General features: G+C 43.2%; 5 protein-coding genes and 3 long non-coding RNA genes across 9 annotated transcripts; all 8 read right to left on the reverse strand.

The window, feature by feature from the left end:
- Window positions 1-3,259: 3,259 nt before the first annotated feature.
- On the reverse strand, window positions 3,260-7,820 carry LOC124193742. The gene has a single exon (XM_046587708.1). It carries the CDS (start codon window positions 7,818-7,820, stop codon window positions 6,027-6,029), a length of 1,794 nt encoding a protein of 597 aa, XP_046443664.1. The 3' UTR covers window positions 3,260-6,026.
- Window positions 7,821-10,364: 2,544 nt separating this feature from the next.
- Window positions 10,365-11,452, reverse strand: LOC124193342. The gene is made up of 2 exons (XR_006874187.1): window positions 10,592-11,452; window positions 10,365-10,521 (listed from the first exon to the last, which is right to left on the reverse strand). It is a non-coding gene; the product is annotated as an uncharacterized LOC124193342 (long non-coding RNA).
- A 741-nt stretch (window positions 11,453-12,193) lies between these two features.
- Window positions 12,194-13,157, reverse strand: LOC124193924 (cuticle collagen bli-1-like). Its single transcript, XM_046587902.1, has 6 exons — window positions 13,097-13,157; window positions 12,940-13,023; window positions 12,791-12,871; window positions 12,636-12,725; window positions 12,411-12,559; window positions 12,194-12,325 (listed from the first exon to the last, which is right to left on the reverse strand). The coding sequence occupies exons 1-6, from the start codon at window positions 13,155-13,157 to the stop codon at window positions 12,194-12,196; spliced, it is 597 nt and encodes a 198-aa protein (XP_046443858.1).
- Window positions 13,158-17,721: 4,564 nt separating this feature from the next.
- LOC124193343 lies at window positions 17,722-18,260 on the reverse strand. The gene is made up of 3 exons (XR_006874188.1): window positions 18,072-18,260; window positions 17,869-17,997; window positions 17,722-17,787 (listed from the first exon to the last, which is right to left on the reverse strand). It is a non-coding gene; the product is annotated as an uncharacterized LOC124193343 (long non-coding RNA).
- A 10,576-nt stretch (window positions 18,261-28,836) lies between these two features.
- On the reverse strand, window positions 28,837-29,597 carry LOC124193925 (collagen alpha chain-like). The gene is made up of 6 exons (XM_046587903.1): window positions 29,536-29,597; window positions 29,345-29,461; window positions 29,199-29,282; window positions 29,050-29,130; window positions 28,891-28,984; window positions 28,837-28,858 (listed from the first exon to the last, which is right to left on the reverse strand). Exons 1-6 carry the CDS (start codon window positions 29,594-29,596, stop codon window positions 28,837-28,839), a joined length of 459 nt encoding a protein of 152 aa, XP_046443859.1. The 5' UTR covers window position 29,597.
- A 4,044-nt stretch (window positions 29,598-33,641) lies between these two features.
- Window positions 33,642-34,633, reverse strand: LOC124193926 (NADH dehydrogenase [ubiquinone] iron-sulfur protein 2, mitochondrial-like). Its single transcript, XM_046587904.1, has 5 exons — window positions 34,595-34,633; window positions 34,243-34,529; window positions 34,009-34,184; window positions 33,751-33,891; window positions 33,642-33,679 (listed from the first exon to the last, which is right to left on the reverse strand). Exons 1-5 carry the CDS (start codon window positions 34,631-34,633, stop codon window positions 33,642-33,644), a joined length of 681 nt encoding a protein of 226 aa, XP_046443860.1.
- Window positions 34,389-77,538, reverse strand: LOC124193340 (protein sax-3-like). Of its 2 annotated transcripts, XM_046587107.1 has the most exons (12): window positions 77,326-77,538; window positions 77,044-77,142; window positions 76,698-76,921; window positions 50,775-51,119; window positions 40,896-41,073; window positions 39,424-39,554; window positions 38,443-38,729; window positions 36,810-38,292; window positions 36,619-36,734; window positions 35,390-36,553; window positions 34,595-35,315; window positions 34,389-34,529 (listed from the first exon to the last, which is right to left on the reverse strand). In XM_046587107.1, the coding sequence occupies exons 3-11, from the start codon at window positions 76,747-76,749 to the stop codon at window positions 34,899-34,901; spliced, it is 4,173 nt and encodes a 1,390-aa protein (XP_046443063.1). In that variant the 5' UTR covers window positions 76,750-76,921; window positions 77,044-77,142; window positions 77,326-77,538; the 3' UTR covers window positions 34,389-34,529; window positions 34,595-34,898. The 2 variants fall into 2 exon arrangements, with proteins under 2 accessions (XP_046443063.1, XP_046443062.1); XM_046587106.1 differs by lacking the exons at window positions 76,698-76,921; window positions 77,044-77,142; window positions 77,326-77,538 and adding an exon at window positions 57,252-58,148.
- On the reverse strand, window positions 65,906-67,544 carry LOC124193344. The gene is made up of 2 exons (XR_006874189.1): window positions 66,799-67,544; window positions 65,906-66,698 (listed from the first exon to the last, which is right to left on the reverse strand). It is a non-coding gene; the product is annotated as an uncharacterized LOC124193344 (long non-coding RNA).
- Window positions 77,539-108,868: the final 31,330 nt, after the last annotated feature.

Raw genomic sequence — 108,868 nt, forward strand, 5'->3', positions numbered from 1 at the left:
GTATTATTTTCCGTCCAGCAATCATTTTATTTCGGGCTGCTGGATTTGAAATCGGTTATTTTTTAACTATGGATTCTGTGGCTTTCACACCTCAACAAATAAAATTTTTCGAATGAGATGTATAATCAAGATCTTGATCCTTCTGCTATTTAAAGTAAAATCCCAGCAGACGGCATGTCGCGGTCTTTTACATCTTCCCGCGCACTAGAATAGCGATGCGGCGAATGCAATGAAATCAATAACAAATAACCCAATTTACGACCCGGTGGATTTTACTTCTGCCATTAATCTTACACGAATAAACCTCTATGGAAACATTTAAACTGTTTCACATCCAAAGGGAAAATGTTTAGGCGTAAAAGCGTTGGAATTATAAACGTACACAAGTGTAACTAACAGAACGCTCGGTCGACTCCCGTTTTTCTGTTACTTTCCCTTTCTACAAGACAATCTCTAACGTCGACTACTAGATCTCGCTTCCGCTATACTCCATCTCATACCAGAGGAGGCTGCTATTTGAATCTGCCGCCAACTCGCCCCATCTCTGCCGCCAACTCGCCCCACCCCTTTCCCCCTTTTACTATCCCCTTTCCCTTTTCGCTATATTAACTTTAGGCGTACTTTTATCTTTTATGACACTATATAAATATTTTTTCCTTTTTCCTTCAACACTTTTCAATAACAAACTCCCTTTTCGTTCGTCGCCGCTCTGGCCATGTCTTAACGTGTCTGCTCACGTTTCTCTATAGGGGAGAGTGGGGCGACTGGCTCAATTTTTTTTTTCTCTTAGCTCCCATTCCCTTATTTTCCAACGTATTTAGATCCACCAAATCTTAAAAGATAGAGAATTCTTCCTGCTTTAAATGGTGATTTTTTCAATCCGATCTAAATAAATTAAGACTAGGTTATTGCCGATTAAAAAAAAAAAAAAAAAGCAAACCCGCCCCAGATACGGGGTAACTTGCTCACACCGCCAGGGTGTCTCGGCCCCTATATTACTTACGGAAAAACCGTTGACTGACAGTAGAAACTTAAAATTAAAAAAATAAACCAATAATGCAACCCACCAACGCAATATCAATGAAAAAGCTTAAATAAGTATGGTAGTTGACTAAAAACACGAAAAAAGACGAACACAAATAATTTTACTGCTTTCATATGCAATTTTATGTAAGCCAAAAAGCCCCGACGCTGTGTGGCCGATGCGCCCCCAACAAAGGGGTCTTAGTATATTATTGAATATCTCTTATTTAAACTATTGTAAATATAAAACAAACTAAACAGGCTTAAAGAGGAGATAATGTAGAGTATTTTCCATATCTTTTTATAATTTTAAAGTAATCGGGAAAGCCGATACTTGATTCGAAAGTCAAAGTAGGACGACCCAATTTTAAGACGAAAAATTTATTTTACCTTTCATTCCTCAACCGTTCGTCGTACTACCATGAAATTTTGTTTTAAGATGCGCATTAGTAACATCTACATCTCCTGATTTTTTGAATATTTTATTGCAAATCTAACATATCAAGAAATCAATTGAGCCTACCGACCCGAACGCCTGATCGCCCCACTCTCCCCTACTATCCTCTCTAGGCCTAAACATGTCTGCTCCCTATACTTCCTCTCTAGGCCTATGCTAACCGTGCAGCCAGATTTAGTATAAAAACTGTATGTAAATGTTATTCTGGACTGCATTCTCCTACGGCATTCACACTACCATTGTGTTCCAGTCGCACTCTCCTTTTTGGTATTGTATTAGTTATATTTTCCCTTGTGCTCAGTGCCTGTTATTTAAGATAATAAGTGCCATTTCCAACTGTACCTCGAAACTTGCCGTTTCTCGACAAGCCTAACCGCTCAGCCCGCTACCACATTTTATCCATACAAGTAGTATTGTCTCACTTATTTATCGTCCCACTATTTAATATTATTAGTTCACCTTATTGTATGATCTGTCCGTTATCAATACATTGTTTAGCCTTAATTATTCCCGTTGGTCTTAGACACTTCACTTTGACATTGTGAGTAAAGTCGCCTCATAGTATTTAAGTTCTTTGTATCGGTGACACAGTGATTCCGTTGTGTCGACCTTTACACAAGTGTTCAACACATCGCGTTCAACAAATGTGATCATTTGCATCAACTCAGGGGGAAAATATTTGGCAAGGTGGAAGGATGGGGCGTGGACGTTCTATGTAAGTAAACACATCACTGGCTTTCTTAATAGAATGAAATGTTTCCTATTCATTTTGCGGTTAATCCGTTCGTCGAAATTTCTATTACCACCCAATAGCCCGTGTCCAGCAATATAGCGTCCGCCATGCAACAAAAGAGAAGCTGCATGCGATAGAGGAAAACAAACTCAGCAGGGTATTACTCACACACATAAGATAGAAAAGCAAGCTTATCAGCTCGCCGCGAAGGGATAGTCGTAAGCCAGTTGAAAACTGTCTTAAATGACAAATTCAGGGCCTATTGTTAAGTCGGACTTATTCACAATTCAAACTTTTCTTCAGAATTTTTTGTTTTAAAACGGGATTTTTCCGTCACAGTTAATATCCTTGCAAGTTATTTACGTTTAGTTTGCTCAACTCATATTTTCCAATTTTTACAAATAAAGTTCAATAATTGAATTTAAAAATACCCATCTTTTAGTCAAATAACTGTAAAACATAAATGCAAATCTGGTTGTTGCGTCATGGTTGGGACATCAAAGATTGCGTCATCACGACGATGCTATGGACATCTGGTGGTGAGTTATTTTGACCTGCAACCGCCAGATGTCACTAGTCGTTAATCAGTTATTTTAACAGTTTTTCATTAATTACGGGGGAACTAATTAAGTAAATGGAATTATTTTTGTTCTGTCGCACCGCAGATTTTTTGTGTAATTTTTAAGACCAAAAAGTCCGAAATCTGTCGTAAAACGCCCGAGCTATGGAGCGGGACATACATACATACAAAGTGACATGGCTTTTTTTTTCTGCGTATGCGGTTATTAGCTTCGCCCTTCGGGCTCGCAATAATAGGTTTTCTTAATGGATGTAACGTTTCACACGACTGGTTTTTCGTCTATTCAGTCCTTATTTCGCTTTTTATATTATTGCATCGTCGTACCCAAGCAACCCATCCGATGTCGTAAAATTCCAGTAATGTCTGGTATATAGTACACGTAACAGACTATTTTTAGGCGCATCTTAAGTAACAAAATGCACAGTGTTGTAATCTACTCGAATAAGGAAACACGCGACACACAAAATAGGGGTGCTTACACGAGTATATTCTACTTACACGAAACACGATACCGCGAGTGAGCCAGGTGTTTAAGCCAAAGCTCTCTCTCAACTTGCTTACGACAGTAAGTCTTACAGAGACGCACTCGTCTCAACTACTACACTAGATCTTCTGACTGCCCTTTCGTGTGCCGGCCGTCACATGACAGTCGCGCCCACTGGCGGTCACAATTACAAGGGCCCTCAGGGCACCCATACAATACAGAAAGGGGCTCATAGGTGGAGTAAGGAGACGGACTGGGCCGTCTGCAACATTCGGCCCTTCCTGACTCGATTTGACTATATACAAGGGAAACAAACAACATCAACAAAACAATAAAACTTAGCATGACGAGCGCAAACTTTGCAACTTGTCAAATCGAAACTACACTTGAGACAAAAAAACAAAAATAAATAAATAAGAGGGGACTTAAACTAATCCTTTCCTTTCCCTGATTCTATCCAACCCAAAAAAAAACTTAAGATGGGAAGGGATAAAAGATAAAGAAAGTAAACTGGACAAAACGTACTCAAAACAAACTAGCGAAAAATAGTCGTTGACAAGGGGAGGAGGGAGATATACACAAATCATACAACGAAATTCTTCATCCAGCCCGGACGAACTACTTTTCTTCCGGCTCTCGTTGTCGTTGGAGGAGGTGGCGCCACGACTTCATTCGGCGGATCGATTGTTGAACTAGCGGGTTGAATAGATTCTTGGGATGTAACTGACGCTTCTTTTTCAGCTGCTTGCTGGACAAAGCTGTCATCTTGCTCGTCCGGCATCCGATCATCCGGTTCGTCTGGCCAATCGTCCCATTCAGGATCTTCTCTCGGGTGGAATTTACGTATTTGGACGACATGCGCGTTGAAACGACGTAACTTCTTCTTTTTTCGCCGGGCCGGCAGGTCTTCAACCAAATATGTAGTCGGGCACACCTTTTTAACGACTTGATAAGGACCAACGTACTTTGGTAATAACTTCTTAGTTTTGCCTTTCTTCTTCAACTTCCTACGAACGAGCACCAACTCTCCAGGGCAGAGATCTTTCACTACTCTGCGTCGAAGATCCACCAGGCGCTTCACTTTCTCTTGTTTTTTCACTATCTTCAATCGGGCCGCCTCTCTCAGCTCCTTGACTCGAGACAGAAAGACGTCGAATGATTCTGGTCGTTCTTCTGGCCACGGAAACTCGTTCTCTAGGGCAGTGAAGGGCAAGCGGCCATACACCAACTGGAACGGCGATATCTCGGTTGTACTTTGCCTTGCCGTGTTGATGGCGAAGATTGCTGCTGGCAAATGGCGATCCCAGTCATCATGGTCAGTATTGACATAGGCAGCTAGCGCAAGGGTCATCGTCCGGTTGACTCGCTCAACGAGTCCAGATGTTTGCGGATGCTCTGCGGTTGCAAAAACGTGCTGGGTCTTCCACTCGTTCACTTTCTCTTCCATCAGGTGGGAGGAAAAGGCAGTTCCTTGATCACTGATCATTCGCGTTGTTCCACCATGGCGAAAGTTGATTTGGTCTCTCACAAAGTCCACAACCAATGCTGTTGACGTGTCGGCCACTGCGGCTGCTTCGACATACTTCGTTAGGTAGTCGATAGCCATAATAATGTGTTTCTTGCCTTCCGACGTTGCCTTAAATGGCCCGAGATGATCCATGCCGACGGTGTGAAATGGTCGATCTGGCGGTGGTATGGGCTGGAGTTGACCAGCGGGTAATCCGGGGATACATTTATGAAATTGGCAATAATTACAAGACATAACATATTTACGGACACTTGACCGAAACTTCGGCCACCAATAACGTTCCGACACTCTTGCAATTGTTTTGTCTATTCCCATATGGCTAGAGGAGGGGTCATCATGAGAAAACTCTATTATCTTTCTCCTTAAAATTGACGGGACACAAAGCAAAAATTTACGCCCTTGGGTGGGATTTTTCCTATACAAAATTTTCCCGTGAATTTTAAACTGTTCTGCAATTTTACCCGGTACTTTTGAATTAAGACAGGTGATAATGGGACGCAATTGGCTATCCAGCTGCTGTTGGAATGCCAATTCTGTATTATTCATGCCCACAGGCCATCTACTGTCAAGTACACAAACTACATGTCCGATCGCGGAGCCACTGGTTCCAATACAGGATTCATCAGGGTTTCGCGATAGGGCATCAGCCACCAAATTATTAACTCCTTTTATGTGGCGAATTTCAAAATCGTACTCTTGCAAAGCCAAAATCCATCTGGCGAACTTGCCAGTAACCTCTTTTTTAGACCATAGCCATCGAACTGCTGAGCTATCTGTACAGACAGAAAATCGTCTACCATACACATACGAACGTAGTTTTTTAATGCCCATACAATTGCCAAACACTCTAGTTCATTAGCATGATACTTGCTTTCCGCGTCTGTAAGTTTTCGGCTGATGAACGCGACTGGACGTGGTCCATCACCGGCATCTTGCATTAAAACGGCCCCAAGGCCTACCAGGCTGGCGTCTGTTTGTACAACTACATCGATGTTTTGGTCAAAGTGCGCCAGCACAGGGGAAGACACCAAGCGGTTAGTCAACGCAGCTTTTGCCGATTCTTGGGCTTCCGTCCAGCTCCATACGGAATTCTTTTTCAGGAGCTTGTGCAGCGGATGTGCTATTGTAGCGAAATCTGGAACGAAACGACGATAAAAAGATGCGAGGCCTAAAAAGGCTCTCAACGTTTTAACGTTATTAATTTTAAAATTAACAAGAGCACTAATTTTTTTCAGAGTCTGGCCGGATTCCGTACTCATCGATGGTGTGACCTAAATGAAAAATTCTGTTTGTCGCAAAAATACATTTAGACACGTTTAAAGTTAATCCGGCTTCCACCAAAGCCATTAGCACACACTCAAGTCTTTTCTGATGTTCGTCGAACGTTCTCCCAAAAATTAACACATCGTCTAAATAAACAAGACACATTTGCCATTTCAGGCGAGCTAACACTCGATCCATCAACCGTTGAAAAGTGGACGGTGCATTATTCAGTCCAAACGGCAAACGAACAAACTCATACAATCCATCTGGAGTGACAAACGCTGTTTTACACGTATCAGCGGAGGCAACGGGCACCTGCCAATAGCCACTCATTAAGTCTAAACTCGAAAAATATTTCGCACCAGCAAGACGATCAAAAACGTCATCCAATCGGGGTAAAGGGTAAACGTCTCTTTTTGTCACTGCGTTTAAACGTCTAAAGTCGATGCAGAACCTAAAGTCACCCGATTTCTTTTTAACCAACACTACCGGTGCTGCCCACGGACTAAATGACGGACGAATGATACCTTGTTTCAGCATATCGGCGACTTTTTCGATTATGATCCTTCGTTCCATAGCTGACACGCGATACGGGACGCAGCTGATTGGTTGAGCGTCGCTAGTGTCGATGAAATGCTCCGCCATGTTTGTAAATCCAAGTTCGCCATCTGATGAGGGGAAACATCGAAGATATTTGCTCAAGAGCTCGAAAACGGCACTCCTCTCTTCTTCCGACAAATTTTTGCCTACGCGGGCGTCCATCAGGGTCTTCAGCTTCTCATCGGATTCACCAGCATTTTCGACCAAAGAGCAGACGGGATTTTCTGGCTGCTTTTCTTGTCCGACGACGACCATGTTGCTGTCGAAATCTGTATCTACATACGCTATAAAATCTTTACGACGTAACACAAGAGATGACATTTTCATATTTAATACGGGGATTTTAAGTTTTCCCGCTGACACTTTTAATACACAGGATGGAATAATCCATTCCATTCCAGGATGAGCACACATATTTGGTCTGACGATAACATTACCCGTGAACTTCTTAGAAATTTTAGCTTTTACAAAACAAAGAGACTCTGCTGGTATAACAGCTGATTCCACAACTTTTACTTCTGTGCCTATCACACGAGGGCACCTCTTTGTTTTATTTTCTGCCTCTAAAGAATCAATCAGCTCGTCAGACACAAAAAAATCGTTCTCATCATCCTCTTCACTACAAATATTTTGCTCTTCGATTCCAGCAAAACGAACTTTCTTAACTTTTGGTTGGTTTGAATCCTGAGATTTTAACACAATTTTACCATCTTCTACAATCAAATTCAATTTACTTTTCACAATCCAATCTACACCAAGAATCAATGCAAATGGACAATTTTTAACTACGGCTACTTCATTTAACTCAACCACTTTATTTTCCCATTTTACTTTTAAAGAACAAAAAGAATCGACCATAACTTTTTTATCATCCACCCCAGTTAGATTCAAAAAAGATTTTTCACGCTTAGGATCCAAAACATTATTTACTACACTAAGTCTTATAGCAGACATACTAGCGCCTGTATCTACCAGGCCAGTTACTTCACCAATACTTTCTATGAATACCTTAACCAGTGGAAGCTGGGGACGACAAGGAAGGTGTGCATAACCGGTGAGCATAGGCCTTGCTCCTAACTTCCGGTTGGTCCTTTTCCCGACTTTGTTGGGCAGTGACGGGCCATGTGTCCAATCGCGTCGCAGCTGTAACATTTCCGCTTACTTGGGTCAATCCATCCTCCTCCTCCGCGATCACCTCCGCTTCTTCCACCACGATCACCTCCGCCTCCTCCGCCACCGGTGCCACGACTCCCAATCGTCATCTTGTTGAGCTGTGCAGTCAGTTGGTTAACCAGCTGATTGCCAAATATTGCTAGAGTGGCGTTCAAATCAGGAGCGCTAGGTGGCGCCACTGGTGGGGTTGTTGTCGGAGCTGCTGGTGGAGCTACTGGTGGCGCTACTGGTGGGGGGAAGACACGTGATGCTACACCAAGGGTCTCCAAAGCACGAATCCGCTGGATAAATTCCGCGACGTTGGCTGGACGGTTCGCTGTCATGGCGGCCACATGTTGCCAACTTGCCAGGCCATCTATAAGAAAAGCTACCATCTTTTCATCGTTAAGGGGGATAGGGGCAACACGTAACAATTTATGCTTATCTAAAGCGTACTCAATACCTGATTCATCGATTTTCTGTCGTCTTTCTTCTACCAACCTGAGCCATTCACCTACGTGTAAACGTGGTGAAAAATTCGTGATGAACGCTCCAGACCAGGCAGCCCAGGTTGCATGCGTATGGCCGATGTGAATATGCCAATCCAATGCTGTCTTCAACAGTCGCCTTGATGCTACCTGGATACGCTGTGCGTCTGTCCAATCTTCGGCCACGGCAACTCTGTCTACAAAATCTACAAAATCTTGCGGGAAATCCCTTAATTTACCTTCAAAACACGGGATAGATTCGACGGCTGCAGCTGCTACACGAGGTGTTGCTGCTGCTGGGGCAGCCGCGGCGTTGTCTGCGAGTTGTTGTACCAAATCAACCGATTGAAGACGCTGCTGGTCTAGCGCATTCAAAAGCGCCGTTGATTGATTTTGGGCAGCCGTTCGATCTGCGGCCATTGCTGTCGCAAGATTCGTCAACGCATCTATTAGATTTTGTGGTACCGCCATGTCTGCTACCCTTGCAACTGCAGTTGCCGGAACTGGTAAATTAAATGTTAGCCTACTTGAGCCACCACGCACGGATGGTGACGGTACGAGTGTGGTTGGCGTTACTACCCTTGCACGTGTCACCGGTGTGACGGCGGTTTGGGTGTTTGAACGCGTCCTAATCTGAAATGGCACTGTAGATTCCCCACGTTTAGGCGGCATATAATTCACACAACACAAAAAAAAAAACTATCAATATGCCCAACCAGATTTACGGAACACAAAAAAAAAATATTAATAAACAAACTTCAATCAAATTTAGGTGATATCAACGACACACAACGACGTGGTCGAACACACGAGGAAAAAAATAAAATAAAGTAATACTAATTATCTACTACCATGAGACAAAGACCATTCACACGAAGTAAAAAAAAAGGAAAATGGCGACTATCACGCAGATTTAATACGCCTCACTGAAAGAAAAGAAAAAAAAAAGACTTTCGTCTAGCCACGAGGTTTTACGCGCGAAAAAGAAGAGGGGGGTGGGAGGGTGGCGCGAATTTTCTCAACAAAAAAAAAGGGTAAGGGAGTGATGGCGTGACGAGAAAAAAAACTGATTCAACTAATAATCGATTACTAAAAAAAAAATTCTCGTGTGTCATACACAAGACACAAAAACCATGAACTAAATCAATGAAAGAGACGAGGGGCGTTACCAAAAAAAAAAAAAGAAAATGACTTGGATATTGCACGGGCAGTTCTCAAAAAAAAGAAAAGCAACAAAATTTTACCAACAAAAAAAAGAGAACTGTTCGATGGCCCGTGCCCGACTTCTGACACCAAATGTTGTAATCTACTCGAATAAGGAAACACGCGACACACAAAATAGGGGTGCTTACACGAGTATATTCTACTTACACGAAACACGATACCGCGAGTGAGCCAGGTGTTTAAGCCAAAGCTCTCTCTCAACTTGCTTACGACAGTAAGTCTTACAGAGACGCACTCGTCTCAACTACTACACTAGATCTTCTGACTGCCCTTTCGTGTGCCGGCCGTCACATGACAGTCGCGCCCACTGGCGGTCACAATTACAAGGGCCCTCAGGGCACCCATACAATACAGAAAGGGGCTCATAGGTGGAGTAAGGAGACGGACTGGGCCGTCTGCAACAACAGCAACCGATACATGCAACCAAGTAACGGAGCTCAAATGCACATGACTCTCGCGTGTACGAAAAAGCTAAAAGGCACCATTACCGAGATTTCGCGACGACCCTCTTAAAGAAAGCGCCCAAAGGAGGAAAACCCAAAGATTTCGTGAATAAGAAAAATAATTAAAAGAAAACAGAAAATCTTCTTTTATTTCATAAGAAGAAATAAAAAGGATGAATATACCTATCCGCCCATGAATTACTTTGACTCGTGTTCTCTAATATTCAATGATCGTGTTTCTTAAGTCATCACAACACGAAACCAGGAGAAAAAAGGAATACATTTTTGAACTATTTCTGCTTAAACATGAATATTTAGCATTTTACGCCAACAAAAGTCAAGAGTTTCATGGTAGAGGTTGAATCAAATTTTCCATACACATTTCAACGCATTTCAACCACTGTATGTGTATTATATAATCACCTAATTCAACTCGGCTTTACATATACAACTCCATTTCCAGTTTTTCAAGTCACCGGTGTGGAGATCAAGAGGGCGTGGAACACATTCAGCGATCAATTTCTCCAAAAACCACATCCAGTGTACCTGCGAAATTGAATGAAATTAGACGGTCATATATATTTCAGGACGACATCTGCATATAATTAAATCGAACCAATGACGGCAACAATATCGGCGAGCATGGTTGCGGCCGACTTTCTCCAACGCAGCCAGATGGGCGAAACCTGGCGCCTTGATTTTGAAGCGATATGGGCGTGAAGAACCGTCAGAAACGATATACACGCCATATTCACCTTGAAATCAACAACAAATTAGCCGCTAATTCTCAAATTCTCGACGCGTTGACCACTCGGTCATCTACGTCCACTAAAGTCTAATTTTCAATAGGATGCATGCTTCAGTGCAAAAGTCATGTCATTTGTGAGCCCCTCAAACTCCCCCCCTCAAACATCCTTGTCGTCAGGGTGTTCAACTAAATTTTAAAGGGATTTGTGAACATTAGTGGTACATTTTAATTACAGTTATCTATCTTTCCTGTTTTCTCATACTACAGCACACAACAAAAAGGATTGCTCAAACTCGGGCCACACGATAAGAACCGTGAACATGGACAAAGAGCTAAGACTTTGCACAGCCTTTCTTAAGTCATTTTATGAATCAATTCTGTACCAAGAGAAGAAAATGAATGGCTTCAAAGCGTATTTACTTGTAGGCCAATTCCTCTTCATTCCAACTCTTGCTGCTAATCACATGTTGCACTTGACGCTTTTCTAGGCCTTGTAACTGAAAGACTGGAGAAAATAACACCTTTGGAGTTGTTCGGTGCTAGGATAATAAGTCACAACTCACAAGTGAGTCTGGTAGCACGACAAATCTCAAGAATCCCGCAGACACTTCACACCTCGCCGCCATGTTAGTGTTTACTTGTTGTTCGTTTGTTTTTCCGTCACTTCCGTGTAAGTCTTTTCTTTGTCTGGTCTTGTTTTTTCTATTTATTGCTAGGTGGCAGCATTTCGTATTTGTTTCCTTCTTCGCTAGATGGTGTTTAATGTAAAACCCTAGGGATGGATTGGGATGGTGCTAATGCCCTGTAATTTGAAAATTGTAATTGAAAGACAGTTGAACAAATTAAAAGACAGTTGAACAATAGGGAAATAATACGGCGTGGCGTAAGCATGGTGGGTGTTAACTGTTACTAGGGCAGAGATTTTTGTTTTCGTGCGCTTCACATCAAAAGTATCATAAGGAACTCAATCTTGATCTCGGTTCACTTTTTATATTTGCAATATCGTTATACTTTATTTTCAAACGGTCGTGCCCTACTTCATGTGAGGCTAAATAGGGAAGATGATGGACTTTGTCAAGCTCTTGCTAATTAGTAATAACCTGTTGGAATAAAAAAATATGGAAAACAAAGGATTAGACGACGTTGAAACAAGACAAATCATTTTGAACCATCACGATCATATGTGAATCTTAGGTTGAAAAAGCCGATAAAAAGAAAATAATATTTCAAAAATGATTAGAACAACATCTTATTTCACATCACTTTTAATCCTAGGAGGAGGGATGATTAACTGGGAGGCTTCTAAAATCAAATTTAGCCTCCGTGTGCACCTTGGGCTCCGTCTGATCCCAGAGATCGCTCAGTCGCTGCAGTACCTGTGAGTCAATTGAAGATTTGAATACTTTATTTCATTCAATAAGAATTCTAAGATCAATTCAATTGATTTTTTACCTGCTGTTCCAGCGGCCACTACCGCACCGGCTGCGCCCACCACACCAGCCACAGGGCCTGGTTCACCCTACTCTCCTGTGATTCCGGGCGCTCCTGCTGTGCCATGAACACCTGCAATTCCAACCAGTCCAGGAATGCCAGAAGGACCTCCTATAATAAGCCAATCAAAATTATTTTTAGAAATTAGAATTTTTCACATGTTTGAAAATTGACCAATGAACAAATTCAATTGTACCTGTTCCTGCTTGACCCCCAGTGCCGTCACTTCCGGGCGTTCCTGCAGGAGCAACCGAGCCAGGAGTACCACTTTGCCCATCTTTGCCATCTGTTCCGTATGGCCAGGCTGCCCATATTGTTCGGAAGCCCCATCTTTTTCGTTTTGCCCTGGAGTGCATGTGATAATTAAAAACGTAGAATGTTCCATCTAATGAAATCAAAGGAAAGAATTTTAATGGCTTACCTCGGGGACCAACCAATCCTTGCTGCCCATCGCTTTCATCTTTGTCATCGACGCCATCTGTTCCGTCCTTTCCGTCAACACTAATTAGACCTTTGATTTGAACAATAACGGGAATCGATAGAGTTTCTTAGAAAAATTTAAAAAAGGTTAGCAACCTGGAGGGCTTCGGCCTCCTTTGCCCGCTTGGCCGTTTTTACCGTCCTTGGCATCTTTCCCGCTAGATCCAATTTTAGGTCCTTAAAACATAAAAGAAAAATGAATTAAATAATTAACCAAAGATATAAGGAAAGAAAAGGATTCTAACCTGCAGGACCAAGTACTGTCCCATCTTTGCCGTTGATTCCGTCTGATCCATCTCGTCCGTCTTTGCCCGCTTCCCCCTCTTCTCCTGAAATACATTTTTTTTCTGAATTTATTTCCAATTGATTATTCGAATTAATTTGTGCAAACCGGGCACTCGCGTGCAGCTCCTAGCGGCCCAGTTAATCCTTGAATGCCTCGCAAACCCGGTGGTCCGACCATTCCAGGTGGCCCGGGAAGTCCATCGCGGCAATCTTTTCCAGGCGAACCTTCCAACACAAAAAATTACGATCCTTATCCACCCCATCAACTTACTAATTATTCTGAATTCAATTAAATTTACCCGCTTCTATTCTATTCTATTCTATTCTATACATTTTTATAGCGCATTTTCCATAGTGAAAGATCAAATGTCGCTCTTCCGAAACCACACAGTTGGACATGAAATAATCAGAGATAAGCAATGGCATACAAGTGGGTCTTCAGTAGACTCTTAAACACGGAAAAGTAAGGGGCAAGACGAATCGATGCAGGAAGATCATTCCACAGTCGAGGTGCAGTCTGAGGAAAAGCTCTCTGACCATAGTTGACAAGTTTAGGTTTGGGTGGGACACTAATGCGACCAAGGTTATCAGACCGCAAAGAACGACCAGGTACATACGGAACAATGTGACGAGACAAGTATGGGGTGGCTTGACCATGAAGACAACGATACGTGAGTACAATTAATTTATAATCAATTTGGGAGTCGTGGGAGAATCAATCAACGTTGAGAGATGGGGAGCCAATGCAGCTTCTTCAAAATAACCGTCGCATCATCAGATGGCTTCTTGCGAAATATGAGACGAGCGGCGGCGTTTTGAATTACTTGAAGGCGATGGATGTCTTTTTTGAGAAGGCCAACAAAAAGTGAGTTGCAATAGTCAAGTCTCGACAGAACCAGGGCATGAACAAGGATCTTGGCAGAATCATCAGTAAGATGACGTCTAATGTGGCCGATGCGGTGTAGTTGGAAAAAACACTGTCTTCGAAGAGAAGAGATGTGCTGGGAGAGACGAAGATGACGGTCGATGATGACACCCAAGTGAAGGATGGTGTCAGATGGTTGAATCAGGACGTCGCCAACCAGAAGTGGCTCACACTCGACCAGATCCCAGCGCTGAGGAGAAGAGGTGTAGAGAAGGCCGGTTTTACCAGCGTTCGCAATCACCCTGTTGCTCGTGAACCAGTCGTCAGCAATCTGGAAAGATCGCGAAAGTTTGTGACGGGCGGACTCCTGCTCAGCTGTACCAAGGAGAAGGCGGAGGGTGATGTGGCATCGAGTGTCATCAGAAAATTGACCGACATTAATGTCTCTACAAAGCTTCTCCTTTTGTTCCTGGCGGTTCTCCTTTGCGGTCCAACAGGTCCGGCTGCACCATCATTGCCACCTTTTCCGTTTTTCCCATAAACTCCATTCACCCCATCAGTACCTGATATTTTTAAAAAAATGTCTGCAATTGACCATTTTTCCAGCTAATTATTATTTTAAAAGAAATAATTAATTATACCTGGTATTCCCGGAGTTCCAGCTACATTCAACCAAGGGAAGGAGCCATGTTTCTTTTTATTGTTGAATTCGCCCATATTAATCCCGACTTGCAGATTTCTAAGTTCAGCAATCACACCTGCACAGTTAGTGTAAACATTTATCATCATTCTGGGGAAAATTAAATCATTTGTCAAATTTGAGAAATACCTGTTGAGATTAACTGGCTGTTGGTTTCGAGACTGCTGGCGGATTTCTTTGGCAGGTAAACGGCCCCGGTTTCCATAATCGAATCGATTATTCGAGAAAGTTGGCTGTCGTTAGAGTCCGGCAAATGATTTCTTTCTGGGTGGGCATGCCACGGATTGGCATTCCCCCAATTGAAAGGAATTCCATAACTAGGTACCCTTGGCAGAAAGAAACATGAAAAGGTGCGTCGTGCAAAAGTGGGCGGAGCAAAAACCAACAGTCAGGGCATTTGAATCGTTTTTCCTCCAAAGAGTTTAGAATAGAGTTAGCATTAGCAAGTAGCCTAAAACCTGTGTAAAGCGACAATTTTTGGGGGGTTTTCTTTGGCTACTACATCAGACGATTAGCTATCAGGTTTGCTATTCTTGATTCAGAAAGAAAAATTCCCAACTGCAGGGTCACAACCAGTTCTTACGCATCTCCTCCAAATCTATTAAGGGTTGACTTTAGCCACACAGCATTCTAACACAAATCCGACAAATATCTCATGTCTTTATCTTCATTAACCTTTAAGTCTGTAGCAGACATTGCTTTCTCAAAAAGCACATTGCGAGCAAGTGTGAGTGGACAAGAAAGATTTAAATGGACAGTCAAGTATCCATCACAATTGTTCATTGATGTGACTGTTCATTTCTTGATCAATTCTTCAATTCTTGATCAACTCCGATTCAAATCTTGACAAAAAAGAATCTATTTTAAGAATAGAATAATTATTAATAGAAAAGAAAACTCCAGCTTCCTCTAAAAACAAATTTGCCTGTAAGACATTCTGAGAGCCTTTATGCTTTATAAATAGTCTTTCAAAATTATAAACAATTCCAAGAGTTTCGGAAACAATTCGAGTTTCATATTTCTCGACTTCGCTGAACCAAACGGGAGATAAACTGGAGCATTTCTTTCTTTCTTTCGAACACTTTTCTGAAAAAACGAAGCCATTTCCACTCAATCATGAAATTGTCGTCTGATGGTCGCTACGCGGCGCTGTGATCCACTGTTGACTTTTAAATAGCTCTAAAGGCAATCGGATGAAGCAATGATCGTAACTATGGTTACACTCAGCTCTCGACGAATAAATTCTGAAAGTTGAAGCGGTCGAGGTTTTTGAAAGATCATTTTGACACACGTTTAAATCTGAATCTAGTGGAGTCTTCACGCGCCAGTTTTCAAAATGCCGTGTTCGAGTGTAAAAAGTTTGTTTGAAATATGTTTAGAATACGTAAAAAGCCACATTAGAGAAATAAGCAGGGTTTATCAAAGGCCATCGATAGCCAATTCTGTTAGTGAGCTAGGCGACAGTGAAAGCCCATTTCATTTTCTTGGTATGTAATAATATCCTATTAAGGGTGACAAAGAATCTTATTCTTAACCAAATATGTTGTTTTTTAATAGCCCCTGTAGTATTGGAAGAAATTTGCAAAGATCTAGCAGGGAAGAACGAACTGAAGGGAAAAACTTTGGAGTTGCTCATCACGCCTAGTCTTCATTCTTTGGACTTATCCAACAGCATTCTTGGCAGTCATTCGATCCCTTATTTTCTGAGTCTTACTCTTAAGAAGTGCCCGGTAATTAATATTTGAACTTTTTACAGCAACACTCTGCATTACAATTTGTATTCATTTTTTTCCACTACAGCATCTCAAATGTTTACGACTTGGAGGATTTGCATATTTTGTTAACAACCATTACCATCTTCTAAAGCTAACACACTTGAAAGTTTTGGACATTGGCGGTTTTCGAACATCCCATGGACTTTTGCCTCTCATTGCAAAATACTGCCAAGACCTCAGGTAGCACAACATACTTTATTCTCTCTTTGATGTAAAATTCTAATTTAAGTGTTTGATAAATTTACAGGGTGTTACACATCAATGACAGTGCGGTATCAGACACAGATATCCAATGTTTAGTTGAAGAATGCAAGGCTCTCAGGATGTTGAATGTATTAAAAACGAAGGTAACTCGTATTGGGGTTCTCGATGCCCTTAATAATCTGCCAGCGTTGAAGGAACTACGTCACGAAGACATTGTTGACGCCTTGTACCATTCCGAGAGAAATTCGTTAGACGTTCCCATCATCGAGTATTCGTTATCTACCATCACTATCCTGTACGATTCATCGATTGACAAGGGAAGCCTGTCTAAAGCAGTGGCCTTGTGTCCATCGCTAACACAAGTGGAGATTAAGGCGCCAGAATCCTTCAAAGACGACTACCTTCTAGAGCTGTTGGAACTTAAACATCTCCGCCGCCTTCAAATCTCTGCAACTATAACGAACAACCTTTCATTCAACGAAGGTGTGGCTTCTCTTTTTCGGCATACTTTGATTGGAAATTCGCTCGAGGAAATTGTTCTGTCCCATTTTCGTGAGGTCCAAATAGGTATAATCACGGAATGTTGCCCGAATCTTCGTTGTCTCGATCTCCATAGAAATGTACTCATCTGTTTTAAGAATCCGTTAAACGAGGAAAATCTTCCAGAAGTCGATAGGTCCATGAAAACCCCCAAACCCCCAATTAAGCTTGAAATTTTGAACTTGAATTCTTGTGATTGTTGTGATAACCTGGTTTTTCTCTTATCATCCCCTGCTTTGATGTACATAACCCTCAGCAATTGTATTGGCTTAACCGACCATATTTTTCAGAAGATAGCAGAAGTCAATGTTTTCGACATCTTAGGTATTTGGAAATAAATTCGAATTCCAGGCTAACGAAAGTAGGGATCGATACACTCATGAAAAAAGCAACCCTCTGAAAGCGATAAAGCTGAGAGGCTGCACCAAAGTGACGGAAAATGACTTGGAAGACTGGCGGAAACTTATTCGCAAAGAAAATTGGAATCTGTCAATAACCAAAGAAGTAGCTTGAATGGATTTTTTTTTTGTTCTCTCTATCTGTGTTCTGCTTGGTTCTGCTTCAACAATTGATTTATTAAAGTAGGGCCTAAACTAGTTCTTAAAGCACATTGCGAGCAAATGTGAGTGGACAAGAAGGATTTAAATGGACACAGACAGTCAAGTATCCATTGCAATTTTTATTTCATTTGACTGTAGTCGATGCATTCATCAAATCTTGATTACTAAGAAAAAGAATATATTTTAAGAATAACATGATCAGTATTAGTAAACAAAACTCCAGCTTCTTCTAAAGACAAATTTACCTTGACCTTCAGAAAGCCTTTAAAGCCCTTCCGTATTTCTTGACTTCACAGAACCAAACGGGAAATAAATTGGAGCATTTCTCTCAAACATCTTCTGGAATGTGAGGTAAACGTAGCCAACACCACTCTCTATTTATCAAATCGTGAAATTCATTAATGCTGGTTATAATTATGTAAGATTCACAAAATAATTTCAATAATACTTTCACCAAATTTTGTATACGTGTACGTGTTGGCCCTGCCTGTTTTACGGCTGCATTCAATTTTAATTCCAAATGAAAAAAAAACCTGCTCAGATAGACCACTTCTTGACTTCAAAATAAAAGATAATAGATGGAGCAGACATAGCTCAGCACTAGTTGCAAAGTAAAGTGAGCACACAACCAAACATATTTTAGATTTTGGGGAAGGGAGACGCCAGACGGAGACCAAAGTTGACACATCGAGAACATAGTTCAAATATTTGCTGCTATAGGGCAGTTTTTTCCCCACGTCAGAATGAATTAAAAAAACTTGAACTTTTTTTACTGTTACCATTATCTTTGTGACTGTAGGAATAATAGGTACAGGGGATATTTTGCAAGTGTCTCACAGAAAGATTTAATGACACAAGCGATAGGCTGCAAAGTGCAAAAATGTAAATAATTAACTTCAATCTTACTATTACCTTAACCAGCAGCAACAATATGTGCTAAATATTGTTCATATTTTAATCAGTTTACTTCTGCTTCCCTTCCTATGTTGATCGTAATAACTAACAGTTTTTCATTTAGTCATTTCTACGAACGTCTGCTTGGTTCAACATGTTACCATAAGAAACGATAATGGCACCAAAACGTCCAATCGATAGTTTGCTCCAATCGATTGATACTTGCATTTATGTAGGCAAGACCAAGAGTGCCCAAGAGTGCCACTTTTTGAGTACCGGTTTGCGAGAGATATAGACAACGAACGGTAAAGCCCCTGATTGGCATTAAAGCGTTTTCTGTCAAATTTCTTAAGATGCGACATTCTAAACGTTAACGAGTGATGTTAAACATTAAAAACAAAGAATTTTTCAAAACAATCCTTCCTTCCACTTCCCAAACACATTTTTATAAAATATTTAAAAATATTACATTTACAATCAAACTTCAACCGAAGTACCTGATGTCCTAACGATTAAACCGTCGATGAGGCCCTTCGGACACTGTACTAAGAATTCCTAGAGAGTTATCCAAAGATCGACCCAAGTGAGCTTGCTGGTCAACCTACTAATTTTTAGCATATTTCTTGTATATTATATTAAGTAATATGCTTCAACCATGATACGAAACTATCTCTGTAAGCACTAATCCCATACCATGATCACACCGTTAGACATGCCCTCCATTGAGCCCAACAATGGAGTCATCATTTGTGCCACCGCTAGCGGGCGCTTCTAATCATTTTTACGACGCACGGATTTAAACCCAGTGCCTAATTGCTTCCTGGTTGCAACTATGACGCTCGGGACCACTCACCCCCACGTCCCCATTAATATTTATAATTAGTTAAGGTGGCATTTTACACCAATGAGTTCCGCATAACCAACATCGATGGTGTTTTAGGGAATCTTCAATCGGGTCTAATAATATTGTAATATTTAAATATACAGTTGCCTATTAATATAAAGTTATATGCAATTTGCCTAGGTTTTTATTCTTAAAACATATTTTAATCGACTTAAAGCTCATTTAACCGAATTTATATTTGCTGATTCTTTAATTGCAAAACCTTTAATTATTTGAATTATCAATAATTTTTTTTTTCTATTTTCTCAGAGTGAACGACGGATCAACGGCAGAGTTTTATAGCGGCTCCGTTTAACTTCTCCCCCTCCTTCCCCTAGTTTTTTCCGTGAAAATGTTTCTATTGGGATTAATGTGGGCCATATCATCGCTGCATATTTACAAGTACTAGTTTAAAGCCTTTTTACGGCCAAGGAAGCAGGCGCAACTAGCCAAAAGCGTATCAAGAAAATAAGAAAAATCAATAATTCTTACTTGTTTCTTGTGCTGACGTTCTTAGTCTGACAATGGCGCGATCGACCGTCCGTCCAGCGTCCATCCGCATTGGAAATTTCGGAAAAGGAGGAAGTGTTCCTCAGAAGCCAACAAAATAGAACCGTGTTACTTGATGTAGTCGTCTTAGTTCGCCTATAAATAAAAAATAAAAAAGGCAAGATTGTTTCTATTAGAAGACTGAACTGATTTATGATAGGCTATGGCTAAGTGTGATCAACAAAGCTGGAAGATAACAAGGAACTGGAGAATAATAGTCGAACTTTCTGTAATTTATTGTATTGTTGCACAGCAGGGATATAACGTCAGTCAATCAGGGGAGTCCCTTCTTGCCTAACTATCCCAGAGCAACCAGATGTAAAGGAAAACGAAAAGGAAAGGAGCGAAATTGGCAATCGGCCGAAAGGCCTTACATATTTATTATTTAAGCAATATATGCATATCAATCTTGAATTAGTTACTAAACAAAAGCCTTATTAAATATCGTCCGCCATTTCCCGATGTCTGAATTTATATAAAATTACCAAGCCATGTTGAATCTCTATTTTTCTGTTTATGCACAAATATTTCTCTAGTCCCGCCCTTATTACTTTGGTAAAAATGAATGGAATGAATGCGAATAACCCGGAAATATCTAAATGTTGCCACATGATTGGCGGTAAAACGATGATGATGAGCATTAAAATAATCCAGATCTATCAGGACCACATCAGTCATTTATGGTAATGAAGCAGCAGCAGCGCATTGTGTTTAAGATACCTCCAAACAGAATGGCTTTGTGGAGGCGAGCAAGCGGTTCTCTTCCGCCGGCGGAGGAATCAAAATATCGGAGGCATCCTCGTAAAATACCACCGAAAAGTCGATTTCGCCCGTGAATGTGAAATAGAAAACGGACCGAAACCGATCTCCACTCTCTTGCAAAAATATCCAAACGATTACGTAATGGTCCGTCCCATGTGCTACATTCAAATTTTGGGGGTCAGAATCACCTGATTAACGATCAATCCGATCATTCCATCCCAGGTACCGTTCCGTGTCTCTTGGCCGTAAGCGTCACTTCGTACCTGGATGAATAGATATCGCCTGATTATTTGGTGGAAAAAAAATCGACGATTGTGGTAAACGTACCTGAACGACTGTTGAAGAGCGTGAATAATTTCGGAGATGAATCCCTGGTAGCTGACGATCGTTCCGTTCGAATCACGTTCCAAAATCACAAACGGTAGGTCCTTTGATTAAAGGTTAGTATAATAGTATATTTTTATATTGGCTATGATGGCGTAAAAGTGATGTTACCTCGTATGACGTCAATCGTATGCGTTTCCCGTTGAGTTGTCGATACCAGTCGACATTTTGGGAAGATTCAGTGGCCCTTTGGTTCGATTGACTCCATTGAAGATCGCCCAATGAATTTTGAGGATACAAAGGCCTAATTTTCGATTTCAAATCAATTTAAAGAGGGATTTTTTTGGAATCGAAAAAAGTTTTTAAGTCAGCTAGTATTTGGACCCATCATCACAGATAAGGGACTATTCGGGACAATCTATAAATGCATTTCACATTCAATATTTAGACAAAAAGAAAGTTTAATGAAAAAATATTTAGACAAAGTAAGGCAGAAATTTGTTTTCTTTTTCACTTACTAATGAAACAAAATCTGAAAATCGAGGCATGGATTCGCCCGAGTGACACAATTTGTCCTCGTTGTGGTCTCCTCCGGAGTCCGGAGCCGCTAATTCTCAAATTCTCGACGCGTTGACCACTCGGTCAGCTACGTCCACTAAAGTCTAATTTTCAATAGAATGCATGCTTCAGTCCAAAAGTCATGTCATTTGTGAGCCTCGTTTAAAGGAACACAAAATAATATATTTGACAAACTTACCATTGAAGACTGATGTATCGAGTTATTTAAATTCTGAGATAGAAATCAACAGCAACCCCTTCCATCCTCAAACATCCTTGTCGTAAGGGTTGTTCAACTAAATTTTAAAGGGATTTGTGAACATTAGTGGTACATTTTAATTACAGTTATCTATCTTTCCTGTTTTCTCATACTACAGCACACAACAAAAAGGATTGCTCAAACTCGGACCACACGATAAGAACCGTGAACAAGGACAAAGAGCTAAGACTTTGCACAGCCTTTCTTAAGTCATTTTATGAATCAATTCTGTACCAAGAGAAGAAAATGAATGGCTTCAAAGCGTATTTACTTGTAGGCCAATTCCTCTTCATTCCAACTCTTGCTGCTAATCACATGTTGCACTTGACGCTTTTCTAGGCCTTGTAACTGAAAGACTGGAGAAAATAACACCTTTGGAGTTGTTCGGTGCTAGGATAATAAGTCACAACTCACAAGTGAGTCTGGTAGCACGACAAATCTCAAGAATCCCGCAGACACTTCACACCTCGCCGCCATTTACTTGTATGATATGATATGATACGGTAGGTGCTACTGACCATGGCTGGTTGCCACTGGTGACAGTTTACGGGTCTCCATGGCGTCCCTTACACACCTTCGCTTCGGTTTATTGGATTTGTGTTGTAGTAACATAGCACGAAGGCAAAAAAGAGACACGAGAAAGGGGAGGGGGGAATAACACAGAATTTGGACGGTTAAATTAAATTCTTTCAATAAGATGTGATTCGAGAAGGAAGGTTATGAGGGAAACCACTATTTTCATTTGCGTGTGTTTAGGGATGGAGCCATTCAGTCCTAGTAGAGTTGGTACGTCGAACGGGATGTTGAGGGGAATGAGTTTCCTTTCGAGTTTGTCCCTCGCTTCATAATATTCTTGGCAGTAGAGGAGTATATGTGTCGCGTCTTCTTGTTCCGGGCACCCATGAGGACATTCATCTGGTATTTCGGGGTCCAATCTGCTCATGGAGTGGTTTAGTTTATTGTTCCCGCTGCGTAACCGAAGCATTGCTGTTTGGATATTTCGTTTCTTGTTAATGTGCCAAGGTAAGACTCCAGTCTCGTTTCTCTGCGTCACCGCCATGTTGTTTGTTTGTGTTTTCAGTTTCTTGAAGGTGATGTTGTTGTATTTAGATTTGTCATTGTTGATGGTTTGGTTAATGTCAATTTTGTTTTGGATTGTATTTTCCCAGGTCCGTTTTTTTCGGATTTCGGTGGCCAGTTGGTCAGCAATTTCGTTTCCTGGTATCCCAGCATATGAAGGTATCCACATTAAAGTGGCTTGTGTCCCCGATGAATTAAGATTTCTAATTTGATTGATTATTTCAGGTACAGCTGAACTTGCTTCCCATTTGAAATTTGAAATTGCTTGAACAGCTGATTTGGAATCAGAGTAGATGGTGACTGAGGGAATTTCATGCTCGTTCAGGTAGTAGAGGGCTTGCCTAATGCCATATAGTTCTGCGACAAAGCTGTTGGTGGGTTTTTGAAGGAACCAGGCCTTTTTTTCTCCATGTAGGGGAACGTAGAATGCACATGTGGATGTTTTGGAAGACTCGCACACTGATCCATCAGTGTAGATTGCTAGGTGGTTGGGGTCTTGTAATGAAGAAAGGGACAGGAAGATTTGGGCTGTTCGAGTTGAGTTGAGTGCTTCTTTTTTCTTAAGAGGGAAGTATTTGGTGGGAATGTGAAAGTGTTTCCATGGCGGGAGAGGTTCAACTTCCGGAGTATGCGAGACGGGGGATTTTAAGAGGGTTTTAGTTGTCTGGTCTAGTTTCCTCAGATGGATAATGGCTGCTGGGGTGCTGTTGGGTTTCCATTTCGCCGTTGCTTTGATTAGTTGTTGGACTGTGTCATACGCTAGGTTTCATGGTTTTTCGTTAAGTCTGATGAGGTATCTGTAGGCTAGTTGTTCCCATCTACTTTCAACTGGGTGGATGCCGGTTTCAGTAGTAAGTGTCGGTATGTTTAGTAAAGCTCTTGGGGTAGATTTAAAGCAGCCTAGTATGATGCGGAGAATTTGATTTTGGGCTTGATTAAGCTTGTTTATTCTTGTTTTAGGCATGGATCCAAGGACGAACGAACCGTAGTCTTAGGCACTCCGAATCATGGCTTTGAAGATGCGGATAAGGAGTGGCAGTTTCAAGGTATTCTTTCCGTATGTCAACGTACGGATTAAGTTAGCTCTCTTCTGTATCTTGTTGATGATTGTCTTCGTGTGGGGTTCCCATGAGGATCCAATGTGATTCCTAGGAATTTGTATTGGAGCACTTCACTTATGTCGGCTCCACTGAGTTTAAATCGGTGTCCTGGTTCCTTTGTCCTTTTCTTTGTGAATGTTAGCGATGCACATTTATCCACGGAGAAGTGGAAGTTCCAACTGATGGCCCATTCTTCTATCTTATCTAGTAGGTCTTGGAGCGGTCCCTCTGCCTCTTTCTTCGTTTTAGCGGTGTAGTAGATCGCGATGCCATCGGCGAAAAGGGATGTTTCGCATCCGTTGTACGCATTGGAAGGTCCGCGAGCATGATGTTGAAAAGTAGGGGGCTGAGGACATTTCCTTGTGGTACTCCTTTGAATATCTATCTTTCATCAGAGAGGTTGTCATCTACCCGGGTTCTGATGCTTCCGCCAGTAAGGAAGTTCTTAAGCCATAACAGTGTGTGTCCTTTAACTTTTGCTTTTGTTAATTTAAACAGGAGTCCAGTTATCCAGACATTGTCATACGCTTTGGATATGTCTAGGAAGATTGCTGTGGTGGAGTGGCTGTTGTTGAAGCCTCTTTTGATTGCTGACTCTATCCGGAACAGGTTGTCTGTGGTGGTGCATCCTCTTCGGAACCCGGTTTGGACCTCGGGGAGTAAGTTTAGATGATCTAGATGCCACTTCAGTCTGTTGTTAATCATTTTCTCCATAGCTTTACAGAGACATGAAGTGAGGGAAATTGGTCTGTATGAGTCGGCGCTTCCTGCTGGTTTGTTTGGCTTTAGAGCGGGTGTCACAATTGCGTATTTCCACTCCTTCGGTACGTATCCTTTTCTGAACATTAGGTTGAGCAACTGTAGGAGAGTCTTGCGGTTTTCTGCATTCAGGTTCTTCAACATCTTGTTATGTATTCTGTCGATGTCCTTAGCTTTGTCGGGGAGGTGGGAGAAGCTCCTGGTTAGTTCTTGTAGACTGAAATCCGAGTTGATGGGATCTAGGTTGGTTCCGGAGAGATTCTTGTTTATTTCTTCCTCGTAATCAGGGTTTGAGGGCATCCTGGACTGGTCACTATCATACGGTGGGGAGAAATGGTCAAGATAGATTTGAGCTTTCTCTAGGGGGTCAGCAGTCAGGTCACCGTTGGCTTTCTTGAAGGGGGCGCTGGTGTAGTCTTTCCTTCCGTTCATCATGGCCTTGGAGAATTTCCAGAATTTTCATGAGTTCCCGGCGTCCATCGTATCTAAGTGTTTCTCCCATGCATTGTTCTTGGCTGTCAATATTGTCCTTTTCTTGATTGCTACCATTTTGTTCAGGTTTGACTTGTCTTCTTGCAGTAGTAGAGCGCCAGGTTTTGAATGCTTTTTTTGCATTCTTTGCTGCAGCTCTGCACTCCGACGTCCACCAGGGTTTCTTCGACTCACGGGGGGAATCACTATTTTTTGGGGCGAAGTGTTTGTTACTAGAGATCATGAGGGATGAGTAGAAGGTGTTGTATGCTGCTTCGGGGTCCCTGGTTGATGGGTTGTTATTCTTTAACTGGGTCGTGATGTCATCATTCCAGTTCTGCCATTTAGATTCTTCGAATTTCCATTTTGACTTTGGTGGTGCTTGGGGGGTCAAGTTTAGTTTAAATTCCATGAAGACGGTCAGGTGGTCGCTTCCCCAGTACGGACCAGTCACTATTGTTGTTAGGTCGGCTATGTCAGGTGTGCACAGTGTTAGGTCGATTGTGGCGTTACGGTTGTCGGATAAACTTGGCCTCGTTCCGAGGTTCTTTGGTGTCGCCAGGATGAATTTACTTTCGTTGTGTAGATAATTTTTTATATTTCTGCCGCAGGTGTTGGTTGGGTATCCGTCTTCCCATAGCTCGGAATGAGCGTTTAGGTCGCCACCGGCAATAACACTATTTCCGGTGTTGGTGAGTATGTTTTCAATTTCTTCATAGTTGCACCGGTTTCCATTTGGGCTGTATAAGGATAGCACTTCTAATTCTTCTTTGTTTTTCAGTTTGATGGTGACTCCAATCGCTTCAAATTCTCGTTGGGTTCGACGACGAGTGTGGTAGCTTGCATATTCTTCTTGGTCAGGATCGCTACACCTCCTCCTTGACCGACACGATTGAGAACAAAAGAGTTGTATGATGAGAATTTCACTTTGTATTCGTTTTTCCAATGGGTTTCACTTAGTAAAACAATGTGAGGGTTGTGGAATCGTAAATTGTTTTTGAATTCTTCCAATCTAGATTATAGAGTCCTCTAGCGTTCCATTGTAGTATCTTGAGTGGAGGGGTCATGACTTCCTAAGTTTTCCGGGTCTGTTCATTTGGTCTTTTTCTTTCCATCGGGCAGATCGGTCATTTAGGTCCTTCATCAGCATGTCTTGGAGAATGGTCATACGGCTGTCGAGGCTGGTGAATCCGGTTGACATCTGCGTTTCTAGTTTGAGTAGTGGTGCAATTTGGGTTTTCATTGATGAGATTTCTTTCTCAACATTCTGTAGTCTCGTCTCTGTTTCGGGTGGAGTAGGTGGTTTCTGGGCAGTTCTCTGCATTTCTTCGATTTTCTTTTTGAGGCTGTCGATTTCCTGTCGGATTGACGCGTCTTCTGTGGTGTGTTGGTAGGTCGGTGGCCGTCTGCTTGACACGGTCGTGGGACCGGAGTGGAGTCTGCCGGCTTCCGTAACTGACATGTTGTTTTCATACGCGAACTTGATGATTTTTTGTTTGTTTGCGCAGATGGGGCAGGCTGCTGTTCCAGCTGCGTGGTCACTTTTTGAGCATGTTGGACATTTTTTAGGGGATTTGCACTGGGCGTCTTCTTCATGTGTGCTGGCGCAGTTTCTGCATACTGGTGGTACTGAACATACTTCTTCTGAGTGGCCAAACGTCCAGCACTTCCGGCAGAGCGATAAGATATTCGTGGCGTCGTTCGGACCGAGATTTGAGAATCTCTTTACTTTGAAGACACCTTGGCTGGACAGAAGGTCTAGTAGTTCTTCCTCCGTGTTGTTCGGCGGCACATTGTACATGACACCTTTAACTTCTTGCTCCGATTTGCATAGTGAGCAGGATATTACATGTTCATTGACTTGTGTTTGCTGGAGTAGAAGGGTTTTTGGTTTGTTTGAAGTAGGGTAGATGTAGAGTTCCCCACGCTGCGTCCACGTTGTCCATGGTCTCACTTGGCCGATTAGTGTGATAAGTCCGGCGATGAAATTTTTCTTGACTGTGAAGTTCCAAGGGCGGAACGAGCATGGTTCGCTGATTAATTGGATGATGATTGGGGCACCGCTGGCTGGGCTGTTGAAAAGGTCTGAGAATCTCGGATTCGGTCGAACGTCGTGGGCGATGTCTCCTTTCCTTTTTAGTGGGGCCGTTGGTGATTCAGGGTCGTCGATGTTCTCAGATTCAAGAGAGAAGTTCCCAGAATCTACGTAGTCCTCGTTGACGTCCATGCTTGCCATGGGGCATGTGGGGGGTACGCCCCCTTTTTTTACTTGTGCACTAATGGAGAGCGGTTAGTTGGTGACTGTACTGTTCCAGGTCTCAAACGCAACTTCCTAGTGTTTACTTGTTGTTCGTTTGTTTTTCCGTCACTTCCGTGTAAGTCTTTTCTTTGTCTGGTCTTGTTTTTTCTATTTATTGCTAGGTGGCAGCATTTCGTATTTGTTTCCTTCTTCGCTAGATGGTGTTTAATGTAAAACCCTAGGGATGGATTGGGATGGCGCTAATGCCCTGTAATTTGAAAATTGTAATTGAAAGACAGTGGAACAAATTAAAAGACAGTTGAACAATAGGGAAATAATACGGCGTGGCGTAAGCATGGTGGGTGTTAACTGTTACTAGGGCAGAGATTTTTGTTTTCGTGCGCTTCACATCAAAAGTATCATAAGGAACTCAATCTTGATCTCGGTTCACTTTTTATATTTGCAATCTCGTTATACTTTATTTTCAAACGGTCGTGCCCTACTTCATGTGAGGCTAAATAGGGAAGATGATGGACTTTGTCAAGCTCTTGCTAATTAGTAATAACCTGTTGGAATAAAAAAATATGGAAAACAAAGGATTAGACGACGTTGAAACAAGACAAATCATTTTGAACCATCACGATCATATCATATGTGAATCTTAGGTTGAAAAAGCCGATTAAAAGCAAATAATATTTCAAAAATGATTAGAACAACATCTTATTTCACATCACTTTTAATCCTAGGAGGAGGGATGATTAACTGGGAGGCTTCTAAAATCAAATTTAGCCTCCGTGTGCACCTTGGGCTCCGTCTGATCCCAGAGATCGCTCAGTCGCTGCAGTACCTGTGAGTCAATTGAAGATTTGAATACTTTATTTCATTCAATAAGAATTCTAAAATCAATTCAATTGATTTTTTACCTGCTGTTCCAGCGGCCACTACCGCACCAGCTGCGCCCACCACACCAGCCACACCAGCCACAGGGCCTGGTTCACCCTACTCTCCTGTGATTCCGGGCGCTCCTGCTGTGCCATGAACACCTGCAATTCCAACCAGTCCAGGAATGCCAGGAGGACCTCCTATAATAAGCCAATCAAAATTATTTTTAGAAATTAGAATTTTTCACATGTTTGAAAATTGACCAATGAACAAATTCAATTGTACCTGTTCCTGCTTGACCCCCAGTGCCGTCACTTCCGGGCGTTCCTGCAGGAGCAACCGAGCCAGGAGTACCACTTTGCCCATCTTTGCCATCTGTTCCGTATTGGCCAGGCTGCCCATATTGTCCGGAAGCACCATCTTTTTCGTTTTGCCCTGGAGTGCATGTGATAATTAAAAACGTAGAATGTTCCATCTAATGAAATCAAAGGAAAGAATTTTAATGGCTTACCTCGGGGACCAACCAATCCTTGCTGCCCATCGCTTTCATCTTTGTCATCGACGCCATCTGTTCCGTCCTTTCCGTCAACACTAATTAGACCTTTGATTTGAACAATAACGGGAATCGATAGAGTTTCTTAGAAAAATTTAAAAAAGGTTAACAACCTGGAGGGCTTCGGCCTCCTTTGCCCGCTTGGCCGTTTTTACCGTCCTTGGCATCTTTCCCGCTAGATCCAATTTTAGGTCCTCAAAACATAAAAGAAAAATGATTTAAATAATTAACCAAAGATATAAGGAAAGAAAAGGATTCCTACCTGCAGGACCAAGTACTGTCCCATCTTTGCCGTTGATTCCGTCTGATCCATCTCGTCCGTCTTTGCCCGCTTCCCCCTCTTCTCCTGAAATACATTTTTTTTATGAATTAATTTCCAATTGATTATTCGAATTAATTTGTGCAAACCGGGCACTCGTGCAGCTCCTAGCGGCCCAGTTAATCCTTGAATGCCTCGCAAACCCGGTGGTCCGACCATTCCAGGTGGCCCGGGAAGTCCATCGCGGCCATCTTTTCCAGGCAAACCTTCCAACACAAAAAATTACGATCCTTATCCACCCCATCAACTTACTAATTATTCTGAATTCAATTAAATTTACCCGCTTCTCCTTTTGTTCCTGGCGGTTCTCCTTTGCGGTCCAACAGGTCCGGCTGCACCATCCTGCCATTCACCCCATCAGTACGTGATATTTAAAAAAAAAAGTCTGCAATTGCCATTTTTCCAGCTAATTATTATTTTAAAAGAAATAATTAATTATACCTGGTATTCCCGGAGTTCCAGCTACATTCAACCAAGGGAAGGCGTTGTTTTTTTTTATTGTTGAATTCGCCCATGTTAATCCCGACTTGCAGATTTCTAAGTTCAGCAATCACACGAAACCTACACAATCACCTAATGATGATTTAGTTTGGTTAGACCATTCCAGGTGATCGGCGACACAATTGCTAAGCTTAGGTCGGCTTAGGTTGTACAAGGTAATCGAAATGAGTCCTTCAGTTGTTATTTTAAAAAAAGGACATTAGGCTATAGAGACGTTGGACGAGTAGTTTCGGTGGTTATTGAGCTTCCGTGTGTTGACAGGCGACATGCAGGATAGGATCGCGCGGATGTAGAATAGGGCGGATGAATCTTTAGCGGTCAAGGTCAAAATGTCAGGATTCATTAAGAATTTTCTATTCCGTCCACATCACAGCTGGATTTGATTCGACAATATTTACCGAGAAATTGAACCGAAGAATATGCATTCGTTTTAATTTTTGTAAAACAATTCGTAAAATAGATAAAAGATTTGGTACTTTTGAAAAATAGCTATTTCCCGAAAATGTTTTGGACAGTAATTTTCCTCATTAATATGAACACAGTTCACGTTAAACATCATTGCTTCGCCCAATTAGATTTAAGTTGACTTAGCTACTAACCCCATTGTTTTCTTTTTTACAACTAGTCAATGCTATTTTTGATGTCTTATCTTCCTACGCCATGTAGCGATAGCCTTACAAAGCCTTTAACTAAAAATACGTAAACAAGGGGAAAACGGTGAAGTGAGTCACGCGTCTAATAAAATAACTGACTACTAATAGTCAGCTGGTCTGGCTGTATGTACCATTTTATATAATATCTACATGACGACAAGGATTGAAAGTAAAACGGAAAATCCGATCCAGCCATTCAATGGCATCAACTGCTGTTGCTGGCTTTCAACGGGAAAACAATTGACGACCAAACAACCATCAGATGGATGAAAACGGAGCACGCTTCCGCAATAAACGCAACGCTTCGTTTGATACAATCGGGGCGATAAACAATTACAGGAACGTCCGTGTCGCTGTCCTTTTATTATTATTTAGAAACGGGAATACAAGAGACAAGACGGAGAGATGGCAGGGCAATCGAATTAACTCGGCGCAAGATGGGAGAGAGAGAGAGCATAGACGTGTACACGTCTACAGCGGGATAGAATATAGAGTTATATATCTAATATTATTGGATATGCTCCCCTTCTTCTTTATTTGTTTCGCCGAAGAAGAAGAAGAGGAGCACAGACGGAAGATATGGTGGCTGTTGAGAGACCAGACCCTATAGTTATACTATTTTACCTTGAGCACAATTCCATCGTCAACCCTCGACAGTTTTATTCGATCCGCAGAGCAGAGACACCACATTATTACAACAGACAATCTTTTCTCTCGTAAGCACCGCAAAATTTATTGTATGAAGGTGTTGGATGTTTCTCCTCTCTATGTGTCTGAGGTACATAAATCGAGCAAAGAGTTGGATGTAATCAAAACAGGTGTTTTAAATATTACGATTTTGGCGCTCTGGGCGTCAAGTTGGCAAACCCTTGTTGGCATGACGTGAAATATTTTTAAAAACATTTGTGGAACCAGCACCTTAAAAGGAAATGCGACTGGCCAAATTTGTATCAGAACCATCTCAGGACAATGTCTACTTTTTTATTGTTTCTGTCCGCTGGCTTATTGTACGTACATTCGGGAATTTTTCATGAAAAATCACCAGGCAAACGTTCCCAGTTTTTTCTTTTGTTGTACAAAAAAGAAAAACGACCAACACACCATAGACGTGGCGGATAGATTGTCTATAGAACGTGGTGCAGCAGACGTTCAAGTGCGTGTACGATAACAACAACAACAACAACCACCACCCAAAAGAAAAAGTGATGAAAAGAAGAAGAAAGGGAAAATTTCATGCTTGGCAGACTATATGGTCGTTGCATAAATTGGTGTTGCGGGTACTATTAGATGCCGTGCACAAAAGCAAGCGGCCCCATATCGTTAAATCACGACGCAGAAGCGGCGGCCAGGCCGTCTTCTCCTCGCGATAACTGGGCCCAGAAATGAAACAACCCTCCGCCACCGCCGCCCGACCGACCCATCAAACGTCCAACCGCTTACACGTCTCAGAAGAAACGATAATGAAAAGAGTCACCACAATTTACAAGCTCACAGGAGGGGCTTGCTGGTATTATATCTTGCGTGTGTGCGCCACAACAAAAGAAAAAGTAGAAGAAGAAAGAAAGAAGGACGATATGCTTTAACCATCTTTCTTGTGTGCGCGGTGATATCGGGTCTGACGTGTCCCCCCTCCCTACCGGCCGTCTCTTCTACATATGCCCGGTAATAGTCATTACAGTTACTCTGGCCCACCCCCCCGCCATAAGGTCCCCCCGCGTCTATTCGGCTGCTGTCTATGGGCATGCATGGGTTACATGCGATATATCTCATCAAAGATGGTGGCGCAGCTTCACGTCCGAAAACTTCCCACCTATACACCACGTACAGTGTTGTCCGCCCCCTTCATTGCAGCCGAAAAATCGATACTCTACCACCAGGTCCTTTTCAAGGCAAACCAACTGAATAATAGAACAACACCGACGTACGGCAAGGGCGGGCAACGGTCGACATATATTACTCGACTGCCAGCAATTTTATAGATATACAAACCCAAAAGCCAAAAGCCAAAATCCCAATTGCTTTCCTATACCTTCTGCATTATAATAGATGCTGTAATTATTATACATGTCAAAAACAAATTCTTAAAAAAAAATTTTATTTCTTGGGCTGTTCCATTTGTTGATTCGAGTCAAAAGAAATGAATGATATTGCATTAGATTAGGCCAAATTCCATGCGATTCGATGCATTTAAATCAAAAGACGGTGGGTAGAATTATTAGGAGGAGGAGAGAGAGTGCCGGGCGTGGGTTGGCGGCGGCGGCGGCCGTCGAGTATCGATCTCGTGAACATGAGTGCGTTCCCTCGGGCACTGACGCTCGTCTTTCCCCCCTACGGATAGATCACAGGATCCTCCTTGCTGATACTCCTAGTCTCCTACTGCCTAAACTGGTGATCCCAGCACTTTTTTTTCCCGAGTCCACCGAGCCACGCCATCGAGTCTACTACACCAGCAGCGATCCAAACATTGTGAATCGATTCCTGAATGCTAGTTGAACAGTGCCGAGCTAAATAAGAACCGGCAGCCCACCCTTTTCCTCCTCCTCCGGTTCAGATAAAAGGAAGGAGAAAAAATATATATCTAAGACGAACTAAGAGCTTACACCTCAATGTCAAGATTACATTCGATCCAGTGACAGCGTCGTCGTCGTCGTCGTTGCAATGGAATAAGCAGTAGCCAACTGCATTAATGGTGTCATGCAACCAAGTAATGAAGCTCAAATACACATGACTCTCGCGTGCACGAAAAAGCTAAAAGGCACCATTACCGAGATTACGCGTCGACCCTCTTAAAGAAAGCGCCCAAAAAGGAGGAAAACCCAAAGATTTTGTGAATAAGAAAAATAATTTTAAAAGAAAACAGAAAATCTACTTTTATTTCCTTGAAGAAATAAAAAACAGGCTGAATATACCTATCCGCCCACGAATTAGGAATTACTTTGACTCGGGTTCTCTAATATCCAATGATCGTGTTTCTAAGTCATAACAACACGAAACCAGGAGGAAAATGAATACATTTTCGAACCATTTCTGCTTTAAACTTGAACATGAATAGCATTTTACGTCAACAAAAGTCAAGAGTTTAATGGTAGAGGTTGAATGAAATTTTCCATACAAATTTCATCCACTGTATGTGTATTATATAATCACCTAATTCAACTCGGCTTTACATATACAACTCCATTTCCAGTTTTTCAAGTCACCGGTGTGGAGATAAAGAGGGCGTGGAACGCATTCAGCGATCAATTTCTCCAAAAACCACATCCAGTGTACCTGCGAAATTGAATGAAATTAGACGGTCATATATATTTCAGGACGACATCTGCATATAATTAAAAATGAACCAATGACGGCAACAATATCGGCGAGCATGTGGTTGCGGCCGACTTTCTCCAACGCGGCCAGATGGGCGAAACCTGGCGCCTTGATTTTGCAGCGATATGGGCGTGAAGAACCGTCAGAAACGAGATACACACCAAATTCACCTGGAAATCAACAACAAATGAGATTGAAATTTGGTTTAAGCCCATAGACCACTATTGTCTTAATAAGAAGATACCTTTGGGATTCTCTACAGCCGTGTAAGTGGCTCCTGGCGGAACGTTGTAGCCCTGTGTGAACAACTTGAATGAGAGCTTCCATCGACGTCTTCATTTCGGATCGCTTGGGCGCCATGATCTTGGCATCGTCCACACGGACCTCACCCGCCAGCATTTTATTCAGGCATTGATCGATGATGCGGAGAGATTCCCGCATCTCTTTAACACGACACAGGTATCTAAGAAAATAATGAAACTATTGTCTTGTGCTGCGACGACGAGGTGATGTGACTTTACCTATCACAGCAGTCGCCTTTTAGTCCCACGGAAACGTCAAATTCAACCAAATCATAGGCGTCGTAAGGTTGAGTTTTCCTCAGGTCCCACTTGATTCCAGATCCGCGCAACATGACACCACTGAAACCGTAATGAAATGCGTCTTCGGCGGGAACGATACCAATATCGACGGTTCGCTGTTTCCAAATGCGGTTGGCAGTCAAAACGTCTTCCATTTCATCGATACGCTCTCCAAATTTGCTGCAAAACTCGTAGATGTCATTTTCCATGAGGCCCAATGGGAGGTCCTGTCAAGATCAAAACGTTGGCGATAAGAGAAATGTTTTCAGTGGACATTTTTAAGAGATTCTACCAGAGCCACTCCTCCTGGGCGAACATAGGCAGCGTGCATGCGAGCGCTCCTGATACACGTTCGTAGAATTCCATGATCTTCTCACGCTCTTCGAACAGCCAAAAGAAGGGCGTCAAAGCAACGATATCCAAGGCGTGAGTACCGATTTGCATCAAGTGATTTAGAATGTTCGTAAGTTCGGCAAAGAGCACAAAATAATTGAGAAATATTTTTGGGAGGAGGCAAATTCGTCGTCGTCTGAATGGCTGTCGTCGCCGCCGCCATGGCTGTAATCGACTCCGTGGCCGCCGCTGATGCTGCGGCTTTAGTCGTCGACGTCGTCGTCCCAGTGGGTTGTGATGTTGTCCAGGGGATTCAATTGGTAATTCATGGGCGACGTCGTGTAGCAGCTGCCCGGCGGGAAACTTCGCTCTGATCCCGAATCCGAATACCCCTTGAGAGCGGGTTGATCGAGTTCCGTGTGCGATCCGGAGGTGCCGGATCTCTGGGACCGTATCGATCTCATGGCTTTCGTCCGCCCAGTTCGGATTGCATTCCGGTAGACGTTCGGCGCCATCTCTTCTCCTGCGAGACTGGCATTGTACCGAGGCGATGGAGGTTTGAACGTGCTGGAAATTCCAGTCGATCCTGCAGGAGCACTACGCTTCGACAAGGCCGGACTGGGATTGGCCGAACTGAATTTCAGCGACGGTTTGACGGAATTTGGCAGCGGAAGCGATCCCTAAAAATATCGTTCAGATTTAAAAATTTAAAATTCGCGCGCTAATAGATGATTATTTTAAAAAATGTCATTACGTCTTTGGAAGCGGAAGTGGATCGATCGCAATTAGGTGCTGGACTAGGTGGCGGCGGATGTCTCGGTGGCGGAGGCAAAAGTTCGGTCCAGTTGGGGATTCTCTGCTGCTGTTGCTGATGGCCGTTGCCATTGCCATTAGACAAGAATCCGCTGCTGTTCTTCCGACTGTGGTGACTGTTGTTGTTGCTGTTGCGGCTGTTGCTCCCGCAGCCCATTCGATCATGGTGCTCGACCACGTAGCTGCCGCTGCTCGAGTCGCCCGACGACTTGCTGGAATAAGGGCCGTGGATCTGCTGCTGCCCTCGCATCGACGGATTGACCAAAGTTGTGGTGGCGTAGGCGGACGGAGGCGCCTGCATCTGGGCCTGCATCAGCATCATGTTGTTGGTGTTGTTGCGACGCGGCAGGAACGAGCTGAGACTCAGTTGGCTCTGATCCGACTGGCTGTGCTGCTGCTGGGAGCCGTGCTGGTTGAGCAGCTCGGCGTATTCCGGCGGAGCGATTCCGCTGCTGCCGTACTGCTGCGGCTGTTGGGGTAGCAGCGAGGCCTGGGCTTCCAGTTCCGCCTCTTTCTGTGAAGCCGAAACCGTGCCCGTTCGCGACGGATGCTGGTGGTGGTTGCCAGTGCTGCCGGAATGCCATCCGCGTGACCAGAGCAAATCTCTGGCGCCGCCGCTGCCACTGCAGACGCTGTGGAGTAAATTGCCGTCCGTTCCGCTGCCCAGCTCTACTTTCTGCACAGAGGACATGGCCTTGTTGCGGACCCATCGGCGGCGGACGATCATGGCGGCCACCAGAAGACACAGCGTGGCCAAAAGAACTCCGCCGATGGCAAGAATGAACCACGTCTCCTTGACCATCTGCGTGGTCACTTCGCCGCTGGGCGGACGATTTCCGCTGTCGAAACGAGTGAACGGATCGTCCAGGTCGGAGTCCAAATCGTCGTGAAGGGCCGGAACCTGCGGATTCTGCTGGAAGCTCAACACCTCCATGATGAATGAGGCGGGCTCAGAAGCCGGGCCAACTCCCGCCAGAGTCCACGCTGCTGCCCGGATGGAGTAGGACGATCCGGCCACGAGATTTCCGATAATGACCGAAGTCGGAGTCGGCGGCAACGTCATGTTGGCCAATAATGTTTCCGAATCGTCCATAAACACGTAAATCTAACATAAAAATGAATTAATTATTAATGGCAAAGGACAAAAAGGATTTGATTGATTTGATTTACTTGATATCCGGTGATGATTCCGTTGCGTTGGTTATGCGACGGCTCGCTCCATTTCACCAAACAGCTGCTCGAATTTAATTGGCGCACAATCAGATCCCTCGGAGGTCCTTCAGGAGCTGCACAAAATCAAACAAGAAATTGAAAATGAAATCAAGTCAATTTAAATTGCTGGAAGGAATGCCGGAACTTACCGGCTTCCAAGGTCGTCAGCGTTTGACTGTTGGACGGCCGGCCGTCGATATTCCGGTAGAACGGGACCAAGAAGAAAAGATAGCGCGTCGAGGGCAGCAAATTGGCCAGCGTGTAAGTCGAGCTGGACACGGCCGGCTGGGACACTGTGACCACCCGGAAGGAAGCCAACGTCGAGGCTGAGGATCTTTCTTGATGGATTTGATCCTCCTCTGAGCCGGAGCGGGAGCTGCGGATGGGCCGGTACCAAATGTGAAGTCCCTCGAAGGCCGACTCGGTGGGTTCGCTGCCATCAGCGCCATCTAACCAGCGCCAACTCAACCGGACGGTTGTGGCATTGAGCGGGCGGACGGGCTCCAGCCGGAGCCACGCCAGAGAAGAAGAGAGCCGCTGTCGGCCTTCCTCCAATTCCTGGATGCCGCCGCCGCTGCCGACGGATCCACCCGACGGCAGAGTCGTGAACCAAGGAGATACCGGACTGGGCAGGGACAGGCCGTGCGAGTTCTCGGCTCTGACGAGCACCGCGTAGGACGTGGTGGGTTGCAAGTCGGTCAAGACCAGCTGATCCGCTTTGAGACGATGGGTGATGATCCGCCAGCTCCGTTGGTTCGGTATCGTCGGTCCAGCCCACGTCCAGCTGTTTTCTTGATTCGAATCGGGGTCACCGCTGCTGAAGATTTCGACCGTGTAGCCCAGCAGAGGCGAGGCACCCATTCTCAATCCGCTCTGCCAGCCGACGGTTAAAGAGTTGGCCGTCTTGTGGAGGAGCCGTGGCTGGGACGGAGAGCCGGGCAGAGCCATTGGATCGCTGGGGCTGCGCGAGAAGGCGACGTTCGAGTTGCTCTGGCTGGCCACAGTCAGGGAGGCCGTCCAAGCCGCCGACTGATCTCCGGATCCGATCCAGCAGGTGTAAATTCCGGCGTCTGAAGGCTGTAAATCTTCGATGCGCAGCATGCCCGTCTCGCCGGATTGGGTCATGCGGACGGACAGGGCCAGCGGGGCGCCGTCCTTCCACCACCGCAGCGGCAGATTTTGGCTGCTGGGCTCAGTGGTGCTGCAGGCCAGCGAGGCAGGTGAGCCCAGCGGTAGGGTCTTATTGGCTGGGCCGACTTCGATGACGGGCGGTGGCGGAGCCGAGATGGTGACAATCTCCAGCCGAGTGCGGGCCACCAGGCCGCCGGCCTCGCTGACGGCTCCGCACCACAGGCCGCCGGCATCCTCTCGCCGGAGTCGATTGATGACCAGCGTTCCGTTGCGGAACACGTTCCACCTGGCGCTGGGGCCGGAAGAGTCGGATGTCAGGAGCTCCACGTTCGAGCCAGTGCCGTCGCGGCCTTGTCCTTCCCGCTGCCAAAAGACCAGCGGGGCCGGCGACCCGTGAACTGGGCAATCTAAAAAGACGCTCTGCTCCAGGAATCCGCGCACCTCCCGCGGCAAAAAGGCCTGCCCGCCGCTGCTGATTCCGGCGCTGCTGTTCCACGTGGGCTTTAAATTATATAAAGAAAAATCATTTTAAAACATTTGAATGATTTAAAAACATAAAACCAAATGCATAATTTTTTGTTTTAATAAAAATTAAGCGGGCGAAACATTCATGAATTCCGCCGGTGGAATGAAATATTCATGTGTACATACTGGGATTAAGATGGCCAGCTGGGCCGAGGCCGAGCTGGAGCCGACCGAATTCTCGACCTCGCAAACGTAGCGGCCGGCGTCGGAGGCCACCAGTCGCTCCAGCCTCAAACTGGTTCGCGTTTGATCGTTGGAGGCCGGCCGGATCCGGTTAATTGGAATTTTGGCGCCGTCCTGTCGACGCCACTCGACGTGCGGCGGCGGATCGCCCGTGACGCCGCACTCGAGGCTCACTTCACCGCCCAGCAGGGCCGTCGTATCTTGAGGCGGGCGAACTATGACAGGCCGAACTGTAAAATTGGGTTTCAGAAAAATAATTTGATAACATGACGCAACTGTTGAATGACGGACTGATTTAACATCTAACAAAAGGAAGACTTGGCAATATTCCAAGTCCAATTTGGATGAGACGGCCAGACATTTTTCTATTGGGGGGTAGGGGTACAGGGGCCTAGATTCAATATCATTCCATTGCGCCTGGATGGCGCAATGGATTTTGAACTAGAGAGAGAGTGGTTCAAAAGATATGAATTGGTGTGGACTCTTGTGCTGGATGCATATGAATGCATATGAATCCGCTCGGATGCATTAGTCGCCAGTATATACATCCCCCTCCCGCCATCAAAGTATGTACACACAAAGAGAGAGAGAGCTGCTATTATTATTGAAATATGAGAAATCCAATTTGACTCATCTCACATCATTCAATATTTTTCTACATCTTTTTTTCTCCACTATAGGGCCGTCCCCCCTGGAACGCTGAAAGTCATCCACCCCACCCTCCTTTTATTCCCCTTGATCCGCAGTGGGTGGCAGACATGTAGGAGACACAAGAGTTGCTGGGTTCTTCTACGTATGTGGATAGATAGAAGATCAATAGAGGAATTGATAGAATATTGGGATGAATCATATCAAAACGCTGGTGTGTGTCATCCCTGGTGGTGGTGGCAGTAGAACAAAAGCAAAGTCTCAGCTTAAACCTACCGTGAACCGATAGGAGAACGGCGGCCGTTTCTCTGGTGGCCACGACGTTCTGAGCCGAGCACTGGTAACGGCCCTCGTCCGACGACATGAGTTTGGCAAAGATCAGGTTTCCATTTTCGTCCATCCGGATTCTAAGATAGAGCAGAGACAACAACAATAACCAAACAGTTAAAACAAGTTAAAACACATCTATAGGTAACAAAGTCACAAACAACAAACAAACACGAAATAAATATCATCTAGTCCCATCGTAGAGAGATTCAACACGCTGGCCTGCGTTCTATTTGTTTATCTAGCCAGATGTGTGTGTGTTGTTCAAGCCGGAATGAGAAACTGGAAGCTCGATATGTCGTTTTATTTTTCTAGACCTGTGCTACTACACACAGTCGACGCCTAACAGCTAGTCGTTGGGCCTTCTTCTATAAATAAAGAATTTGGGGGCCCGTTTCTCTCCCGTTTGAAATAGAAATTCCGGTCGGTCGCTTTTGATCGCCAGGTCATTTCGATGTGCTGTACTCTATATACTACTAAAGGGATGGGGGGGGGGGGGGAATCGCTGGGCCGTACACACACACACTAAAATAGAACAGGCATTGAGATCTGGGTTTTTCTTTCCTGTTTGGACAAACAAAACAAAAATAACAGGCGAACGAATTGATGTTGTCAAAAAGGTGCCGACGCTCGCCAGTTTTCTGAACGACTTGTCTAAGCTGGGTTAATTGAAAAAACTTCATTTTTTCTATTGCTTTCCGACTCGATTTCACGCTCGGACATGGCCAGCGCAAACGATGGGATTCACTCTATTCTTAAAAGTCTCGTGTCGGTTGCAACGCATGAAATAAGAAATCGTACGACAGTTTGCGGATGACCGCATATCAATTTCTTCTGAGAAAAAAGAATAAAATGAGGAAACTTGGCTGGTTAAGACTGCAACTGTCGGCGTGTATAGGTGCAACACTATAGAGAGAGAGAAGAGAATTTCCTATTCTTTTTTCTGAATACGGTGGGAAACTGGGAACCTTTTTTATTTTATTTTACTATTTTTTAAAACATGCGAGAAAGGCTCAGCCGGCCCGTTTCTGATCCAACATATATAAAGAGAAGAGAAAAAAGAAAATGAATAACCAAACGCGGACCACATCCGGTGCAGCAAAGCTATGCGGATCAAAACTTCGAGCCAAACCCAGCACGGCGCACGGTGTTCAGTTACTAGACGGGCTAAACCATAACAACAACATTTTTCCTTCATCTTTTTTTATAAAAAAAAGAAAAAGATAAAACACTTGAAAGATATCGAGGTAATAATAACCAAGGTATATCGAAAGAAAGAAATATTAATGGAAGCAGTTTGGTGCCCATCAGACTGGGGAAAAAGAAAAATCCTTTTGGCCAGTCATATAGACTTTTAAAAGTTATATGTAAAGTAGTTTAAGAAGCTGGCCGTCTATAACACTGAAAAATAAATGAAGTACCTGGAAGAATGATCGCGCTGAGGTAGTCCAACTGTGAGGTTGTCCAGCGGCTGGCCGTTCTTTTTCCAGCGCACCTGCGGCTCGGGATGTCCGCGAGGCGGCTCGCACTCCAACGTCGTCGGCTCGCCAAGAATCCCGCGTGTCGCCAAAGGAACCGTTCGGAATTCCGGATGCAAATCTAATTATCAAGAAAAAAATAAAATAAAATGGGCGCGGTTAATTTATTGTTTCAAACTAAAATAAAAAAAGGTCAAATAAATTCGGCTAACTAAAGCCAAAGAAAACAGATGAAACCAACATGCCAATAAGAGTCTCATTAAAAGATACGGAAGAGTAGCGCCGTCAATCCGGAAGTAGAGAGAGAGCAGCCAGTGGGGGGTAAATAGGCCGGGAGCGATGGAAGCAAAAGAGAAAGACGCAAAATTGAGTGAGTAGGATCTCTGATGTTGTGCACTCAGGAAAAAGATGTCCCCAACGGAGGTTCTGTTGCCGAAGAAAAGTGACTTAACGATCCTCTTTTGTTTGTTCTGTTTGTCTTGTGTGTGTGTGTTCTTTGATCCTGTGCAGCGATACACACACACAGCTGAAGGCATCGTGTACTAAGCTAAGCCAGCCAGCAGCCCCTGATGGTCGTCATCATCATCAGCAGCCGTCACATATATATACGTATACAAGCATTTGATATGTAGACGGGCACACACACTCACGGGGGGACGACACTCGCCATGCTGCCCGTCTGCTCCGGCGATCCATTAAAATAAAGGCAGAGCAATAAAGAAGAGAAGAGAGAGAGAAAAAGGGATTGAGAGATGGGCCAGCACAGCATAGCACAGCACAGCCAGTTGGCTGCTGGGGGGAAGGATATTTACGACGACGTCCGGATCCTCTGCTGCTAGGCTGCTGGCTGGCTGCTGTGGGGTCCGTCTCATATTTATCGAAACATGGCAGCTGTTTCGACAGCGTCGAGTGCTATGTGTGTGTGTGTGTGTGTGTGCGCGATATATCTCCGTATATAGTCTATACGTGGGATGTGACTGTGTACTTGATCCCCACATCAGTAATGGGTCGCGCCCGGTTGTTTTCTCTTCTCTTGGCGGGGAGAAGAGTCAAGTTCAGCCATCCGGGGAGCACAGCAGCCCGGCACGGCACGGCCAACCCGTTCGCGGTTCGCTGCATTAGCCATCCGATGAACCGTTTTGTCCTTCCCCCATCGACTGGCGAAACTCTACACTGTGGCGTTGCTCGGCTCCCGCTCCATGCTGCACTTATTGTCAACGGTAACGACTCTGCGGCGATGACTGCCGATCGTAAAGAAAGAAGAAAAAGAAGGAAAACGGCCGTAGAGAAAATGCGACAAGAGTCGAGCGCCAGTCAAATTTGTCAATTGGCTATTATCGAGGCAACAACCTTTTCTCTTCTTCTTGTGCTGTGTGGGGGCCCTTGCCGCTGCTCATTATTATATATGACAGTTGCAGCTGCAACCCAAACTTTTGCTGGCACTGCCTTCGTTCTAAAAACGGACGGGCTCACCAAAAAAAGAAAGAAAAAGGATTGAAATAAACCAAAAATGAAACATGGGTTAGTTAGTTGCCATGTTGAGCCAACATCTCACAGCCTCTTGTCACACAACAGCTCTGCTCTGCTTTCTTCCTCAAGTCGAAAATTCAATGAAGGTGGACGGATGCTAATCTCTAAGCCCAGGTTTTTTTTTCCTATTCCCATCACTCCCAAATGAGGTGGTAATAAATCATGGCCCATCTTATCGAATCTTCATACCTGCAGCAACAACCCAAAGGGACGAGGAAGAAGAAGAAGAAGCCCAAAATAGGAAGAATGATAACAGCCAACAGAGCAGAGGAATGAAAAGATAAAACCCCGAAAAGACTCGGTGTGTCTCTTCAATGGCCAACCAGGAGAGATAGCGACCAACAAAAAGTGACAAAACATTCGACAGCTCACACAACCAACCCAAAAAGAAAAAGGATAAAAGGAATTTGACAAAAATTCAACTCTAAAATAAATCAAGAAAATGTCGTTGACGGAAAGGTTTGTCACCAGCCATTGCCGCCTCATCCCATCAATGCGCTTCTGTTCATTAGAGTCTGACCGGTAAAAGATAAGATATGGAAACTGCGAAAAAAGACAACGTGCCGATCTCCAGCTGCACTGGTCCAACCCGGCCAGCTGGACGTCAGAGATTTAGGGGTGGGGGAAAAAATGGAAATTGCAAAATTTGAAATCAAATATCCCCAGCTGGCTGTATCTAAAATGTACACGGCCAACAAATCTATTAAAAATGGGACGCGCTTATTGCGCACAAAATAGAAATTCAAAAGAAAATAGGAATTTCCTGTGACAATTCTAAACGACGCAGCATCTTGTCGCTCTCATTTCGTCTGCTGGCGGATCATCCCGACAGACACACCCACGTTTCATGACTCTAAACATGTAGGCACCTTGAGATTATTATTCATGAGGATTTGTCGACTAATAATCGTCATCCACGGCACGTGGGGGGGATGAGCGCAATTCTCCTGGCGTCGCTTGAGCGCCAGACGACGAGGCCATCAACAGTTGCAAGGGAATTGAACGGTGTGATGGTCGGTGTGACGAGATAAATACCTGACACGCTTCTCCAATGAGCGATATGCCAGAGCGCGTTATTTTGGCAAAGAACAAGGTTTCACAATCAACGCGGGAATAAATGAAGAGCTCAGCAGCGACGACCCATCCATCACACAGCAGTTGCCCGTTTAATCCAATTAGCTCATTTTCTTCTTCTCTTCTTCTTTCCGTCTCGGGAGATTGAGTCGCCCAAGTTGGGAGAAACGGCGCCGTGCCGGTAGATTTGGGTGGGGGCGACGCTGGGCGACGTCGTCGTCGTCGTCGCGCGTCTGGCTCACATCCAGACAATGACAAATGAGGTTGTCCATATTATAAGATGTATAGACATTTAGACACACACACACACATATTCCGGCGGCTTATACATGTGAGCAGCAGCAGCGTCATCCATCGTTTCAAGGTTCTCTCTCTCTCTCTCGGCCAGCGCCATCCATCGCATCCGCCGGCGCTTCGACTGACGCCGCCGCCGCCGCTCGTCACAACTGGCCGCCGCCGCCGGACGACCAGACTTGGAACGACATCAAAGCGCGTTTTCATTTTCATTTTCATTTTATTTTTAAAAAAAGAAAGAAAAGAAAGAAATTACACACATCCATCGTGCGCGCTCTTTTTTACCTGGCGCCCCAGCAGTCATCTAAATCCGTCGAATTTCACATCCATTACGCAATAGTCGTCGTGAAATGAAATGAAAAAACGAAACAGCAAAGCGAGAAGAGAGAAGGACTGCCGGACAGCATGAAAGTATATCGATCCGTCTGCTATTCATAACTCGAGTGCCATTGTGTGTCGGTCGTGACATCGTGTGCCTGGCAACTTTGGCTTTATAGTCGAGACGGGCGGACGGACGGGCGAAACAAAGAAAAGAAAATAAATTTATAGGGTGGACTAGAGGGATGATTACCTTCATTATCTGGGCCCCCATTCCAGCACTAGCTCTGTGTGTGTGTGTGTGTGTGTGCGTGTGTGTACATACTTGTGTCGTCCCTACTCTCTCGACGTCTATTTGTATATCTACGTATAGTATTTATGTTTATGTGTGTACGTGCGGAGATGGGCCGGCGAGAGCTTTTCATTCCGACGCCCGACACACACGAAATATCTAAGAAGGAGGGAATGACTTTTAAATAAAACCCAAATAGACCTTAAACATCTTTCCTATTATTGGGTTTTGCGGCTGGGCCGAGAAACTGGACGTGAGAGAATCGGAGATTTCCTGAAACACACACGACTGGCAATTAACAAGAGAGCGCGAAAAAGATAAACATAATAAACAAATAAAACGACAACAACATTTTCGGTTCAAGATCTTGGGCCTTTGATCGTCAAACGTCCGCTAACGACGACGACGAAGCTCTAAGTCTCTCTAATCCATTTTTGAAGAAAAAAGGGCTATAGACGGAAATAGGAGCGGCTGATGAGTTGACGTAGAGGACCATTAGTGCCAACGTCATATAATTTAGTAGAGCAGCCAAAGTCCCGCCGTGATGGGCGCACGCGCATTGCTGGACTATAATAATACACACGGATATAATTTAAAAAGAAATGGGGAACTGGTGATCGTTTGGCATGGGCTCGCGATCGGTCGATGGGTTCCACAGTTTTCCCCTAGCCAAGATGTTTCTGGCCGTCATTTTCGCTCGTTTTCTCCCGACAAATGACGGGTGTTAATGGGCCGAGTCCGTTGGTTGGGGGATAAATAGACGAGGGGGTCTTTTTTTCGAAGAAGAAGAAGAAAAAAGTTGTGATGATATTCCAAGAAGAAAATGGGGCCTCCTCTCTTTCTCTCTGGCTAGTAGACAATTAACAGCCGTTATATTGACTTGTACTCTGGGGTGTCTCTCCAATCTTCTTCTTCTCAACTTGGCTGCTACTTTTTTCTTCTTCTTTATCTTTTCGACTAATTTTTCTTTTCTTATTGCCTCTTTCTCTCCTTCCTTCCTTCCTCTGTCTCTGTAGGAGGTAAGAGTTAATAGGCCATCGCCAGCTTGGTTATTTTCTCCGCTGGAACAATATCGCCGACTGGGCTATTCCCTTTTCCCTTTGCGCACAGTTTAACAAACAGGGTCGAAAAAATAAAACTGGCGACTTATTTTTAAAAGTCTGACTCTATTTACTCTTTTTACCGCTGACGGACATGCACCTGTCTATTTAGGCGTACAGCTGTTTTTGTTTTATTTCCCCCCTTCATTTGGGAAAAGAAAAGAAAATCGACAAACGGCCGGAAAAAAGTTTCTCTAGTCTCTACGGGCGGATACCAAAGTCGTTTAGAAAAAGGCAAAACCGAGCCAATAAATCTTGAGCGATTCCGATCACCCCGAGTCGATCGGCATCTTGTCGTTTCTTTCCCATCTGCAAAACGGGTCTATTTTTTGTCTTGACTGGACAGCACAGCCGGCCCTTTAAAAGTCATTCGTTCCCAGCAGAAAAAAAGTAAAAAAGGCCCATTCGATGTGAGGGCCATTAAAAACCCAAAACGAAATAAATCGTGGGGGGAAGAAAGAAATAAATGTACACTATATTACACACACACAGCACGCCGGATAGAGGATAAGAGGAGGAGGACAAAGCGGCCTATAGCCCAGCATTTATATATCGGGGAAATGTGATTCGGGATACATGTCCTTAAGCGTCTGGCGGCAATGAAACACAACCGAGGATGAAAGATTAGAAAGAATATAGAGGAGAACGATAAAATAAAAGAAAAAAGAAATCCCCCCACCATAAGATACATTACAGCTTTATATGTTATACGGCCCATCCACAAGTTATACTATTTGGTTGTTTTTTTTTGTATAGAAGAGAGCCGGCACACGTTGAAATATGTAGCCGCCACGCCATGCCACATGAAAGTCCGTGATAAAATTAGTGGGAGGATTTGCGTCCGCGTGTAGTAGATGCGTCTGGGCGCTGTGATCTGATAGCTATTTCGGCTGGCTATTTGACTACATGCAACCGCAAACGCGTTGCTGATGAGGGGAGGGAGGGAATTCAATTATACTTGCTGCTTGGCGCTATTTATGTTTTGAATTGTTTACACACAGGATTTACGATTGCGCCATTTCAAATGGATTTTACGACCCGGCGTCACTTGGCGCCAGAACTTTCTATTCTCTTCCTCTTTCAAGCGTATAAGAGAATAGCAGAAGAAGTAGGAAACAAATTCAATCAATAAAATGGCAAGTTGGTTAAATTACATTAAATGATAATAGATATAAAGGGGGGCCTTAATATTTATTATTGTCATTCATTGTGTCCGAGATTGTGTCGAACTGTGCGGAATCGATTCGTCGTGGACAGTTGTCCAAATCGATGGACCCCCGATAACATCAGAAACGAGAGACCATCTGAACCAATACGACAACCTTATTTCTATTATAATACCATGGATTATATGTACACATATCATCTTGATCGTCATCATCGAGCTGCTCCCCTTATATCATCCACAGAGAGTACATAAGAGGAGAAAGCGGCTTTTGTGTGTGCTGCTGTCCATGTCTATTAGTTGCATTCAGAAAATATAGACTTGTGTGTGTACACACAGAGAGCGAGTGTCATTGCAATCTGCAAACCCCAAACAATCACAGCAGCAGCGCCAGCTTGGTCATATCAATTATTCATCTGGGTGAGGGGGGGGGGACACCCACAAGGGGGGTAAAAGTCGAGAGAGGGACGCCCAGTGACACAACTTGGCTGGACTTGGAGGAGCCCCACACACCAAATAATTCTCTCTGTCTGTCTGTGTTTCCCTATATTTTTCTTTCAAATGAAAATCCCGGCTGGTCATGTTGCTGGACTGCCGCTGTGCATGCACGGGTGCAACCAAACAACAGCAGCAGCAGCGGCGGCCAGCTGTTTTGTTTGGCATGCGCGTGTCACATGTACACATTCTGGTGCCCAGGCGATCATAAATTGCCAGCAGGAAATACATACACACACACCTCTGACATTGGCCAAACTTTTGAGATGATTGCGCATCCAAACTTGTTGATAATAATCGATTGACGGTATAAATAATGACACAGGGCGCACTTTGACAGTGACGTAATATCAAAGAGAGGCCCGCCATGTAATTTGAAACGTTTGAAAGTTGGCGGCGGGGAAGCAAACTTTAGCTGTTCCGTCAATCCCGAAACTTTCGTGATTGACAACCCGACACCGTCGTCTTTTCAAAGTGTAAATTTGTTCGAGTCGAGAGAAGAACCTGTAAAACCTTTGATCTCGACCGAGGAAGGCGCTGCTGGGTGGGCGGGAATAAGAGATGGGCGGGCAATTAGGGCGGACGAAATAAAACTCTCAGGTGTACATACGTACATATCGTGTGCGCCCATCAGCGACATACACTTGCCCAGGTGTATTCACCTTGTATAGTAAGAGACGGGAGCGGCAAAATAAAAGAAGAAAACAAGCGCACGCGCGGGATAGAAAAATAATAAAAATAAAAGGAAAAGGAGGGCGGTCGTGTCACAAGCGGCTGACAGCCCCCCGTTCGCTCCGTTCGCTTCCCTTTCTTTCTTTCTTGTGTTTGGGGCTGATCACGTTTCGGCAGACACCTCGTCTTCCTTCTTTCTTGCCCTTGACGAGATGATTGCTGTTTGGCTTGGAATAGGGGCAGTGCTGCACGACAAGCCCAATCCCTCCGGCGCATCAAACTACATCACAGTCCCGTCTAACTGCTGCCCAAAAGGATCTTTCATATTTAAACGGCCAGGAAAAAACTTTTTTCGATTGAGTTTGGCTTCAGCGGAAAATACAAAAAGTTTGTATTTTATTTTGGACGCCATCGGCACACGCACAAGTTGAGGGTAAATAAAAGAGTCGAGAGTTGCGCGCACTGCAATTGCCGAATCTCTCATAAAAGTTGGTACCGATCTAATCGCATTATCTTTAGACTAACGAAATGCCTTTCAACCTTTTCGGTTGTTTTATCGGTAAATGGGAAAGTTGCAAAGAGAAGAGTAATCAGAGGGTCGGACAGGTCGGTAGTTTGATGAATGTCGGCACAGCAAACGCGCGCGGTCAATATATTCTCTAATAATAGATGACGCGACGGGGAAAAACGGGCGATGATAGAGACGAGAGATTGTGCGGGGCCGTTAGTTTCATTTTTTGGCGAGGGCCCTGGCTGGCGGTTCAGCCGTTCCAATCATTCCCGACCCCTCACATATTTTCCTTCTTCATTCCTCTGGGCCAAATGATGAATGTCTTGTCTGTTAACCGCGTCGCCACGTCTATTCCCCCTTATTTTATTTTGGCCGTGATCGGTCGTGATCAAAAGGCGAGATGAGGTCACGAATCCAATGAAGAAAAAGGGGGAAAGAATAGACGCGCGCGCGCCCAGTTATCGAAACGATAGGCCGGCCCTTGCATAACTCTCTCATTCAAATTAGACGCGGACACGGCACAATATACAAGGGCGGCCAGGGGGCGCTGACATCACAAAAGAGAGAAAAAGAGAGATAGGAAATAACAACTTATCTCTCTACCGATTGCTGCCCCTTTCGTGAAGGGGGAAAAGAAAAGATCCCGATGATTTGCAACCGAAACGGGCACCGGGGTCATCATCAACAGCCGAGCCTTATACACATTTCTCTCTATACCCTCCGCCTATTATTTAGACCCATAGTTTCTCTTCAAGACTATTTTTTCTCTTTTTTCTCTTTGAGTTTACCGTTTAGGGGGCCGATAACGATCGTTACATGTCCTCCTTTTTGATTGTCTACTTCTTTTTTAAATAAAAATGAAATGGGACAGGGAAATGAGAAGAGAGAGAGAAAAACACGCCGGAGACGATAGTGTTGATTTTATTAAAAGATTTTTTGTTTCCCTGTTTAACTGCTCAAGTCAAGGAAAGCCAACCGAGTTCTTTTTTCCCACAGAGCCCACACGTCCATGTGTCTGAATGGAGTGGCCGAAAAATGTGAGTCTATCCCCCCCCCCCCTTCTTTGAAATGAAATGCTGGTGGTGGTGGAGGGGGGATGTGGGCGGCGTGTGTACAAGAAGAAGATTTAAGAGGCGTGACGACCGAGTCCGCGTAGTGGAACCGATCCCGAAAATTCTCTCTCCTGGACCCGGCCGAGCGCATCTCTTTTTCCCTCTCACTTCTTATCTTCTTTAACGGATGACTATTTCATTTAATTTTATTTATTTTTCCTTTTCAGATGTTACGTGGAAATCTAATTGCCGGCCGGGATGATCAAGAACTCTCATTGCTAACCGACTGGCCACTGCTAGAGCTGGGCTCATAAATCGCTCGGCAATTTCACACGTTGCACACGCGCACCTGTCCCCTGCGGTCACTGATCTTAATGGGCCGTCGACTCTCCTTCTCTCTCTCTCCTTACGGACGAAATCAAGCGGCAACCCTGGGCGCGTGCAAAAAAATAAATATAAATAAAGAACACCGGACTGGACTTTCTCCTATATAACGAAATTTGACTGCTAGCGTTGCCTATACGGTTGAGATGCCAGCAATGAAATATAGGCTATGGCCACCGACTCGAACGTGAACAATACCGGCACTTTTCTCGCCAGGCCATCCGCAACACAAACCAACGTCAGACGAACAAACAAGATGGAAAATCTCTTGATCGGCGGCGGTTCTTTTACGTTCGAAAAATGGTTGAGGGGAGGTGATGGGTCTAAAAGTTGATTGTTATCGCGTCTCATTAAAGTTGGTTATTCGTCGCTGCCCAGGGATTCCCTTCTTCATGCCGGACAGCCGCCGGATGGCGTCAACGTCCTTAAATTCCTCCAGTTGGAAGAAGAAGAAGCGACTACGCAACATGCAGCAGCACAGAAGCGTTTTTTTGATTTCCCCCCATCGACATTCTTTTGTCTTCCATCTTGTCTCTCAAAACACATTTATTTATTCATTCAAATTTCACATCAGGCTCCCGGATCTTTTCTCTTCATCTCTACTCACGCAAACGTTTCTCTTCTTCCTCATTTTGGCCAGCCATTAAATGACGTCCCACTCTCCACTCGTGCTCAACAATTGACCACCAGAGTTCACCCAACTGGTCAGCAGCCCGTTGCGTTTGATTCGGGAGCCGAAAAAATAAAAATTTTATCTAACGAATCCCGACGTCCCCCCCAAATGTAACTGCTATTCACAATGAAAAGCTTGTCCAGCAGCAGATGGGCAATCGCCCATTTCTCACGATCATAGCACACGGGAATAAAGTCAAGAAAGAAGGAGGGGAAAAACCAACAAAGGATAAATTGAAAATGAGATTCGACACTGCACTTACATGCAACGGTGAGAGTGGCGTTGCGTGATCGGGACGAGCCTTGCGGGTTGCGAGCCAAACACCAGTAGAGGCCGGCGTCGCTTTCCTTGCGTCCGTGGACGACACGGAAGAAAAAGAGATCGCCGCCCGGCAGCATCACCCGGTGGCTATTGCCTCCACCTCCGCCTCCTCCGCTCTTGCTGTGCTGCTGCTGCCCGTTGGAGCTGATGATGAGCTCGCCGTCGCGGTACCATTCGATGGTCGGGGACGGACTGCCGTCGGCCGAGCACTTGAGCGTCACGGGATCGTTGCGCGCCACCGTCATGTCCGTCGGGTGTTCGGTGATGCGCGGTGATCGCATCACGCCTACATGCCATAGAATATAGAAAATACACACAAAAAAGATGATTAGATATTTATCCGTTATGCCACTATTGAATCGTTCACGAAACCCCCAAGAAAAAATAAAAATTCAAACACGAACGCGCTGGCCCATGAAACGGTCAAATGGAGATGGATTGCCGCCATCTTCAAATGACAAAAAACTCCTTTTTCATCCATCCATCAAAATGATCAAGTTGGTCATTTTCCCCCTTTTTATTTGGACCAACAGCCCGGAATCAACTTGATTGAAAAAAGAAAAAAAATACGACGACGACGATGGATTGGATGTGTACTTCTCTTTCTAGTATACTCTGCACTTTTCATTAGTCGGCATTCAATCAATAATCGAATTGAATGAAAGCTACAAGTTACTACATGTACGAGTTCTTTTTTTTATTTTGTTCCGTATAGATTCGGACAAAAGAGAGTCGGGAATATCCAGCGACTCAATACTCAATAGTCGAAACATGTTTGGAACTATAAGGGGGGCCTCTGTCGAGTGTAGTTGTACAGATATATATTACCAAGTTGAAAACATCTGCTGTGCCCCACTCTATACACTCGGATGATGAACCCCTCCTCGTCGTCGTCGACTCCACCCCAAACACACAAGAGAGATCGCCCAGTTCTCTTCTCTCAAACAGTCCCAACTGACTTCATTCATCACGATGACAGGGGGGGGGGGACCCAGCCAAGGCTATACACGATGATGTTGCGTGTGTGTCCGTGTGTATAAATATACACCGGCGCCTATTTCTTCTTGTTGTGCTGCCTCCTCCTCCCTTGTCGTCATCGATTTCACGAGACCCTCCACCCCTGCACCTCTCAGCTGTAAAAATGCACGACGACGACGGTTTTTCTCTCTTCTTCTCCGACCAACCGATTCATCCCCAGTTCGTTCCACCCCACACACTTTCTCCCCCCCACTTCAACTTGTCTCCCAATAGAAGAAGAAAAATCGTAATAATAACAATGCTTAGTAATAACAGTTCGATATAGAGTGTGTGGGTTATTCCTTCCAGGTGAGGTACTCGACAAGAGGTAAAATATATCAAGAGGGGGGATCCTAGGGAGAGAATAGAAGAAAAAAGTAGTTTGAGGGCCGTCACCTCAGACAACTGGGAGATATGCGTGTGTGTATTATTCGGCCAGCGGGAGAGTCGCGACTCTCTCTTGTATTATCTTCTTTTATGTCTATGTGTGCGTGTCCGATATGTTCCAGGGAAAAGAAAAACTCCTGGACGAGAAATAGGAGAATGAATGAGCTGCTGCTGCTGGCCCCTTTATACCTGAAGTGAACAACTTGCGCATTTTCGAACCTTTTTCTTTTACTTTTGTCCGCGCCCGATTCTTGTTCAACATGAGGAAAGATCAAAAAAGAAAGAAAGAAAAACTCTCAAGATTTTTTCCTTTTTTCCTAGGCACTGGAGAATGGCATTCCATTGAAAGGGTCCTGGCTGGCTGGATTGTCAGTTGCCATCGTCATTTGCTCTTCTAGTCTATACCGACCGCTATATGGCTTCCACCACGTTATATAACTCGTCTCTTTTTCTTTCCGTCGTGTGGTTGTTCTCTCCCTCGTTTAGTTTTTCGCCCCCCGCCTCTTTCCGACCTGAAAATGGTCCGCATTCACTTCCAGACACCTTTTTTTTCTCTAAAAAGGTGGTTGTGCGCTCGCTAACAATAAAATAAGTATACCAGTTCTCCAGTTTTTAATGAAGCAATTCATTGGTGTATATAGCACCAGGTATAATCCAAACACACACACACCGAAATGTGTGTAACGCATTGAACCGTTAACAAGGGTGTTAAACGATCACGGCCACCTGCGCAATAATAATAGAAAGAGAGTAGCCTCTATCTTTCGACGTGTCACATGCAGAGCTCCTCCGGCAGAGACATGTACAGTGTTGTGGACGGTATCGTGAGAGTCTTGGGTGGGCTCCTATATAAGAAATGCGCACTGTATACTGTACCAGCAGTCGCTCTACTGTGTATCGATCTGATCCGAAACATTTACAAGACGACGGCCATGATCTCTCGCACCATCGCCCCTCCCGACAGCTGCATTTACGTGTCAAAATATAAAAAATTCCAAAAGTAGAAGGAGAGCTGGTCGGCGAGAGAGGCGGACGACATACAAGTACCAGTACCCCCTACCCGCTGTGTACAGTATCTTAATATTATCTGCATCGATTTTTGCACTTTCTTCGGAGTGGGGGAGAGAGCGAGTAGTAGGAGCAGATTGATAATATCGAGTGACGATGCCAACACGCTCCAGTAGCTCCTATACACGTAAATGAATCGATGAACAGAGACATGAGGGACTAGACACAGACAACACAGACGATGACAGCGCAATTAGACGCTCCGTTTCTCTCTCGTCTCGTCTCTCCCATTCGACTTTTGGCACTTTTGTCTTTGTGTCACTGTCCCCACCCACATCCACCCACTGATGCAATCGATTTCCTTCGACTCACTTACGCACAACACCCACCCACCCATCTAGTCGGTTTCAACAATCAAATATTTATATCAATAGGCAGGGAGAGATATCTTTTTTGACTTTTGGCGGAAAAGAATGTTACAGGGGGTCTACGACGACACCGGAAGATGTACCGAAGAAATCGTCGAGCTGAGAATGGAATCAATTCAATTCACGTCGTGTTAGTCACAGTCGACAGTTGATCGGTGCATGTACACATTTCCAGTAATGCACTTTGAATGTGTAGTAGACGGATGAATGCGACCAATGCGCATGTCGTGCTTTATAGCCGAATTTTCCCTCGAGAGAAAGAATCCGGGACGACAAAAATCGGTATACGGTACATTAGACCAAGTGCGACCCAATGGCCTCACTCTCCTCGATATCGCCCAGATAAATAAAAAATAATAAATAAATAAAAAAACAAAAAATTAGACGACAATTTGATGGCGTCATAACAATTGGAGAAATGAGCCACTGCCATTTATATTAGCCAATTTTCGTTTTTTTTTTCTAAATGAAACAATTTAACAATCGGTGGTCTATTGTTCGGGCGATGTAACGACAACAGGAAGACAAATTATACGACCCATGTTTCTTTTTATTTTTAAATATCATTTTATTGAGACGAGGGGACCAAGTCGTGAGCTCATATAAAATATCCCAACCCCACCCACTACCCCATTTTTTGTACGTGTGAGACAGAAAGTCAACGCCACCGGTCACCATCGCGACGACGGAGCTATTGATATTCCAAGGCAACCAACAAGCACACACAGCACACACGCCCCTTGTGTTGTAGCACAGCACGGCAATTATTGCGTGCCACACAAGCACGTCGTTCGATGTACATATACATTCTCAAAAAGCTATACGGCAATCAGAGTCTAACCTTTGACACGACCACACAAAAGAGAGAAAGAAAGAGAAAAACGCAGCTCGTCGTTCCAACACCAAAATGCATTTTTTTGTTGCCATTAGACACGCGCCCATGTCGATGTGTGTGTGTGTGTGCCTTTGATTAGCTATGCCTCCGTAACCAACAGCTGGCTGCTTTTTTACAGCAGACGACCGCTGTCGCTCACATTTATTCAACTAGAGTTATTTATGGATGTATCGACTAGACATGTAGATTCTCTCTTTCCCTCCCTCTCTCACACATACTCTCACTCTGGTGTGTGTGTGTGATCCGTATGCAGATGAATTATTCAGTTGCGTTCAACTCACGCCGGGCTGCTGCTGCTGCCCATCCGGTCGGCACATTATTCATACATCTACAATAGACGTTGGCCCAGCGCAACCTTCCAACAAAATTCGTCCAGCCCAACAAAACACTTGACAATTTCGTATAGGAAAATTGCAGAAAAACAAAAAGAGACTCGGCCATATAGATGAGGTTGGAGTGAGTGTCGAATATTTGCATTTGAAATGAAACGACTGTAGAGAGCCTTGTGTATCTATAGGGGGGATAGTATGGATAGATAGAGACCCGCCCATTTCCTTCACGCCAAGGCACCCCCCACCCATTCTCAATTGCAATAAATCAGGAGCAGCAACAGCAACAGAAGAGGAGGTTCGTGGAATCTCGGCTCGTTCCCAATCAGACGGGGGCAGACAGCTCACGAAGAAAGATATATCCAAGAGTGAGGTACGAGCCAGAGTCAAACGTCTTGATTTGGGCCTATAGAGAAGAAGTAGACAGAAGGCATATCCGCGTGCCAATTGTTTTGGTAGTTTATCGGTGAAGCCAAATCGAGTCGAGTTCTGCTGTTGCTATAGTCCCATGCCAAAAAAGAAAGAAAAAGAGTTGGAAGAAGAAGAAGAAGGGGACCCGTCGCAGTTGGTTTGACGGAGTGATGACCGTTTCTCTGCGCTTGTCACCTCGAGTCTCCGTCAGAGCGTCACGACACATTTCCAGGGTGGCAGGAGCAGAGAAGGGGCTGGGCACGGCTCCACCACCGCCGATATATATACATCAATAGCACAAGAGTTATATCACTGCTGCTGGGCATATTTATATTCCCAACTCGCTTAGCAGCTCACGGCCAGCGTAGACCTTCTCCCCTACTATCGTGCAAACGGACGACCGACTAATATACGAAGTGTGGAAATGAGGAAAGATGGAGAGGGGAGACTAGACAAAGAGCGAAAGAACGTCAAAGAGACAAGGGAAAATAAAACAAACAGGAAAAATTGGAAAAAAAAGGAATTTTTTGTGAGCTGAGCTGGCGGCCTCCTGTACGTTCACTTGGGCTGTTGACATTCCAAACGCAGTCCCGAGCTCCTGGTCCGTTCACGTTTTCCTTTTGGTCCCGCCACCGTTCTTTCGAGGTTGTTTGGTTCTTAATGACTTCTTCACTTTGGCTCGGATGCAGAAGAGCATGTCGCGTGTCAGCTAACGACTTGCGTTGGGCAGAGCGACTCTCTGCTGGCGCACAAGAGGCTCAACACACAAAAGTGGCTAAAGTAGAAGAAGAGGGAAGAGAGAAGAAACGGACTGATTTGTTGGTTGCTTCTCTCATCTGATCCCTGAAACCCAGTCCCCGACCCAGTCCCGAAAAAAGAAAAAGACGTGACCGGAAACGTTCCTTCACGAAGAAAAAGAAAAATCCCTCGGAGCACAAAACATGCGGATGGCTTTTGTTTTGATTTTTGATTTTTTTCTTTTTCTTTCCTTTCTGGTTGGTGGAGGGAAAGAATCACGTGAATGCAGACGAGACATCGTGATGAGGCATTTAAGAGGAGACGGGGCTTTAAGTCTCTACACGGCGGCAGAGTTAGTGGGGGAGGAGGAAAACAATCGAGGCGATTGAACGGGAAAAACAAAAAATGAGTTAACAATTTTTCACGATACCACGTGAAAGAAACTGCTCGTGAAAAAACGTGGGCGATCGCCCAAAGCGGAAAAAAACAAACAAACTCCAAAACTGATCAGCCAAAATTAACTGTTAATGAAGAGCATGAGGTACATACAAGAGCCGTCGCTTTAAAAAATAAAGAGACGCTCTTATCTATACGACGTCGAGCTGGAAAATGAAATTGGATTTTCTTAGATAGGTTCCATCAGAATCTCATCTCTGTGTGACTGGCTAACGTCTCTCACGGAATCTAAAAAAGAAAACTACCTGCGCCTGTGTGTAATTACCTATTGATTATGCAACCATCTGAACGAGCCGTGTTGAGGAAACGTTGAAATTACCAACAACCCTGAAAGAAGATGAACTTCAAAAACTTCCAAGGGACCGAGAAGCAGACCTGGGTGGTGGTGGTGAGGTAAGAAAAGAAAAAGATGGCCACAACAACAACAACAACAACAACAACAGACTAGCGGCCATCGATCCATCATTATTGTGAACATGTGTCTCGCGTCAGATTGGAGGACTGGCCCATCACCACCACCACATCAGATGCCCATCATTGGAGCGGCCTAATTTCTGAATCTTTTCTTCATTTTTTGATTCGAAATTTCTTTTTCATTTCTGTTTTTCATTAACTGAAATTGGATAAAAGGGAGGGAGAGCATCTGCTTTGGACATGTCGGGACAGATCGAAAATATTCTTTTGCCCGAACGCGCCCAGACAAATGAAAAAGAAGAAATAAGACAAGACGAGACGAGACGTGACCTTACCGTTGGCGACAGATGACGGGATTTGATGGAGGAGGAGGAGCAAGACGACAAGACGGTTAAATAATCCGGCGGGCGTGAGTCGGCAGGATGATGATGGTGCATGCGACATTCTCGACGTATCGGTTGTTGAACGATTGTTGCCAGCAAAAACGTCAGTCCAATGCATATAATCTGCTCAAGTCTAGTGCCAAATCCTCCGTTCCGTCATGTAATAACGAGAGCCCAGGTGAACGCCGATTCCAATCTCCAGTTCAAAGTTACAATCACAAGTGGTGAAAATGGCCAACTAGTTGGTAAACTACACTCACACACTACCTGTTTCACTCGGCACAGGTCTCAACCAACAACCGGCACACGCAACACAGACACACACGACAGACACACACAAGTGACAAGTTGTTGTTGTTGTTTCACAATCGACAACACTGCTGATGAGCCGCTCAAACAAAACGGCTCAACGACTAAAAGAGACACAGCCCAAAATAATGGGAAAAATGGAAGAAACCCCCGCGTGTGTGGACAAACAGAGAAAAACAAATCCGTGTCCAAACTGAAACTATTACACTCAGGTAGCCATACTTTCGACTCGTTCACTCACGCAACACTTTTTTGGCAAATCCCCTGGCACAATCAAACGATAATGTTTTTTCTCTCTTCCAATTCGTCCAGCAGATTAGAATAAGAAGAATTGTTGTTATGTCCCTGGTTGCCTTTTTCTTTCTACTGCTTCTTCTTCTTCTTCTTCTTAGTTGATTGGATTAAACTCGACACACGACGTATGTCCTTGGCTGGGGCTGACGACCGACTGAAAGGTCCGAGACCGAGAGTTCTTCTTCTTCTTCTCCCCCTCAAAACCACAGGCTCCTCCCACTCAAGACGCTAGCGCCACTCTACCGGTGGTGGTAAGAATGAGCAACTTCTCTCCGGCCAGAGCCTATACAACACACAAGGTTATGATCTAATCAATAAGTCAATCACTATTGATCTTTTAAAAATAAGAAAAAAAGAGAAATAAATTTTCGCAGGAAATGAAGACGACACTGATGTAATTGAATCGAACAACTCTTTCTCGCTCGGATTAAATTACTAAATAGTCTTTGATTTAGATTCATCACTACTATACATGTCCAAGACAAAAGGCACCGAAAACTCTACACTGCTGGCTGGCCCCGTGGGCGTAATACGCGCCGATGAGTAATGAAGTTATATATTGCATTCGACCTACTCTATAGAAATCTTTTCGGTGCTATTTATTTTTATTTTAAAGCCGCCGCTGAAAAGACTGACTGTGTTTGTGCACACCACAAGACGAAACATCCTGGGAATAAATTTATCGACTCCTTTTTTTATTATTTTTCTTTTTAGTGGGTGGGTCTTATCGATTCGTCGTCTTTTGGCGACTCTTTCTCACATCCAATTTCCCCTCCACTTGTGTATTTTTCTTTTTCCTTTTCTCCAACATGTGAGCCTTTTGGTTTGATTTCATATATCCCCCCGCCCGTCCGACTGCGCCTGGTATATATTGTGGGGCTAGACACACACGTTCGTATTGGGTCAAGCTCTCCCTCTCTCCCTCCGCATTCTCTGCCGTACACACAGAGACGTGAAGCAATATGTGAGGATTGATGTCCGCTGGAATCTCAATGCAATCAGCTGGCCCCTTTTTCTTGTACACCGGGACTCATGGCCGGCTGGCTGGCCATAGAGATGCCACAGTGGAACGATACAATACGGCGGCAGCAACCCACTATACGTAATGGGTCTCAAACTCTCTATACAGCAGCGGCGTATGTATAAATATCTACTAGCCCCTCTGTACTATATAAGTCTTATATGGCGCATTAAGGCCTAGTATTCGACGAATCCAAATAATGGAGTACTATACACAGCATAGCGGCGAATATATCTAGAACTGTGAAGCTGAGCCGGCTCGTTACCTTAATAACAACAATCTTTGCCTTGCAGCATCTCTACACACCGGAACTGCTCCTCTGGCCTATCCTACAAGAGAGACCCGTCCAGGGGAAAAGGATATAAAAGAAAGAAAGAAGAAAAGCTTTATTCTTGGCTTTATTATATGAACCATCTCGGATTCCCGTGTGCCAGCAGACCGCGCACTCTACTGTCTGAGTGTACAGTAAACACAGATCATTATCTACGGCTTTTATATCTGTACATATCACAAGGAGAAGGAGAAGAAGACCCTGTGCGTATATAGTAGAGGGAAAGCCGATTGCATTAACAACTGCGAAACTCTACGACTGCACACAGCGAATCGAAACTAATAGTCCACTATTTTCTATAGGTGCGCTGCTCTTAATGGGGCCTCCTCCTATTGGCACACTAGCACACTTATAATATAAAAGGCGGATATGGATGATAATAGCCGCTAAAGGTTAGATTGTTGTCAGTGTCTTAAACTTTTTCCAAAAGATTTTCTTTTTTATTTGCCCCCTCTACATAATAATAGACCAAACTGCACACACATAGTGTACCAGGTGTAACATTGTGCTCCCATCTAACAAGTCATTTACCCAACAACTTTTGTGAGTCTCCCCACCAAACTCAACTGGAAAAAAAGGAGAGATGAAAAGGACAGAGTGGGAGGTGGAATAGAGAGGGGGGGGGCGAAGATTGTAATCGGAGAGAGCTACTATATAGTAAATACACTGGATATATATAGAGGATAGAGAGACCATTAGCAAGTAAAGAAAAGTAACAGACTGACGGGGTTATACACAACATGCAGCAGCAATATAAAAGATTCCTGACTGACAGTTTTTTCTCCCTCGCTTCTTTTATTTTTTCGCTTGTGCTGCTGCCGACCCCATCCATCCACGGATAATAATAATAAAAAAATTAAGTTTCCGTATAATAACTGGGGGGTTAGTAGTACGGTACAGGGAACCTTCTTTTTTTACTGGGAGCCTGGAATATAACCCCCCTCGCCGTTTTAAAGAGCTCTAGACTGGATGGAGAGGTACGAGCAAGAGCCGATCGGAAAAAAAGCATCTCAATTCGACCTGTGATGTTTTGTGGGTCGAGCGCGGTGGTACGTAAACTGACTCGCTCATTTCGGCTCCTGGCTGCTCTTCCCTCTCTTCTGACTCTCGCATATGGCCCTTTTATACTCTCTCTACCAGTGTGCACGTCTAGAGCTCGCATCGTAAAAAAGAAAAGAAAAAAAGGGTAAAAGGAAAGAGTTAGAGAAAACCATAAGGTCCATGAATAATAATCGCCGCTCGGTTTGTGTGTTGCTAGAACGTAGTCATAGGACGGACGCCATATCCAACAAGAATGTTCCAACCGAGAGATGTCGGAATATTTGATTAGGACCCTTACAAGGATGTGGGAGAGGAGTTCTCCTGGCCAGTCGACACGTACATATACCTACGTATGTGGACCGACGATTCTTGCGGCCACAACCGCAACATCCGAGAGAAAAATCCTCGGCGACCGGACCCACACACAAAAATAAAAATTAAAAAGTTGACCGCCATATTTAGTTATTTCTTTTTGACACTAACAAAACTGGAATTTCTAGCCATTTTTTACATTTTTATTGATGGGGGGTGCGCACCGCCATTTCACCGGGGAGATTTTCTGCCCAGCAAAGAATTTTGTAAAGGCGAATAAATTGGGAATAAAAGTTTTTGATCTCCCCCCGAAATAAAAATGAAAATCGAAAAAAATCCGGCTGTGGCCATATGTGGATGGACTCTGCTGTGGAAAAAAGGCCGGCGGGCGAATCAAAAGGGCAGCAAGCGGCCATCGTAAACATTTTGCTGGGCCGGGCAGCAGCCCTTTTCCCCCCAAAGTTTTCTTCTTCTCTGCGCGCAAAACTAACTATCAGGAAACATTGAACAGCAGAGAGAAAGAAACTTTAAAGCGCCCAAGATCAATGCTGTAGACGAAAAAAGAGAGAGAGAAAAGAGACTTATCGTTCGTGAGCAGACATAAGAGTTACTTCCGACTCGTCCAAACTTCTTTAAAGCCACCCCTCACCCACCGACCATACCCACCAGGCAGCCCCCGAAAAAACTAGATCGCACCAGCCAATGGAATGAAATAGGCGCAAGGGGCCGTGTATAATAATAAATACCCGCAGTAAAATAAAAAAAGTCTGTCCTGTGCTAAAACGTCGTTAAATCCAAGAAAAATCAAAAAAAGGAGAAACCATTTTTATCTATTTCTAGGACTGTGAAATATCCTCTGGGCTTTTAAAACGATTGTTCTTATTATATGAACGCGACGATGAAATGGTTGTGTTCATTTGGTCACGATTCGTTTGTCGCTTAGACGAGCAGCTAGAGCGTGTGGGTGTTCCAGGTCAGACTGTGAAAGGGGATCGTTCCTTATCGTTATGTTTGCCATTAAAGCAGATGGCCCGTGTTTAACTATAACTCGTCTTTTATTTAAAAAATAGTTTTTCCCTTTCATCTGCGGCAGTTCAGTCAAATAGAAAAATGGGTAAAAGTATTTCAAAAAGTATAAAAATAACTTGGGAGATTTTTTGGGTTAAAAACTTGTTGCCGATCTATGCCGGCATACGTGACTAGTCAGCTGGAATCGAATTGGCAAAAGGAAGAGCTCCGACCTATTATGGTCAATGATGGAGAGGGAGCGTTTCTCTCATTCAGTCTCGCTCGTACATAGCTATATACGCGCACATTGTTGGATAGAAATTCAAAGCAGATGCTGACCGTCAGCTTATGGGTAAACCCCTGGGTCGTCTCTGTACGGCCAAAAATGAAAAAGAAAAGAAAGGAAAAAATACGAATAGTAAAATTCCATTTAAATATTCTTTTCTTTTCTTTTTTTTTCTTTGATTCCTTCTGTATTTTTCCTTTCGTGCGGACGGATGGACGGACGGACGGGATGTGCTATGCGGGCGGGAAGTTTGTCCCGCAAGAGTCTAGCTCTACACAGTTAACACTTGCGCGAGGAGATAAATGAACAGGCCATCCATTGCTGTGTAGTAGCTGCCGTGTGTTATTTTCGGAGAGAGAGGTGCGTGCTGCTGCTGATCCAGCAAAACATTTCTATCGTTTTTCTCTTTTTTCTTCTTTTGCTGGCCGTCGAGTCTTTTCATTCCTCCGGTTGTCGACGGGAAAGAAATGCAAAACAAAAGAAGATGCATAAATATACGAATCGGTTGCTGGTTATTCGTTCGTCCAGTCTTCTTCGTCTTCTTCTTCTTGGTCGGTCGGCTTCCTTTTTCCCACAATGCCCATCCATCTTGTGCGAGAGCTGAAAGCCGAGCTTCCACCCTTCCACCTTCTCTCTCTCTCTCTACTCCTCCTAGCTGCATTGTTGACGTGATCCATTGTTTCGTATATATTCCGGTTGGGAGAAAGAAAGAATGAAAAAAAAGCCCAAAAGTGTACATCATAGAAAATATCTACGAAAAGGAATTGAATATTGATGGCACGAACTACTACGCTGGCGACTAACGAGATGAACAACACACACACACACTTCTTTTGATTATTACCTTCTTCTTCTTTTCTTTTCTGTTTCTCTCATTTCTTATTTCTCTCTTGGCGTTTCAATGTCGAGAAAAAATAAAATAAAAAGTCCTTGAACGTCTTCCTTTTATTCTTTTGTAAAAACCAGCAGCTTCCCCCCTTTTTTCCGTCTTCTTCTTTTCTTCTTCCCCCTCTCTGCTGCTGGTCTCTGCTGCTGGGCGGACGAACGCGTCGAGGCTTTTGAATTCGGATACCTAATTGTTTTGGCTTTTGGCTCCTGCGCGTATGTGTGTGCAATGCGCACGGCGCGTGTCTGACTTTACTAGAGAGAGAGAGACAAGAGTCTGATTCGATCCGGCCAACATCACGGGGGAAACAGACGCTGGCCAGCAGCAGCAGCAGCAGCTCTTCACAATCTCAAATGCGGATGAGGTAGGGGGTTGAGCGCGGATAATTGGATGTGATGGCCGCCCATTAATCGCGTCATGGATCCATCATCTGATCCCGTGTGCATATATCCTATCCTACCCCCCGATTGCTGTACCGTAACGAAATGCAATCCATTTCCGTATATTAGCTCCTTTTGGGTCGATTCTTTTTTCCTTCTCAGAAATTATCTCTGCGCTGGACTATTCTCGTTTGTATAGATTTGGCCCAGCGGAGCTGCTGGCCCAAAAGAAAAACACAAGGACATGACGAAGACATTTTGAAAAATGACACGTTTTATATCCATTCGTCATGAGGCCATACGGTCAGCAGCCCCCGTCAGAAAAGTTCATCAGGGGGGACGGGTGCTGGTGGGGGGACAAGAAAGGGTTGAAGAGAGTCAACTCCGCCAAACTGCTGGGATGACCCTAGCACAGCACGTCTATTTGTTCTTGCCATCGATTTTCTGGCTCGAATTCACATATTCTGTTTGGGCAAACATCTTCTGGTCTTCTTGTGTGTCTGCACAACAGGAGATGATAGAGTCAAGTGTGACTAAACAACCAAAGCAGAAAAATCAAAGGAGGAATTTTGTTTCTGTCCAGCAACATTTTTAATGGGGGAACGGGTGTTTAGGCGCACAAGTTCCAGCAGGAGCCGGGGCTAAAAAGTTCCAGGGCGCCCTTTCGTATGCACCTGTCAAAAGGTCAGTTGATGAATGAACGGTCAGCTGCTCTAGCTGCTAGCTGTGCTGTGTGTCTCTTTTTGCGCTTAGACTCTTTTGGTCGTCGGCGTTCTAGTGTCAAGTACTTTGCTCGCTTATAACTTTTCTTTTGGAGGGGCTGTGTGACTTTTTTGGAACTGAAATCGATTTAGAAGCCTCCATTTCCTCTTTCTCTCCCCAGCACTTTCACCCTCCCCACCAAGCCAAACAGCCACACCAAACGGCCGTTCCTCTACACAGACTTTAGAGAGCTGTGCGCAAATTGATCCAAATACCAGACGTACATAGAGAAAAACAGCCAAGGAGGGGCCAAAAAAAAACCAAACTGTATTATTTTTTTGGCGCTCTTGGGTTGGTTTCAAACCACCCGCGCGCTCTATAACCCCACCACAAGAGAATGGACTTGGGCTCAAAAGACCATTAAAAAACTAAAGTCCGGTGTTGCTGTAGTGTCTATGGTTTTTCCGCGTTTTCTTTTCTTTTTAGATGAAAAAAGCCGGAAAAAGAAATAAAAGGAAAATAAAAAGGAAAATGCAACTGATACACGCGACTCGTTGGAGCGTGCGGAGGAAGAACCTCTTTCGCCCTTGGTCGCCAGAATATCAACGTGAATGTTGGACTGTCGGGGTTCAAGCGCACTTGTTTCTCGACATTGCCGTTTTAGGCGATGGCAGCGCCAGCCAAAATTTAAAAACTAGACAGAAAACGTAATGCAGTACAATTTATAAGAATATTTTCTGGTTGTAATGCGACACTCGGCGACACTCGAGAAAAATTTAAAAAAAAAACAGAGTCACTTTAAATTTCCAGGTGGAGCCATATACAATCCCGCAATAGGATGGCGAGACTCTTTTATCAAACATATTGCAACATTTTTGTATAAATATCAAAAAGGATATAACGTGCTCTATTGGCGTAGTATAGTCTCCTTCTTCTCCTCGTCCACATAGACTGTGTTGTATTTATTTCTTTTTTGGCACAGTCAGTCTGGCTAGCCGGCTGGCTATTCCTTGCCACTTGCCAATGCCTTTCAGATATGTATAACATCCAGCAAACGCCATAAAAAGGAATATGGCGACTTGTCAGCTCTATCCCTAAATGAGGCATTTCACATCTCGTCCGTCCGTCTTGTTCCCTTTTTTTCTTTTCTCATCTCGATTAGGTCATGGCGCATAAATCGTACACACAGCACTATCCAGCAATAATAACAACCGCAGTTTATAGTGTACACCACACTTCCCTGAGATGATGTCATCCATTCAATGGGAATGAATGGAGCCACCGTATATATATTCAATTGCGCTCGTTTCGCCAAAAATAAAAAGAAAGAAAATAATTTGAAATATGTATATTTCACATATTTCAACTCCACATGGGCTCGGATGCCCCAAAACGAAAAAAAAAAAACCCAATGAAATCAACAAAATGAACTATCAATCAACTCCTTACAGTTATCGAGAATTTAAAAGTCGGTCAAAAATACTGATGTTGAAATAGCAAAATGGAAAAAAGTCAAGAGCTCAAAAAAGCAATTCTCGAACATGTAAAAAAAGAATATGAACTTGATGGAATAATCTGTATAATATGACGCAATCTGTACATGAATCGAATCGAATTGGGCTACAACTCACATTATTAGTTAATAGTATACTGTTGGCTTCGGTCTTGAAAGGTAAGAATCTCAATGCTAATAAAATACTGTTTGTGCTTTTTGGGGGGTTACAAAACACAGTAACAAAGGGTTTTCCATTTAGAGGAATTTACATGTTAATACCTTTGGTTTTAACCTTTAGTTTTATTTCATGAATAGTCTTTCTTCTTTTTCTTTGTGCAATTAAACCTTCTCTTTTCGAATGTTTTTATTTCTGAATAAAAAGAAGAGATATGTTTTTGCAATTTAAGTAGAAATAAGCTTTTATATCAAATTAGCGAAACTACTCTTAATAACCTGTAATTTAGTCCATGATTTGCCATTCATTTTTTGCTAGTTGAAAAAATTGCATAAAATATTGTGAAAATATTATAGTAATCGCCAAAACGGGAAAATAAATTTTATTTTTCAAATCAGATTTCAGAACGTTTTATCAATAGAAGAAACATGTGCAAATTCATTTAGGCCTAACTGCAGCATTAGTACAACTGCTGTCGGCCAGCGTTTCTCCACGTGACCTCGGGTGCCCAAAAGCGAAAAAAAAAAATTCTGATCAACTAGAAGAACTATCGATCAACTCCTTGGAGTTATCAAAAACGCAATTCTAGAATCGCGTAAAAAAGAATATGAACTTGAACAAATTGGAAAAAATTGAAAAAATTGAAGACATTGCAAATCATCAAGTCTGCTGCCTTGTCTCTGCCTTGTTGATAATAGACAAACTATCTGAATTAAAAGATAACGAGGGTGGTAAAGTCAAATGTTTTTTTTGGTAACGTTCAACCTGGCGGTGACGACGTCGCAAAACATTTTGCACCTGTACAACAAAGTTGAAACATTGGGCAACTTTACCAAATGTCTAAATCAAGAACTTTTGTGACACAAAGAAACTCTGAAATTAAAATCATGCGAAACTGAGAGACAGAAAAACGATTTGCACATCATCAAGGATCGTCAAGGACAGCCAAAGTGAGATTAGAAAAATAGAATCGATCCCGTTTGAGGACGTCTTCCTAACCGGAATGTGCAGGAAAAAAGCGTTTCATCTCCACGTGACCTCTGGTGCCCAAAAGTGAAAAAACAAATCCAATCAACTAGAAGTGAGTGAGGAATTGATTGTTGGTCGTCAACCCGACGAAACTTCGCAAATCACACGGTCTCGGAACGGTTGGCACCTGCTGATAATAAAAGACACTTGAGCAAATAATAAATAATGTATACAAGAAAGAAATTGAATAGACATTTTGGGGATTGATGTCTATAAAATAAAATAAAAACCTGTGAGTGACTGTGTGGGATATCACGCATCTTGACGCCGGTTTTTTTCTTGCACATTCCGGTTAAGAAGACGTCCTCAAACGGGATCGATTCTATTTTATTTTACTCTCAACATGTTACTTTGGATGTCCTTGATGATCCTTGATGATGTGCAAATCGTTTTTCTGTCTCCCTCTCAGTTTCGCACGATTTTAATTTCAGAGTTTCTTTGTGTCACAAAAGTTCTTGATTTAGACATTTGGTAAAGTTGCCCAATGTTTCAACTTTTTTGTACAGGTGCAAAATGTTTTGCGACGTCGTCACCGAGGTTGAATGTAACCAAAAAAAAACATTCGACTTTACCGCCCCCGTTATCTTTTAATTCAGATAGTTTGTCTATTATCAACAAGACAGAGACAAGGCAGCAGACTTGATGATTGTCAATGACCTCAATTTTTTCAATTTTTTCCAATTTGTTCAAGTTCATATTCTTTTTTTACGCGATTCTAGAATTGCGTTTTTTGAGCTCTCGACTTTTTCCATTTCTCTGGAAAGCATTTGCTATTACAGCATCAGTATTTTTGGCCGGGTTCTTTTGAAGGTATCGATAACTCCCAAGGAGTTGATCGATAGTTCTTCTAGTTGATCAGAATTTTTTTTTTCGCTTTTGGGCACCCGAGGTCACGTGGAGATGAAACGCTGGCCGACAGCAGTTGTACTAATGCTGCAGTCAGGCCTAAATGAATTTGCACATGTTTCTTCTATTGATAAAACGTTCTGAAATCTGATTTGAAAAATAAAATTTATTTTCCCGTTTTGGCGATTACTATAATATTTTCACAATATTTTATGCAATTTTTTCAACTAGCAAAAAATGAATGGCAAATCATGGACTAAATTACAGGTTATTAAGAGTAGTTTCGCTAATTTGATATAAAAGCTTATTTCTACTTAAATTGCAAAAACATATCTCTTCTTTTTATTCAGAAATAAAAACATTCGAAAAGAGAAGGTTTCATTGCACAAAGAAAAAGAAGAAAGACTATTCATGAAATAAAACTAAAGGTTAAAACCAAAGGTATTAACATGTAAATTCCTCTAAATGGAAAACCCTTTGTTACTGTGTTTTGTAACCCCCCAAAAACGCAAACAGTATTTTAATAGGATTGAGATTCTTACCTTTCAAGACCGAAGCCAACAGTATACTGTTAACTAATAATGTGAGTTGTAGCCCAATTCGATTCGATTCACGCATAGATTGCGTCATGGCACAGGTGTGGGCTGGAGTCAAAAGATCAGGTAGCAGAGTTTTTCATCAACGTGTTGCTCTGTAATTGGCTCAACAAATTTACCGCCTCTATTGGGAAAAATAGCATGGGCTATGTGGGGGATATGTGCGTCAGAGAACTAGAAATTTGCAATCGTGCATGAGGAATTGAGGATATCATGATTTCCACAGAATATCCATGTGATCCAGCTTTCCAGAAGTGGCAACTCCTCAAATAACAGTAGATCACCTTCCTGAATATAATCTTCGTTTCTTTTTCAGATCACGTCGTAATAATAACAGAATTCGGCATTTTACCTCTTCTGAATATATATTGCGCATTAACAAAAATCAAAAATTAACGCCACGTCAATAAAAATGTGCTGTACGCGTTCTGTTTACGTCTCGAATTCCTGGCAGAAATCTTTTTGCGTGATATTTTTGGAAAATGATTTGTTAGTCGAATGGAATAATCAACCTAGTCGTAGTTGACAGATATTTAATAGCTTTTTAATTAATTCAATCAAATGAAAAACAGATTTTTGTTATTGTCAACATACGAGTGGAATAAATTGGTTGCGAAAAAAAAATTGAAATTGAAGCGCTTCAAAAATGACCATCCTTTTTTATTCCGTTTATAAATTCAATCAAGAAAAAAAGAATAGAAAAAAAAATCCTGCATTTTTCCTTTCCTTCCTTAACTCCTTGTATTTCGACGGTGGCGGTCAATTCAAAATCAGTTGAAGAAAACCCCCCCGCGAAAAAAGAAGCAAGACGCTGATCGATACGTTGGCGGTGGCGGTGGCGACGACGATAGCCAAGTGGATGGCAGCTGATAAAAAGAGCGTACGACAACAACTTAAGAGAAGTATAGGGTGTAGTAGTGTGATGAGGTATACACGGCGGTGGGGTGAGGTAGGGTGCTGGGGAATCTATGGCGTCGAAAGAAAAGAAGATAACCTCGGCGAACTTGATGGCGTCTACTATTCCCCTCCGTTTTCAGATCGGCGGTGGCGGTGGCGACGGTTGCGGCGTCTCGGCACAAGGAACATACAAGAAGCGGAGGGGGGGAGAGAAGAATGAAACGCCACCGCCACCGAAATGCGTCACGTTTTTTCCCCTCTATATTACTGTATATACTCTTCGTCTTTTATTCTTTCTTTTTTCTTTCTTTAGGGATTTGCATCGGCGTCTGCTTTTGGGTTATGCACAGCGGCAGCAGCAGCAGCCAGATGATGTATCCTGCCTTTGTTCGACCCCCACAAGAGAAAAAGTCTGAGAAAGAGTAGTACCGTACTTTGGACTGTGTTGGCCCTATAAACACACACAAAAGTAGAACAACTGACGTGACTGTTAAGTCCATTTTTCGGAAGCTACAAGACATCCGCGCCTGTGTATGTCTCCCGCGAGACATTTCGACGCTGTTTGCGCCGCTGTCTATTCTTTTTTCTTTGACTTGATTGAGGGAAAAATCGCAAAGATTGTGGGTTTTCTTTTTTCTTTTTGAGCGCTAACTGGACAGGGTCACTTCCTTCCGGTTGTCGTTTGATGGCCGACGCACAGCCGCCTCTCAATTAGTCTGTTGGCCCTTTTTTGGTTTGTCACTCGTTCGAGTACCTCGGCCTCCCATATCTCCCCAGTCAAAACAAGGAAGGACTTACTTAAGAGAGAAAACTCTTGTGGATGATCAACTTCTTCTTTTTGGGAGAGTGGCTAAAAAGGCCTCGGCTCTTATTATTCTCCCCCCGTCTCTGGAGACTTGGCCTTTTTTCATATTCTCATCTTCTCGACTGTGAGCTCTGCTGCTGCTGCTGCTATCCGTGTGTCATTTGTCTCACTCGGATGAATAAACAAGGAGGGGACGGACAAACCCGCGCACAGACCATCTCGAGTTCGCCAACGCCGCCAACGATCATAAGGACGCAGCAACAACATGTCCGTCCTTCCTACATCCACACACGCGACAGCTTGTTATTTTGTTTGCTTTTCTCTCTATTTCACAGAGAGGGTAAGAAGAAGAAGAAGAACAAGAGGAAGCCTACCGATAAGACTGTTGAGCCTGTAGTTAAAACAAAAAGGAGCTCCATCCAGCAGGAGCAGAGAAAAACTCATTAATTTTATTTCTCGTTTTTAATGTTGCGCCCAGTTGTCGTGCCTGTAACATTTTCGACTCTTTTCTCTCTTTTGATCGGCATTCAGAGACGTGCTCAGGGTAGATCCACAACGGAATGCCCATATAATACAGCAGATATACTCGGAAATACTTTCCTTTTGTTTTAGGAGGCTGTTTTTCTTCCTATTTATATACGATGGGTATTTAAATACCCGGACGGCGGTGGCTTATACTACTTCTCCGGGAATGTGCATAGGAAAAGAAAGAAAAGATTTACGTATTGTTTGTCCATGGAGACGAGAGAGATTCCCATTTGGAAATGGTCTAAACTGTTAGGATATTTCGTGTTGTTACCTATTTGGTCTAAATTCGGGTTTGTCCATGTGCGTGTCGTGTGTGCCTATCGAGTTAGTTGCATGGCATCTCTTGATATGGAAGAGATCTACAGACAATTCGTTACGCACAGACGACCGTGATGGTGCGTGTCGATGACGTCACCGAATCTCTTAATCAAATTGTCCAAATTCGGTGCCAATCGTCTCCAAGCGCAAACTCATTGGTTATACAACCGGGTCCGAGTGGAGCGAGTCTCTTATCGAATCTGCATCATCTTCACATGTGTCACTCTAATTAGACTATTGGGAGTTGAACGCATCGACTCGTGCGCAGTTGTCGGATGTGACGCAATGGACACACATATTTGTGTGTGCCGTATCGGACTCGTGGATCTCAACTTCAATGGCGCAAGAAAGAGAAAAGAGAGAGAGTGAGTGTAAGGGGATACAGAAAATATATAATAATAATGGATGGATCGCCCGTCGGTCAATCAGATTGCACCGGGCACACACCTGGAAAAAAGCAACGGAAAAAAGGAAAAAACAAAGTGTGCCATCGTCGCCTATCCACCACATAGTGCTGCTGGCCGCCCTATACCCAAACATTCCAACAGAAAGCCCGTAGCCAAAAGTCAAGTGGTTTCCCATTTGTAATTTGACTCCAGCCGCTATATGGTTGTCATTGATTATATATGAAACTGTCAATTGCTAAATAGATATACCGTACGGCAGTGTCGATTCAACGAAATAATGGGGCAATCAAGTGTGGAAATTAACGCACCAATTTGGACTTGGACCATAAAAACAAAAAAATAAAAACGACGACGGGCACATTTGTTGGTTATGTCAGTCGTGAATGTCCGTCAAGTCCGTCCCAATTGTTTGTCTTCTTCTCCTGAAATGTTTGCCTCTTGGTTCTTATAAAATAAAAAAAGGAACGACCAAATTGACTCAAGGTGTTGCCCAGCCAAACTCTCGACAGCTATTTGTTTTTTCCCTCTTTTGGCTGGCCATTCCTGATGTTTGATTCCATTTCATTTCGTGTTGATTGTTGGAAAATTAAAACCCATAGCACAAGGAGGGGAGTATACACCGCACATTCATATTTTGTAGAGCTAACTAAATATAAGAACGGCGCTCCCGACCCCTCGGAAAAACATCAGAGGCTCCCACACACACACACACAGCCAAAAACGCCAGCCAAAAGAATATTATAAGTGATAGACGCCACAGCAGAGTCAAAATCACTGGGCAATGTGTGGCCAGACAAAGACGTTTTGCTGCATCATCCATGGGCTGCTCCATACACAACAGCCGAAACTCTCTTGATCAATGTCTCCATTCAGCACAGCCCCGGGACTTGAAAAGCTTCTTTTTTGGGTGTTGGTGCTGTGAGGTCCGACCTCTTGAACCCCACCGAGTTCGATTGCTGGCAAGCCGATGCTGTGTGGCTTGACTGGCCTGTCATTAATCTAAACATGAGGCAGTGTAGAAGCGGGCAGCCGTAGCGGACGGACCGCAGCCACAACAGCCAGAATAAAAGAAAAGTAAAAGAAAGAAAGAAAAGAGAAAAAGGGCTAGTTGTTTATATGCCAACATGTGTTCAACTCGATCGCATTATTCACAGCAGAAAGAGACAGCAGCAGCAGAGAAACAAAAGGGCCCAACCAACCGACCGACCAACAACGGCACACCAAAAAAACCCGCAACTCCGGTGCACGTAAAAGGAATCAAAAGAACAAAACGGACAAACACACACAGACACGCCAACAAGCCGCGGCCAGCCAACGAATAATAACAAGTCTTTCTCTCTCTCTAATGCAATCGGAATTTCTCCCGAGTCCCCTCGTCGTTGTTGCCTATTGGGCCGATTGGTGACACGCACATGCATCCGTTGCATGTGCGCCAGGGAGCTGCTGCTGCCGTTGGATTATTCTTTTAAAAAGAAATCTGGGGACCCCAAAAACCACTTGTCCAAATCGCTCGATCTATAAGACGACGGTAGCCAAGCAACAGATGGCATTTTCTCTCCATCGCATTCATTTTACAGGGGGTGGGCATTCACGTTTCGCTTCAATCTATGTACAAAACGTTGGCGGAGATTTCGGAAGGCCGAAATCCGGTCGTTCTATCCTTCCCTATTATATTATACCTGCGCCATATATTATCGTCTCCATCAAGTTATTAGAAGAATTTGGGGAAATATTCACTGATGCTTTTTGGGTGATGTGTACCTTCTTTATTACCCGTTGGGCATGAATCGCTTAGGGCGTGAAATTTCAAGAGACGGGTGAACTGTAAAATTTGGCGATAACTACCACCCACTCACTCGCCAGCCAGCCAGCCACTCTCGCGGTTATATAAATCGAAGTGCAAGTCCACTTTATACGGGATAGATCGGATATCAAAAGTCAACAAATCATTCAGTCGTCAGATATGTATAAAATATACAAGTTGTTTATATAAAAGCAGCAGACAGGATATACGGGGGGTAACTTGCATATTGGCAAATTTCCCGATGCATTCATCATCCCATTACTTTAACATATGTATAGCACTTTGTGAAAACACGCGTTGCCATCCATTCATCATGGTCGTCTGGTCTGGAATAGCTACAAAAAAGAGTATAGACGCCAGACCTCTCTCTACTCCATTGCCAATTTTATTGATTCATCCATATTTCTCACTTGCGCTAATTGATTGGCCTGAGTCGATTTTCCTGTGTCAACAATTTCTGTACAACATGCATCCCAAGGGCCAGTAGAAATCGATAGATAAAAATTCCATAGAAAACAATCGGGTTGTCTGTCGTATCGCGTCCCCCATCAATCGAATAACCCGAGAAAGAACATTTCAAATATCCCCCCGATCTGATAGCGTCTCCAATCAGATTAAAATTTATCTGATGAACGTCTTCGATCCTCACCCAACCACCCACAAAAAAGGGGGGAGGGAAAAAATTGCCCCTGACCCGACAGAATAGATCGAGAACAATACGGGCCGGTTTGAACGCGTGATGGAAACAAAAGATTGGCTGAACTGACAAAAGTCGGATGAGCGCAAGAGAGAGAGGCCACAAAAAGAAAAAGTTTGAGACGCCGAAACTATTTGGGTTTTTTCCCTTTGATAAAGAGACAGGGGATGAGAGACGTGAACATTTCGGTCCAACTTATACATCAAAGTTATGAGGAAAGGCCACCGTAGACAGATAATAAAAGTCAAAAGAACAATCCAGCAGAGCCATCCAGCCAAAGGAAATAACAATCCACCAAATCGATCCATTATCGCACGGTTGAGCTGCGCTTAATTGATTGAAAAACATACACAGCACACTCGGATGTGTCTAGTACGCGGATTATAAGCAAGACAGATTGACGGACGTGAGCGTGTACAAACACAACAGACAACTTTCGAATGAAACGGAAAGACGATGAGAAATTCATTCCAAAAAAAAGAAAAAAGAGATTCCTGTTTTCTTTTTTACTTGCGGTGTACAACAACAACAGCGTATAGGAGATTCAATTATGTTCTTATTCCTCATCTCTCCTGGAATTATTCACACCTGGTTGCTTCACATTTTTCCGCCAGTAGATTTGATTACGCCTTCGTTTTTTTTTCTTTTTTCCCGGGGCTCCAGGCGTATCGCCTTACCACCGGCGTCGTACAACCGGGCGACTCTCAAATGACCCACATTCGGGAAAAATACATCCCGACACACGCGGGGGATTAGACCTAAACTCTTTCAAGTATTACAGAAAGGGAGTAAACATGCCAAAGATTCGAGTGTTTGTATGTGTACCTGGTCTAATCTGATGCAATTTGAAAAAGCTTTTTGTAAGATGTGGTAATAATACATTTCAATTCGGGTTTTTTTGAACGGAAGTACTACATGGAAATTAACGATTAGACGATTGAATTACTTGAAACATTGTCTCCTTTCTCCTGTGTCTTTTTGGCTTTGCATTTACACGCAGTAACAAATAAAAATATGGAAATGGCGTCAGACGATTTACCATTTTCCATCGCGGTTTTTCTTTTTCTTTTTGTTATTTTTATGTATTGGGTTGTTTCCGGTGGAAAGAAAAATAAAAATAAAAACACAAAAGTGAAGAGAGATGCGGAGGGGGGAGAAGAAAAAAGTTTCACACCGCGGTCTGACACTCTAGACGGGTCGTGAAACGCCACTAAAAGAGAATCAAATGAGACTAGAGAAAACAACCGAAAATGTAGAGAAAAAGGACCGCGGCCAACAGGTAAACTGTCAACGGTCAACCATAAAAATAAAACGAATACGACTAGAGATGTCAATAAATATTTTCTTTATACAGTTTTTAACCCTCTACTCTGTTTCACGATCGTCCCTTTTAAAATAAAAACCTTTTGAATTTTATTTCGGGGTTGAAAAAATATTTAAAAAACACCCCCAAAAAATGTGGCGTGTCAATGGTCTCCTCACATCGGCATGTGATTATTTCCACAAGCTCCGGGAGATTTTTCTTTTCCCTGGCGTCATCGGAAACTGTTGAAAGACAAAGCGGAGGGTTTTTGACTTTTTTTATTTTCCAAACGAAACTTTTATTTATTTGAAAGCGCTGCCTGTCGTCTTCAAGTTATTCATATGCCCTTACAAGGCACCGCATCTACCTACAGGCTAAAGTCATAGAGCTTTGTGTGTGATTGCCATCATATTTTCTGACATGGATGTTAGACAGGAAGAATCGTAGACGTATGACTTGAGAGATGCGGAAATTGTTCAACTTGAACGGAATCCCCCCACGAATTTCTCGGGAAAATTCCTCAATCAATTCACTTGGGCTGCTGATTACCGTTGCGCACAAGTTTACAGGCCGATGTTATTCGCTTGCCCATCAACTTGTGCGTGAATGCTCGCCCCAAATCTACATCATGCCCGGCCAAGATGACGACGATAGAGATCTTATACTAGGGTGGGGTTGTGAAGATGAGTTGGGAGTTATTGCAACCGGGAGGCTGGCTGGCCGGCTGCTTTAATGAGAACGGCATCTTCATATCACGCCATGGCCTTTCATGATTGCCGTTTCGTGGCAGACTGCTAGCTGCTGGTCAGCTCTATAGTAGGTACCGTATTCGTCGGGTGGTATAAGGCAATCTATTCTCATTAAGTTATACAAGGCAAAAGTGAAATATACAGGGACCCCCGCCTAATACGTAATCCAATCAGAGCCTATCAGAGCCACTGGCAGCAGCTAAAACAACAGATGCCATACCGCCAACATTTTATAAAAGCGTAATATACTCTCCGTGCATATTGGTATATACACCGCCAGCGGGTTTTAAAAAAATATAAGAAAACAGCTGTTATTTCTCATTTTTTGTGTCGGCCATCAAGTTCCGAGTTCCAGAAGCCGAACCGATGAGCTCGTGACCCTGTAATGCTTAGCCACTCGATCATCATTCATCAGTCGACAAGTCATCATCATATCCTTTGATGGAACAGCGAGAATGGAGGAGAGAAATGAAAGAAACGCAGGGAAAAACAGGACGCCACAAAAGCAACAAAACACGCCGCTAAAATAAACCTCAGTAATAATTTCAGTACAGACAGAGAGGAAAAAAAAGAATCAAAATTCACGAGGGACCCTTTTATTCTCTCCCGAAAGAAAAAGAAAGAAAAAGTCTATAGTGTGGATGATCCGTACCGTACCACAATGGCACCAAAAGTCCCATTGTGCTGTAGATATTTGTGTCTCATCTCTTTCCTGTTCAAACAAAAAAAACTAACGACCGATCGATTGCAGCGCAAACAATCAACGTGTGCGCAGTGCATTGTTCATTTGTTCTATTCTCCTTTCCCGGAAAGAAGAACCGAAAAAAAAGTAACTGCAATCAAAACCGGTAAACCGACAATGACCGACCAGCATCTGTATACAAGGAGTTGCACGCAGTGTGGCGGAAGGTCCCCCTCAAGGTCGATAAAATCTCCTTGTTGCACTTTGATTGAATTCAAGTTTGAAATATTTTTGGGAAAAAACAAGCCTGATGGTCCTGATCTTAGTCATAATACGTATTCTGAGCTATTAAATGTCAACGAAAACGGCAAGAGAAAACAGTTCCAGTCAATAACCGCATATAGTTCAGGAGTAGGCCTAATCGCACTCGGTAACGATTTATAATCAACGCCCACTCAATAGTAAAAAAGGAAAGATAGAGTATAGATTTTTCCTACCTTTGAGCCTGGGAAATTCAGCCAGGCATCCATCCACAAGTGATCCATCCATCCGCTGAAAAGTTGAATCCAGCAGTCGGGATAGGGAGAAAAGGAGGTCCTCGTGAATACACCCACACTCACATGAAATGTACACGAGGACATTTTAAAAAAGGGAGAGGAAGGAAGAGATACGTAGCTCGGCCATCGGTTAGATTCTCCAATCAACAGGGGGTGCTGTTTATCTACATGAAAAATAAAAATTTAGTCACGAAAAATATTTAGACAACAAGTAAAAGTAAGGCAAAGTTGAAAATGAGAAATTAACCAGCAAGTCACAGGAATGAAAGTATTGAAAATTATTTACCCAAGCGGTGATGCTGAGATTGTTGCTATGATGACAGGTGCAGCAGAAGCAAAACTGGAATATCTTGTTGTCACGATGGCTGTGGTTCAGGACTCAAATCTGCACAAAGAAAAAGGTTAGACAGTGCGAACAAACTGCCATGCATTGACAGAAGGCTTTCATTATTGCTGGTTAAATGCAGTAAAAGCTAGTAAGAAACTATTCATAACTTTGGAACAGGCTTAACTCTTTCACTTAAGCTCCCACCATAATCATTCTTTTTGTACACTTTATCTTGTTTACCCGCCAAAAAGCATGGAGTGTGATTTAGGCGATTCTTTTAGACAGCCACGACACCAGAGTTTACACGACGATCAAATTTCTGTAATTTGATTTGTACTGTTATTTTTCGTGCAACCACGTAACGTTTCATTTGCTTTGAAATCTTAAACTTTGTCTCTTAGTCTTTATTAGCCAAAACTGAAACCATGCTGAAACCACAGAAACCATAGCACACCAATACACCATGAATGAAACTTTTAACACAATGGAAGCAGACGACACTAATATTCTAATTAGCTTAAGATATCGATAGCAATTAAAAAAATCGACCCTTTTCCCAATTAAACAAACCAATCAAAAAAGATCAAACCTTTTTTCTCAGTTTAGCTCTCGACATCTTCGACAGCTGAACAGATTGGGATTATTTTAGTATTTAATAGTTCGTGAACAAGTTACACTGAGCCCCCCTACCATAGTCGAGATAAAAAATACAAATTTGCACGAAACCCGTGCAGAGATAATTACTTTAAGACCGGCCCAATATAATAAGACCCTTCATACGACTCTCAGGGCTTCCAAGAGGGAATAACCAGTATCCCGGTTGAAATACGACAATATGATATGTTATAGGTACAGCAGCAGGAGATTTAAAATTTTAATTCTGCCTGTCGAAATGAAATTGTGTAACTATTGACTGTGCTGCCGGATTTGTGTGTACTCGCATCTCTATAGAAGGAACTAACGTAAAATAGCAGCATAAGTTGCCGTATACTGTGTAATCAAATCCGTTGGTTCTGCAGCAATACAAAATGAGATGGGCGCCGCCGAGGAGGAGAGAACGAGAGGCTCAAGAATTGCGTTTCTAGATGTATATGTAGCATTCTACAATATCCATCTTGTCGTCTAAAGTCTATATACGGGAGGGGGGGGGGGGGTCCCGCAACATACGCGATGCATGTATAAAGCGCGCCGTGCGGTAATATATCTCTCATGGATGGAATATATAAGGCAGAAGCAGCGGAGAAGGAAGATGGTAGACACTATAGGGCGAAAGCTCGTTTCATTATTGCTTTTATTACTGGTTGCGACGGAATATTCGGCAGATGGAGGGGGGCGAATATAGACTCTGATGCGCTTTCATGGCAGGTTCCGCATCTTCTTCTACTTCTACTGCCTCGTCGTCCTCACCGGCTTTTGTCATTCATTATTCAGTGGCCACTCAAGTTCCTTTTTTTCTCCCCTTTTCTCGACGTTCTCAGCGCACCTCCCGGCCGGCCTGCCCGTCCCGGCAACTTGGAGCTTTTTTTCTGTCTCTCATACACAGCGTATACATCCGTATTAGATATGTGTAGTCCCCTTGAATGTCTATTGCGTGCTGCACATCGACAAAGGCGCCTTTAATATTGATCAGTTATATTTATCCACCGCTCTCTCTCGCTCTTTTCTTATTTCCTACTTTCTGCCGCACGCGCGTGTTGCCCGTGATGATGCTCATCCACCTGAATAGCTTCACGTCTTGAGGTATAAACAACAGGCGCACTATGCTGCTGCTGGTGAAAAAAGGAAATATACTATAGCGTCTATACCCACCTCTTGCGGGATTTCACTGACGTCCCAACACGTAAAGACCATCGGCTGTATAGTATAGAGCTATACTAGTAGTAGTAGTAGACACTCTCACAAATGGGAATTCGTATAGATTCGTATAGCTTCTCTTTCTTTTTTTCCCCCTTTTTTCCCTGTGTGTTTGTTTATAATAGCTCATAGAGAGAGAGGCTATAGAGGCGGAGACAAGCTCTATTACGAAATGTCGGGCCGACTAATGCAATGCACTTCATGATTAGGCAGCAGGGCACACAACAGCAGCAGTTCGTTTTTTCCATTAGATAATCAAGGTAGACGCCAGCCATGCGCCATGACATTCAATGACATTTTACTTTTTTCGCTTCTATTATGGCAGGATAAACCGGTGAGAATTTGACCCGATTACCCAGTCTATTTCTTATATGAGAGTGACATCTTGGCATTATCAGCTGATGGCAATCTCATTTCCCTCCACGTCAGTCTCAGTTTTCCAACTTAGAACCGACTGCCAGAAACTGCCAGCAACTGCCAGCGTCTTCGTTACCTATTCAATTCAGCTTTCACGATTCTCTCGACTTTTTGATTTGAGAAAGAAAAATAAGAAAAAAATGATTGTCTAGGAGAGTCAAAAAAGATGGTCCATGCTCGCTCAGCACTCTAAAAACTAAAGCCATGAAAAGCTATAGTCATTAGCTATGCTAAAAGAGCTGGCCCGGCTGTATATAATATAGTCGAGACTCGTTAGCGATCGCTGCTGGGCCATCAATATGCTGTTATTGCGCAATCTATAAGCCGTACCTGATGTGTGTGTGTTTCTTTGTGATGTTGCGCCGGGGCAGCAGCAGCACGCTTGTCTCTATAGTTATATGCTAAATCTTTTAACAGACACAATGTTACATGGGTTTTTAGGCCGTTCAGCGGGCATCACAGACGTCCTGTAATAATCTGCAGCCGCTTGGGTCTCTATAGTCTAGTCATAAAAATTGCCTTTTCTCGTTTCTCTCTAGTCTCGAGTCTCTGTGCTGTGGCTTCGGCGGCGTGTTCATTGAAGAGTGGCCGGAATATCAGATCGTCATTGTGTATTTCCTCGTCTTGTTAAAATAAGAAAAACCGCACACACAGGGAAAAGCGGCCCTTTTGCTACATTAGGGCTTCAGTAAACTTACGGTCCCATACTTTGGACGGACCCAGTATATGTAGGCACAGGGGTAATCTGTTAAATCAGTATGCATTTCAAATAGCTGAGAAAACATGTGACTTATTGTGAGAGGGTATTAGACGACTCGGATTAAATCTACTGAACTGGCAACAAACACAATAATAATAACCCAGACAGCCCCGCTATACAAAACAGGAAATGCAATCGGTTGGGAGAGGCAATTGAATTCGTCGATATTACATCCAGCAGCAACAGCACAGTCGAGAAAAAAAAAGTGCGACTGTTGGATGATTCCCGCGTGCACTTTTGATTTCATTTCGTGATAGTATATCACCCGTCCCGTTTCTTTCCCTTTTGATTTCTCCCACGCGACGACGACGACCGTGACGCCATGGCTACAGATGGCTGTACTATGTACAATCATCTCAGCATCAGAATCCGCTGCCGTAGACGAAACGATGTTATTCCCTGTTGATTTGAACAAAAGAAGCCCAAGAAAACTCCCGCAGTCGGTCGAAAAAAAACAGCGTCGACTCTTTTTTTTTTTATTTTATTTTATTTCTCATTTACCGAAATGTTTCTTTCATTCTTTTCGTTGCGCCTTTCCCAGCACATTCTCAAACTTGCAATAAAGCCACAACGTGTTGTGTGCTGTAGTTTTTATGATTTCTTATTCCTATCGTCGGCTCTGAGATGCTGAATGATGCAGCCGAGCGTTTTAACATAAACACACCGTTTCTATGGGGCCATTGGGGCCTGCTGCTGCGGAGAGATCTTCCACCTTTTTTTTCCAATCGAACATTTTCCTCCATCGTGCTGGCACAAAAGAGCCATCCAACTATTTAAATAGGTTAACATTTTGGGGGCGCAGACAACAGCACAAATAACCACAACAACAACAGCCCCAAAAAAGATATGAATATAATAACAACAGCACTGGTCGTAAATTTCTTCTCTCGTGCACGTATGAGGCGGAAAAAGGGCTCGGCCGGAACAACATATCGCTAAACTGTTTGCATATCAAAAGGGGATGTTGACTAAACCGTCGTCGTATAATAAACATGAAAAACACGAAATGTTGGACGGCAATTTCTTTTTCGATACATGAGTCTTTCTTCGCAACTATCGACTTTTTTTTTATTTTTGGGTGGGAGAATATTTTGAATTTTATTTCTCCATTTTTCTGAAGAGAAACATGTTCCCCCCTCGGTTTGTATTATTATACAAACCCCGGCCCAAAGATTTTTCTGCAGCACACGCGTAAAACAGGTGAAATACGTTAAGCGTCTCTGAGTAAATATGCCCATAAATGAACGTTTACAATGACGGCGGCGGCGGCGGGAATGACGCAATAATAACCGCCGCAGCAGTCGGGAGTTTTTACCGAATGAAGTGTATGCACTCAATTTTGTCGAAGAAAGAAGGGGGGAAAAAAAGGTCCCATCAATGGTAATGGCGTCAGCACAATCATCGCCAGAGATGAGGAGGAGCTGACTCGATCATAGTCGAAAAAGAATATTATTTACGATCGAATAAAAATAATTTTGCCGCTCGTTTTGTGGCGAGCGGTAAATTGCGCTTGACAAGAGACTAAGAGAGAAGCGGAAATGCGCCGTGTTATCAGTTACGTAATAACCCAATCTGGACAGGCGAGTCTAAATGTGTTGATCAATCATTTCGATTTCAAATCAAAACGTCAAACGCTGTCCCATCATCATTTCATCGTGTCTATCGATAAATAACAGTGTACAGAGTGTGTGTGTATAACGACGTGTGTAGTTTCATTGATTAGTCTCTCACAGAAATAAAAAAAATCCCGCCGCACACTCTGTCGGAGGTCCGTAACTTTTTCCCCAACAGCAGCCACCGGCCGGCGGGGTCTGGAAATCAGATCGTGATATATTGGAGTTCTCTCTCGGTCGCATATTTATCCATACATTTCCATATCCTCTTTTTATCTAGTTCTTCTTATTTTTCCTTCTTTTTGGACTCAAGCGCGTTCCTCCATATGTATAAAGCAAGAGCCTCAATATTGATCTTTTACCCCCCTGCACATCCTTTTTTATTTTATTTTATTTTTCGTCAGCTCATTCTCTCTATCTTGGAATATAAATATATCAAGTCTTTTTTATTTTTTGTGTATGCGCCAGAGCTCCGCAATTCTTCTTTCTTTCTTTCTACTTTTTCTTTTGTTTTCTTCTTCTTCTTCTGTTGGATATAGACTTCCTCCTTGCTGCCTTGCCGCTTCGTGTTCCGCCGAGGAAACTTGACATTCTCCGAGCCCATAATTGTACGAGTGGATGTTGGTCGTTTCGGCAGACAGTCACGTTCTCACCAATCAGACGAAGAGAAAAAGAAGGAAAGAAAAAAAGTTTGTTTCTCCCGCGCCCTTAAGGAATAAAGAGCCATGCAAGTATATAGAAGAAGAGAGAGAGAGTTCCCGGTAGATAGAATATAGACGAAATCGGTCGTCGGAATAATTTGGAGCGTTTTCTATAACAGCGGAGCAGCAGCTAGCTGCTAGCAACTACTTGCAATATACGAGACATGAGTGGCTTTTCCAAATAACTTTTCCCGGTTCAAAGAGACAAACTGGGAATAATTTGCTAGCGCTCCTCCTTTATATCATTTCTAAAAACCCTTCAACTATATAGTATAGACGTGGTGGGGGGCCTTGCAAAGAATTATGATTGAAGGAGATGCGGGGAACTATACTGATTGTATTAACGAACTCACCAAACTACTAAATATAATGCGCGTCAAATATCTCAGCCGCAATATAACCGCCATCATCGCAGCGAAAGAATCAGCAAACGATCATTATTTGTTGATCATTCACGGCCAACGGTTTTTCATATCTTTTTTTCTTTTCAAATAAACTCTGGTTGGAGATTATTTTTTCGTTTTCGATCGATTGGGATGTGGTGGTGGATCTGCACAGCCCCGCCCTTCTTGTAAATGTTTGTATTTAGGCAGCAGCAGCTGCCGATTGTTTTTGGCTGTTGCTTGGTACTATACGTCGCTTCAGCTCACAGGGGAATTTCCCGTCAATAATTCAGTTCCGTCAATCACGTCATCTTTTTTCCACCCCAACCATTGAATATTGCAATCTCATTCAATTGATTCGAAAAATAAACTATAGGAAAAGAAAAGCTGCGTCGTCTTTAATTGGCGATGTAATGTTTTCAACAAAAATAAGAAATAAAATTAAAAAAAGTCAAACTAGTTGAAATGATGTCGAGAGTCAAAGCGAATGGCTGACAAACAGACTGACGTTGTTTATGCACTAAGCTCGTGTTGATTCTACGCTTCTCTTTTTTAAAACACGCACCGCACATTTACGCACGCACTCTCTTCCATTCTCTCTCTCTGAACTGAGACTCTCGTCGTGTCTACTTGTTGATTCAAAACAGCTCGGCTTTTTCCCCCGATTAGATCTTGATGTGGCTGCAACACAATGCTGTTCAATATCTATCCTCTGCTTTTCTTTTTTTAAAAATAGAAAAATATCCAACTCTCATTTTCTACATGTAATAATGACACAAAAAGGCTTTGGCATTTAACTTGTCAATTAGCAACGCATCGGAATCGACTTTACAACTATATGCAGAAATAGTTGGTAAGGATCTAAAAGGATGTAAAATAGGAGAGCTGCTGTAGCTGTCATTCATTCTTTTGCCATAGATAACTAACCAGATTCGTTTTCCCAAACTGGATGAATGTCAATTTGTCAATGAGTCCCTATTTTCTCCCCCCTATTTTACATTTCGGTTTCCAATTTCATGTGCTGGAAGATTGCAGAGTGCACAGAGCATTTAAGCCAGAAACAAGAGAGAGAAGGTGGGGTCATATAAGAGGAAGAAAAAGGCCCATGTAGAATAAATGTCAGCTCTATACCGTAAGTCAAGCCAAGAGGGTTCTAACCTCTCCATCTCTCTCTTAAAAAGAGCTCGGCTGCTATGAGAGAGGTCCTGATGGTTTGGACAGCAACGCCAGACACGCCAACAAGAAGAGCCGGGCCCTCGACACTCTCAACCCAAAACCATCTCCTTCGGCCGCAGTTCTGCTCAACTCGTTTTCTTCTTTCTCGGTAAAGGGACGACCCAACAATTTATGACACACAATCAAGTTGCAACAAGCGCAGCAGCAGCAGAAGCTAACTATTTTTTGGGTCCCCTTCGCTTTTGTTGAGGCTGTTGGTGGAAAAACCGGGAGAGATGCGCTCGTCGGCGCACAAGTTGAACGGCGGCAGCGGCGGCTTCATTTGCCCGCGGATCCAGCAGCAGCAACAATGGCCGTGGATATAAAAACCCATGGCGCAGCTGTTGCGAGGCCTTTTTTGCAGCCACAGAGAATATTGCACCGCATCTCTTCTATACGTACGTATGGAGGGGGGAGGAAAAAGCAAATGCCAATGTCATTTTTCGACGGTAAATAACGCAGCTGTTTTTGAACGGCCCCCCTTCCTATTTTCATCTCTTCTTCCCATTTGGATTTCCTTGCTTTAACTCTTGAAATTCTGACGTCAACGACATTTTTCATCATTATAATGGGCTTTTGGCACATTCGAGTTGATTGAATAGTGATTTATTCCTCCACTTTTCCATCACGTCGGCGTTAAGTTATTTGCTTCGTCGCCCGCGCATCATAGAGAGAAATATGGAAGAAGTATACGACAACAGGAAATGAAAAATGATGTTACAGTAGTATATAGTAATTCCATATTCACGCTGACCGCAGAAAAATTTTATAAAAGAAGAATTGAGGATGTTTTGGGTGCTTCAGGCGGGCGGCGAAATGTTGCGACTCTCCAAGGATTCATTTTGTTTTCCCCTATAGCTTCGTCTAAAATCGACAACGCCTTTATCTGCTGCCTATATACACCTTTCAATCAATTGCCCAATACGGGAGGAGGAGGCCACACGGAACATTTTCGTGGGAGAAAATATCTAAAGCGTACGAGAGAGAGAGTTCACCGCATCACAAGGTTTATATAGATTGGCGCCAGCAACCGCTTCTTTTTTTTATTTTCTGAATAAAGTTGCGTGAATGATGAGAAAAGCCGATCTTATAATACACACGCGCGGTGCGCCAGCTCTAGCGCATTAACAAACCGGTGGCCCTTGGGTTATTTTCCTGTTGAAGCTTCTTGTTTTGGTTATTCGCTTCCGAAATGGTGGGCGTGTGATTTGTCCTGATGGAAAGACTCAGATAATACGACCGCGTCATCAACAGGTCCATAGAGTCTTCACCCGGTTTAAAGGCGTTGACGCATAGATTTTTATAGAGAAATTCCCATAGAGCCGGACGATGGCGAGCGTCTCCTTGCGCGATATCGCGAAGACATGCAGTTGGGCGGGGTCGCCTTATTGCGTTATAGGAACATCTCAGAAGTTGACGTGGAACTGCTGAAAGACACTCAATCGAAAAGAATAGGGACGTATTTAAAAAAGAAACCCCAATCTAAAAAAAAAGGAATTCCTATTTTTTTAAATGAAGGTGACTATAGTTCTTATTTATGTTCTTGTCAAAAGCGTCGGGAATTATAGAGAGAGTAAACACGGGGGCGAAAAGGAGAAAGTGAACGCGTTCATCATTTGTCTTGCGACTTGTTAATTATATAACAGCCAGAGGCCGTGTGTGTGTGTCTCCTCGACGCTCTTTTCCAGTTCATTATATCGATGCGACACAAAAGACCAGTAGCATAAATCTCGTCGAAAATGCATTTCTATTTCCTGTCCAATTTTTCTGGGGTTAAAATGTACATACTGTACACTTTCAAGTTATTTTCTTTGACTCGTCAACAGGGCGAAAGATGGATCGGTGTGGAGGTAAAAACGTCGTCGATTTGCTATAGAATACGACCGGGGCTTATTGAAAAGAAAGTTGGAGAGAGCAGACAACACAACTTCCAGCAACGACGGCCAGAGCACTTGGAAGGACCTTTGATTTCTCAAGTCTATGGCCGAGTCAATATCGTTGGGTTGTTTGTTTCTCCGTAATGTTTTTCTTCTTCTTCTTCTTTTTCTTTTCTTCTCCGACGACGACCGTTTTCGTTTTGATGAACTCGTGAAAAAGTCAACAAGACAAAACCAGATCGGATTGCACCAACCCTTGTGTATAGACTCTTCTTCTTTTGCCCGCCCGGCTTCAACTGTGGCATCACTTTTTAGTTTTCCGGTGGCTCAGATGCTGTGGACACGGGGGGAGAGTGAGCATAGCACGGACCGGCCTATAGCTCATCATTTGGCTCGGGCGCTCGGGCGCGTCCGGCTTTTACCAAATATTGGAGAGGGGAAAAAGGAAAGAAAAGAGTCAACAGAAGAGGCGAGCGACAGCTCCATTCGCCCCTTTTCCTATATGCCAAGTCGACGCAGCAGAAAATGGAAGCAGAAATCCTCTGTGTATAGTTCACGTCACACACAGAGGAAAAGAAAACAAAAAAAGAAAGAAGAAGAGATTGAAAAAGAGACTCCAGCACACACCCAGCACAGAGTCCAGCTCACTGTGTCATCAATGACCAAGCAAAAAGGGAAAATGAGAAAACCCTCCAGCAGCAGCCGCAGCAGCCCTGGCCACACAGCTCGTTTCACAAGAACACAGCACCTGGTAGTTCCATTTTTCCCCCTTCAGTCGAACCCACAGTCGAACCAGGCCTTTATTTTTCCCCCTTGATCTCTTATTCCCCTCCATATCCCTCTGCGCAATTCTCTCCGTTTGTGTGTGTGTGTGTGTGTGTACATAATAGCCGACAGCATCTCTTTCAATAGGCCTAGACATATAATAATCAACCGCGCTGTTGTACACAAGGTTTTCTATTGTCTGCTATATTATTGCCATCATCGAACTGATCTCTGCCCAGCAGAGTACAACTGCGCGATGCCTATCGCTATACACGTCCAATAATAAATATAATAACCCCTCGACCTTGTTTTATGGAATCTCCCATCAACCCCCACAGCGAAAGTCGGGCGTTCCAAATTTCTTACTGTAAAATCTATGGCCAGAAAATAAGAGAAAGAGATGTAAAGCTTATTCTCTCCACGGTTATGATTTCGACCCTCTTCAACTTTTTTCTGTTGGGTCTATGAAGTATACCCTCCCTTCGTTATATTATAGACGAGACCCTTTGAGGCGCTGGCATGAAACAATTTGTATATGGCAGGCGGCTAGAAAAAGAATTGTAAAAAAAGAACCTTAAATATAACACAGATGCAGTATAACTTCAAGGGGTGTTATTATATTATATGATATGTACGGTAGCCGGAATCACGACAAGATTCGGCAGCTAATCTCGTCAAAACATCACACAGGGAAATTCGGTGTTTTATCGCGAGAGAGAAATAGATCGCCGAGGAATAAAATGTTTCAAATCGGACCCTTGAGGGTGAACGAGGGGAAGAACAATATATCCGCAATATATACATTTCATATAATATAAGAAACAAGCCGCCGAATCGCAAAAGAAGATATAGACAAGTCAAGCATCCTATACTGCTGGAAGTCGTAGATATATAAGGCAAACTCGGTAAGCTCCGACATCCTCTGAATTTCATTGAAAATGCATTGATGTTTTTGTGGCTCAAGAGTCACTCTGCCACACCAAATCAAACAGAGATTGGCTTTATGACAAATTTAATCGCTTATTGGTTGTTCCGACTGCTGCTTTTGGGATGACGACATCCATCTCATCTGGGGGGATATTGGGGGATATTGGGGGATCAAAATAAATATTTGAAAAAACAACCAAAAAGAGAACAGCGTCGTTTTCTTTTGTTTTTTTCACTCTCACGAAATATCCCAAGGAATACTTTAGGTAGAAGATGATGATGATCGTCAAAAGTTTAAGGATCACTATATAACCGGTTATATTATGAGTCGTTCATTTTCTTTTTCAATTTCGTCCATGAATATTTAAAAAACACCAACTTTATTTTCATGTTGTTGAAATAATCGTCTCTATACGATATGACATAACCATCAAATAAAATACTCTTAACGCTATTATATCCTGGGCGATCCATACCTATATCCGATCGATAGACACAGCGCAGTTTTGGATGTTTTTGCTACGATGATGATGAAGGTATCGTCTCTCTCTTTTTAATTAAAAACGAGCGGCGCTATTATAGACGAGAAGGGGGGGGGGGATATAACATTCTCCGAAAGACTCTTGTCTCCATCACGATGGGGAATATAAACATAAACACACGTAAGAAGTGGACGTCAAAGTAGATGTTTGACCCGTACTACATCAACTGATTGCCATCTGATCTCTCCGCACCGTCACAGCGTGCGCAGTTGTTGCCCTATTGTCGAGCTCATCTTATTTTTACGCTTGAGTTCTTCAGCCATCAATTCGAAGGCATACAGGGACCCAGAATAAAAAATAACACGAAATGAGAGGAAAGAGAGGAAAAAAGTGAGGGGGAGGAATGAAAAGAAATCGACAAACCCAATTAGGAATTGAAATGGTGTTTGATGCTGTCGTCGTTTGGGGTGGGCTATAGTCACTCGATTCCATCCGGAGTAGCAATCATCATTTTTTTCTTACCTAACAGATCTCTCCCCCTCAGCAGCAATGGGGAAAAGAGTAGAGAGGGGTGAGTCAATCTACTTTTTGAAAAATCAAAAGACTGGAAGCGAAACGGAGCGGGGGAGAGAGAGTGAGAAACTGATAGGAAGTTCAGAGAGGATGGATCACTCAGTCTCAGAGAACTAGTTGGGAGTATAGAGAGGGGAATCGGAGAATTAACATAATTGATAGCAACGGACGGCACACACATACTGGTGCCGTCGCCACTGGTAGTATATATAAAACTCTCAAATTTTGAAGAGGAAAAATCAAGCAAATAGAAAAGAAAAATCAGAAAACTAGAAAATGAAAGAAGAAACTATCAAAGTTATAAACCAGATCAAACAGTGAACTCACGTTCATCTAGTAGTACTTGTGTCTCCACAGCAATTGGCTCAAGGAAAGGAAAAAGAAGAAAAATCCCGAGTTTGAGATGTTCGTGAGCGTCTTATACGATCAGAGTACTAACAAGGTTGAGGGGGGAAAATAAAAGTGACAATCTCCTAACAAGAGGGACTGGTTTAGATCGACCATTATTTTATCAGAGTCACATCACGATTTTTCACTTTCTTTTTCTCAACCGAAAAGTTCCTTTTGTTTTGTTTCTTCACTGCTGCTGTCTGTATATAACAAGTTTTGTCTATAATCAGCAACCACCATCTATTTTTCGCCTTTTTCTCTTTCGTGTTTGATAATGGACCAAGTGATGGCTACTTGGCGCTGACGGAAAAAAAATGAGTTCCCTTGATTTTTATTTTGTTTTATTTTCCCAGACTTTTTGGGTGATCGATCAAACTGGCTGGTCTACCACATGTCAGCAGTGTCCAGCGCAACTCGGTCAGTCGTCCCTAAATTCTAGACTAATCAAACCACTGTCTATAGAAATCTATTCGTTATGTATATTTCGTCTTATATAATAATCAGACAAATTCGGAAATGAATTCCCTTTTCTAGCACGACAGGAGACCCAATCTATAGACACACACGGGTGATGATTATATTTATAGACTTGTGAACTAAACGCTAACAAAAATTCGACGACTCCCAACTCTAATCACGTCATTTCGAATCAATGTTTCGGGAAAGCTGAAGCGCAGGAATCTTGGCTCGTGAAATAGGCAGCAGTAGTCTATATAAGAGTTGTCTTCTCGTTAGCCACAGCGCAGTAACAAGTAGGCTTGCGACTCATTCAATTAGGCTAGCAGCTCGTCTAAGCTTCTAGTTCTCATTCCGTGCGGTTGTTTCCTTCTATATACCGACGAGAATATAAGAGGCGACGATAGTTCTTCATCCTTTTTTTGTTTTCTTGTTTAACCCCCTTATACGTAATAGAAATTGGTATATAAGAGATGAACTCTTGAGAGAGAAACCGGATCAAAAGAGAGTTGCCATTATTTTTGACGCCTTGATTGAATCCTCTTAGCCTTGTCCCATTATATTTCTCCCTTTAACAACATTACTACTTTTTCCCGTAGCGACGAGGGGTATATAGTACGTCTTGAACGCTGGGAGATGTATTTAAAGAATCTCTAGAATTTGTTTCACGACGACGACGACGACGAAATATACTCGCGCGCGCCAGTGAATTTCCCTTCGCTTAGATTTTCGATCCCTTAGCTGCAACCTAAAATGTATAAGAGATAACGAGCTCTTCTTTTTTCCCTATTCCACCTCCATTCCTTCCGCCATCGCCCAGTTCCTTTTTCTTTTACTTCCTCGTCTTCTTGGTGTTCTCTCATCCATCGAGCTGTACACACACACCCGTCGTCCCCCCTTTTCTACATGGTAGTAGTACCGGCAAACTTGGAAATTAGCCAGGAACGCGCGCTCCCATCGTCTAGAACACACTCAAGATTGCCGCAAGATTGCCGTTTTCATTAGAGAGAAAAAATATCCTGGGCTCTATTTTCAACTTTAGCTTCCCTTGAATCACTGTCTATCTATCTCTCTCTCCAAGGCAACTTAATTGATCGACATTCTTCTTTTTTCTTAAAATGTATTTATACAGTAGATACAATCTTCCCAAAAATATTAAATCACCATTCCAATGTCTAAGCATAAAGTCTAATGTCTAAGATGTTATAGCGCATTGATCTGTTTAGGACGACGCCGAAAAGATGAGAAATGACGTTGGCCAATTTTTGCGGGAATATTTCTAGCGAAAAAAAGGGAAATGATTCGCATCGAGCATGTTATATTCCAGACTGAATAAACCTCAATTTTCGTCTGAGCCACTGAAAAATCTGTAACGATTCCAGTCACATCTATTTGGTGATTCGTCGGCGTATGCGCTGCGCTGTGTGCCGAGTGCTGCATGAATGTTTCATGCCGTCGAAATCAGAATGTATGTGTAGTTATATTATGCCGGCGCTGGCGCGCTGTATTATATTCTTGGCTGCGACGACGACGACGACGACGTATCCTGTCGATCCCTTTGAAGAAGAAAAGAGCAGAGGGAGAAAGAAAAAGAAATATCCGAAAAGCTTTGTAGACTCTTTTTCTTTCTCTATAGAAACAAGCTGGCGCACAGGCGAGATTCGGATAAATGTAAGGCGGAGAATCTAAGGCGTGAGGTGCGGCTAAGAGCATCAAGGTATAGAGAGAGATGTAGTGCATGATAGTAGCATACAGACGCCGAAGAGCATATACATAGAGATAGGTCATGTAATCCAGTTCATTGTCTATTCCGGCCCAGTCCTCCTACGCTCAAATTGGAAGGACAGTAAGAATGAGGGGAGAGAGATACTGGAGAGAGAGAGAGAGAGATAGACAACACACACACGTTTGGCTAAACAAGGAAAGAGAGAGGCTTTTCAAATGGAAGCTATATAGGGAAATCCCCAGCAGCAGCCTTAGCTTTGCACATCAAGCGATCCAAAACCAGGACCAAAGAGTTTCCCTCTGCTTTCACGCATCTCTCGTCGTCTTGGGCCGGAATCAAATACTCATCCAATCCTCGTTGTCTTATCTTGTCTGTATTTTTTCCTTTCGAGAATCTCCGCGCGAACAATCTAACTGGAATATTAGAACAGAGGTTTTGATGGAACCCAATTCAACAGGGAATACTATGTATAAAGATCGCACACCCTTATATTCTTAAATTGAAATCAAGCGTCGAGTGGTTGTTAGACTTCGGTGTAAAATAAGCTTTGATGAATCATTCTGTTGCGTGAGCGCTATCGACTTTCTGGAACGAAAACATACGTGGATATTATATAGCGTGACATTTTTAGACTTTACCCCCGGCAAGTGTGCTGCTGCTGTATATCTATATCCTTTCATACTCCCCGCGTTGTATATATAATAGCTCTCCTCACCCTCTATAATACTATACACCAGACTCTTATATTTTTATGATTTTTCTCTCCTTTTTCGTTTCTTTTTATCTTTCCTGATGGTTTTGCCAACTGGAAGCTCTTTCACATAAGAGAAAAAAGCTATATTTTTTTCCTCCCCTCTCCACCCTCACTGGTTGTGTCCCCTCATCAACGACAGGGTTCCCTACCCTCTTATCACGCACCGAATCGCCATACGAAAAAGAGAGGAGCGGATTATTCGGTAACTGCAGAGCCCAGAGTCGAAACAAACGGCTCTTCTTCTTCTTCTTCCTTCCTTCGCTGTATTAGATCCCCGCCCCTCTAGAAATCACCTCATCACGAATAATGGTCCCATTTATACCGAGCGTACAGCATTTCCTCCCCCCAAAAGCTTTTTTCGATTATATAAGACTTAGATATACAGCGCTAGAGAAGAGAGAAACGCAGTGTCGTTCCATGCCAAAAGACATGTACCGTGCGGATGTGTATGGATCGATCGCGGCCGGGAGATGCTTGTCGATTAGCTCCTTCCAGATTATCGAGATCAGCATGTTGAAACCTTTTTTGGCTATAAATAAGGATTTGGCTTTGATACTTTCACGTTTAAAAACAAAAAACCGCCAAGGTTTATGATACACTGAAATCGCGTATCGACAAGAGCGTTTGGGGCGACATTATAAAAGAAAGAGCTTAGGAATTTAGCGATTGGTTTTTTAGTGTGAAATCAAAGTGTAGACAGCTTTTAGACGAAACATTAGGGTGGGTGGACATGGATTGCCGGTGATGGTGATTTCTCTACGTCATTATTGACAACTCAATCATTTTTATGTTTGGCAAAAAAGACGAAAAAGGGAATAAAACATTCTTCTCTCTATAGAAAAAGGGGATATTGTTTTATTTCTAGCTGGAGAGTTTGATAAATCTCCTATACAATCCCATGTCATTCTTTCCTCCTTTTTGTGTTGTGGCTATTCATATTTTTCTCTCCCCATCATAAAATGTTCAGTCAACTCTCCCCATCTGTAATGCATCCCGCAGTCAAAAAGGTTGTTTTCAAAAAGGTTAAAGGTGTTTTTTTCTATGGCTGATTGTTGTGGGTGAAGGGGGAGGGGGTGACGTCAAATGTTCATATCGAAAATGATGTGGAAATATGATTCGCCATAGGGCGGGTGATTCATAATGATTTCCAACGCACACACAGCACACACAAGAACTCGGCGACGTGATTTGTGACTGGGCGCAATCTCTCGGTGGCTGAGACTTTCTCAAAGAAAAAGAAGAAATAGAAAATCAGTCCTCCTCCTCACCATCACGCACGTCTACATACAAATACATAATAGACGATAGCTGATGTCTTCCCAAAAGTTGGTAAGTGCGTAGGTATATCTAATACCAGGGCATAGTGCATATGTGTATATTAATACATACGTGTGGGGGTGTCTGTATAGCAAGCAAATATCTACACGTTTTTCTTCGTCTTTTGGCTTTGTATCATTCATCGTCGACAACTGCCAAGATCGAAAAAAGGAGGAGAAAAAGAGGACCGAGAGAGGAGAAAGCGCGTTTTGTTTTGGTCACGGATATAACGTTCCAGGCATTCCCAGTAATCCCAAGGCCCCAGCGTTTGTCCCCTTGTCAACGAATTGAAGGCACAAAGTTGTAAGATATGTCACAGTGGATCGATGAATCTTTGAGAAAGGACCCCAAAAATAAGAAAAAGAAGAAAACCTGTTTGGTTCCTCTTGCCTTTCTCTACCCACACACACAACAGCCTATTGTTTCTTACGTAAATACACGGGACTGAAACATGCGTGATGGACGACGACGAGTCTCGCGAGAGAGCTGAAAAACTGATGCTGTGGCCAACAGGGGAAATACTTGGCGTGCTATCTCCATCATTGACGAATGTCTAATGTCTATTCCAATGCAGCTGTGACATTTTCTTCGCTTTTGAGTTGGGGACCATCTTTTAAAAGGAACTAAAGTATTGGACGAGGAGGTGCGCCCGTGTGGCAGCAGGATAAAGTTAACCATCAAATTTCCACTTTGATCAAAGTGTTCAAGTTCAAATAATTTGAAATTTGACTTGTTACAAGCAGACAAAGTTGTAAGGTACAAAACAAAACAAGCCTCAGATCTGTAGTCGTCCTATGAGCTATTTAATGAACCCTGAACGAGTCAACGGCAAAAAAAACAGTTCCAGTCAATAATCGCATAGTTCAGGAGTAATCGTACTCGGTAACGATTTACAATCAACGCCCACTCAATAATCAAAAAGGAAAGATAGAGATAAATGTTTTTCCTACCTTTGAGCCTGGGAAATTCAGCCAGGCATCCATCCACAAGTGATCCATCCATCCATCCGCTGAAAAGTTGAATCCACCAGGCGGGATATAGGGAGAAAAGAGGGGTCCTCGTGAATACACCCACATTCACATGAAATGTACACGAGGACATTTAAAGAAAGGGAGAGGAAGGAAGAGATACGTAGCTCGGCCATGGGTAGAATCTCCAATCAACAGGGAAGCTGTTTATATATATGAAAAATAAAAACTGAGTCACGAAAAATATTGAGACAACAACAAGTAAGGCAAAATTGAAAATGAGAAATTAACTGGCAAGTCACAGGAATAAAAGTATTGAAAATTATTTACCCAAGTGGTGATGCTGAGATTGTTGCTGTGATGACAGGTGCAGCAGAAGCAAAACTGGAATATCTTGTTTCTTACGTCGGCTGGTTCAGGAATCAAATCTGCACAAAGAAAAAGGTTAGAAAGTGCGAAAAACTGCCACGTGCATTGACAGAAGGTTTACATCATGAATGATAGTTAAATGCAGTAAAAGGCTAGTCAGAAACTAACTATTCAAAAATTTGGAACAGGCTATAACTCTTTTACCTTTTCTCCCATCATCATTCTTTTTGTCAACTTCATTTTATTTTCCCGCCAAACAGCATGAAGTCATTGGAGTGTGTATTAGGCGATTGTATTTCTAAGAGCCAGTGAGCCACGACACCACCAGAGTTTACACGACGATCAAATTTTTGTAATTTGATTTGTACTGCTATTTTTCGTGCAGCCACGTAACTTTTCATTTGCTTTGAAATCTTAAACTTTGTCTCTTTTAGTCTATTTCGAAACCGAAACTGCTGGTAAAATTGCAACAAAATGAAAGCAGACGACACTAATATTCTAATTAGCTTAAGATATCGATAGCAATTATTAGAAATCGACCCTCTTCTAATTAAACAAACCAATAAAAAACGATCAAACCTTTTTTCTCAGTTTAGCTCGCGACATCCGCTGAACGGATTGGGATTATTTTAGTATTTAATAGTTTTTCTCAACAAGTTGCTGCACTGAGCTAAAAGTAAAAATGTCCACAAAACCGTTTGGTAAGAAACCGGCCCAATATAATAAGACCCCCCAGGACCCTCTGGTGAATCCAAGAGGGAACAAATAATATTTGTGGCTGTGCATCGGCAAGCAGGTGATATTGGGTTACATCAGTAAACAAAAATATACGAGAGGCGTATAACTTTGAATCACATATAATACATCATTTGAATACTATAATTAAAACCCCGCATTCACCGTACGTGTAATTGAAAATGTCAAATAAATATATATAGGCAATTAACTGGATACAAGAGAAGGAGGATTTCCCGGCTAAATTTTCAAGCTGATTTACAATTTCCACGAACAAATATAACAAATGCGCTTGCCTTTATTATAATTTCCGGATTCTGGTTCAATAGGCTTTCCTATACACAGCAGCGACGACGACAACTGCCAAAAACTTTATTTGAACAGTTCTCTTTCCAATTAAGAAAGTGATGGAGCCCCAATCTGCTGGCAAACGGTTAACTTATTGGAATTACACGGCGCAGCAACAGCATCCATAGTGACGGAGTTCCGAGTCAAGGCCCAATCCAGATCTCATTCGTAACAGATTCTTCATCATTGAACAAATCAAATAGACGTGCCGTGCAGTCCAAGTTCATTAAAACACATCAGCCAGAGTCGGATCAATACTTGTATACACCTACTCACCTTATTTACATAAAAATGGAGTTTGTTCTTCATACCCTTTTGATTTCATTTCTTTCAGCTAAATCATTACGCAAGTTCTAGACTATAAATACACGTAGACATTTCTTATAGATATTTCGCCATTATAATTTCGAGTTCAACCACCCGATATGCCGAGCAACTATCAACCAATCAAACGAGAGTCACTGGGGTTTCTCCACTCGAGTACTTGTAAAACTGGTTGGCGTGTTGAGCGCGCAATTTAATCAGATTTTTCAAATGACGGAAGTAGCTTCGTATTGGTCTAAGGTATATTTATAGGGTTCAGAGGAGGGGGAGGATATAATATGCTCGCACTCAAAGAGTCGTGTATATTACGGCTATAGTTGCGTAGAAAAGAGGGTCATTAAAAATGTCCTTTTGATATTGCAACGAGACAAAATAAAATTATAAAAATAAATTTGAATTTGAACAAATTAAAAAGTATCTTGATTTCTACATTTAGCGCATTCCATCAAAGTTATATTTTTCGAGTTGATTAATGCGCCACTATAGGTCTAGTTGAGGAGATGCTTGGTATAATAGACGCCGCGTTCTGGAACGCTCACGTCTCTCCATCACGCAATTGACATAGAAAAGGCAGAAGGCCCGTCTCATTCTTTATATACAAGAGAGCCTGATGGAGTCGAAGAATGTGTAGGTGTACACACACAAGAGTCTGCGACTGTCGAACAAGACAACATGTCTATTTAAAAACGGTGACAAAGATTGAAAAACTGGCGAGGCATTTACGCGCTCAGCAACAGAAAAATAGAAGAAATAACGCAGCAGCAGAGAGAGAAAAGAAAAGGGAAAATACGAGGGCCTTCGACGTATATCGCCTAGTCAGCATCGACGTGGATGTAGGAAATATGCATGAGCTGTGCAGCATGGCTCTATTGAAAAAGAGCAGCGGGAGTATATCTTTGGGGGATATCGAAGAAAACGCCTCGTCACAGCAGCATCCAACAGCACATAGGGAGACGATCTATCGCTCGAGTCATGGAGCCAGCACGTCGATTTCTCTTACACACCCCTGCTAATTCTATCTACCGGTGACCTGGCCCTCTCTATATCTCTTTATATGAGACAAGAGAGAAAATTGAACGACTCTTTCGTATACACATCACCCGATAATGTTGTCTATTTGCTCCCAACTAGTAACTCTTATATTGCACAAAAGTATAGTAGGCCTAGTACAAATATCAGCCTCTAATAAATGCGCTACTTGTGCTATTTGAACACACAGTCTATAGCTATAGAGTCAGACGAGAGAGAAACACATATCAGCAGTTGAACACACACACACAACGACCGGGGGCATTCAAACATGCTGTGCAGCAAACAAAAACATTGTCTCCGTGACTTATGGACAATGAACATCGTAGGTTATATTGTATATAGCTATAGAGCAGGATTGGATCCTGAAATTCCTCTTGTTGACGAAACTGTTCATTAGGAAAACGCCTTTATAGATGTCCTGACATCCAATTAGCATATCTATAGTCTATGCATATTCGAGTTGGGGAGTCGCCGATGTTATTATTATTATGCATCGACCCCTGCGCTCCGAGGCCTGTTCATCTTCAAGCAACTAATAAGCAGCGCTAAATACTATTCAAAGCAGCAAGTCATCCAAGTCTGTGCTGTGCTGTGTTTGCGTCACTTGATTGGGCGACACATAGTCCTCCCAGTACGGCACGGCACGGGCGCTCTTGTATGTGTAGTTTATAGACGTAGCACACAGTTTGATGGCAACTCATTAAAGGAGCGCCTCGTCGTCGTTGGATTGTAAACCCACAAGTTTATACAATGCTATTCCCCCCTCCGGCTCGTGTCTGTGGACAAATGAGTCACGTATACATAGGCAACTACTATCTACGTTCTAAATCTGTGCAGTGAACTCTATCCTAGATCTAGTTATGGAGCGGAAACATATCTTTATGTGCCAAGAGTGTATATCGATTAAGCTGATATTATTGGATATAGTTGGCGACATTTTCAAAAGGTCGACATAGTCGGCGTTGCTTTTCTTCTTTTTATAGGTATTACCTGTTGTATAATCTATATCAGATTATACATCCCGGTAGAGATGCTGTTGTTGTGTATTAGAGTGCCTGGAGCTGCAGTAGGTGGAGCTCAATTTATATATATTTACTGAAAGCATCAGTTATATAGCGCCAGGGATTGGAGGGGGAAATGTCGGGAGAAACTCGTCGTTCTCTTCTCGTACATATTTCATTTGCCGGAGCGAATGAAGAACTTGTCGGCGCCGAAACTATCCAATCAAGCATCTGTTTCCCAAAAAGTTAGATATCTGTGCTATAGTAAAAGTAGACTATATACTCTGCTCGACTTGTAGCTATACACTTGCTACTCTTTCTTACGCTGATGAATGAGTCTATACAAGACGAATCACTTGCAGTTGTATTCGAGAGAGCCTGGTGCTTTTATTTGTGTGTCTATATTCCCTCTGCGTTGGCAACGAGCCAGGCCAACTGACGGCAGCGATTCGGGATACAATTTTTTAAAACTCATCTATTTCTACGGTTGCGATTTTTTGGCGAAAAATGTGAAAAAAAAAACAACTCGCTGATATTTATTAATTTTTCCCGGTCTGCCGTCGCGACAAATAACCTTCAAAGCCAAGCAGCAGCGTGATGATGGCTGTAATATAAAATACGAAACAGCTATAGACCTATAGTCAAACGTGTAGTATACATCCATCAGATAAAGGAAAATGACCAGACATCCAACGATATGATCCTGATGCAACCCAGTTCTAATTTTATTCTTTTGACGATGAAAAGAAAAGAAAAATAAGCGAAGCAAAAAAAAGAATAGGAAAGAAGAACATCACCACCACCACCACCCAAAGAGATTTTTCGGTGCATATACTTTGTGATTCTTATTATAGAAGCGCAGCTAGCGCCGACTATACACACACACACGTCTCTCATCTCTTGTATTACAACAACAAACTGGAATGAGACGAATGGGTTATGCCGGTTATGTGTAGTCGTTCTCGATTCCCTTATTTAGACGAGCGCACGCGGCCGTTTAGACTCTATTTCTTTTTCCCCTTTGGCTGGTGGCGCCAAGCTCTTGTAGGTATCCAGCTGACGCGGACGTGATCTGCGATACGGAAACTTATTATGTATACACACAACCGGAGAAAAATAACCCAATGCGCTGCTGTATATAGCGACGGTGCTGGGATGGTTATTTGTTGGCCGTCGCAGCAGTGATTGATTCAATGTGTCTATATGCTTGTGCGATTCGAGCCATACACGGCGAGGCCCCGACGAATATATCGTTTCATCTTTTCTTTCTTGATTTTCTTCTTCTTTTTGGGTTATATTCACGATGAAATAGCCAAATGACGAGGTGGCGGCTGGACCCGTGCCAAGTCATACTTGGCAGTACTCAGGATCTGCTGCTGTGATTGCCGGTGATTGCCGCCGCCGCACACATCTTGTATCATTGTATAGTAGATTATTGCCTGGCTAGCTTCATTCCCTTCTCGTTAGTCTTCATTTCCCTTCAACGAAAAAAGAACCAGAACTATTAAAAAAAAAAAAATCTTTGGTTATTCTAGCGAAAGAAGGAAAACAAAGAGAAAATGGGGGAACCTCGGAAAATGATGAAACAACAATAACACAAACTACAGACAGCACAAACACAGACGAACCCAAATTGAAAAATAATATACATAGTGAAAGGGAAAGGGATTTTTTTTTCGACGTGTGCGGTCTGAGAACCACACACATGGCGCAGCCCAGCCCGAACCTCAAAAAAGGAAAAAAACAAAAGAAGAAAAACAGGAAAACAAAAAAATGTCTAAAAAGGGTCGAAAAAAGGTGGAGCGATTGACACCCAGAAACAAAACGCACATCGGCGGCATCAGTCCCGCTGTGCCGAGAGCCCACCAACCTGTTTTTCCCCCCACCGTTGTATGTAGAAGCAAACAAGTACTTGTAAGCCTTTCTTTTACTGTCAAATATTTGTACACAACAACAACCGAATAAGGAATATATTACATAAGAAAAAACCAGGCAATTTCGGAATAAGAATATAAAAAGCATCACGACTGCGCTGCGCCGTGAGTATTCGGTCCGATATGATTGATTTCGTATAGAAAGAAAAATAAATGCTATTAGACGAGCCATTTGTTAATTTCACATCTTGTAATCACAGCCACAAAGCCATTTATTTTCCGCTGTGCTCTTTTTGAATGATTTCTTTCACGAATATAAACAACTCGAGCTGTGTTGTTGTTGTGATCCGCCCATGTCTATGGAATATATAGCGCGACCCACACCGGAGCAGCAGAGCTCTATTAATGATTGGCTGATGCCTTTATATAATATTCCACAGCATCCAGCGACCTCACATAGAGAGCAGAGAAAAGAGTCGGTGCAATGAAGACGGCCTACGCCCATGTTGGTATATCTCCGTCAATCCTATCGCGTTTGCTTGTTTGGAAAGTCATGAATATCCCCATAGCATGATGAAATCATGACGTGAATAGCTGAAAAGCTCGTCGTCGGAAATGTAACCTTTCACTTTGAGCTTAGTAGGTACACAGTTTGGCTGATAGCGCGTCGTCTATATAAAGTTTGCCAGCGTCGATGCATTTTTGAAGAAAAGTTTATATACATCCACTCGCTTCGGCTATACACAGCAACAGCAGCAACCGGGAAATAGCGCAGGAACTATGAACTATATTTATACGCAATAGAAGCCAACAGTTCTCTCTAGTAGCATTTCTCATCCTGATTTGTTATTTAGTACTTTGAAATCATTGCTCATTTATGTATAGCTCCAACAGACGCATTTATAAATGTTAAAAGGGAATATAAGGACGACGAGCAAAAGTTTCAAAATGAAAAGTGCTGCTGGAGAGAGATCGACTTGTTTTGGCTCTTATTATATAATAGAAGCAGCCATGTAGACCTATTTATTTCACGTAAGTTCTATACAGGCACATCAAGTTATGACCTACATAGGGCCTACTACCAAATAACTGCTCTATACTATAAATCTTGATATGGACATGTAACTCTTCACTTAACGGCCGAGTTTCATTTTTCATATGGTACTATAGCGTATCCTCTTTGGTATTGTCTATTCCGAGTTGCGCTCAGTTCTGTCCATCGGCGGAGGGGGGAGAGGTCCGCCAACGAGCAGCACAACATTTCCGACGATCGGCGGAGAGCTGCAACGTTATGCTCTTGACAGTTCCTCTCGTGGGAGTTGATATCCCCACAGCATCGCTGGGCTTTTGCGTTCGAACAGCAGCAACACGATGACGTCCGTGTGCACAGCATCCAGGTCTCTCAACGTCTTACGGTTGTCAACAGCAGCAGGGCGTATCAGATGAAAACTTGTCCGGCGACTGTGTTGCTGCACTTTGGCGCGGGATGTTGATTTACGCGCACTACTCCAGCAAACGCGTGATGATGAGCGCCCAATATCAGACAACATTTTCTTTTCTTTTTCTCTTTTCTTTTTCTGCCTATACTTTGCTGTCAGCCAACTCGTCTAGGGGGGAAATCTCAAAACCCGAAAAAGAAATATTATAACTTGGCACCTTCACACACAGGAGCGGTGGGAGCATATAGCAGTGTTGGCGCTCGGCAGTGATGGCGGCGGCCCCTTGAGCTCTTTTGCCAACCTCGTTTTCTAGCTCCCAGCCATCAGCAGCAAACGACGTCAAGCCACTGCTCGATAGACTCTCCGACATACCAACAGCCATCGAGGCGAATAGCTTTCAACGTTTCTTTTAATTAGCTGATTGGTACAGTCGTCGGTCGACGAGCGGTGCGGCTTGGAGCGCAGCACTAACAATCAGCAACAGCTCAAATTCGATTCCAGCGGATTCCAGCGCAGCAACTTTCTTCGATAAAGTTTCTGCTGGGAACAAGTGGCGACTGAAGAAGCCGCCGCTGGCATCAGGCCGGCCACATCAAATCTCAATCGAGCTGTTGATATCTACTCCTCTCGGAAGTAGATGTGTAATAATGCATCGGTTTTTCTTTTTTTCTTTCGCCGGGAGTTTTTGCTGTGCTGGAATTGAATTCCAAACAGCCCACACGTCCGTCAACGATGAACATCTGCTGGCCGCGCTAAAAACGCGTGTACGCACGTCTCTATACTGCGCTCCAATGAATAAGTCTTTTATAGCAATTCGGCTTTGACGTCCAGCACATACACACTAGTCCTGTGAGAGAAGGTCCAGTGCATCCAGCAAGGAAAGGAATAAGTAAAAAAAGGGACAGTGCTGCACATTCGTCTCTGCCTTTGATGGAGTCTCTTCCGCCCCTCATAATTTTCTAGAGGAGTGTACGAGAGTGCATGTTGTATATTGACGGGGGGATGGGAGAGAAAAAAGAGACACACAGCAGTGCGGCCGGCCGGGGCTAAAGAAGAGTCTATTGATGGTCACTCTCGGTGGCCCTTGATGGCCCTCCATTCAGTCTAGAGAGAGAAAGAGGTCCGTCGTCTATTTCTACCTATATAGGCTATATAAGCATTCGCCCTTTTTATTCGATATAGATCCATAAAAAAGAAGAAAAAAACAAACTTGTATGTCCGGCTGGCCGTCTCCTCATACATGTTGTTGGTCTCCCTCCTGCTGCATGGCCAGCGCCCAGCAGTTTCTGAGAGATGTATTTTTTCAATTCGCTCCAGCGTTATTTTCTATATCCTTTTCTGATGCTTTATAGTATATAGTATAGATCTGCTTCTATATCGGACGCTTTTTAGATGTTGTGCTGCTTTGTGTCTATTTATTTCCCACATGCGCTCCCAGCACCCAAGACGATGCGACGACCCCCAATCCAATCTGCTCTCAGCGGGCAGCAGCAGTAATTCTACCAGGAAATATGATCGCATCGCTGCTGTCCGCGCCTTATACATTTATAATAGACTCTCTGCTGCTCTGCTCTTGTGCACAGTCTACATAAGAAAAGAAGCAAGAGAGGGGGAGACATACGTATATATACCCGTAGCATTGCTGCTGGGTCGCGCGGATCAGAGCGACAAAAACATGATCCACCGCGAAGAGAGAATGTTGGATGATTATTATTCCTCGTAAATATATAAACCCCTTTTGGATTGTGGGCTGTTGCTATAGTGGAAGATGTTTTTTATGTAGATTTGATATTAAAAGAAACCAAAGCGTTCGGTCAGCTGCAAACAATTCATCCGCGTCCGCGTAGTTGGTAGCCCCTATTGCTGCTAGCCAGCCAAAAGAGAGAAGCCCGCCATGTTGCTGCTACTGGTCCGTCTGTAATTTCACCTTTCCTGCGTGTTCACGTCTCAGTTGCGCCACACAACCAACAACGTAAAAGAGAGAAAGAAGAAAAATCTAATGCCCTTGGTTGGATTTATTCTCTTTGGATTATTCATTTTATTATTATGTCTCATCATTTTGAATTTATATATATAGGAGGCCTGTTGTTGTTTTTTTGTGTTTGCTGTGCAGGATTTTGGCTGAGCGAGTCCAAATCCAATTAAACACGCAAGGAGACGAGATGAAACATTTCAGAGCGCGGGCCCACGCGCTCATTTCAAAAGTGGAATAAGAATCGTGCACATCCGATTATTATTCGGCCCGGCTCGTTGCGTCCCCGGTTGCGTCTAAATTTGGTAAAGACGCAGTTCAACATCAGCCGGGACGAGTGTAGAGAAAACAGCGCAAACAGAGTAGACTCTGTCCAATAATTACAGACATTTCAAATGTTGGCTGAGGCTGTTGTAATTAAAATTCACGTGTTATTGCTCTTGTCCAGAATTAATATAATAGTACAAAAGTCAACTATATAATTACAAATTCGGCGTAAATAGCAAATGATATGGAGAGCACCAATGACGTCAATGTATTTCCGGAAGGGCGTCTCTACATATGCTGCATAGCTAGTTAGGCCTATTAGCACTTTGTTGACGGTCACGTGCGTTCAGTGTCAATTCCTTTTCCTTTTTCTTCTTCTGGTTCTTCTTCTTCTTTCTCGTTTTGGTATCCATCAATGGACCCATTACCGACAATGAGACGTCTCTTGCATCAGCACGCGGTCCTCAGACCCGCGGCTCCATGACGGTTCTGCTCTTGTGCAACTTGTATCCAATACATGTTGTAGTAGAGTATATCGTCCCTGTTCATGCACTATAGCTGCTGGGAAATAGAGAGAGAGACGTCCTTGTACATGCTATGGCCTATTAAAACCCACACGCCATATACAACATGGCCGGAGCTGAGCTAAAAGAGAAGGGGAGGGTCAAACTTCCTCATTCTTGCACGTCAACCCAAAGACTGCGCGTCGTGCGCACCGGGTGATGAATCTATCAACCTCCCATCCATCACAGATTTTTCTTTTTCTCTCTCTCGCTCATCCAGCAGCAGCACAAAAGCCCCTTCTTATAGTCCTATACCAGCAACCCCCTCCCCCAACCCCCCCAAAATTAATCTATATAACACAATGGGGAATATATACAGCACATCTAGAAAGAAATAATAAAAGAAAAAACAGAGATATAAATCAAAATTAAATTGATCTAGATCCGCTCGACAAGAAATCAAGGAGCCAGAGATGAAATCCAAACCTATGCAGGAAATAAGCGACGACGATGGTGCAGGAAGGTCGTATTTCGTTTCATTAATTGGACGGCGGCGCTATATAGGTCCTCCTCCCTCCCTTGGCTGATCTCTCGACAGCTGTGCTGTGGGTCTTATAATACATGTAGGACAGCGCGCCGGATATATACGTTTCACTATAGTATATATAAAAGAGTATATAGGAGCTATATAGACTTGATATATAAGTTTATAGTACAGTTCACCTTTTTTCCTGTTCTCTCCTGCTGGCCGTGTTCTTCTACCGCAGTGTGTATAGGCGGAGGGTGACCTCCATTAGTCGATTCAATTACGCAGCCCATTCTGGCCAGCTACCATCTCTTCTGCTGGCCGTTGCTGTACAAATCCATATGGTGAGAAGAAGGAATATATAGCCCCTTTATCTTTTATAGAGCTAGAAAAGCTGGTGCCATTCATTCTGCGACTTTTGGAGCGTTCAGAGTCTTTGTTAGGAAATTGTGATCAAAGTATAACGTCGCTGCTGCTGCCAACCTCTTCCATCCACACCCCACTGACTTGTTCTTGTTGGTGCGGTTGCCATCATCCAGATTTGTGGTCTCCTGCGATTTTCACACTTCCCCCCTTCTCATTCCTATGTACAACCCCTTTCTCTCACCCGCGATACATCCCTTCAATCTATACACACGTTCACTATTGCTGTGTGTGAATCAATGGATGATTTCCTTCCCTCCCTACAATCTTTATTCCTCCACCTCATCCGACACATCCGGCGGCCGATTGTCTCCCGACACCCAGCACGCTCCATTGTGTCAACCCCCGACTGTCATCACCAATCGTCGCATCTATACACAACGCCAGTACATTATAGCACCCATCACCATACTATATCAAAGGCCTACATCAGTCAACTATTTCCGTTTTTTCACCGTTAATTTCAAATCTACAAAAATTAAAAAAATGTTACCACCGCGTTTACAATTCTCCGTATAATCCATAAAAATTCCGCCCTCTTACTTTTCTCTCCGCATGTGGTCTGTGTGTGTTTGCTATGCCATTTAGCGTGTCGTCTAAACAAAAACAGATTTTTTTGTTTAGACAAGAACAGGAGCGCCACCAGCACTTTGAATGGATGGTGCAGACGCTGATGTGGCCCTGGCATCTTCTGAATAAACTTTGACAATTCCCATAGTCTCTGCTCCCAATAACAAGCATCTGCTGATAATGCTTTCAGAGGCGACCGCGCACGCTAGCAGTTTGGAAAAAAAAATAGACTTTTTGAGGAGCGCTGATGGCATAACGCCTTAAAACAGCAAAAGGGAAAAAGCTCTTTTGCTTTTCCTGCTGCTGGCCGGCTCCTCAATCCATATACAGTTGCAGCACTACCTACTATACTCGTCCGGCATGAGCCCCTTCGTCGTGCTGTGGTTTGACATACAACTCGTCTTATTCAAAACTGTGGAGGTACCCCATCGTTTTCATGGGGGAGGGAGGAAAAAATCCCCGCCGAGAGTGGCTTAGACGGCCAAAACAGGAAGCTGGCCGTCTCCTCTAGCACTCTTCTTCTTCTTCTTATATTCATATCCTTCCCCATACAAACTATGGGGGGGTATAGGGGGGGGGAATAAAATAAAATTTCGAGCGTCGACATTTCCAATATTTTATATTCAACTGTTTAATGATAATGCACATTCTTGACTATGTACTATTGTCGACATTGGAATGTTGACTTTTCAAACGGCGCAGCAATATTCGCCGCAAATAATATTGATTTGAAATCACCAAAAACGTGCAAGACTGCGGTATAGATGTTATTCCAATGAAAAAGTAGTCTATCTATGATTGATTCGATTGAATTGACAGTCGACTCGAATACTTAGTGCTTATATATGTGCCATCACATACTCGAGAGTGCTGCCTTATACGCCTGGATGAGCGGCGTGAGCGATGATGATTCCGTATATTATTTAGTTGATGCTCCGGTCGATCCATCAAAACATCTTCTTCTTCTTCTCTCCTATAGAATATCATCAAGTCAGTCGCTTTCTCGACATACGTTCGAGAGATCCAACTGGTCACGTGCTGCGCTTGCCTAATCCATCGCAAAATAGGCCGGAGGAGTACTCGAGTGGGGTCTGGTGTACCGAATCTCCGATAACTCGGTCGACAAGACCCGTAACTCCATCCTGTGTATGTCCTGTGTCCATATGTGTAACCCTAAACCCCAAGTTGATATCCAGCGCGGAATCATGAAGAGAACAAAAATAAAAGGGACGACAACATTTCTCTACTACGCCAGCAAAGAAAAAACCAATACCGCAACTCGCCTAGTTTATAGGCATATGGTATAGCTATAGTCTGATGGCCATTTGGTGGTGGTTGTCGACATTGTCGTCGTAATCGGCGTCGTTGTCGTCTGTCGACGTCGACATTGCAAGCCGATCAATTGAATCGAAATTGATCAAACCGATCAATTGACGCCAATTGCAAGGACAGTGATGGGGGCAATGCGGTCAGATACGTGCGGCGCTGGTACAAAGCTGCCAACGTTTTGGAAATAACTCATTTGTTGATTAACAACGGTTGCATTATGAAACTTGAACTGTGTATTAATAAATAATAACTGCAATAAATATGTTTCGTGAACTATAGAATACGGAAAATTTACCACCCTAAAAAACAATAAAAGTAAGCATTTGGTAGAATTTATTTTTTGATGGTTTAAAATTTGGTTTTTTGTTAGTAAAATTAGCAATAAAAATGTTAATTTTATTACGGATTTATTTAATGATGGCCGGAAATTTCCATCTTGAATGTCATTAACTTGAGAAAAAATGGCGAGTTATTCCTGTTGCTATGCGAAAATATGTAAACGAAATGCAACGAAGTTCGTAATTTCACCACCCCAATTGCGCAATTCTGCAATTTCCGCATTTTACCTTTCGCCTCCCCCCACCAAAGTCAATAATATCGATAATATAGCATTGTGTAATAATCGCATACACAGAAAAATAAAAACCATCTCACTTTGTCTGTATGTATGTATGTATGTATATGTATGTATGTCCCGCACCATAGCTCGGGCGTTTTACGACAGATTTCGGACTTTTTGGTCTTAAAATTCGACAAAAAAATATGCGGTGCGACCAGAACAAAAATAATGTCATTTACTTAGGCTAATTAGTTCTCCTGCTTTCGGCGTGCCATATAATTAATGAAAAGCTGGTAAAATAATTGCTTAACGACTGGTGACATCTGGCGGTTGCGACTACAACTTTTTCAACTTAGGTTTAAATTCCGCTTTCATTGCTGGACTCGGGCTTCTAGGACCGATATGCCCTGGGTAGCGGCAAATTTTATGAAGGATTTCAAGTTAGCGTAGGCTTACTCTGGGCAGCTAGTGCCGTCAGCCTCCTGAACGAGACGGACTGTTGCAGTTGATGCATTTGGTAACGCAGGAGTTTTCGGTGGGCCTGGCTACATTTTGCAATGTCTTAAATTGGAGTTACCTGGTGGCAGTATGGCCGTGACGCCAGCATTTTTTACAGATTGAGCGGTTAGGAGTAAACAAAACTTTGAAGACCATGGCTGCTAGCTTGATTCTAACGGGGAGTTGAGATAAGAAGGTTAGGAGGACCATGCATTTCGGAAAGGATTTATGGACGTCCTTTGATGGGGAACCTTTTGACATGTATAACGGCATTTTCAATTAATTTCTCGACCAAATCCTCTCAAAATGGGCGGATTTTTCAGTTTAATTTCGTTTTTTTGCACTCTCGTCCTTTTTGGGCGTACAAAGGGTGTACATACTTGGTGTTAAATGAAAGTGGGTACAAGCTTGTACACCCGGGTGTACATAAGGTGTACATATTTTTTTTGTACACCTTTTGTATACCCTGGCACGAGGTCATAACGTCTTTGTTTTATCAAATTCGCGCGACCATCGTTTTTCTCACCCATCCCCCACCCATGAAAGGAAAAATTTTTTGCTTTCTATTTTATCTCTATTTACTTTTACTTCATTTCATATCATCACATGAAGTTTTCCTCCTACTCATTCTGTAATTAATATCTTTCTTTAACTGTTTCACAGACTGCGAATAACGTATTTGCTTTAAACGGGAGTCGAACCTGGAACTTCAGATTTACAAGCCAGTATTTATCCGCTGTGCCACTAGCTATTTATACACATTTGGGAAGCTTATAATACTAATTAATTCTTAGGGCAGAGAAAGAAACTTCTAATTTCAAGATTGCTATTGATTG

The sequence above is a fragment of the Daphnia pulex genome, chromosome 5 (genome assembly GCF_021134715.1).
Source record: "Daphnia pulex isolate KAP4 chromosome 5, ASM2113471v1".
NCBI lineage: Eukaryota > Metazoa > Arthropoda > Branchiopoda > Diplostraca > Daphniidae > Daphnia > Daphnia pulex.

Coding starts and splice junctions, on each gene's coding strand:
- LOC124193742 (XM_046587708.1), bottom strand. CDS start 7,820: ATGTTACAGCTGCGACGCGATTGGACACATGGCCCGTCACTGCCCAAC.
- LOC124193926 (XM_046587904.1), bottom strand. CDS start 34,633: ATGCACGCTGCCTATGTTCGCCCAGGAGGAGTGGCTCTG. Junction 34,185..34,242: donor AAAGGCGACTGCTGTGATAG/GTAAAGTCACAT, acceptor TTATTTTCTTAG/ATACCTGTGTCGTGTTAAAG. Junction 33,892..34,008: donor TGTTCACACAGGGCTACAAC/GTTCCGCCAGGA, acceptor GTTGATTTCCAG/GTGAATTTGGTGTGTATCTC.
- LOC124193340 (XM_046587106.1), bottom strand. CDS start 57,417: ATGCATTGGACTGACGTTTTTGCTGGCAACAATCGTTCAACAACCGAT. Junction 39,555..40,895: donor CAGCGCGATCATTCTTCCAG/GTACTTCATTTA, acceptor GCTCTATCTTAG/AATCCGGATGGACGAAAATG. Junction 36,554..36,618: donor GAATCATCACCGGATATCAA/GTAAATCAAATC, acceptor TTTTTATGTTAG/ATTTACGTGTTTATGGACGA.
- LOC124193925 (XM_046587903.1), bottom strand. CDS start 29,596: ATGGTGCAGCCGGACCTGTTGGACCGCAAAGGAGAACCGCCAGGAACA. Junction 29,462..29,535: donor AGGAACAAAAGGAGAAGCGG/GTAAATTTAATT, acceptor TTGTGTTGGAAG/GTTTGCCTGGAAAAGATGGC. Junction 29,283..29,344: donor AGGAGCTGCACGAGTGCCCG/GTTTGCACAAAT, acceptor AATGTATTTCAG/GAGAAGAGGGGGAAGCGGGC.
- LOC124193924 (XM_046587902.1), bottom strand. CDS start 13,157: ATGGTCGGACCACCGGGTTTGCGAGGCATTCAAGGATTAACTGGGCCG. Junction 12,560..12,635: donor AGGATTGGTTGGTCCCCGAG/GTAAGCCATTAA, acceptor CATGCACTCCAG/GGCAAAACGAAAAAGATGGG. Junction 12,326..12,410: donor TGGGGGTCAAGCAGGAACAG/GTACAATTGAAT, acceptor GGCTTATTATAG/GAGGTCCTTCTGGCATTCCT.